Genomic DNA, 144,179 nt, shown 5'->3' on the forward strand with positions numbered 1-144,179 from the left:
TTTCGGGACAAGCAAATGTACGTTCGAGTGCTGCCATTATATCTTCGGAAGCTGCCGCGGTATTGAGTAAAGAGGCGACGGCCTCCCGGGCGGACCCGCGGAGTCCGTTATGTAGACACGCCGTATTTTCTGCGGGGGAATAAGAAGTTTTAGTACTATCAAATAAGTATTTAAATTGAAGCCATTGTGACGAGTTGCCATAGAAAGTTGAAAGCTCAATTTTAGCTTTTCTTGGCACGTCTCGTGCGACGAGCGCTTTAGCTGCGGCAGCCGTATCGGCAATAGCTTGTAAAAGCGTGGCAGAGCCGGTTATAGGCTCGGTTTGATCTTGACGGCGGCACTCTTGGTTTACATGCAGATCATTATTAAAATCAATTGCTGTATTATCGTGGCCGTTTTGACGTTTGATGTTTTCACGCACTAAAGGTGAATTAATACTGTTATTTACTACAGTACACTCTACAGTAGGTTCTGGACGTAAATTTATAGTGGGATCGGCAGTCATGGTGGTAACTACCGCTATATGGGGCGGAATAGTTACACCCACTTCGGCCCGTGTGTCTACGGGTTGCCGTTCCTGATTTACGTCACGAATCCAAGATGCTGTACGAGAATATGCATTACTAACCGTGTGATTGGATCGCTCCTCGGCTTCTAAGGCGGCTATTTTCGCTTGAAGTTCAAGCTGTTCTACCTGTTTAACCTGCTCAAGGAGTTTCCGTTGGTTGTCGAGCTCGCGTTGAAAGAGCTCCTGTTCCCTTTCTATGCTTTTGCGGGCCAAGTGGGCCTCCGCGGTCAATCGTCGTGCCCTGATCGTGGCCGATGATCGCGTAGAGCCCGAAGCGCGAGACCTGCAACTGAGGGGAACATTAACTTGTTCGGCGCTGCCCTAATAGCATTTTCTTGTAGGGATTTTGTTGGGCCTTTGTTTACGTATTAGTTGGGCAACCGTTATATTTGGCCGTACGATTTGCTGGAGGGCCCTCGACAAAGGCCCTCCCGAAGATTCCCAACAGAGGGCCATAAGAGTAATTTTTTCGTTGGGCCTATTGAAATAAATCATACAATTATTCAACGGTGGTGGTTTTGGTTGGGCCGTGGTTGGGCCTATACACATTTGTTTGATGGTTGGTTAATTGTTACATTTGGCCGTACGATTTGCTGGAGGGCCCTCGACAAAGGCCCTCCCGAAGATTCCCAACAGAGGGCCATTAGAGTAATTTTTTCGTTGGGCCTATTTAAATAAATCATACAATTATTCAACGGTGGTGGTTTTGGTTGGGCCGTAGTTGGGCCTATACACATTTGTTTGATGGTTGGTTAATTGTTACATTTGGCCGTATGGCTTGCTGTAGGGCCAACTGCAAAAAAATAAAAAAGGGCAATTTTTTCGTTGTGCTTCTGTTTGCAAATTCAACAATTACCCAACGGCAAGTCAGGTAGGTCGGTAGGTAGTCGTGCACCAGGTTGAAGGCCCAACACAGCTTGTCCCACAAAGGCCCAACATTGTAACTTTAACGTTGGGCCTTGTATAGGATTCTTACAATACTACCGTAGGTAAATAGTTGTGTAATTTATAGTGTGCCTACAGTCTAATTATGTAATGGGCTTTTGTTTACGAGTCCTACAGTTACCCTACGTTAAGTAAGTGGTTGTGTAATACGACGTTGGGCCTTTGCTGATAAATACATATTACAATTACACTACGGTAGGCAGTGGTTGTATCCACATGAAGGCCCTAGGCAGCAGTTGTTGTTAATCTTCTCTGTATCGTTCCAATTTTAGTATATGTACTGCCGAAGCAAGTACACTTACTATACACTCTAATTTGTATATATACTAACCGCACTTCGAAACTTCGTAAGCGAGATTTATGTTTTTTGAGATTTAAATTGAGAAAATGTTGGTAAAATACAATTTTTTAAATTTATGTATAAATTTTATAGTTATAGCTATTAGATTTATAAGTTACTTTAAAAAAATATTATGATTATATCCGGAATAATCGAGAAAATAACTATAACTTCGATGTTTGGAGACAGTAACGCCATCTAGTGACGCCACAAGCAAACTCAACTGGTATTGTTGGGCATCAGTACCACAGCCAATGTTGGTAAATGCGATATTTGTGCTCACTGGGCCAACGAATGTTATCGTTGTTTAGCCACCGGTACCAAAATACACAAAGGCCCATTGTTAGGCGTCAGTGCCACAGCCAATGTTGGTAAATACGATATTTGTCATCATTGGGCCATCGGATGATATCTTTGACTAGCCAACGTTACCAAAATACACAAAGGCCCATTGTTGGGCATCCGTGCCACAGCCAATGTTGGTAAATGCGGTATTCGTCACCATTGGGCCAACGAATGTTATCGTTGTTTAGCGAACGGTAGCAAAATACACAAAGGCCCATTGTTGGGCCTCAATGCTACAGCCAATGTTGGTAAATGCGATATTTGTCGTCATTGGGCCATCGTATGATATCGTTGATTAGCCAACGTTACCAAAATAAACAAAGGCCCATTGTTGGGCATCAGTGCCACAGTCAATGTTGGTAAATGCGATATTTGTCATCATTGGGCCATCGGATGATATCGATGATTAGCCAACGTTACCAAAATACACAAAGGCCTATTGTTGGGCATCAATGCTACAGTCAATGTTGGTAAATGCGATATTTGTCGTCATTGGGCTATCGGATGATATCGTTGATTAGCCAACGTTACCAAAAAAAAACAAAGGCCCGTTGTTGGGCATCAATGCTACAGCCAATGTTGGTAAATGTGATATTTGTCGTCATTGGGCCATCGGATGATATCGTTGATTAGCCAACGTTACCAAAATAAACAAAAGCCCATTGTTGGGCATCAGTGCCACAGCCAATGTTGGTAAATGCGATTTTTGTCATCATTGGGCCATCGGATGATATCGTTGATTAGCCAACGTTACCAAAATACACAAAGACCCATTGTTGGGCATCAATGCTACAGCCAATGTTGGTAAATGCGATATTTGTCGTCATTGGGCCATCGGATGATATCGTCGATTAGCCAACGTTACCAAAATAAACAAAGGCCCATTGTTGGGTATCAGTGCCACAGCCAATGTTGGTATATGCGATATTTGTCATCATTGGGCCATCGGATGATATCGTTGATTAGCCAACGTTACCAAAATACACAAAGGCCCATTGTTGGGCATCAATGCTACAGCCAATGTTGGTAAATGCGATATTTGTCGTCATTGGGCCATCGGATGATATCGTCGATTAGCCAACGTTACCAAATAAACAATGGCCCATTGTTGGGTATCAGTGCCACAGCCAATGTTGCTAAATGCGATATTTGTCATCATTGGGCCATCGGATGATATCCTTGACTAGCCAACGTTACCAAAATACACAAAGGCCCATTGTTGGGCATCCGTGCCACAGCCAATGTTGGTAAATGCGGTATTCGTCACCATTGGGCCAACGAATGTTATCGTTGTTTAGCGAACGGTAGCAAAATACACAAAGGCCCATTGTTGGGCATCACTGCCACTGCCAATGTTGGTAAATGCGATATATGTCATCATTGGGCCAACGAATATTATCGTTGTTTAGCCAACGGTACCAAAATACACAAAGGCCCATTGTTGGGCATCTGTGCCACAGCGAATGTTGGTAAATGCGATGGTGGGCCAATACAAAATTAATGTTGGCTACGGAACGAACCTCATCCCAACGTTTTCCCTACCGTTGGCACCGTGGGCCCCAACGAAAATGCTACTAGGGTGGTGCCGGTTGTGAAGCACTCGCGAGACGTCCCGGGGATTTGCGGGTCGGAAGCCGCGGATGGTACGGTGGCGTCGGCCGCACCGTGGTCCAACTTTTTGGACTGGCCGAGCCTACCCGTGGCAGGGGTACCCGTTTCCGAGCGCGTCATTTTAGCGCTTTTAGCCGACTGCTTGGTTTTAGTAGATCGCAAGATCATGAGTGAGGAAGAAGGACCAAATGAAGAGGAGGGAATTTGGATAGCTAGAGGAAAATTAACAAAGCAGTCGACTTGATGCTATGGATTTATTTTGCGAACTGACATACAATAGTAGATTGTTAACCAAGGGTTGAAAGGCACCCATTTCTGTCGAGGTAGTTTGGCGCTCGAACGCAGTGAGAGCGCCAATAGTCCGAGATGGAAATGGTGCCTTTCACCCGAGTTAAACACTCTACTTTTCATATCGAATGCGAGGAAACCAAACAAGACAAGGCAATTTCGCAAAATCAGTAATTGAAGTATCCAATATTATAGACCTACGGCCATGATTTTTTTCCTTAGGACTTACTTGCAATCGGAGACTTTACATGTGTGAAGATAAAACCCCTAGCGAAAATCATTTAGATTGCAATATTTATGAAAACACATTTTTTAATAAAATGGAGTAAGTAATTTTAAAATGATTTGTTCATTATAGTATGAAAATCAGCGGGATTTCCTTTTACTTTTTAATTTTATACTTTTTCGTACTAAAAGCCGCATCAGACTACCGGACCGCACCGCGACCTTGGTGCGCCGCACCACGTAATAACATAATAAAAGTATTTTAAATCTTAAATAACAATTTAATTAATAATATAAGAATTTTTTATCTTGTATTTTATTTTATTTTTATGAATATAGTTCTAAATAACTTTAAAAACAAATTTAATATCATACAAACGTTTAACTGTGGCTGTATAAGATTCTGCCTTTGCTCATTTACGCAAGTGTAAGGTTTAAAAAAATATCTTTGGTGTATTCCTTTTGGTTCCCGCCTTGTGAAATTGAGTAAATAGAATTCAACGAAAGAAATCAAGAATAATTTGTTTTTAACAATTTACTTACATCATTTTTTATAAAAAAAGGATCAACGTGGGATAAGTAAAATTAAACAATTACCAATTGTTCCAGGCGAGGAAATAAAGACACTATTTTTCCATTTTGTTTCCACCCAGTTGTTCGTGGGACGGGGACGCAGAGGAGTACACCACTTTTCTGCGCTAGAGCATAAACGTATCACTTTCTGCGCACCTTTTAGAACAACAACGACCCACTTTCAGAGCATGAGATATGAAAAAATATAAACAGTCAAACATACATCAGAATTTAAATATGGAATTAAAAAAGAACTTGAGACTAAACATAGATAATAGTGTAAAAGTATCAAAAACTATTTACATATACACCCTTAACAATAACTATGTATATTGATGTATATATTCTGCTGTGTGACGTGTAAAATTATTTATATTTTTATCAATGAATATCTCAATCTCAATCGCTTTCATTTTACATTCCATGAACTCTCAATAGTCCACACCTGGCGGGTGTTGCCTCTGCGCGCGTTCTATGACACGGGCAAGGACAGCATCCGCACGGTGTAATCCACATTTCATAAGTGTCAAAAGGGCATCTACGTGTTGGCTTGGGCTCCGCGCACGCCTCCCAAAGGTCCGAGTCATCATTGTCCCGTGAAAGATATACAAATAATTTATGTTAAAAAAAAATACTTTTTTTGCCAAGTGCGAGATATGGAAGAGATTCTGTAAAATCCCATATCACAATGAATTTCAAATAGTCCAGAGTCACCCAATTAGAAACAGTGACATGGTTTCTCAATTACAGAAATAATCACATAATAAAAAATAACCTTTCTGAATAAAAAATCCTACGAGGCGCCAACATATTATTGTTCCATACCAGGTGCCCACGAGGAACCCGAGAGATTTTAACCACGCATTTCCGAGGCCAAAATAAGGAAAAAATACTAAAAGAGTTTACGTCAATTTCGCCAAAAAAAATTGTTTTTCGTTTTTGTGTACGTATTTGTACATAAAATGTAAATGCTATAATTTGTAAAACTGTCACCCAAAAATAATTTTAACTTTTTTTGTCAAATTAGGTACAGAAATAATCACATAATTTAAGAAAAAAACCTTTACAATGATCCTGATTTAAAAAAAAAACCTACGAGCGCCAACATATTATTGTTATAGACGGTCAAGCAAATCTTGTCAGTAGAAAAAGGCGCGAAATTCAAATTTTCTATGAGACGAGATCCCTTCGCGCCTAAGTTTTTCAAATTTGCCGCCTTTTTCTACTGACAAGATCTGCTTGACCAAGTATACCTACCAGGTGCCCATGAGGAACCCGGGAGATTTTAACCACGCATTTCCGAGGCAAAAAGAAGGAAAAAATATTAAAAGAGTTTACGTCAATTTCGCGAAAAAAAAACTTTTTTCGATATTTGTACGTATTTGTAAATAAAATATAAATGCTATTTATTTGTAAAACTATTACTCAAAAGAATTTAAACTTTTTTTGTAAAACCTAGTTTTTGCAAAGTGTACTTGTCACTTTTTTACATTCTATCAATAAGGATATTTGGACTAGGTCCCATAGTAACAACATCGCCATCAAAAAAACATTTTGCACTAAGTAACAATTAAAAAGATGTTTTTTTTTAGCTAGCTAGTGGTACATGTACTCTGAAACTAGGCGAATTCCAAAACAGTTTATAGGACATTTTAGTCTTTAAATATTGATCAGGAACATACTGTCAAAATCTCTCGGGTTCCTCGTGGGCATGTTGTATATTATTTCCTTAATGGCGATTGTGTAATCTGCCACAGTTGTACGATTTTTTATAGATGATTTTTTACTGATGTTCACGGGGCGGGCCGCCCTCGCCCCTCCTAGCTACGCCACTGAGTATAGGGTACAGTAACGATATCTCTAAAAAAAAGGTCCAAGAACATAGAAGGTAGGATCCTATAGAAGTGCTATACGCGTAAAACGCGTGCCTCCGTGAGGGACAAAACATACGCAATGCGAAGTCCTTCCATTAAGATATTTGGAATAAAAAAACAAATTTGTTTAAATTATGTAAGAAAGCATTATAATTATTATAGCGTAAAACGGATCTTCTCAAAAGTCAATGTCAAAATGACGTTTCTTTTGATAACCTTATTCTTGTGTTGTAATCATTGCTAAATTAGCTTCTTTTCATATTAGCAGTAAGGTTCTTTTTGCAGTCATTATTTTTGCTTATTGAGAAACAACATTTTAAACTTAAGTTAATTTATCAATGTCGTCATGTTTTAATGTGACTCAAGTTGATTAAAATAATAGCTTGTTTTGTAGTTCTAACTACAAATTTCCAAATCGATTTAAAACTGATGTAACAGTAGATCGCCTAGATTGAATTTCTTCTTTCCTCCAGCCATGGATATGCCAAGAACAAAAAACGCTTCAGAAGGAATTGCGGTAAGTAATTATTTTAATTCCAAACCAATTTGGAAACTTTCTGTGTTTCAAAAGTTAGGAGTGGTTTCAATTTGTAATGTATGTCACGATATGGGTATAGGTTGGTATAGGTAAACAAATTTACGAAACATTAAAAGATGTAAGTACAAATGCTAACATATCCCAAAAAGAGGATCCCTTCCAGATAACCTTCATTAATGGGTATGGCAAACGCAAGTGACGTGATAACACATAAAAAATAATGGTGTCCCAGACACTTTCCCTGCACATTCTAAGATATTTAAAGATTTCCCTTCTGTGCCCCAGTTAAAACAAACACTTTGGTTTTTACAGCCGATGGGTATATCGTCTCTGAATGACACAGTAGCAGAACCTGAGTCTAGGTATGAGTGTCCTGTATGCCTAAACTGGCTTCGCGACCCGGTGATCACCACTTGTGGTCACAAATTTTGCAAGAGCTGCATTACTTCATGGTTACAGTAAGTACTTTTTAAATTTATTAAAGCCATTGATTTAATTAATTACTTGTGTACTGATGAGATGATGGTTGATTTTCTTTTGTTAGTTTTTAATTTATTTCTTACTAGTTTGAAATTGAAGGAAAATCATGAAACAAATGAAAATGTGTAGCCTCACTTGAAAGAAAATGTAAAACTGAAATGTTATAAATGAAATGTTAGAAAATTAAATTAAATTATGAAATCTGAGGCTATGTTTTTAACCATTTAAAAGAAGAGGTTTTTTCCGAATAAAAAATTGGTCTCCTTTTTAAGCATTTAGCTTGTATAGGAGTAGTAATAGTAATAGTAATAGTAATAGCCTTTATTTCATGCGTTTTTGTTATTTTTACACTTTCATTGTTGTTACATTTATTAATTAAATTTTAGTTGTTTTTCAATTTATTTTGTTCATTTGCATGCCGCGTGTGCGGAAAAGGCCTCCCCCAGTTTCTCCCATTCCTTCCTATTCTGTGCTGTTCTCCACCAATATCTGTCGAAATTTCTTAGCTCATCTCTCCATCTTGTATTCGGTTTTTTCTGTTTTCTCGGTGTGTCTATTAGTAACCATTCTGTGACATGTTTGGTCCACCGGTTATCTGTAGTACGACATATATGGCCAGCCCAGGCCCATTTCGAGGGGTGCGTGGTCAAACCCGATAAGTCGAGTAAAAGGGTTTTTGAAATTAGAACTATATGTGACATGCGTAGAATTCTTATTTGAATGATAAAATATTTGGATTTATCGGGTTTGACCACGCACCCCTCGATTTACGCTTTTTTATTGTATGTATTACATCTTTTACCCCAGTTTTCTCTCTTATAGTGTCATTTCTTATAGTGTCATAGCTAAAATCAATTCTAAAGAGTGACATGTCGATGGCCATTAAGAAAAAAGTATTTGATACTGCTGTCCTACCTACCTTAACCTACGGTGCCCAAACCTGGAGCCCCATCAAGAAACACACACATAAACTGAAAATTTGTCAAAGGGCAATGGAACGGTCCATGTTAAAAATTAAAATTAAAGACAGAATCAGAAATGACACTATAAGTATAGGAGTAGAATAGGTAATACAGTTGTCATCAGATATATTATATCAGACTGGCAGATGTGCTCAAAAATATCTGAACTCGTGCCTTGGCAATATAGGCATATTCAGATATTTGTGGGCACTTTCACCGCTCTGATATATCTGATGGCGACTGTACTTATTTCATGAAATTTTGAGCGCTAAATAAATTGAATAATTCACTTATTAACTTTTTTACAGAAATAGTGGACACTGTCCCATAGATAACATCAACCTGAGCATGAAAGTCGACATATTTCCTGACAACTATACTAAGCGTGAAATACAGGAACAGAGGATGTCCTGTCCTTTTGCTTCTAAGGGTGAACTAGCATTTTATCATTTACAAATAGCCAAGCTTCACTTAATTTATTTGTTGATAGGTCTGTTCGGAAAGAAAAGAATCGTGTAGTGGAATGTATTGGGACCCATACAAGTACATTTCACGACTCATCTCTTTCTGCACAGACTCTATTTTATCAGCTTATCTTATATTCACAGACAACTACTAGATAGAGCACATGAGACAATCAAGGTCACACATAAGCGCTCTTGTACAAATTTTGTATGGGATTGCAACTGCTTATTTCAGTTGCTCCCACACTTACGACCAGTACTCATGTAAATACATACGTGACATGCGGGATTAAAGGAGAATTTCTTATTATTGATTCCCCAGTAGTATGACTAGTAGAAACATATCTATGTTTAAAAGAATGATTTTTAGGCTGCCTATAAAGTTGAACTTGAAGGGAATTTATTTTTGGTTTATCACTAATAATTCTACATATAACATAAGTATTTCAGTATGTAGTAAGTACTTACCCTTTCACTAGCCTTATTTATGTTACTGTGGGACGAGTCAATTTGTGTAAGATTGTCATTTTTTCCAGGTTGCTCAGTAAAAGTGACCCCATTAGACTTGGACGCGCACATAGCCTCCTGCGAGCACAATCAGCCTGAGACCTCCAGCCAACGTGTGCCATGCTCTTTTGAGAGTGTGGGATGTAAGGAGCAGTTCAGCACCCGGGAGGAGGCCCAAGAGCATGTTGAGAGAGACCCCTTGACGCATATGAGCGTGAGTACATCCTCTCTCTTCTCTCTCTCTTCTCAGCATATTTGCGTCCACTGCTGAACATATGCCTCTTTCATGGATTTCCATGTTGTTCTGTATGCGGCGGTTCTATGCCAGGTCGGCCCTGCCGTCTTTCTAATGTCGTCCGACCATCTGGGTCGTGGTTTTCCGTCCCTCCGGCTTCCCAGTCGAGGTCTCCAGAACAGTACTCGCTGGCCCCATCGGTCGTCATCCCTGCGGCAGATATGGCCGGCCCATTCCCACTTCAGTTGCGCAATTCTTTTGGCGATGTCGGTAACTCCACGAGAGTTGGCGAATGTCCTCATTCCGAATTCTGTCTCGCAGGGAGATCCCGAGCATCGCGCGCTCCATGGCTCTCTGTGCCACTTTTAGCTGGCGCACCCTTCCGACGGTCAACGTCCATGTCTCGCATGCGTAAGTCATCACTGGGAGGACGCATTGGTTGTAGACCCTGGTTTTCAGTGACTGTGGGATTTTGGACTTGAAAACATCGCCTAGCTTTCCAAATGCGCCCCAACCCAATTGAATGCGCCTACTAATTTCGGCATCCAAGGGGTTACCGTCAAGCTTTATTTTATGGCCCAAATCCTGGAGTACATCCTGGCCCCAATTTCACCACGGTGACAGGTGCGACAATTGTAAAATCACTGTTGCTGACGTCACAGGCATCCATGGGCTACGGTTACCACTTACCATCGGGCGGGCCGTATTCCTGTTTGCCACCATCATTGTATTATTTAAAAAAACTTTATTATATTAAAACAGATATTTCTTTTGCGAAGTTTCTGACAATTGTCAAGATTTAGAAGAATTGTAGGTAATTCTTGACAGGTAATGAGTTATATGTCGGAATTTCGTGACAATTGTAGTGTTTCTTGCTTCGAGCAACACCGGCTTCCGATACATCGGAAGGGAGGGGCCCAAGCGATATCTCACCGTACAAAGCTTTCTGCCATTTTTCGCGGGGGGAAAGGTGCACACAGTCGCACTTCTCACACACTTACATACAAAATCCAATCTGTAATGACGACACAAATACATAGAAAATGACACACGTCAGAGACAAATCTTGCAAACCTCGATCTCTTTTTGTGTACGGACGAGTGACAAGTGTCACAACACGCACACTAACACATTTTCGTTGAAGTATGTTATTGTATTCTGAGAGATGAGAAGTCGGATTTGTCGCTCGACCGATCCACAATTTGTACTGAGCGAGCAAAATCGATAAATCCAACAATTACATGAGACTAAAATATAATAATTGTGTTTGAATGTAATTAAACGTATGATATGTAAAAAAAAATATTACATGTGAAATATAACACTTTCATGTTGTAAATTTGATGTCCCCCGACCTCTTTTTATAACAATAAACCGAGCAAACAGGCATTTTTGTGCAGCAGTGTTCACGCGCGCGTCTGGACTCGGTCTAGTGAAAAATCCAAGTGCAACTAGTTTTATTACCCGCGCTAGATTAGATTGACGCGCGAATCTTGTACCTCGGCAGAGGGGAAATAGTGCGAATGCCGCCTCCCTTCCGTGTTGCTCGAAGGTTTCTTGTGACAATTGTCATAAACTTAGCAAGAGAAATATCTGTTTTTTTCCGATATAATAAAGTTTTTTTAAATAAAACAATGATGGTGGCAAACAGGAATACGGCCCACCCGATGGTAAGCGGTAACCGTAGCCCATGGATGCCTGTGACGTCAGCAACAGTGATGTTTTATAATTGTCGCACCTGTCACCGTGGTGAAATTGGAGCCAGGTAGCTCGTAACCTCTAGTTCGTGATTCACTCATCGTTTTGGGCCTATTTATTCAAAGTTGTACTCACTTTTTAGGGTTCCGTACCCAAAGGGTAAAAATGGGACCCTATTACTAAGACTCCGCTGTCCGTCTGTCTGTCTGTCTGTCCGTCACCAGGCTGTATCTCGTGAACCGTGATAGCTAGGCAGTTGAAATTTTCACAGATGATGTATTTTTGTTGCCACTATTACAACAAATACTAAAAACAGAATATAATTAAATATTTAAGTGGGGCTCCCTCCCATACAACAAATGTGATTTTATTGCCGTTTTTGCGTAATGGTACGGAACCCTTCGTGCGCGAGTCTGACTCGCACTTGTCCGATTTTTAAAAGAAAATTATTACTCCCACTCTTTCCATCCCATTACCATTTTTCATAGACTTTGTAAAACGGTAGCAGAATGGAGGGAACGAAAAATGTATGAACATTTTGGGGCAGTTTTTCTCCTAACAGGAGCTCGTGATTCTGAGATTATATAACATAGATTTAAAAAAATGTGTATATCGCCAGGCGTGGCTCACTCCGCGATCTCGTCGCTTTGCTACAGGTAGCTAAAAGTAGGTACATCCTTTCCGCACCAATTTTGGTGGCTAGCCATAAGCCGCGCGTGGCGCTGTCGCCACCTAGCGGCCATATCTGTCCTGATCGTAACAGACGCGTTTTGTTAGAGAGTGAGTCTTCTGTACCTATAGTACTATTATTTATTCTGTGATATCGCTTGGAAAGTATGGCGCCATCGCTCGAAAAGATGACCTTTGGCCTATGCTCGTGTAGATGGCGACACCTTTTGATATTTAACAAATTTAACACATATCAGTGAAAGAACAAAGATCAAAGTCAAATGGCGTTCTAAAAAATTTAATCCTGTGGCCAAGATTTACTGTGACTACAACATTTACTTTCACAGCACGCCTCTATTCTAAATTCTCTTTGATCTGACTAGCGTGTTGAAGAGTGTCAGCAAAAAGAATTTAGACTAGAGGAATATTATTGTCAAAGTAAATGATGTAATTAGTACATTTACTGCCACGACGGACTGATGATAGGCTAAAGGTATGGCGCCATTGCTTGAAAAAAATGGCACCATACCTTTGGCCTGCTCTCGACTAGATGGCGATACTTTTAGACATTTAACAAATTTACCACATATCAGTGAAAACATAAGGATCAAAGTAAAATGGCGTTTTAAAAGTCTAAATCTTTATCGACAAGGTGATAGAAGGAAATAACTAATCAGTTACTTTCAATTCCAGTACCTCGTGAACGCTTATTCAGAGATGAAGATAACCAGCGACATGTCGAATGCTAACATCGACCCGAAAGAGCAGGAAGCCATGGTTCTGTGGGCGCCAGACAAGGACGGCGAGAGCAAGCCCCCGGCGCTCACTAACACAAGCGCACTCATTCGGTAATATATATATGACTACATTTATTTTCCTCGTTAGCCTCAACATTATAATGCATAATCTCTTTCTATCGCACCTTTTCTTAATTCTAGTTAATTTCTATAAAGTATAGGGTTATTGACATATGTTAAATTTTATAACTAAATCTAGTTAAATACATAGAAAATGAACAATTTATTTATTAAACACTAGTTAGGTAGTTTCCTTAGCGGTAGCAAATTTTAATATAACGCTTTATAATGTATTTATTAAACATAAACAACAATTCACTGATTTAAATTGTGCAACTCGCGCGGTTAGATGACGTTGATGTCAACTTTACCCAGTCTTCTCCGAGACCACGGGGACAACGCCGTCCTCGAAACGTCGGAGCTAAATCTTAAAATTAAATACGCGATAAAGTCCCGTTGTACAATTTAATAATAAACAACAATTTCTTCGATTTCAGTGCGCTATACGAACGAGTAGTGGTATTGGAGCAAAGAAATCGCGAGCAAGACATCGTGATAGGCAATATCTCGAAGCAGCTTTCCGCTTTGACCGTCGCCAAACGGAAACAGAACAACGAAATGCTCCTACGATACTGCATGGGCAACTATATATGGAGGATCGACAATTTCAAAGCTAGGTTGGATGCTATGCTAAAGGATCATTCGAAAATGCTGTACAGTCCTGGGTTTTACACCTCGCCTAATGGTTACAGGTAATTTGATCATATTGCGTAAGATCTAATTGTTGCTATTAACGCTTCGAATTCTAGTTTATATTATTTCCTAGTCCAGTTAGTAACGATATATTGTTTTATTTGACTCCAACGTTTGTTTTGATATATGCGCCTTTTCTTCAGAGAAGGGTCCTTATGCACATGGAGCATAAGGATCCTTCTCTGATGGAAAGCTACATGTCTTTAGGTACCTATACTAGATCTTTCATATCATACTTACTAGAAACCCACTGAAATAAATGTAGAAAAAAATCATGAATAAATTTTTCTATAGTTTGCCAAAGGACTGTCTCATTTCAAACGTAGACAGAGAGAATCATACTATCTTTCATAGATCGGAAACCGGTATTTTTTGTATGGGAACGAAAACGGTATTTTTCCGTTCTTTGTTAATTGTTTCATTTCTAATTGGGCAATCTAATAATAGGTACGAAGTCGTTACCTAAATTCACAACTGAGTCCTACATTTCGAGTATAAAATAATTCAAAAAATATGGTTATTTCGAAGTTTTTGCAAAAAACCGGCTCCGATCCCTGCTATCTTTGTCTTATACTAGTACCCAAAAGAAAAGAATGAGTATAGTTTTTTTGTTCTTATTTACTGACGAATTTGGTTTGACCAACTATATGTAGATAGATAATTCATGATTTTTTGTTGTCGTTTTTTAGGTTCTGCGTCCGCCTCAACATATCCCCACAGAACCCGCTCTGCTTCGCCCTGCACGTGCACCTAATGAAAACAGAGTACGACGAGTGCCTCGAATGGCCGTTCAACGGGCGCATCTCCTTCTCCATGGTCAACCAGTACGAGCCGGAGCTGACGCAGCGCGACACGATGATGTCCAACTCGAGCCTGATCGCGTTCCGGCGGCCCGCGGCCGAGATCCAACTGCGCGGGTTCGGCTACACGGAGTACGCCGTCGTCAGCGACGTGGTCAGGAACGGCTTCGTCAAGGACGACTCTCTCGTCTTCAGAGTGCATATCAAGTGTGTATGACATCAGGATTGACTTTTTGGTTCATTTTAGGGTTCCGTACCTAAAGGGTAATAACGGGACCCTATTATTAAGACTCCGCTGTCCGTCTGTCTGTAACCAGGCTGTAAACTCGAGAACCGTGATAGCTAGACAGTTGAAATTTTCACAGATGATGTATTTCTGTTGCCGCTATAACAACAAATAATAAAAACAAAATAAAATAAATATTTAAGTGGGCTCCCATACAACAAACGTGATTAATTTGTCTTTTTTTGGGTAATGGTACGGAACACTTCGTGCACGAGTCCGACTCGCACTTGGCCGGTTTTTGTTAAGGATATTCTTGGATTGCATGAAAAGTATTAGGTTAGCAAGGTTCTAAATACGTCTAGGTGCGTGTCTTTTATGAATAGACTCTGTTAAATAATATTTGTAGCATGTTATCAAATTTACTTGTCATGTTTATTATTCGGACTGAGAAAGAACTATTTTAGTGGACGACGTTTCTCCTCTTATAATAAAATTATTATAAGAGTTTTAAAAAGTTGTGTGTAATTTATTTTTGGCTCCTAACTCTTATAATAATCAAAAAATAAATCTACCGAAGGGGCGCATTAATATAAAAATATATTTTCCATAATGTTAATATACAGGATGGAAAATTGGGATTACGTTTGAAGAACCGGTCGTCCCCTTTCCTCTTAATTTATAACATTCCTTTTCAGATTGTTAAGTGTTATATACATACTTACGTGAACTTGTTAGTATTAAGATTGCTTCTTATTTTAATCGTATAAGTAATCCAGTGATATAATGGTACCGTCCTTGTAACACGTCCGTCCGAATATTTAATTTAGTGTTTTATACTTAAACAACTGTACTTATTTTGAAGCCATATGTTATAATCTCTGAGTATTATCATACATTCATTTATATTATTAAAACATTCCGTTTCAGACTATTGTTAAGTGTAATATACATACTTTACCTAGTATGTATTATATTTACGTGAATGTGTTAGTATTAAGATCTACTTATTGAATCGTATAATCCAGTGATATAATGGTACCGTCCTTGTAACATGTCCGTCCGAATATTTTAATTTAGTATTTTATACTTAAACAAATGTACTTTGTAGCCATATGATAGAATATCCGAGTCTTATCATACATTCGTTTTTATTTTATAATTTCTTATAACATTCCGTTTAGGCCTATTGTTCAGTGTCATATACATACTTATCTAGTATAATATTTACGTGAATCTGTTAGTATTATAGAAATGGTTTATTTGGTGTTGAATACAAGCTTAACCTATAATACAAATCTTATTCTAATACAAGACACCAAAATGGATGCCACTCAGCATCAAAGAGCATATAATCACTACGTTCTACTCAGCATATGCCGATGACTAATGTCCTTATAGTTCGTTTTTTTAGCATTAGAAATAACTCAGAAATAAGGTAAACAATCTTGATGAGTCTTTTAATTGAAAAACACATTTCAAAAATAAGTTACGGCAAATATGTAACAATTATGAATCTAATACGATCTTTTATATTCTTTTGCTTTCATAAGTAATAGTTATTGATTTTTAAAAAGCGTTTTTCAATTAAAAGACATGTCAAGATCGCTTACCTTCTTACAAGTTCTTTCTAATGCTAAAAAAAACGACCTATAGCCATGGCGCTGGTTTTCAGGGCAACCAATTTTATTTAAATTAAACACGCATAAAAAAATATAAAAATTAAGATCTACTCATTGAATCGTATAATCCAGTGATATAATGGTACCGTCCTTGTAACATGTCCGTCCGAATATTTTAATTTAGTATTTTATACTTAAACAAATGTACTTTGTAGCCATATGATAGAATATCCGAGTCTTATCATACATTAGTGTTTATCTTATAATTTCTTATAACATTCCGTTTCAGACTATTGTTAAGTGTAATATACATACTTTACGTAGTATGTATTATATTTACGTGAATCTGTTAGTATTAAGATCTACTTATTGAATTGTATATAATCCAGTGATATAATGGTACCGTCCTTGTAACACGTCCGTCCGAATATTTAATTTAGTATTTTATACTTAAACAAATGTACTTACTTATTTTGTAGCCATATGTTAGAATCTCTAAGTATTTATCATACATTCGTTTTTATTTTATATTTTTTTATTTAATTCATATTTTATCGTGTTATTAGATGCGTAAATGTACTGATGGTGTTTTTGCGAATCATGATTATTTAATAAAATAAAACAATTATCAATATGTTTATACTTTTATTGGTATGATGGTATGAATGTCTTACAAAATAACAAAGTTTGCCTTAGATACTCTTCATAGTAAAATACAGCTTAGCATGTATAAAAATACATTTACACATTGTTATTTATATCTAGTCTTACATAAATTATGTTTTGGTTACACGCAAACCTGCCAAAATATAATTTACTACACCAAAGTTAAGCCACATCAATTTTCAAAATGTACTGTTTTGTACAAATGGTGACATCCCGGTCGCACATCAGAGCGACGTGCGAATCGCATCCAGTGTGATAACCGCCTAACAATCAGAAAACCGTTGTGCGACTTTTCCGATGGGTCCAACCAACATTTGAAAAATGATGTACAATATGAATAAACATAACACGTAAAGCTAATTAAATTGTATATAATGTATTGTTTTCACCTTATCACATCCAACCATCACATAATTGCAATCCGTAACAATGACTACCTCTTTATGGCTTGGCATATCCCAAAATTGACGTAGATATCTAAGGTTTAGCCTTACGGGCAATAAGAATGAGGCATGAATGGGGCCAGTACAGCGGTGTGACACCGCTACAACGCGATTGGTTGATGAGTTTGCATCACGCGCGCGATTGGTTGATGAGCTCGCATCACGCGCGCGATTGGTTGATAAGCTAGCATCACGCGCGCGATTGGTTGCGTTAGACTGTACGATTGACCCGAATTCGTGAGTGACACCGCTGAACTAGTACCATTTTTAGTGCCCGTAAGGCCAGTCCTTAGATATATGTCAATGCCCAAAATGCAATAAAATAGCTATTAACAATAAATAATGTACACATTGGCATAATAACAATAATCCGCGAGGTTACAATTGAACAAAGTAAAATATGTAAGTAGAAATATTTTACTTTCAGTTGATTTGCGAATTAATTAGCTTTCGGGATTTAAAATATACAAATTATGGTCTACTCTTGTAAAACGCACGTTTTATTCATAGACCGGGAGATAGTGACACATTTTACTGGGTCATTTGTACCAGTATGGCGGTTCGTCAGGGGTCTAAGTACGTAATGAAGGAAATAGAAATGATGGTCATAGCGCTGGTACCGGCGGCCCAATCGCGTGGGCGTTAGTCGAACGTGTCGGATAAAATACGAGTGTCGAACGATTTGTTCCACAAAAATCCTCGTATTTTCCGATAGTCCATAAAAAAGAAGTAGGCGGTAGCGTAATGCCATACTTCTCCGGTGTGACTTAGGTACAGCCCGCCATACTGAGGCGAACACATTAATTTAAAAAAAACAATTCAACCATTTGTGCCAAGCTAATTTTTGCACAGGTGATCATCGTCGAGCAGCCATTCATGGACATCACCATGCCATACTCTTCGGACGGTTCCAAATGGCCGCCATACCGCCGCAAGGGAGTTAATTTTTTTTTTGCTAAACGATTTGTACCAGTATTGCATTTAAATTTTTGGAAAGTATTTGATAAAATGTGACCGTTATTATAATTGCCATACTTATAGTAGGGGGTAAAAGTGCTGCCATACTTGAAAAACTTATTTAATAGACACGTTTCAAAAATACGACTATACAATACGTAAAATATTTTTTACAGCATGGCATCATCATATTTTGTTTGTTTGGATACAATTAATTATACCTAAAAAAAAATATTCCAGATTATAACTACGGGGCGGGGACGACTGTGAGACTTAAGCCAAGACTTAAAAAAAAATTTTTTTTTGACGATTTGTACCAGTATGGCATTTGGATTTTTGGAAATTATATGATGCAATGTGACCATTATTATATTTGCCATACTTCTAATAGCGGGAAAAAGGGGCACCATACTTGAAATAAAAAAAAATATTGTACACATTTGCCACCTCCTACAGGTATGGCATTATGAGATTTCCATTTATGATCACACAGAAAGTGTTGAAAAAAATTTCAAGATGGTACAAATCGTTTAGCAAAAAAAAATTAACTCCCTTGCGGCGGCGGTATGGCGGCCATTTGGGACCATCCGAAAAGTATGGCATGGTAATGTCCATGAATGGCTGCTCGACGATGATCACCTGTGCAAAAATTAGCTTGGCACAAATGATTGAATTGTTTTTTAAAACTAATGTGTTCGCCTCAGTATGGCGGGCTGTAAGTCACACCGGAGTAGTATGGCATTACGCTACCGCCATACTGGTACAAATGACCCAGTAAAATGTGTCACTGTCTCCCGGTCTATCAGTCATTAGTTTATTAACGTACCTTGGAGATAGGGACACCATTTTTATACAGGGTCCCCTCCACTCCACAGTAATCCGCCACCCACGCCAACATCTGAAGTAGGTAATCTTTATAAACGCAACACAAACAAAAGTCTGTACTGTTGCCATGTTTGTGTGCATTACTTTTATAAGATTGGCAGAAGCAGACAAATATATAATTTACAGAAACTTTGGCCTCAAATAAATTACGCTCCATCGCTGGTTTTGATATTGACAAAAACATGCATAAATGTTGTAGTCAAACTATAAAATTGAGCACTTCATGACACCGGGACAGACCAAATACAGATGTGCATAATTATTTTCCTTCCATATTTTCACGGAAACGTACGATGCTCTCTTGCTATTTCAGTCACTCACGGTCCAAAAAGTACTGAGGTTGACTGAAGTAGCATGACAAATAGGTACGAACGTTTCCGAGAAAATACGAAGGAAAACAATTATGCACTACATCTGTATCCAATTATAATGCTCTGTGTTCAGCGATCGCTTGGGCACTTCGTGAAATTGCTGTTTTGAAATAGTTACATTATCCAGTGAAGATGCGGTGATATCGATTTATTTATGACATTTATATAAAGGATATGGTCAGTTTAGGGCCAGCTGCACCATTCACACTTAGCAGACTGATCAACGTCGCTCTGCAGTTAACTATGAAACTTCCCATACAATAAAATTTAGCGATCGCTTTAGTGGTGACAGACAGTTTGGTGCAACCGACCCCTTAATATAGCAGATGTAGTGCATAATTGTTTTCCATCGTATTTTCTCGGAAACGTTCGTATTTGTCATGATACTTCAGTCATCCTCAGTAGGTACTTTTTGTCCCGAGACTGACTGAAGTAGTTCCGGGAAAATACGATAGAAAATAATTATTGTACATCTGTATTATAAACTGCCCCCGTTTCATGGAATGGTCCGATTCGATTCATGATCGGACCGATCATGGATTGACCGTTTCTCAATTTATAGATATTCTGGCTACGATTAAATACAATCGTAAATTGATTGGATATTTGGGAACTTCATTCGTACATAGTACCTAATTCAATTTTTGATTATTTATATTTAATGAGATAATTTCGAATCTAAGCTATGCTAATAATATTCAAATAAATCTAATCCTTTACAAAAGTTACATAACATGTTACAATTTTAGTAAAAACGTCTATATTTAATTTCACGATCAAATACATTTTTGTCTGCACTAACAAAAATCACTAATATTCATACATAACGTTTGAGAAAGTCAGAAATCAGAGAAAAGTAATACTTATACAGTGTTATCCTCTTTATAAAGCTACTTTGCCTTATCATAGTCATCATTGTTGTAGATGGCGCTACTTATTAAGTTTTAATGGAAAGGTCATTTTACTGCTGTTTATAAATTCGAGGATCTTGGCGATGCCTGTGACACAGGGATAAAACCACAATGAGAGCATAAACTTATATTAAAGTACAGAGCCATCTTTTAACTATCTCAAGGATACAGATACCACTAGATGCTGGATAGAGCAGGTGACTAATACTAATGACATATGTATTGTTAAATTTCATTGCACATTGACGAGTACAAATAACCTTTTTTCTTGAACACCATTTAAAACATTTGCACCAATTGAACTAATTACCTGTATATATCTACTAGAATCCAACTTTTAAAATGCTTATTTCCGAAAGCTTATATCTCAAATTTTAGCAAGGTAAGTACAAAAATATCGTTTTGAGCGGAAAATTCAGTTTTGAGGGTAGCATGCTATCATGCTACCCTCAAAACTGAATTTTCCGCTCCTATGAGCGTAATAGAATAATAACAAAGAGTTAGTGAGTGACTCTAGATAGAAGGGTTATCCAGCGTTCACAGCTGTAGATGGCGCTGTACGTCGCCACATGTTTTGTGGGAACGAGATTGCCAAACGTCAACTTTTGACAACCAGAGTAACCGCACAATATACGGAACCATCTATTTCAGCCATAACATTCGAGGTAAGTATACGAATTTTCCTTAGGCTTTATAAATTTTCGACAGTTAATAGCTCGTGAGTAATAATGTCATTAGAGCTCAGGGTGTATGAAATATAAGCCTTACAAATAAGCAGCCAATTAAAAAATTGCGAGAAATAAATTACTTAACTTTATCGTTTGTCGATCCAAATGGAAAATTTTAATTGCGAAAGGAAACATTAATAAGGAAGACTTTTGGCGGAAGATATGAATTACACTACGACAAGTAAAAATGACTTGCAAGCTACATCGTATTTTACCTAGGTACTGTCACGGAGTTCAATTATTGAGCCATTTAGGGTTCATTTTATACTGGGCATTTCATACCGTTAGTATTGACAACCAAATTATCTTGAACCCTAAATGGACCTACAATTAAAGTCTGTGACCGTACATGAATACATAGTACATAATTAGCTGAATATGCAGTAGTATAAAATGTTATATACCATGGTTTTTATAATTCATGCGAAACTATGAGTTAATTTGTGGTTTTCCATCACAGAAGAAGGCTCGTTTCGCTATGCTTCAAGTGCATTAAGTACCTACCTTTTTATCACAATTTCTAATAAAAAGGTCCTTATTGCACATGAAGCATAAGGACCCTTCTCTATGGCATGCCACATTTGTACGTATTTGTACTTCCTGACAACCATACGCCTTTATTGCTTGTGAAGGAACTTAAATCTCATTACCACACTTAAGACACCTGATTATAGTTTAAACTACAATACGTAAGTACCTATACATATAATACCTAATGTCCTCTTAACTATTAGTAGAACTTATGTCTTTGCTAAAGCAGGGACGCTAAGCAGGGAGAATTTCGTTCATTCAACCACCTGTTCCTATCTCTATCGCATGTTGCTGTTCCGCCCATAATGGCGGCGGTCAATAAGGGTTCCCCCAAATATGTCGACGCGGAATCGGTAAAACCCGATAGGAAAAAGCTTTATGTCTACGCAATAAGAGCGAAAAAGTCGTTGTTCGGCTTGGCTCGCATCGGCCGGCACCTGCCGACGTGTCGACGGCTTTTTCGCGCTTATTGCGCGGACATAAAGCTGTTTCCTATCGGATTTTGCCGAATGCGCGTCGATATATCTGGGGAGACCCTAGCACTGTGGGAGCGTGGCGGCAATATAATTATGCGCGTGCGATAGAGATAGGAACAGGCGGGTCAATGTACGAAAATCTTCGTGCTTAGAGTCCTTACTTTATAAGATTTACGAAATGTCAGTTAACTATACCCTCCTAAAGCCCAAGGTCCTACCTCTTCTTCAGTTCGATGAAATTTAAAACATATTCAATTGGAACAGTTCCATTTCTTTTGTTTCGTTAAATTTCCCAACAAATAAAAATCGACCCTATTCCCTCCACTATAGGTTCAACTTTCATTGACAAATTTTGGGTTTTGCATTTGTATGGCTGGGCCTTAGGAGGATACAAGATAGATAGACGATGCACGATAGTTCTACAATACAAATACGTTTCGTTTCAGCTTCTGTAGTTCTATGCAAGGAACAATGGTACACGTTGTTGGGTGACAGTGTATAAATAAAGGATCCAAAAAGGAAACTCTTGATTATACAGTAGGGCCTTGATAATCCGTACATAGGCTAATCCGAACGTCGCTGTAATTCGAACTACCATGGCTTTCACGCGATAATGCGAAAACGTGTCGCGTCCCTGCTGAGACGTATCGCCGGTAGCCCGAACAGTCTCCTGGAAACAGTGGCAGGACGGGAAGATAGTCCCTTCCAATACTACTGGAACCAGATGCACATGTTGTCCACTTAATTTTTAAGTGTATTTAGTTGTAAATGTATATAGAGTTTAAGTTTTAGTTAAGTGTACAAATATGGAATAATTTATTAATTCTGAAATAAATTATATATATATAAAAATGGTTCCTACACCAGAGCGTAAACACAAAACTTTGACCATTGTGCATTGCTGAGAAGGGTGCCATATTAGACAGCTTAAAATGATTTGTTCGCGATTATTTTGTGTTAAGGTACTTTGTTGATTAATCTCTTTGTTTTTGTTACTTTGGAGTCTCAATAAATATGTTTTTTTTAGAATATACCATTATTTTCTTTATAACATACTATAATCCGAACGCTTCGCCAGTCCGTACATCAGGAAGTATTTTTTTGAAGTTCGGATTATCGAGGCCCTACTGTACATCAGAAAACAGTCACGGTAAAAAAGTGAACGTATATGAACGATAACAGTATGACGTAATAATCCAAAAGACTATCAAGGTCGGTTTATACTTATCTATAGACATTGAGTGTGCCAGACAAAATAATATCCTTCTGTACAGTCTATTAACGTATTCATATAATTATTATAGTTACACGGCCGCGCAGGTGCCAATAGACAATTTATTAGTAAAAAAACCGGCCATGTGCGAGTCGGACTCGCGCGCGAAGGGTTCCGTCGTATCATTAAGCAAAAAACGGCAAAAAAATCACGTTTGTTGTATGGGAATCCCACTTAAATATTTGTTTTATTTTGTTTTTAGTATAATTTGTTGTTATAGCGGCAACAGAAAAACATCATGTGTAAAAATTTCAACTGTCTAGCTATCACGGTTCATGAGATACAGTCTGGTGACAGACAGACCGACGGACAGAGGAGTCTTAGTAATAGGGTCCCTTTTTACCCTTTGGGTACGGAACCCTAAAAATGCACGGCACGTGTCTGGACGCTCAATGTCTGTAGAGTGTATATATAAAACGAGCTTTACCAAGACGTGATTATATAAATATAAGTATATCCCGTTAATAAAATTGATAAGCTTGGAATGTATAAAATATAAAAATGATGAGATATAATTTGGTATGCCTGCATTTATTTAGCCTTTAGTCCTAACCTACGCAAGCTCTACTTTTACTACATATCACAGTTGCGGTAAAACAAATGCATACAATTCGTTAACTCTTTCAGACCCGATTTGCTATCTCAACATGACGTCTATAGTTCGTTTTTTAGCATTAGAAAGAAGGTAAACAATCTTGACGTGTATTTTTATTGAAAAACGCTTATGAAAAATAAGTCATAGCAAATATGTTACAATTATTAATCATAATATGTACGTACGTATACGTATATTATACGATTATTTACATTCTTTTGCTTTCATAAGTAATAGTTACTGATTTATAAAAAGCGTGTTTCAATTAAAAGACATGTCAAGATCGCGTAGTCTTTTTCTAATGCTAAAAAAACGTACTGTAGTGATATTGACATATCTTATAAATTTTATAATGGACACACTATGCATGATAAAGAAGAGACACTTGGCAGGAGGAATTTCGTACAGTGACACTGACAGCCGGCATCATGGGCCGGACAGCAATTGAATTAGGTACGCGCGTGCGAAAGAGATAGGAACAGGCGGATCAATGAACGAAATTCCTTGTGCTAAACGTCTCTTTTTAAGGATGACTCACGCTAGAACGGCCCCGACCCGGGCCAATCCGACACTCGGTGATCACGTGATGCTTTCTGTAGAAAACTAAGTGTCGGATGCCTCGGTCCGGGCCGTGTTAACGTGAGCCAACCTTTAAACTTTATTGATTATTCAACGAACATTATAAAAAAACCGGACAAGTGCGAGTCGGACTCGCCCACCGAGGGTTCCGTACTTATTAGGGTTCCGTACCCAAAGGGTAAAACGGGACCCTATTACTAAGACTCCGCTGTCCGTCCGTTCGTCCGTCCGTCCGTCCGTCTGTCACCAGGTTGTATCTCACGAACCGTGATAGCTAGATCTTGTTATAGCGGCAACAGAAATACATCATCTGTGAAAATTTCAACTGTCTAGCTATCACGGTTCGTGAGATACAGCCTGGTGACGGACGGACGGACAGCGGAGTCTTAGTAATAGGGTCCCGTTTTATCCTTTGGGTACAGAACCCTAAAAACGCATTTAACTGATTTGCAAGACCGTGATTCCATAAGCGCTCAGTGAACAAATTTTTGTAAAGAACACTTATTAAAACTAAAGGAATATTAAAATGAAATGAAATCACTGAATTGTATTGGACGTTGGACGAGTCTGGAAGGGTTAAAGATGTGATGAAAACGTATATAAATATGTTTCTAAAAGTATTTTCATATATTTGTAATTCATTTAGATAATTAATTACAAATATGTCAGTTTAATTACATTGTCATAAGTTGGTTTTCGTCGCATAACCCATGACCCTTCTAGGCTTTCTATTCTGTATAGCAAAACATGGCAAAACACAGTAAAATATTTGTTAGTTTTCGATTTAAATGTTATACATACTATATGTGGCAATCAAGCACAAAATGGGACTTATGCTTCAAGTGCAATAAGGACGTATCCATCTGAAATTTCAACAGAAATTCTGATATAAACGCCCTTACTGCAGATGAAGCATAATGACCCTTCTCTGATGGAAAGCCACATGTGTATAAGCTTAATTGTCACTAACTCGACTTCAGTAACTACTCGTGAGGCTAAAAATACATACTTTTAGAGACATAGATATTTTTAACCAACTAGGAAGCATTTACCAAAAATACATGTTACTTATATGTCTATCAGTTTTATATGCTCCCTCGAAACACACTTTCTGTTAGTGTAAGACAAATTTAATTTGTTATCTGTGTAAAGGCAAAATGTTGTTTTGGGTAACCCATTAATAATTTGCATACCTATTACTTATTAAATAATTGTAGCTTTAATGAAACACATTAATTAACAATTTACCTAGATTATTATAAGACTATGTGTAACATATTGAAGATCTTCTTTATATAAAAACTACTACCTAAATCTAAGACTACAATTTATGTAGTTTAACCCTTTACCAGGCTGAGGAATATATATTTCTCACATACGGTACTTCAAACATGTGTTCTATTTTCGACTGATTTTCGATGAGTAAGACTGACATTCGATTGTCATTTTTGAACTATCAGCCTGGTAAAGGGTAAAAGAGATGCAATAGTCTATTTTTTATGAAATCTAACGATTTAGGTATGTTTTTTTCTGAAGGTTGCTTCTGTTAGGTATGTAGGTACCTTAAGTCCTAGGCATAACGTAGGTTGTCCTAACATATGTGCCGTACTGTAACGTATGTACTGTACGCCGCAGATACCTAGTACTTTCATTTTGAACGTTACATATATGAATAACATACGTACGAACAGTGTAATTAATAATACGCCTTAAGTTCCATCTTTGACTGCTCACGTCTGCGAATTCCTGTAAAGAGACATTTAACTGATCAGGCAATCAATCTTTTGAAAATTATCGCGCATTTAATACGAGTTTATAAATATAGAAGAACAAGAAAGATTCCAATATTGAATTCGAAAAGTGAAATCTTGAGCGTTGCGAGAGTTTCAAGGCACGGGGGTTAATCAAATTTTGCCACCGAGTGATTCCTAAAAATGTTCACCACACCAAAGCAAAGCGAGGAAAATACTAAGTTTGAAACATCAAACAAAATCCAACTACTTAAATCAAATGAACGTTATTAAATACCTATTTATCATTAAAAATGATTTAAAGTCAATCCTACCAGCCAAAATAAGGAAACAACTCAAAATTTGCATTATATTTACTTTTCCTCTCTTGTGGATAAAATGCAATGTTCTTACCAGTTTTTGAACAATCAAGAGAGCCTTTACGAGCTGGTGTGATGAAAATTAAATTTTTAGGTCTTCTACTAGTCTACTACATGTAAGGAGTATCGATAGGTAAATACCTATTTAAAATTTGAAATCAAACCGAATAGGGGTTTGTAACAACCGTTTTTCGATATGATAAGTTTTTGGAAGTCGATTAACCATTTAAACGCCACGCATGAAGTGCGCGGCGCGTTATCGTGAACCTTGTCGGGATGCACGAAGGTTGAAATTGAGGTGTAGCCGCGCGTGTCAGTCAACTGGCGGTCGAAGAGTTAAAAATATCAGAGTTCAAACCGTCAAAGCATTTTTTTCAAAATGACATTAAAATACCTCAACAAGCTACACAGAGCTACTGGAGTCTCCAGGAAAGTGAAGCAGGTTGTCGCCGCTGCACGACGGCGTGGGCGACGAAGGCGGGTCGAGCGAGGCGCGCGACGTCGAGCTAAAACTGCTGGAGCTCAGCTCCTCCGGTTCGGCTTCGAAACGCGTTGCGGCTATAGCTGAAATACGATATCGGCAAATTCAAATTACAGAGAACATCAATGTGGTTAGACTCTGTTCGGAAAGAGACGAGTCGTGGAATGTATTGGGCCCCATACATTCCACGACTTTCCGCACAGACTCTAAACGCGTAAAAATCATCAAAAATCAGTTTGCGCTGTGGTTCCAAGTCACAGGTGAGATTACTAAGTTAAAATTCTAGGTTACAAATTAAAAACAAGGGACATATTTCTTATTTGCTGATTAGGACTCGAAGCTCACTGCTAAGTAATAGGAACTTATTATTATATTTAAATTTTTCATGTGAAATTCTGCTGTTTTAACTAATAATATACCTTCATAGGTACCTGTCCAGGTACCTACAATAGTCTAAAAAGACGAAAATATTTTTAACATATGACGGGCAAGATCAAACAATACTACAGTGGGCTAGCCATAAAATCGAAATTTCGTTATTTGCCTCTCTATCGCTCTTGCATATCCGAGCGATTGAGAAAAATAGATGAACTAACGATGTTGTTCGCGCCCTCACACAACAACCTAATTAGCTGTCACTTGCCCATTGTGCGTTCTGTAGATACTCCACAAAATAAGAAAAGGCAAGTACCTAAGTTCAAGGTAATATAAAGTTTTGTGATTTCTGTTTTTCGACGTGAACACAAAAATCCTAACAACAAAGATAGAGCACGCTCAATTTTAATATTGATTTTTGTGTTTGTGTTTTTAGATGGAAAGGAAAGTAGTCAATCTGACAACTGTTTATGAGCCCTTCAACGTGCACACTAGCGTGCCACTGCTAAATAATCGTGATTATTTAAATTTAACAAAAGATATTTAAAAAAGGGGGCCGCTACGGACTGTATTTTGTATTTAAGTACCTTTTGAATACATCGAACTAGTTTTTATGTTGCTGGATTCGTCGATCTATGAACTCAAAACAAAAACGGCCGTTTTAACTTTGGACGCATCACGATATCACGATTATTTAGCAGTGGCGCTAGTGTGCACGTTAATGGGCTCTTAAATCACTTTATCTAAGTGGTAAGTACAGTCAGCAGCAGAAGTTGCTAAGCGGGCGAGATGTTCAAAATGATCTTGACGCGGCTTTATTGTTAAGAGAATAAGAGCGTGTCAATGTGATTTTGAACGCCTCGCCCGCTTAGCAACTTCTGCTGCTGACTGTACTAATAGTCCTTATTACAAGGCTTAGTAAAGTTGAAAATCGTACAGGTAGGTACCTAATTGAAATATAGGTAAGTATAAATTCTGTTATAAAAGACATTGGATATTTTTGTTACTTATAGGTATTTCTACTACGTAAGGGATACCAAAATCACAACACAGTTTTGTGGTTTTTGAATTCTCATTTTTATTTTATTTATTACTATTTGATTTTTTAAAACACTCCATAACATTATCAACAAAATCATACTGATACAAGGCAGCTGAATTTACAAATATCAATTTGATAACACGCGAAAGCACTGACTACAGCAAATTCGAGTTTTATTATTAGACAAGTTTTTCTATACCTATACAATAAAAGAAGAGAAAATATTTTTAGAAGTGTTGCTATATTATATCAGTTTGTTTCAAGTTTCTATCCTGCCCAGGCACCCCAATGAGGCGTATGGATGAGCATAATTATTAATATATGATAGCTTGTGCACTTTTAAATTCTGATATAATATAACTATTTATCTAAAATAATGTAGTTAATACAATGTCAGATTTATCAATACTACATAAACTAAGCTTTACATTTTAGTAAGTTGCAACTTCTGACAACTTTATGGCAGCCAAGCACTATTTTGTTAAGGCCCCTGTACATATTGGGCCAACGCTGGCCAGTCCAAGGGACGCAGCCATGCGGTAGAATGAGATAGCAATATCACTTGCTCCCTCTAACGCATAAATGCGTCCCTTAGACTGGCCCACGCTGGCTGGCCCAATATGTACAGGGGCCTTTAGGTTAATCAGAGGGCCTACCGCGAACATTGACGTACGCAATATCGTTATCTGTCTCTCTATCGTTCGAATACATTGCACAAGATATTCGCGTTAGACCCTCAGTTAAAATAATATTTGTATGAATTTGCTACTGAATACTGAATTACATAATAATCTCTTGTAATATTTTTTTACGTGTATAAACAATGAAAACAAGGAGTTATTGACTTTTGATCCCGCTGAAGTCTATTTGGAGATTCAAAATTTATATCAAACGAGCTGTCACAAGTTAACGACGCACGAGATTAAAGGGTTCACTCTACTTAAGCACAGTGGTCTTATCTATCATATTTAAAACGTATCTATTAGTAATCAACGGTTACAATTGCAACTTACTTAACAATACATTGGTCAAGCTATGGTAAGTATATCTGTGTCATTCATTATCTACATAAAGATATCTTGTACTTGCAAATAAGCGAAAACGTTATAAATATATTCTTTTTTTGTAACTCATGGTTTATGTTCCTTGACATTTCTTGCATGTACTTTAAAATTTAAAATTAGCATATTAAAATAATACTAACATATTGTTTATTAATTCATACGGCCCTAATGACACCATAAAAAGTTCTTCGTAGATGGGCCGAATTAGTAAAAACTCATTAAAATATCAATAGCATTGCTGTAGCAATGAAATTTAAAATTAATTTAAGAAAATATACATATACTTATCAAAAATAGTCCAAAAAGTGCTGCCTTAAAATTATGCCTAATTCGAATTCGTTAGTGGTTAAATACCTCTTGGCAATGGAAATAGTTATTTCGGATGGTAATTTATCATTCACATCGGGACATAAATGTGACGGGATATGATATGACACGTAATTGTCATAATACTCATAATGAGGTTATATGTTGGTTCATTCAGATTACCAGAAAACGTCTAACTAATCCGATTGTGTTGTTTATAACTAAAACATAATTTTATTATGACGATTAAAATAGAGGAATTATGAATCAAAATAAATTTCAAAACGTTTTTCTAATTAGTAGGCGAACTCCGCACGCTTGTTTGCTACCGTGTTGGTGTAAAAAAAAAAAATCTTCCATAGGGGCTCGTAAAGAAGCGAGTTATCACCACACCCATTGAAACAGATCAAATATAGATTTCAAAATTCGAAAACTAGGTACTTATCGTAAAAACTCCTAGGTAATTAAGTGTAAATTGAGTAGGTTTGACTATATTAGACAAATCTTGATAACAAATTTAAAAAGTTTTAACAATAAATATACATTCAAGGATCATGTTTTTGGATGAAAAAGTGATACATTTTTATTATGTTAATAGGGATTTAGACGTTTTGTGATACTTAGATCATTTACTCAATTAATAAATTTACCTTAATTTTATATTAACTTAATTTTTTATAATACGATTATTCGAAGCTAGGTGGCCGGTTGGCAAGGGACTGTGTATAAAACGGTATTACATCAAATCACAAACCTACTTGAAATGGTGCCGTTTTATACAGTTCTTTCTGTTCAGCAAAATAACTATACCTTACCAGCCAATAGAAACGGCTTTATTTTTTTTTAATTACAGTAAATGGTTTTGTATGATATATCGGTGGTTGCATTTTTATCGTCTATCGTGTCGCGTTATAGTCTTGCACTTAGATATTTCTTTTAAAGGCCACGGTTACAAAACATGCGGCCTAACCAAGGTGACAATCGCTTGCGCATTGCCATCGAATCGCTTTGTGTCTCTCTATCGCTCTTACATATTAGTGTGACAGTGACAGTTGCGTTTCGTTCGCTACGGAGCGTTAGCGATTGGCATGTTGTCTACGGGGCCAGACGATAAAAACGCGATCATCATGCTTCTGCTGTCTTCGATATTCTGTTATTTTTCAAACAAAACGGTAATTGTATATTAGGGACTGATACAGTTCATCTAATGAAAACATAGCACATAGATTGTGCAAGACAATAATTCATGTTAGTCCAATACTACTTCTTTACACACTTGGTTGGTAAATCTGGTTGAGTTCGTATTCGTAGGACATAAGATACCATATTGTCAAGATAACACATTATGCTAAGCACACATCCTTCCACAACTGGTATATTTCCTATTAAATTATGTCACTTAGATTTACTAACGTGTAAACATGTCATCACAACTTAATACATTGCTCGTCACTGAAGGCCGCCATAGATTCACAAATCGCAAACCTTGTTGTTATGTAATCATTGTAATTTTGGAAAACTTATTTCATAAAAGGATGCGATACCATCCAAATGATGACGCTTTTAAGTTTTGTTATATTTACGCGGCTGCGCAACAGCAGAAACACTTATGATTTATCAACAGAAATTAAGTCCTTTAATAAAACTGAAATTACGTCCAAAGCAAAAATGATCAATCGAGAGATTGATGGCCACGTCGCTGTTCTCGTTTCTTGTCTAAATTCAGTAAAATTAGATGCCACACTGTATGTATTTATTTCTTTTTATTATTATATGCCTTTTATTTCATCACTTAACCTATTTCCAAAGAAATGAGCAAAAAGCAAATAATTTCATTTAAGAAAGTGATCATGATTATAAATATTATGCACTAATCATTATTAATTCAATACTAAATTATTAACTAAATATCATAAGTTAATTAAACATCTACACGAAATAAAAGCTAAGATAGAAAAAATAAATATTTGTCATGATTCAACATAAAACTTAATATAAAAACAAAACCTCTAGATTAATACTTGCTGGATAGTTAAAGTATTTGTACATAAAGACAGCCGTGTATAAGAGAAGGTATTTTATACCAAGTGACTTGGTCACAGGCAAGTCGCGACTGTGAGAGTGGTCACCGTGCACAGATTTGCGGGCTTCCGTCTCACTTAGCGGGCCAGTGCGAAATGTTAGTCAACGTATGTTGAGGTATATGGTAATAAATACAATAATGTATATCGAAATAGCTGAAAAAAGCACACATTCGAGATTCTATTAGATACCGCAACAAATATGATTAAGGTTTTTAAAATGGTAAATAATGAGGTACTTTCTCGTCGTACTGGCCGAACAGATACTCAACTATGGCAGAGCCAAGAAGGTTACATTACATTTTCATGCGTTGGTAATGAAAGCAAAATAGTATCTAACGTAGTGTCCGCCATTGAAGTTTACTACAAACACTACAACGTATAAAGTAATTAAATAATCTAAAAAAATAAGTACTGTAGCAGCACTGTTGTAATGCTTAACTATATTTTTTTATGAAGATAGTTTTTGATAAAATTGTTCAGACGATACCGTTAAACATTTTTATCGAAAAACATGAACAAAACGCAACTACATATTATAACTATCTCCATAAAGAAAACGTTAACAATATTTTTGTCATTTTCAATGAATTTTATGTATTTTTATTTTATCTTTTTTAATTATTGTGGCATAAGTAGAGATATTTTTTGAAAATTTTATGTTAAAAGTAAGTTTGAAAATCATAGTGGTTAAAAATATTTATGACGTTTTTTTACCGTTCATACCTATTAATTGTATTTATGTAATTAGCATCAATTATTGATATTTACGAAGTGACATTGCAACACTATAATATAAATGAAGCTATAATGATTTTGAACACATACTTTAGAGTTATTTCTTCTTTCGACGCGACTTCTTACATTTGGATGATTGCTTTGCGGAAGGGAGGAGCACACTTGCAGCACCGGCGGTCCGCTTGTCTTCTTTGTCGCTGTCGGTCGATACCAGGGGCGACACGTTGTCGTCGTCCGACGACTTTTCCATCGTTGAACTCTCCCCTTCTTTACTTTCATCATCTATTTTCACCTCTTGAGTCCTAATCTTATGACTCTCGATAACACTAAAACCTTTTTCCTTCCTGGCTGGCACCTTCTCCAAATCGACTAAATTGAAGGTACTCGATTCTATGACTTTGCTCGTGGTTTCTTTAATAGACGAAAGAATATCGTCAATGTTTATTTTGCATATCGGGCTACTGATTTTTGTATCGTTTACTTCCAAAAGACTGTCTCTCATGACTTCAAGTTTGTAGTCGTCTAAACCGAAATCTAAGGGTTCTAACGGTGGCAGATCGTGTAGATCTGTGTGGTGTTCTTCAACAAAGTTAAGCTCATTTGGAGCGTCACATTCTGCAACCATAATGTCAGTTCTCTTGCAGAGTTCAATAAGTTTATCCTGCAAGGACACACGATCGTCTTTGACAGACTTCGGATACTCTAAACTAGTACCCACATGAGTTTCTTCCCAGTCACGTCTTTCATATTTTTTCAAAGCCAGAGTAGGTTCATCTCTTTTGTCGTTTCTCGTAGCAGCTATGGAACTCCAGGATTTTATTGGTTTCTCTTGAAGAATCTCTTTTTCCACGCTTTTTCTTTCCATTGGCTGTGGTGACTTCCGGGTTTTGCTGCCTCTTGTTATTTGAATTTCAGGAAATTCGTCATTCGTAGAATCGATAACGTAGACATCTTTTTTCTCGGCTTCGAATGATTTGTCACCATGTTTTCTACTGGCATCGGAATATGGAGACAATGATTTGCTCTTCTTCGTTTTTGGGACATCTTTAGGGGAAGTGGATGAGATTTCACTAGTACTTAAAACATCATGTTTTACTTTCAGGTGACTTGATGGTTTTTCTATTGGCAATGGGGTCGATTTTTTGACAGGGCTCGGTTCAGGCCAACCCTCCATGAAAGATGATACGGAAGAATTCTTCCTGCTCTTCAGTTTAAGTGAAGTAAGTTCGTAGTCATCGTCAGGGAAGCATTCAACAGCCTTAACCTCTGATTCATCATCTTTTTCAGAAGTGATACTCCTGGATGAACGAGGTTTCTTTAATTTTGCCAAATAAGTAGTCGAATCGATGTCTTCGAATGGCGTGGAAATGGATACCAGCTCGCCACAAGAAGGTGTTTTAGCTTCATCAATCGCGTGAATCTCTATAAAACTATCTTCATCTTCTTTAGCTTGCAGATCTTCTTGCCCTTTTTTACCTTTACGAGTTTTCTTGGATTTCGGTTTATCATCGAATTTGTCAGTTACAATAGTTTGTTGGGTCACGTTCAAAATTGCAGGCCTTTCTGATTCGTTGAAAAGCAAATCCCAAGCTTGTTCTTCTGCTTTTGCAACATCCGTATGTTCAACTTTTATCAACTTTTCAGAAGCTTCTTCTGTAACTTGTTTTACATTTTCAATGTTTTTGATCTTATCACGGCCTTCATCCATAGCTGGCTTTATAGGGTCAATTTGATTATTCTTTTTAGTCTTGTCGTAGGTTTCTTCTGTTGCGCCTTTTACAATAATATCTTCTTTGTCAACTTTTTTAGATTTATCATGAGTGTCTTTAGTCAAAGTCTCATTCTTGTCGCCTTTTTTGGATTTATCGCGATTGTCTTCAGTTACCTTTGATTTTTCAGTTTTATCCAGATGCTTGGATTTTGGACGAGTGTCCTCCATGTTAACCGGAATGGTATTCGTGACTGGCGCTTCCTCTTTAACAACCGACACGGTACGCTTATCTACTTTTCCATCATCAGCAACAACAACATGGGGCTTGACCTCCATCTTCCTCGGAACTCTCGACTCCTTGAGCTCGCACTCATCCCTACTAGCACCTTCGGTATTCTTCTCCCGTTCCTTAATATCTCTAGGTTTTTCCTTAATTTTAACTTCACTATCTCTATCACTAACTGACTTTGGGGTGGGAGATTTCTTAACTCTAGCTCGGGCGATCGGTTGAATATCATCCGAGGCCCGATTCGATTTTGGCAGTGATTCCTTATTGCTCTCGCGCTCGGCCGGGGCCGAGCTCACACGCGGGTCCTCACGCTTCCATACATCACTCTCTCGCTCGAGATCTTTACGATCTTTATCTACGTCGGGTCTAACATCGACCACGTCTACGGGGGGAACGGTCCGTCGCTCGGCGCGCTCGCGGGCGCGCTCGACGGGCACGAACCCGGAGTCCTGCCCGGGCACGGGCACGGTGCGGGCACGGGCCGGCGCGGCAGTGAGCGCGGCGGGGATGACCACGTCGGTGTTGAGCGGCACGGGCTCGTCGGGGACGGTGAGGTGGTCGGCGGGCGCGACGGTCTGCACGGGGATGGTGGTGTCGCGCGGCAGCGGGCGCGCGACGACGTGCTGGGGCAGGCCCAGGGCGGCGGGCGCGCGCACGACGGGGCGGAAGCGGCCCTCGTCGGCGTTGGCCTGCGTGTACAGGTCGGGGTCGGCGGGCTCGGGGCCGGGCTCGGGCTCGGCGCGCGGCACCACGGTGCCGAGCGGGTCCACGGCGCGCCGCACGCCCCCTCCCGCGCCCGAGCCCCACCGCCGCGCCGTCCGCGCCTCCTCCCGCGGCCACCCTATACGAACCAAAGGCAACCACGTTATTCCACGCTTGGAGGAGATTTAGAAAAAAGCATTAGGGCCGGAAAACTATCGTCGACTTATCTGTTCGGGGTCAGAAACCTGCAAGAGGCGGCGAAGCGAATTAAAAAGTCAGTGGTAGTTTAGTCAGGTGTACGTTTTGGTTTTATCACGCTTGCCCAATTTTGTGGAATTAGTAGATGGATAGTAACGTATGAAAGAAATAACAAGGGAACAGGGTTGGCAGCACACATGTAAAGGTAAGAAAGTTTCATCAGTCACCGTCAAAGAAAATGTTCCGATCCAATCAAACTTGAACAGATGATAGTAATTGCTTAAGGCGGATTTTTTTTAGTTGACTCCCATGGCGCACTGGAAATTAATAAACCAACATTTTTGACGTATATGACGTAAGTTCCATAACTTATCATAACTGCAGTAATGAAAATAAGTTCGATATTTTTCTTTGATGGTGACCATACAAGAAAAGAGAGATTTTATTCGTTGAACAGATAAATCGTGGCCGATGGGATATCTTTCACAACCGTGAAGCCAACAAGGGATAAGATGGATGCCTTTGGCTGTATAGTTCATGCGTTCACGCAATGCTTTCTTCTCTCCTCCACTGTTGGCACTTATCACTTAGACGGTAGTTCCGTTGCAAGCAGATTGTGATTTTAGTTCATATAGCAACAAGTTTAGCGCAAGTCAAAAATATAGTAAATATTATATTAAATAAGCACATACTTAAAACATGTTTCAGACAGACTTTTTAAATAAATTAACTTGATAAATTCAATGACGATAAAAATATTCAACCATTGCGAATTCAAAGTCATTAAAAGTGCTTACATGCAAATCAAAAAATCAATCAGTTTCAATTATATGCCGAGTATTATCGTACCGCTGGTACCAACAATTGTTCGTAAGTGGAACACCGCGAATGCACTCGACTGTAGGTACCTAATATTACTCTAGTGCAGCGGTCGGCAACAAGCGGCCCGCGAGCCCCCCTGGCTATTTTGTATGTAATATTGTCATCAAACAATGTCTGATAAAGTCACCCATATTAACAAAAGTGCGGCCCGAGTCAACTTCCTTAACTACTATGTGGCCCTTGGCTGCTAAAAGGTTGCCGACCGCTGCTCTAGTGGCATGCTATGATAATAATGAAGTTGGTGAAGAGTCGAGTTTTATGAGTCTGAATTTGAAGAACTTAACTCAGTCAACCTTTATGAGTTATGAAAAAAAAACACTCAACTCTTACAATACTGAAAATATATAATACTGAAATAACTTTGTTGGCTGGGTTTAGACTGTTGTTCACCGCGTCATTTGTACAATAAAGGGTTTTACTACACTAGTTAAATGTAAAAACAACGCATCAAAAATGAAAATACTAATTTAGAATATTTAAAGAGCTGCAGAGTTAGTTGACCCGATGCAAACAAATTTCAATGCAGGGGGGGGTCACTTTGTCTCTGCAGCTAAGGTAGTGCAGCTTACCTAGAAACGACTCATGTTTCTTTCAAGCTCAAACTCGAGCTTGACCAACTAAAGACATATAGTTGGTCAAGCAGATCTTGTCAGTAGAAAAAGGCGGCAAATTTGAAAAATGTAGGCGCGAAGGGATATCGTCTCATAGAAAATTTGAATTTCGCGCCCTTTTCTACTGACAAGATTTGCTTGACCATTTATATTTAACGTTTTCTTGGGTTAGTAAAGGGTACTTACGGTCATCCTCTTTCTTAGTTTCGGTACGGTTCAGCAGCGACTGGCACCGGACACTGTCCGACGTACATCAAGGTAATGTCAGGGACATCATGGTCGTACCCTCGTACGTACCGTGGTCCTCCTTCATGGGTTCAGTATGGTTCTTTCGCAGTCGGCCAGCAGCGACTTGCGCCGGACACTGTCCGACGTACAACAAGGTAGTGTCAGGAAGGGTACATACCGTGGTCCTCCTTCAGGGCCTAGGCGAGGTTCTCTCACAGTCGCCCAGCAGCGCCTTGCGCCGGACACTGTCCGACGTACAACAAGGTAGTGTCAGGGAGGGTACGTACCGTGGTCCTCCTTCAGGGCCTATGCGAGGTCCTCTCACAGTCAGCCAGCAGCGACTAGCGCCGTACACTGTCCGACGTACAACAAGGTAGTGTCAGGGAGGGTACGTACCATGGTCCTCCTTCAGGGCCTATGCGAGGTCCTCTCACAGTCAGCCAGCAGCGACTGGCGCCGTACACTGTCCGACGTACAACAAGGTAGTGTCAGGGAGGGTACGTACCGTGGTCCTCCTTCAGGGCCTATGCGAGGTCCTCTCACAGTCAGCCAGCAGCGACTAGCGCCGTACACTGTCCGGCGTACAACAAGGTAGTGTCAGGGAGGGTACGTACCATGGTCCTCCTTCAGGGCCTATGCGAGGTCCTCTCACAGTCAGCCAGCAGCGACTGGCGCCGTACACTGTCCGACGTGCAACAAGGTGGTGTCAGGGAGGGTACGTACCGTGGTCCTCCTTCATGGCCTCGGCGAGGTCCTCTCGCAGCTGCACGTCGCACACGGACGCGCGGCCGCTGTCGGCCAGTAACGATTTGCGCCGGAAACTGTCCGATGGGGAGTGCTCGAGGGAACCTGCGACAATTGTTATCATTAAGTTTCTGCGGCGACCAGTTATGAACAGACCACCTGCAAAGAGAGGACAAATATGTTTTCAAGTATTCAAAATTTTCCAAAAATAAAAAGATTACTTTTGTAGGTATAGTTGCTACTTAAAAATGCTACGACAGATTGAATTTTCGCAAAAAAAGAATCACTAAATTTACTGCTTTGATACTCTACAGATGTAGTGCATAATCCTTTACCATCATATTTTCACAGAAACGTACGAACGTGTCATGTTATTTCAGTCCGTTTCAGTACAAAAAGTACTGAGGTTGACCGAAGTAGCATGACAAATACGAAAGTTTCCGAGAAAACGTGCTAGAATAGGCCTTATCTCTGCTAGTAAGGTGTACAACTCACTGGCGGAGCCGGAGTCGACCATGACAGGCACCACGGGCCGCACGCCCGGCATGTTGACCGGGTTGGAGCGCGCCACGCTTCCCGCTGCGCTCGTGTCCACCTCCACCGCCTCCGCTTCGGAGAGAGATGAGTTCGACCTGGAAATATAGACACTTTTAGCAATTTGATAAAAAAACCGTGGCTCCAGAAACTAGAATTTGCTTTATCTGCGGAACAACTTACCCAGTGGTGTTATAAGTTTTGAAGATGAACTGAGGCCCCATCCACAATCTCCTGTGGGGCCCGGCATGGGTCACTATCTCCACTTGCGACAGCCAGCGCTCCTCTTCGCTCATGCATATGTCCGCACAGCTTAACTATAAAAAAAAATCATACTATCAGATTTTGGAAAGGGTTTTGTACAATGACGTTACTTGTAATTAACAATAATAAGTAGGTATGATATACTTAGATTCAGTAACAAAAAATGGTTTCTCTCTTATTTATGATTTTTTTATAATATTGAGGTTCAGAAGTGACAACCTTTCCTTGCTTTAAATAATATTACGTCGCAACGGACCAACAGAATTTTTTTTTACAAAACTATTCAGCATTAATGTTTAAGGACAGTTGTCCTGTGTAGTTCACATAAGACCCAAGGTACCACGTGCTCCACCTCCACTTCGACCGGAGACTCGCATACTGACCTTGTTGCCTATCGGCTGCAGCAGCGGGCTGGTGGGCGGCAGCGGCGCCAGCAGGTCCGGTGCAGGCGGCGGCGGCCGAGCCAGCGCCCACTGCGCCACGTGCTCCACCTCCACCTCGATCGGAGACTCGTCACACACTTTTTCTTTCGGGATACCTACATACAAGTTTATTTAGAGAACGCATGAAAGCTACTGTTAGGTTAGCAAAACCTTGATTTGCCTAGGGCGAGAGAAGCAATAGGTACAGCAATATCTTTATAGTGTTAAAATTTCTTTGAAATTCTACTAATACTTGTTGGAAATAATCAAAAATATCCTTACTCCTCGCGGGGCGGGCGTGCAGCACTAGGTGCAGCAGGCCGCCGGTGTGCGTGACGAGATACAGCGCGGGCATGGCGGGCGCGCGCGGCGTTGCCGCGCTGCACACCGACAGCCCGAAGCGCGCGCGAGCTGGCAGCGGCGCGCTGTTGCAGTCCTCCGACAGGGACGACAAGCGTTGCCGGCCTGGAAGAGGAACAGTATAAAAATATGGTAACTCGTTTGATGTCCACTATGATTATCTGACCAAAATTAGAATTTTGGTTTAAAGAGTGCCACGCGCCCGTAACCAATGGCAACCGGTGACAAGAAATAGTACATTATTGTCGAGGCTCGGAAGTAGCTACTTGCAGGCTGAGGATTCGTTTTAAACGGACGACCTTGGGAGTCCGTTTAATTGAATCCGAAGCCAGCAAGTAGCCTTCCAGCCGAGTCATATATAGTGCTTTTCTCAAAAATGGTGCAAGAAATATAAATATCATAGAAATATTTTACAAAAGCAACTTTCTTACGTATATATTTTCACAAAAAAAAGTAGAAACAATTGAAAAAATTAGCTTTGCCGCTTTTTTATTTTTTTAATAATACAATAGAAGTGTATTTTTCTGCCGAAAATACGCCAACCTATTTGAGACAGCTAAATAGTCGCGGTACTAATCATCTGTTTGGCTGTTTAATGGGCCTGTGCCTTCATTTGATATGGCCATTTCAACTTTTAAAAAGTTTGGAACTCGACAAATAATGGAATTTGTATGCAACATTGCAGTCCCAAAATCGAGACTGCAATGTTTTTAACTTTTTAATTTTTGACTGACCATAAACTACGCGCTTCGCAACCTATTTTTTAAACGGCAAAGTCGACTTTGCCGTCCATTTTTGAGAAAAGTTGATTGACCCATATATCATTATCAACTGACCTGAGCTGGTGCGGGTGATGGTGCGCGTGGGCAGGTTGGCCTCGGGCCGCAGCTGCGCGAGCGGCGCGCACGGACACGGCAGCGGGTACGGCGGCAAGCGCGGGTTGGGGAACCATGCGCCCTGCCCGAGACATTCGCTGACCTGCGAGTGAACAAATTCATACCTAATCAATGACAGTTCGGAGTGGAAATAAAACATTACACTACAAAGGCCAGTTGCACCAACCACAATTGACGAGCTGATCAAGGGCAATCAGCAGGGAACTATCAAATTTACCATACAAAAATGTATAACCCCAGAGAGACGGTTTGATGCGACAGACCCTTAGTAATCTAACAACGCTACCATATTCGGAGATTTTTTTCCTGGGCACATCTTAGGGACTTGCGTTTACCAACCGCGGCGGTAGGGCACGGCGACGCCAACGTATCTCGGTTGTCAACTGCCGATAGCGCCGTCATTTGACCTGGTAGCGCTGCACTGAGCCGGACCCAACCGCCACGGCACGCCGCTTCCCCTCCAACCGCCACTCGCGGTTGTAAGCATACGACCTTGCGCTATTGACTAAAATAAACCGCAAATTACAACCGCAAGCACAACCATTGGGAGGGGTTTCCAAGTATAAATTACAATGGTATCTACTTACAGGGCTGCCGGAGCGCTGCGGCTGCGCGTGTATGGGCAGGCCGGCGGAGCGCTGGAAGCGCGACAGGCGGTTGACGACGCGTGGCTGTGTGTGCGTGCGGACTCCGCACGCGCCGCCGTACGGGCTGATCGCGAACACGTGCGTGGTACCACGGAGCGTCGTGATCGCCGTCCAGCGCGAATCTGGAGATATCGCGATGTCCTGAAAAATAATGAGTATAAGTGCCTATGGCCTGCACAATAAAGGCTCCAGTGGTCATATTTAGCAGCCATATGACTAATAAGCATGTCTGCAGGAGCAGATTGAACCGGCCCAAAGACAGAACCAGCCCTACTATAGTAAAATAAAACATGTAATAAGATAAGAAAAACATTCGTAATTCCAACATCAAAGGGAAGTCATTAGACATCAATTCTATGCATTAACGACTCGGCCACAAAACGAACGGTCGGGGTTGACAACGACCGCCATACATTGGTTATAAAATACATGTATGACGGTGGGTGTCAGGGTCGAGCGTGCAGGTTCCGTGGCCCTCGGGTTTGAAATCACCTGCACTTTGGCTGTAGTGTCCCCCCTGTGCAGTATATACAGATGGTGCACGGAGGCGAGACTCGGGCCGCAAGGGTGCGGGTTGATGCGGAACACGTGGAAGTCGTGCCCGCGGCGGTCCGCGGTCACCAGCAGCATCCCGCTGGCGTCGAACTTCAACGCGATGATGGCCTCGGAGTGCGCCAGGAAGTGGGCCACGATGGGGTCGTACGGGTCCTCGTTGTCTTGACCGTCGTCATATTCATTGCTCTGGAGGAAAATTATTGTTTAGAGCAGGGGTTCCCAAACTGTGCGCCGTAGACAGTGAAAAGGGGCGCCGTGAGGCGATCCTCCTCTCTACCTGTGTATAGCCTAGCTAGAGGTTATAGGGTACCGAGATTAAATTTGAAACTTGCAAGAGCGCGGCGGACTAAAAAAGATTGGGAACCCCTGGTTTAGCTAAAAATCCACACTATATCTATACTTTGTCAAAGGACTGTCTGTCTTACACTAGTACTAGCACCCAAAAGAAAAGGATGAGTAGAGTATAGTTGTCCTGCTTCTTACTGACTGACAAATTGGTTTGACCAACTATTCTTCTCCCCCCCTGCCAAACTTATTCTTAGTCACACTCACCTCTATATCTAGGATGGTGACGACGCCCGCCTGCTGGGCGTCGCTATTGGGCGGCGACGGCGACTGCGAAGTGCTTCGCCCACCTGCTAGACTGTGGGCCACACTTTCTCCAAGCCCTCGTAGGCCCTTGCTGAGAGACTTCGCTGCGTGCAGGACGGTGGCTGTATAGCTCGTTACACCTTCACCTAGTAAGAAAATCCAAAATAAATAAATTTTGTCTCACCGCAAGCGACAGATGAAAAAAAAAATTTAGTTTTTTGTACCCAAGAGGTTGCACACGGAGCCAGAGGAGACCTCGAACAAGATGGGAGGATGAACTCAAACTCACAGCGGGCCCGAACTAGAGAAGAGTGGCCCACGACAGACCCCAATGGAAAGAGCTAGAGGCCTTTGCCAAGCGGCACACCGAGCTAAGAGGCTTTTTTTATTTGTACCAAACAAATAAGGCATAAATAAAAGCGTGATTAGAGTGGTCAGAAACAAGAAAAAGTAAAGAATTGTTCCCAAAAAAGTATTTTCTGTCTCTCTTATTCTCACATATTCTGTGCATTTACGTCAATGATAGTTGGTAATTTTTTATCTCATTGTCCGTATTTTCGACCTTGTTAAACGATCAATTGCACACAAAATAGGCAAACGGCATAGATAATCGTACATTTGAATGCATGAGCGCGCGTAACTGTGCAATTGTTCGGTCACGCTTAATGTATGTGTGGAACTATAATTAGCGGTAGTGCAGAAACAATATATGTTAATGATACTATCATTGGCGGTTATGTCCTTCGCTAGCTGAGTGTTATACATATGGTAATGTATAATAAGGTTCTAAGGTCATTGTATGCTAAATCGTTTTAGTACATAAAGGTGTAACTAAAACTTTCGTTGTTTTCTTTTAGAGTAAGTGTACTACAAAAAAAACGTATGTAAAACCTATGGGCCATCATGGGCCACCACCGTACGGGCCAATAGTAATAGAAGCTTACTATTCGACGAAAATAGACCTGCATGTTAATTTGTAAGTTGATAGAAAAGTTTCAGACGGACGCGGCCATGGACTTTCTTTGTGGATTTTGCTGTGCAGTGCCAAAATAAATACAGGTACGTACACTTGTAGGTACAGGTATCCCTACTTCACAAGTACATGCAAAATGTACAAATCGTAAGTCCTTTTTTGTATGATTACTTGATAAAAGACGGACTCGTAAATCTCCTCGGACAGTATTAGGGTTCCGTACCCAAACTACTAAGACTCCGCTGTCCGTCTGTCCGTCCGTCTGTCTGTCACCAGGCTGTAACTCGAGAACCGTGATAGCTAGACAGTTGAAATTTTCACAGATGATGTACTTCTGTTGGCGCTATAACAACAAATAATAAAAACAAAATAATATAAATATTTAAGTGGGGCTCCCATACAACAAACGTGATTTTTTCGTCGTTTTTTGCGTAATAGTACGGAACCCTTCGTGCGCGAGTCCGACTCGCACTTGGCCGGTTTTTTACCTTCACACCCGCCACTGCTTCTCTTCGAAGGGTGAAGTTTCTTATCAGCGTACGCCAGCCAGCGGTCTCCCAGCGCCAAGGGGTTGATGGGCTGGCTACCCCCCAAGGGGCACGGGCACGGATAGCAAGTCGTTATAGCCATCCTGTCCTCTAACGTGCCCGCGTCGAACACGGCGAATCTCTCAGAAAAGGCCACGACCACGGACCGCTTGTTGGCCAGTACGTCGAGGATTGGATTCTTGAATTTTATACTCTTCACCTGTGGAATAGAGTCTGTTTTAGCGTGTGGTCACACTCGCGTGTTAAAATAACTATTTAGAACTGCTCTAGACCGATAGATAGGATAATTAAGCAAGACATTGAGCAACTTGTGTCAACGATATTACACAAAACAATTCATGCTTTTCTAGTTACTAGTTAAGTTTGTTTGTGTAACTAAGTCCTTACCTGCTCTCCTCCTCTTATGGATATAAAGCTGAGAGAGCAGAACGTGGGTCCGGGGCTCGCGGAGTCACATAGGGCTATGAGGGGCCTTTTCGACGTGAAACAGTCGCCGTGCTGCGGGGTTGGCAGTATACGGAGCACCCTCACTGCGGGATGACGGAAAAGTTGACATGTTGATAGTATAATCGATAGAATAAAGATAATGAAAATAAATTAAGTTATTAATATTCACAAAAGCTTATAAGGACGTATTTGTTTTCCCAAACCGAAAATAATGTCTTAATAAAAACCAAAAAATTGAACGAAAATATGTACAGAAAAGTTTAACAGTCTGTTATAATCAGAGATCGGACAAATTTGCGTCATTGCTCGCAAGAATGTGGACATGACTCCAAAATTGATTAAATAATTAATCATTCAATTAATTTCTTACCTGAGGTTTAATTTTGATTCCTAATCAATAAATAACACAAAGATTTCTTATAATGTAAATTTATTAAAGAAAATATTCAGTATGTTTTCCAAATTTTCTGTAGGTACTCATTTTTTATATCAAAAATATATTTAAAATTAAAAATAATTAAATGATTAATTATTTAATCAAATTTGGAGTCATGTCCACATTATTGCGAGCAATGACGCCAATCTGTCCGATCTCTAGTTATAATACTTATAATTATACTATATACGTTTGTTAGCGTTTGCAACACCTGACTCTCCAATACTCCAATCATGCACGGGAAGACGGGAACTGCAGCGTCTGCAGCCAACCAGAGGTCGCGACGCCAGCGCCGAAGTTTTACACATACGCCACCTCGTCTCGGAGCCGCACCAGAGGCCCGCTATTGCATTCTAACCACGAATCCTCGCGCGTATCCTAGACTTAAGAACCTAACTAAATATAGGTACATTTGTAACCCACCATTAAAATAATGGTACTAGTCTTTAATTCAAGAGCGCTAACAACGTTCCTTACTTTCAGAACGCCTCGTCACATCGTAGTAAGTAGAGTATTGTCCCACCAACGAGACATAATATCGATCGTCTGTCATCTCTGATTTTTTATAAGAAAGAACTCGATAGCGATTAATTTCATAATTATTTATTTCATGTGATTTAGGTACACACACAGCAATACACAACAATAAACAATAAACTTACAAGAATTACACATAAACACAACATATACACATTAAAATTGACACAAGATATACAGTGCTAGCCAAACTCTCAATTTTTGCTACCACTGTATCACACTTGTAGGGGAATGTAGTCCCTCACAGTGGAGCATTATGGGACAGTCTGGTTTTTCCGCTATCATTCTCAAGATGGTGTTGGGACTGTCCCGCACCCGGCGCACCAGGGATGCGGCGCGCACACGCAAGGTCGCCTGAAAACAATCGACGCCCGCCTCAGCAAACATCCCTGATGCGCTACAGAAGCGAGGCAGTCCCATCATCACCCGGAACGCGTTATTATATTGGACTCGAAGGGCCCTATAAGCCCGTTGCGAATACTGAACCCAAAGGCTGCAGGTATACAGGGAAGTACAGAACGCTCTAAAGAGAGTGATCTTTACCCCCCTGGAGCAACCCGCAAACCTTCGTGCTATCATATTTGCCCGCACCGACAAGGCCCTTCGTTCCCTTTCAATATCTATATCGTCCTTGAGGTCGGCCGGATTAGATACCGCCCCGGTCGGACACCTGCTTGCAAGTACGAAAGAATCGACAGTGTCGATACATCCGAGAAAAATGGCGTGCTGTAGAGGCCGACGCACAGATCATATATTATAATAATTTAAGGTCTGTGATCGGTACAAAGAAAGAACTAAAAGTACTTTTCTACCATTGATAGGAACTGGTGGGAGACGGGTCAAAACCGGGGTACGTGGAAAGGGAGAGGCCTTTGCCTAGCAGTGGGAAACTCTAGGCTCATATAATTAAATAATAAATAAATATATACCATACCTGTGCCTTGACGCCATGACAGAACCTCCTGCGCTTCCCCGCTCGGGGGGATCAACCAGACCTGGACTCCGGAGCCGTAGCCCAGGATCAATAGCAGGGGGGAGATATCGGCGTCGCAGTCGCCTTCCGGCGTCGGCTCGTTTATGTCTGCTGTCTCGAACCTAGAGAGGACAAGTTAAATCGGCATTTTAACCTTTTGACCGCCAAAGAAACTGACGCTCGCGGTTGTAGCCCGATATCAACCTTCGTGCATTCTGACAAGGTTCATGATCCGTCTCACACGATAGGCGTGGCATTCAAAGGGGCGTTGGAAAATAATGCATTTCTGTAATAGATTGTGGGTTTTAACGGATAAAGTAATAGAATTTAGGATGTATACAGAGTGCCTAAAAAATAAGTGCATTCCCGTTGCCAGGGAGGTTTTGAGTTTATAATGAGCAACTTTTAATATGGGACCAACCTCGAAATCGCGAAAAAACAATTTGGCTGTTTCTTCATACATTTTAGCTGGTCCATTTTCTAAAGGAGGGTAATTTTTTTTCGCGATTCCGGGGTTAGTCCCATAGTTAAAGTTGCTCAGTATAATCCCAAAACCTCCCTGGCAACGGGAATGTACTTATTTTTAGCCACCATGTATATTATATATCGATACCCTACCCTAGTTCATAGTCGTACTAATCCATGGAAAATTAGGTTGAATTTAAGACTTTTATCTATGCACTATGGTACTAATTACAATAAAATATATATATTATTTTTCTATACTCTAGTGTTTGTCAGAATCCGAAACACGATTGGTAAAAAATATATTGTGCCAAAATCCTACTGAAAAGGTTATTTTCTAATATAAAAAGTACTTAACAAACTAAACCATGGACTAATTAAATTATTTTTATTAACTATTATGATTAGTGTTATTTGAAGTACCACATATAAATTAAATTCCATAAACAAATTTAGCTCTATTACTTACATTTCTAAAACGACCTTGATGTATACGCATTATCTGAATCTTAGTTATTGATAAGACCTACCTGTGCATAGTTATGTTTATATTATATTACCGTTAAAACGACATCATAGGATAAAATATAATATAAGTAAGCAAATAACTTCAACTCAGGATACCTAAGCATGCCATTAGGGAACCAAAAATTCATAAAGGCCAACATTACTTTTCAATCTAGGTTCATTTCATAAATACTGAGATTCAACGTTTTTTTGTTTATGTAGAACAAATAAACAGCGTATTTTATTTGTTTAAACAAATGCGTAATTATTGCGAAAAGCTTAACAATTAAATATAAATCGTAGTATAGTATAGCGATAGCAGATGTCTAATGACTCATAATGTAAACATCTGATATGCGAAATACCATGACGAAGAGATAATCATAAATCATAACATTGATATGTTTTGGTCGTAATTTTCCTTTAGTCCTAGACATTAGTATAAATTAATGTATATACATAATTAGCTATTTGTGATTATTATAATTCTCCCGCTGTAACTGGCTGTTACATAACGTTATATATAGGGTGGGGAGCTGGTCTAAATTCCCCAACGCTTAATGTTTCCAATTCCATACAAACACCTGCCTTTCTGTATGTGTTCGAAATACCCATGTTTGAAAAAGGAAGATATTCAAATTATTGTATTAAATATTTTCTGATTTGTATTTTTAATTAGTCACACTTTGGTCACACTACTATAAAATTATAAACTGAAATAGAATTTGGAACGGGTACCGCCGTGTCCTGGTGGTCTAGTCGTCAAGACGATAGCAGCGTAAGGTGAAAACGCCGGCTGAAGGCCGAAGGGCTTGGTCGCTTTTTCTTTTTTTCTTTAGTAGGTATATGACATCTTGACATCTATTTGAGTTTTTATTGTGTTGTCCCTGTCATACAGTGTTATTGTTATTATATAACGTTATATAACTCAATTTGAACCACACCATTTAATATAGCAATAAAAATCATAAATCATAATACATAGGCAACTGGCAATAACTGGCAGTGTAGGACCATCATTAGAAAGCCCTATCGAAAATAAAATTTTACTGCCATTATTACGTAACCCAACTTGCTATAGGTATAGCAAGGTATAGTCGTTAGTGCCGTGCCAACAGCGGCGAAGGTGAACGAGAAAATAGAAGCCCTTTTCCCCAACTTTAATTTCTCAACGGATTCAAATAAAAATAGCCCAAAGCTATTGAAAAGTTTTTGAATGGAAATCACATTTAACGTAAATTTTATAATACTAATGATACTATAGAAAAACGAGTATTTGCCATTCATAGTTGTTTTGGCGAGTTCCCGATATTTCGGCACAGTTGCACATTCCATGCCATTTTCACGGAGTAACATGCTGCAATTTTGTGGTCTAGTGAAGAGACGCGTTCCATATAGATTTTCGTACATCGACCTGTTGACATATCTATGTGCCATGATGCCGGTTGTCAATGTCACTGTGCGAGCTTGACAGCAATATTATAATACTGCGAGTGCAATAGAGATGTCAACAGGCAGGTCAATGTACCAAAACCTATATGGAATGCATCTCTTCTTTACCTACATCCCACATACCATAGCAATCTACCTTATTTCTGATTCGCTTGTTTCGCACGGTGGCTACTATTCTGCTGTTAGTTACTTCGTTAAAGCTGGACAGAGACAAGCGACCGAGACAGAAGACCGCGACCGGAGACCGCGACCATCACTTGACCATAGGCAACATATAAGCGACGGTTCGCAGCGAGACAGAGACAGGCGACAGAGACGCGAGAGGTCTCTGTCTCCTCGCGAACTGTCGCTTATGTGTTGCCTATGGTCAAGTGATGGTCGCGGTCTCCGGTCGCGGTCTTCTGTCTCTGTCGCGGCGCGAACCTCCACCTTACGCCGCGAACTGTCGCTTATATATTGCCTATGGTCAAGTCATGGTCGCGGTCTCCGGTCGCGGTCTTCTGTCTCGGTCGCTTGTCTCTGTCGCGGCGCGAACCTCTAGCTTTAGATGCCATGTGCAACTATGCCGCAAGTGGCTGAAATATTGGGAACTCGCCAAAACATAATGTTTATAACGACAATAGTATTTATAAAGTAAATGACCATGTCAACTTACCGAGCCCATTGTATGACGTCTTTAGGGTCCGCGGTGGAGGAGGAGGAAAGCGTGACGTCGTTGATGAAGCCCGACACCGCGTCGATGAGGCCGCGGTCGCTGGGCGGCTGAGCGGGCACCGTGAGCGGCCCACCCGCCCGCGCGTGCCGCGGGGACTCCGCCGACATTGCGTGGCCTGACCTACGAACATGGACCAGATGTTAAATTCAAATTCATTAGGGAACAAAATATAGATTGACTCTTGACAATATAGAGTAGTTTTGGTTGTTTAGTGGAAAATTTCAATTTTTTAAGTCATTTGTTTTTGAGAAACTTAAGGTCAATACAGATAAGATAAGTGTGTTTGTGGACCACTAAACGCAAGTTGCAAATGTATGAATAAACACTAATCAAAGTGTAAACAGGCCCCAATGTGAAGGTAGGCCACACTTACCTGTGTATCAACCTTACAGAGTCATGGTAACGAGGCAGAGGGATGATCAAACCTTTTACTACATGCTAGATGATTAAAGATTTAGTAAGATTTGTCCAAATTGTTCACCATTATATGTAAGTATTGTATGTTACATAGAAATCTTCTTATTTTCTTTTTTAACCAAGTTCTATTACCTCGGCCACATACTTGATGAGTGGCATGGGAAGTAGCGAGGGAAGTAGGCAGAGACTTAGTGTGGCCGCGCTACTCGTCATTGGCTGCCATACTGCCTTGCATACTTCCCTCACCACTCGTCGAGTGTGTGGCCGCCACATATAGGAATCTAAGCACATTAAGTCTACATTTATTATACCACTTATACAAATATTTACTGCACCACCACACATAACAGCCAATGAGTACAGTACACATATTTAGGATAATAATTGTAGAGTCTGTTCGGAAAGAGAAGAGTCATGGAATGAAACTCTTCTCTTTCCGCACAGACCCTATTAGTTGTGGTGTTACAAGATTTTGTTTATTGACTATTTTTACAAAGTCACACTCCCTAAAAAGCAGGAGGTCCTGGGTTTGAATCCTGTAAGAGCATTTATTTGTGTGTTTATCATGAACATTTATTCTCGAGATATGGATTTTAGAGTCTGTGCGGAAAGAGAAGAGTCATGGAATGTATGGGACCCACTACATTACACTACTCTTCTCTTTCTGAACAGACTCTATTTAAAAAAGTATGAATATTGTTGCCTAGTACCCATATTAAAAGTTTTGCAGAGTTTGTAGCTACTTGATCTGTGTATGATTATCCCCAAATATTTATTTTATTTATCCCTGGAAGGTGAAGGTTTAAGAAACATTTTGCTTGAAGGGTACTTATTGTTGGTAATTTTTACTTCCAGTTTAGATAATTTCACACTCACATTTGATAAACCACAAAATGAAAAGAAATGTTGCAAATACAAACATTAGCTTATTCAATAATATTGTTTATTAATTATGATTATTTATTTTGGACTATATTAAAAAATAAAAAAAAGTTGAAAGATCTTGTTGACTATATTATACCTACCTACTAGATAAGAGAGATTATTGTGTTGTGGTTTCCTTCTGAGTTTGAAGGGCACAAAGCTGATAGACAAGACTCAGCTATAAATAAGATAAGCAAATAAAAAATAGGATAATAATAAAGTTACCTCAATGCCATTTGCAGTCATCAAAAAAACTGCAGTATAAAATATGTTATGACCGTTAAATCTGATGCAGTTTTTACCGAACAAAAAATGCGCAAAAGTAACTACAACAAAAAACAATTGAACACGAAAACAATGTTCACCTTGCGTGAATCGTTCTTTGTAGATTACATAATTAATCAAAAACAAAACAATGTCAACTCAAACAGCTTATGAATATTTAATTTAAAGCAGGGGATAAACTCTGTTGCTTCGATCAGCTGCCAGTTACAAATATAACTACTACAGTTCTATAGCACTGATACCGTCCGAGGACAAAGGAAATCAATGCAATTGCACCACCCTTCTATGACCCTACACAACAAATACACCCTACCCGACAACACTTTACGCAAATCTTTCTACGTCTTATCCAAAACTCACCTTGTTTACGAAAACAATCCTCATTTTAAGTCCATTTTCGAAATTTTAAGTTATTGCGTCGTTTATACTGGCAGTTGAAAACAATGACGTCACAAGTAAAAAAAATAAATAAGGACCCAAACAAACATTACTTGATAACACAATCACTCAAACAACCGTTTTAAATTAATTCTAACACTCATCAATAAATAAATTGAGAATAAATTACGTTTATACACAAACTATAACAACAATTTATGAAAACAGATGTGAATGACAATACCCGAGCTTGATTCGTTTCGTAGTGTGCGTGATTGACTAGCTGACTGAGAATAGAATTGGAAGTGGGAATGTGTGAGTTTCTTCGTTTCGATTCGCTAGAGGTAGTGCATGTCTTCTCTTTTTGTCATTTTAATAATGTTGCCAAATGCGAAAAATTAACCTAAAGGCTCCATAGACCTTGCATCAAGTCGTATGCATTCTAGATTTTTTTTAATGAAAGTTCAATTAAAAAATAAACTTATCATTTATTATAGATATAATATAAACATATTGCCTCATTTCATCGTGTATTTGTAAATATTTTAGTGAATCATTTATTAAAACTACTACAGTAAGATAATTTACGCTGTTTCCTTTTAACATAGTGTATTAAAGTATTTCAAGTTCAAGCCGTATTTTCTAGTAAATACGGTCTATATCTGTAGAGATATAAATGAACGTTTCAAATGTAAACTAACAATATTTATTTATAGCTGAATTTTGTATTGTTATTTAGGTTATTCGAATTTGTTTACTACGAAATCGACCATGACCTCAATAACAATTTTTTTAAACGTGCTATTATTTAGTGTTATTCAGGCTCGAAACAATTTAAACACAAACAAATTAAGAGAAAATGTATTGCTTATTATAATTGACGATTTGCGACATCTAACGGGCAAAAATGTCAAACTGCCTACCATTGAAAAAATGGCGGCAAATGGTATAACGTTTGAAAATGCTTTTGCTCAGGTAAGTTGCTGCCACTTGACTATTAACATTCAAGTGTTTTAAAGTAGTTATATGTAAAGTCTGCAATCTGTAGTTGAATATGTATACTTACTCCAGAATGTCTGCAGCTGGCTGTACTTGACCGCGCCAAGCATAATTTTACTAACAAACTTGATTGATAGTGATTTGTTAGCTATCTCTGCAGGTAACTGAACTTGGTTTTTTCTTCAATTTACAGCAAGCTCTTTGCGCTCCGAGTAGAAATTCGATGTTAACGGGGCGCCGACCCGATTCGTTACAGCTGTACGATTTCTATTCATATTGGCGAGACAGCGTCGGCAACTTTACCACGCTACCTCAATTATTTAAGCAAAATGGCTACGACACGTACTCTGTTGGCAAAATATTCCACCCAGGTGCCAGTTCTAATTTTTCTGATGACTTCCCTTATAGCTGGACAGAGGAACCATACCATCCCACAACTGATAAATATAAAGACGCTGCCGTGTGCAAAGATAAAATAACTAATAAACTACAAAAAAATCTTATATGTCCAGTTGATGTTATTAGCCAACCTGATCATACGCTGCCTGACTTACAAACCTTGGATTACGCGGTAAATATACTAAATGAAAGAAGAAATAAAAGTCGTCCATTCTTGCTAGCTGTGGGGTTTCATAAACCGCATATACCTTTAAAATTTCCGCAGGAATATTTAGGTACGTATGTACGTAGGTCTTCTTCATAATACTTTTATTAGGTTTTAGCAAAGATAATTTGAAATAGAGGCGGATTGTCAAAGCACGAGTAAATTATGTAGCCACGGTAAATTTACTGCCATCTATAGACAGAATATTAAAACTGTTAGAACGCCATTTGACTTTGCTCCTTGTTCTTTCACTGATATGTGTTAATTTGTTAAATATTTAAATTAACGCCATCTACTCGACACTAGGCCAAAGGTATGGTGCAATCTTTTCGAGCGATGGCGCCATAACCTTTGGCTTATTGTCGAGTAGATGGTGTTAATTTAAATATTAACAATTTAACACATATCAGTGAAAGAATAAGGATCCAAGTCAAATGGCGTTCTAACAGATTTAATCTTATGTCGAAAGATGGCAGCAAATGTACGGTGCCTACATAAATTATCTCTATTCTATTCTCTTTAGTTTTAGGTCTCTGATTATTAGGAGAGTTCCTGCTTACTGCTTTCGGGCATTTCGACCATTCTGACTGTTTCTTCTGCGTATGCGTTAAGTAATTTAGTAACACTAATCTAACTATATTTCTAGAAGTCGTTCAGTACATATTTCTTATAGGTTAAAAGTCTTCAGTTTACTTATAGCTTTTGTCTTTTTTTTTCAGATAGGGTACCGATAGACAATATAAGTCCACCCAAACATCTAAACCTACCAAAGACCATACCAACAGTAGCGTGGCATCCATGGACGGACGTCCGGCATAGAGACGACATAGCCCGACTCAACATATCTTTCCCATTCGGCACCATGCCGCATGAGTGGACGCTGAAAATAATACAGAGTTACTACGCCGCAGCGATTTATGTGGACGACTTGGTTGGATCTCTCATGCAACACGTCGATTTGAAGAACACGGTCGTTGTTTTAACTAGTGATCATGGTTGGTAATGTTTTATCGAGTTCACACAGGATTCGTGAAAGTCGTAGTTGCATTCATTTGATATTTTATCAAAACAGTGAAATACCTAGCTGTTGATTTATATATACAGTACAGTACAGTCAACCAATTTGATTCCTAGGCCGCTGTAGAACCTTATCGCTTTAACTATTAGTCACATACATGACATTCGTCACACAATGAGTACTCGTAGAAGTCGTAGAAGATAAACAATTTTTTTCATTATGGTTATGACATGGTTCTATATCTAGTGGCCTAGGAATCAAATTGATTGACTGTACTGTACCAAAAAAAAATTAACGTTGTTGTCTTTTCCAGGCTGGTCTTTAGGAGAAAACGGTCTCTGGGCCAAATACAGCAATTTCGACGTCGCATTGAAGGTTCCCTTGATTTTCCTAATACCCGGAACGGAGCCCAACACTATAAGTTTTCCGGTAGAGCTCATCGATATTTTCCCAACACTAGCTGAGATTACTGGTTTGGGTGAAGACATCCCTAAGTGCACTAAAAAGCATGAAATTTTATGTTTCGAAGGCAAAAGCTTGCTGGACTTAACAACACAAACGGAAAATGACACCGACGAAGAATATTTTGCAATAAGCCAATATCCAAGACCAAGCGTATATCCAACGAGAAACACCGATAAACCGAAACTAAAAAATATAAAAATAATGGGTTATAGCATAAGAACAAATAACTATCGATACACAGAATGGGTTTCGTTTAATCATACGCTTTTTACAAAAGACTGGAATAAACTGTATGGTTTGGAACTTTATGATCACATCACAGATCCATATGAAGCACACAATGTCGTTTCTAAACTTAAATACCGCCGCATTAGGAAATTTTTATCTAAATTACTAAGGGAATCTGTAGGTCTAAAAGAGAATAAAAACATGTGATTACCTTACCTAAATGGTAGAACCAAACATAATTTGAAATAGAGGGATATTGTCAAAGTAAACTATGTGAAAGTACATAATTTATTACATGATTAACACTTTTAGAACTCCATTTGACTTTGATCCTTATTTTTAGTAGTAGTAGTAGTAGTAGTAGTAATCACTTTATTGTACACAACACAGGTTTACATAATATTTACAGAAATAAAGGTACAAAGGAGAACTTATCCCTGTAAGGGATCTCTTCCAGCTAACCTTCGAGTAGATGAGGGGAGAATTAGATAGACAAACTTACGGAATGCACAGTAACATTTTAAAAGTAAACTAACCAAAACGTCCAAAAGTAAATAAAAATTTTCACTGATATGTGTTAAATTTGTTAAATGTCAAAAAGTATCGCCATTTTAAGGTATGGCCTCCTTTTATGGGGTAATTGTAGTGATATACTTAAACAGGGCATTTATAGCACAAAAAAATGTTTAAGGGCAATGTGTGGGATAGGTCCACGAGATTCATGTAAACCTTTATTCGAAAAACATGAAATTTTGAACATGCATGTATATTTTCGAGGCAGCAGTTTTTGTAAAAAAATACCCAGATCTATTTAAAAAGGCCATAGATGTTTCCCAAGTAGCACAGATAGCTCTATAACTACTCACTTTTAGTTCTATCTAACGCTCTGTGCGTATTAAGACACTTATAAGAGCACACTCGTGATCCTACAGCTGTATAATAGATCTCAGTGATATTTATATAGCTTAGGGCTGATTAAAAGCTGCATTACGGCTCTGAAAACTACCATTAATACGCAAAGAGTGATATAAAGGTATATTTGCTACGACCCTATACAGCTTTAAGGGTTATCAAATGCTTTAACCGTTATAAGGTCTGTTTAGTGGATAAAATTACGCCATGTGCTGTATAAGGAGGTAATTGTGGACTTTTATTACATTGACTTATTAAGGGAGCACAAGTGAACTATTATGAAGCTAATAGACGTATAATGGAACACATGTGGCACATAATACAGCTTGTCGCTTAACATGTTTACCACTAAGCAGCTTTTATTACACTGACTTTTAAGGGAGCACGAGTGAACTAATATGAAGCCAATAGACGTATAATGGAACACATGTGGCGCATAATACAGCTTATCGCTGAACGTGTTTACCGCTAAGCAGCTTTTATTACGCTGACTTTTTAAGGAAGCACGAATGAACTGTTATGAAGCTAATAGACGTATAATGGAACACACGTGGCGCATAATACAGCTTATCGCTGAACATGTTTACCGCTAAGCAGCTTTTATTACGCTGACTTTTAAGGGAGCACGAGTGAACTAATATGAAGCCAATAGATGTATAAATGGAACACATGGGGCGCATAACACAGCTTATAGCTGAACATGTTTACCGCTAAGCAGCTTTTATTATTCTGACTTTTTGAGGAAGCACGAATGAACTATTATGAAGCCAATAGACGTATAATGGAACACATGGGGCGCATAATACAGCTTATCGCTGAACATGTTTACCGCTAAAGCAGCTTTTATTTCGCTGACTTATTATAAGGGAGAACGAGTGAACTATTATGAAACCAATAGACGTATAATCGAACACATGTGGCGCATAATACGGCTTAGCGCTGAACATGTTTACCGCTAAGCAGCCTATTATACCACCATTGGGACTGTCTGCATAGTGGCTGTTAAAACGTTCATAAGATGCCTTATAACTGTTTAGAGGTTCACTAGTGTATCGAAATAACGACTTGGACTTTATAGTGGTTCACTTAAGTATCTTTATCAGATATATAACAGTCGTATGCTGCATATAAGAATTTTAACGGTTCACGTTGCTTTTTAACATTGACCGCCATTTTATTGTATATAACCTACAAAATTGAAATTGCTTTTCCAACTTTTAAGGGTAACAATATGGTTTTGTGCCTGAGTACTTAACCTAAATCATTAGTTTAGTACTTCCTATAACGTATTATTAACTTTTTATCTCATAATTCTGTCCAAACCACTGAAATAGTTTTTACACGTAGCTTATTTATATCATTAATTTAAATAAATACTGATTATTTTCGTGGCGCACTGAAATTTTCTTAGATAATGTATATATATAATGTCAATAAACTTGCATTCCCAAACATCTTTCTCGCATTAATATATAAAAGATCATGTACAAACATTCAACTAAACACTTTAACAAAATGACTTATGGTGTCGTTGCACTTAACGTTTTTGCTTCAATATAAATATATTCACCTCTGCGTTCGTCGTCACTATACTAAATGATTTTTAAGGCAGAGGTGTAAAAGTATGTTATTAATTATCTTTTATTCAGCCCAACGTCAATCTTTCCCGGTATTAGGGCGCACATGTGACATATTAGCTGAATAAAGGGTAACTGGTGGTCTCTTACCCAGCCAATATACACCTCTTATAACTCCTGTTACCCCTTATAATTCCGTTAAATTGCTGCTACAACGCTCTTAAGTAGCTATGTGAACTTAAGGCTGCCTAATTTGTGCCCATTTAAGAGTTATAAAAGCTTAAAAGACGCTTATACAGCTCTTATGCAGCTTTTATATTCCAGCTTCAAGCGTATTCGTACTTCATTATGCGGCTGCTATACAGCTAATCTGTGCTACTTGGGTTACCACAGAAACACAAGATATCCTAACAAACTGGTATTAGACTTCATTCCGAATAGTTCACCTTTTATGAAAAATAGTTATTACTTATGTATGAATATTTTTTATTTATTTATTTAGAACACAGTCATAATAAACATATTACATATGTTTAATTTGTTTGTATTTAATGCCCTTCCTGAAAATATCAAAGCCCCTGCCTCTAAATCTATTCAAAGCGCAACTATATACATGGCTCAAAAAACAGGTATTTTATTCTTTAAACGAGTACCTCCAAATTTAAGTGCAATGCTAATCAAATCTAGTAATATTAAGTAGAAATGATAGTTGTAATGTAAGTAAACAATGTAATAAATTAAGACCACCTGCGTATAGCTTTAACTTAACATTTGCATGCTTAACCAGCAAAATATGTCACTGTACAGGATAATCTTTCTAATATCACCTTGTTGTATCATATTTTATGCACATAAAATAATTTTATTTATTTATCTACTCCATACATCATGGCGCTAGCGATGGCGCCATACCTTTGGTCTACTCTCGAGTAGATGGCGATACGTTGGGTTATTCCACCACGAAGTTCTTACCAGTGGTAACTACTGGGAATTTTTTTCCCAGTAGTTACCACTGGTAAAAGGTGGGGTTTTTTTTCCCAGTTGTTACCACCAAAATATTGTTAGAATTCAATACTAATAAAAACAGTATAAATAGTATAGTATAAATGTAGCGTGCTGTAATAAATAATTATGCGTCAGTTAGTGATTCAGTAAACTGCTTTAAAAGTGATCAAAAATATTAAAACAGTTTTACCGGTATAAGTGTAAAAAGAATAACCAGCATAGGCTCGCATTCCAATTACGCTCGAGTAGTACATCGCTCGGTCATGTTACGCTGGTTGGCTCGATTGCTTAAATACCCACGCTAGCGGGATGGTAATAACAATCTACCAGAGGGGCATCAGGTACTATTCGTACACTTCTTTTTTTGTATTTAACTTTTATTCTTTTGATAAATATGTTTATTGGAAGACCTAGTGGTGGCAAATATGTAAAAATAATATCCAAGCTATTTAATTAATGTTCCCTCTGCACCACAACTCTCATCGCATCTTGGTTAATCCTAATGTTGGCATAAGACAATGACAAAAACTACCATGATCCGTGAGCTTTCGGTCTAGCTCACAGGTGCCACCCGATTAATTATCTATAATTATAATTATCAAATTACGAGTATGTCAACCAATACCATTCTTATCGGCCATTGGGGCTGGCAGTTATGCCGAACAAATAATATTTCGCAAGGGTCAGACACGGGCGATGCGGCGGTTAAGAACAAAAGGGTGCGCGGTGTGCGCCACACTCGGTTCGGCCTTTTTGCACTCGTGGTATTTAATAAAAACAACACTAAAGATATTTAAGAACTAAACGATTGTTTTACAATTATTCATACTTATATTGTAATAAACCAATCAAAGTTGTAACCTATCAAATATGCATAAGGTATTAAGGTCCTACATTGTTTCTTACTTTACCGTGATAAATATTAAGAAAACTTAAAAACATCTATATTCTATGCCAAATTTAATTGCAAGATCATATTCACATTCCCAACTCTACCTGGGTTTATAGACGTTCGCATTCGCACGCCATCGCCATCAGAATCAGATAAAGTACCTACATAATTATTATTTTACTATTTTTCTGATTTTTGCTTTTAGCCTGACGCCCTCTTGCCCCTTCGTCATACTCAATTTAAGGTTGTTTTATGTGATTTTAATTACTTACACGTTCTTCAAATAAACATATTTTCCAAAAGAATAAAAGTTAAATACAAATAAAAAAACTTAATACGATGTGTACGAATAGTACCTGATGCCCCTCTGGTAGAGTGTTATTACCATCCCGCTAACGTGGGTGTTTAAGCAATCGAGCCAACCAGCGTAACACTGCGTAACATGACCGAGCGATGTACTACCCGAGCGTAAATGGAATGCAAGCCTATGCTGGTTAGTCCGAGCAGTCAGCCCATCCGAAGCGCGCCCTAAGCGGTTTTAATAACAACCATGCCCTGGTACTTATTTAGCCTGACTACAAATTATGAATACCTACATATTCCAGCTCTGCGTCGTGTTATAATAGAACAAAATGAAGGAGCTGTAAATAATAAAACGAAATCAGTTCTGTCGGTTTTTGACTGATTTATTTGTTCGTTTGTATAAATATGTAATTCAATTTACAGTTAATAAAATAAGTTTAATCCAGATAATAAGTTAATTTCTACTTAACTAGAATGTGACTCTTCTATTTTAGTTTTTACACTTATACCGGTAAAACTGTTTTAATATTTTTGATCACTTTTAAAGCTGTTTACTGAATCACTAACTGACGCATAATTAATTATTACAGCACGCTACATTTATACTATACTATTTATACTGTTTTTATTAGCATTGAATTCTAACAATATTTTGGTGGTTGCCAAGCCGAGTTGGTGGTAACTAGTGGGATTTTTTTTCCCAGTAGTTACCAGTGGTAAAAGGTGGGAAAAAAAATCCCAGTAGTTACCACTGGTAAGAACTTGGTGGTAACTAGTGGGAATAACCCGATACGTTTTGACATTTATCAAAAACATAAAAAAAAAAGTCAAATGGCGTTCTAAAAGTGTTAATCATTTGTGTCGAAACGAAAGATGACAGTAAATGTACATAATTTACTTTTGACTATATTCCTCTAGTCTTAATTCTCTTTGGTAAAACCGTGGCGCTAACTGCCCAATGCACTGGTTTGTACAGATGTTTGGCGAAACTACGGACGACTACACAAGAAGACTGACAATGTATATGTTAGACCTCTGGTTCTGGGTTCGGGTTCAGCAGCGTCTAAATGGAAGTGAAATTATTTTGAAGCAGGTCTCATATCCGTCCATTTCGTTCGGCGCTTAGGCCTCTTAGTGTAGTAAATGAAGCAAGTTGTTGTATGGAGACCCATGCATTAATTTCTCAGTCGATGAAGTTTAGCTTGGTTATTGTATAGTATGAGCCGAGACTAACATTATAAATATCCAAAAAAAAAACACTCCTAAATTAGACGTGCGCGCCGCCGCGGCGCGCCGCCGCCATAAGGAGTCAGCGCGCCGCCGCCGCCGCCGGTAGTTTAAAATTCGCGCCGAGACAAAACCCGCAAGAGGGTATAATTTTAAAATCAATGGACATAAAGCGCGTATAACGTGCCTAGCTTTAGCGTTCCGACTGTTCCGTTTTTTTAATTCATTGCTTGATTTATTTTAACCCTTAAATCGATAATGTCCACTATACTGGACATCCCAAGAAAAAAAATCTGCACCAAATATTAAAGCATAGCGTTACTTTCCCCTGGTAGCGTACTTACACTACCAGGAAACTACGACTACTACTGCTACTTGAATGATATGTTATTTTTAAGTATGTAAGAAAATATTGGGAACCAGTGTGAACATAATCTTTTTGTCAAAATGCTACAGAACGCAGAACTTGCAAGGAAGCATCCGACAGACTGACATTTTTCCCATATTTCATTTTTTTTTTATATGACAGTATTAAGTAGCGTTAAAACGTGTAATCAGTTACTAACTGGTCTGTTTTTTACGTGGCAATATGATTTACATAAAAATGTTTTGTGTTTATGGGTACAAACAAGTGTAAAAAGTGTAATGTCCAGTATTTTGCCCGGTGCCGATTACACGGCACTTTTGCTAAGGGGCTATTCATAAATTACGTCATTTCAAATTAGGGGTTTCAAATTTCAAATGACGGTAGCATGACGTAGGAGGAAACGGGGTCATTCGAAGCATGATTTTTGGATGATTTTAGGGGGGGGGGGTCCAAAATCGATGACGTAATTTATGGACAGCCCCTAAGTCCAATATGTTGGACGTTGCCAAGTATGCGAAGAGTAAAATTATTAAATTTTCTGGTAGTTTTTGTGGTAAATAAATTAAATAGAGGGATGTTAGGTGTTTCAAAACGTTCTAAAAAGTCATTACTTGCCGTATTACAACGTAATGAACCAAATAGATAAAAATATATATTTTTATGGATTTTTTTTCCTATGGATGTGGTGTGTGTGTCTGTATGTGTGTGTTTGTTTCCTGTTTGTGTGTCGATTTGTTTTCATCAAGAGACAGACCCGATTTCATTTGAGAAATTTATTACGAAAATTTTGATAATAGTGCATGCATTATTGTAAAAACCATTGCTCAGATGTTACTGCTTCATGATACCCCGCTAAGTTAGATTTAATGAGAAATAAATGACGTCAAAGACTGGTAAAATTTTACCACCTACGAGCTATAAAGTTATTGCAAAAATATAAAAATAATAGGTTTTACTTACTTAAACTCATTACATAAGTTGACATTATCAGTAAGTGTATTTCTAATTTAAAAAATGCAATTATTCTATATTTATTAAAAAAAACATGTATTGGACTAAAAAAACCTTATGCACATAAATTAGGTAGGTACTCTATACTCGGCGTGTCCAAAATACTGAACGTCTTTTCATTACGCGGCGTATCTTTTTATTTACACCGATCATAGCAACGTCCAACATCCAACATACTTGACATATGTTTTTTTTTTCAAAAAAACGATGTAACACAGTTTTTTTGAGAAGTTTTCCCTTGTTGATTTAAGACTTAATCTTGGTTTTTCATTATACGTATATTGAAAAGTTGAAATCCCACGCCGCCGGCGTTACGCCGCCGCCGTGGATTTTTTCGTGGCGCGCCGCCGCCCGGTATTTTTCTACCGGCGCGCACGTCTATCCTAAATTAGGTAAAAACACAAATCTGATTATATATTGAACCGAGTAATTCCTCAGTCCAAAATTATTTTACAAAATAAGTTATTTGTATCAATATGTGATACTAGAAAAAAATCTAAAAGTTTTGTCAAACATGAGAATATTTTTTTATGATACTTCCTTTTTTTGACGCTCATTTTCATCGGAAAATTGCTCTGTCATTTTTTTCTTCTTATATGATCTTAGAATATAATTTGGCGCAGTGGGTAAAAAAATCCAAAAAAAATGCGTATCGAAATGTATGTATTATACAACTATTAAAAACTGAGAGTGGAAAATTTTTAGATTTTCATTTTGTAGGTATAAAACGGCAATAAAATGGCATTCCAGTGAAAAAATTAGACTGAGCAATTTTCCGGTCCAAGACACGCCAAAAAATTTTATTTTATTAATACTGGTATTTCTGCTGGGATATTTTTTTGATATTTCATATATTGTTGCAATACGTTACATGAATATGTCTGGTGAAGAAAGTTTGAACGGAGCATTTTTCCGTAAAAAGATATTAACGATTTAAGACTTTAGGTATTTACTTTAATTCTATTATTATTATTCTTTGGAAATCTATACAATACTTTTTATTTATTGATACTTTATCATACTGTAAAGTTTTTTCTGGCTGAGGAATTACTGCGGGGTCCACTACCTTTATTTACTACACTATCTGGTTAAAATTGAAAATAACTCAACTTCCATTCAATAGATGGCGCTGAATATTGGAGAAACGCGATTTTTTTATAGACAATATCTCTCGTCTTGTTTTATTCGTCTCTCAGTATTAAGTTTCTTTATCTGAGGATGGTTGTAACGACGCATTTACACTGGTCATGTTCATGTTATATGGCCGGCAGTTGTATGCGGCAGTAAATGCGCCTTAAACGTTGCAACATTTCAGTAACATTTCATATCACTGAAACTAGCCCAAGAACATCTAATTACACTTAATTTATTAAGATATGAATCAATTATGCAATAAAATTACGACATAAACATACATCATCAGCAATGATCGTTAATTTTCCAGCAATTTTGGTGCAGCATAGTAAAAATAAAGGATTTTCTTAAAAAAAAATCTAGGGAGAGGATTGGTTAAGGTTAATATTACTGTTATTAACCCTAATTATCTATTCCACCTAAAGTAGGACATACAGATGCTTTTAACCAACAATTCTGCACCAAAATTGCTGGAAAATTAACGATCACTCATCATCAGTCTTGATTTAATTACACTAACGTCTTCCTCTCTTCGGACACTGGTTTTCTGGAATGTTCCTCCATTTCAAGTTGCTTGAATCGAGCGTATAATGCACTACTGGCTAATACTATGATGTTCGAGGACCACCATAATGTGTTCTTGGTCTCGCTGTACCATTGAGTCGCCATGATAGTTTGGGCACAGGCCTTGGCTGTGCCTGATATGTTGTGTGTAAGGGGTGATGTCACCTGTAATTCAACATATTTTGATGCAGTTATCTATGTGTCCCCTACACATAAATAACTGCAATAACTTTTCTAAAAGGAACTAATTCACAGTGTTCCGTCTAGAACAAGCTAGGTGGACAAAATTCATTATCAAATTTCCACTAATGAGTAATAAGATTAGATAAATAACATTCTTAAACCCCCGAGCCCATAAATCGATCATGCCTAACTTTCTAATTTTATGAGTTATAGGGCGCCGAAGTCAGCTAACGAGGTAAGTGAGATCGCACGATTAAATCAGTTGCAATTCTGTGATGCGTTCAACAACATCTCTTTCAAGTAAAACATTATATTGTGGAAAGTTGTAGTGATGGATCTTATAGCTGACGGTAAGCACTTTATATTTTTTATTTAAACATATTCATATCTGTCGTAATAGTGCAATATATAGAGCATTAAAAATGTACTTTAAAAATGTTGAACTTTTTCTTAATTTTCGAACTTTGATAGACTGGCAAACACTTGACAACACTTGACAACAGTCTAGATTTTACATATGATGTACTTCCATTATCCTTCTTTATGATGGTGTATATTTCATTTTTCACAAATTTTCACATTTTTTTTTTTCTTTTTTTTCGCAGAACACGTTTTCTCTATTTTAAGGAAGGGGTTTTTGAAGAATGGACAAATAAGGGGGAAAATGACGAAAATTTCCACCTGTATCAGTTTATATTGGTAAAATATGAGTTACGAGATTTCACAGAAGAGTCTGAGAGACGGTTGAAAAATATTTTAACCAGTTATTCATCAAAACGTCATCTTCGGGGGGCGTCAGCGCGTAAACAGTGTTTATCAAACGCTCCCATTTAAAAATTAATTTAACTGGTACAAAGTGAGTCGTCTTCTATTAAACTTACATCAAAATATGCGTAATTAGACAGTGATTGTATAGTGCATAAACTCAGTGAAAATATAAGTTAGAATTTAGGAGAAATTACATAAAACCTTTTATAATCAAAAAGTGCGCGCGAATTCGGCAAACGATTTTAACAAAACGCGAAAAGTTATATGAAACGCTGCGTCACTTGCGACGTTTTGGACGTTGAATACGACGCTGCCAGTTCTGAGAATTTGAGTGACCTCTGTTGAACTTTGAACAAAAAGTGTTCTTTTGTGAACATTAATGCTTTGTTACTTCGATAATATTATTGATACTTTACTTAAACCACACTTAAACTAAGTAAACAACAATTACGCCAGACATTATGCCGCGTAAGACACAGGTTACAAAGAGTGCTGGAAAAATGACGCCTACAGCGTGCGCTAGATGCAAAAATTACGAGTATATAAAAAGCCTAGTTTCGTGTGCATTATGTAACAACAAATACCATTTTGACTGTGCTGGCTACCCTGAAAAACTGTACCGCCTGAGGAGTGCGGATTCTAAAAAAACAATGGAAATGTAAGTCATGCATAGAAATAAAAACTGATCCAAATTACCCGAATATCCAATCACATATCAGAAATAAACGAAGATCATCACTTTTTAACGACACTTCGAACACAGTATGCCATATTATGACACCGGAACCACAATCTGAGTCGCAAAACGACCTGCACACAAATCTGCACAGCGCCTACCATAGTCAGGTATCCGGAAACGAATCATCAGACGAGTCATTTTTCTCGCCCAACAAATTACCAAATACCTGCTCAACCTTGACAAATAGCATGGAATTTTTAAATGATACGGTTGACCGCGCAGCTGATTACATGGAAAAGCAGGAATTGCAGGATACTATCTCTCAGCTAAAATCTCAACTGGACGATATGCGAATCAAACTTGAGGATTCAATTACAAAAAGAAACGAACTGAAACTAACAAATTGCAAACTTTTAAAAGAAAACAAAGTCCTAAAAACTTTGTGTCAATCTCCGACGGCCAGTGAAGGCAAGGTCATAAATAAAAGAAGAAGACACTCCTCATTGCATGCAGGAACCGCATCAACGCATTCTCCGTGCAAAGACCGTAAGCTTGAATTTGACTGCAATAAAAAATTACTATATTTACAACAAGAAATAGATAAACTAGAAACACAACTTGACGCAATAAGACGAGTGAATACTGAGCTGATGGACCACTTAGACTGCCTAACACAACAATCGCATATTCCAGAAACTAAAAATACAAATTCTATCCCTAACATCACAACAAAATCTTCAAGGAAGATATGCATAATTAGTGGAAAAAATGAAAAACATACCAGAGAGTTACTTCTAAATAACTTTGCTTCGGATGAAGTCTGCCACTATATTATTTCTGGCGGGAACATTAAGGAACTAGTAAAAGGGATTCACACAAAATTGGAAGGCTTCACGTTGAACGATTACTGTATATTATTTATAGGAGAATCTGACTTCGAGGTTACACAGAACTACTCACACATAATTGAAGACCTGAAAAACCAACTACTAACCGTCCAGCAAACTAATATTATTATATGCAGTCCAGTCTTCAAACTAAGTAGATTCGCAAATATATATAATAAACGAGTGGAGGCGTTCAATAACCTATTGTACCTGGACAGTCTCGTATGCGTATCTATTAGATAGTAGTAGGAATTTAGACTACTCTCAAACAATGTTCTACAGAGTATCGGGAAAAATAAATGATCTTTATCTTTATCTTTAAAACTGAATACCAAGTGGAATAGTGTGTCAAGATTAAAGAAGCAATTTGTGGAAAAGTTTAAAAGTGGTCTAGGTGACCAAAATATAGAATTACGAGTGTACATAACTAGACCAAGTGCATCAACGTCGTCTGAAAATGTTAATCCTGCAGGAAGAACCAAATTAAACTTCAAAAGCTCCTCTTTTAAAATGAAAAAAACGCTGAGTTAAAGATCTGGTACAATTACGTACCTAGTGTTTTAACTGCTGCCGTAATCCCGATTGATTCGTGATCGGCAGGAAATAGAACACGGCAAAAATGTTAAAAAATATTAGAGAAAGTCCACATAAGCCAACGTAGTCTTGTTCTTACGACAACAGTTGGTATTTCAATGAATTCTAGGCAGCTAAGTGTTAATGAGGCATTAGCATATTATATTGAGTCAAAATCGACAAATACAAACTTACGAGCAGACTAAAAAGTGATCAATGAAGGCTGATTATCATAAATATTCATCATATCATTATTTGCCCAATGCAAAAGGTACAAGCGTGTTATATCCTTCAGAAGAACTTCAAAAAACTAACGCAAAACAAGGAAAACAAATATTATTCTGATATAATACATGAGTTAGAACAGCTTATTAGGTTATTAATAATTAACAGATTAATAATTAATTTATTATTAATAATAAGTTAAGTTTTAATTAATTTTCTATATTATATTTTTAATTTTTTGCATTTTTTTAAGTACTTAAATAGTATAAAAAATATTGTATCTAATGAACTGTATAATTTTGTTTATTATTGTGATAATAAATTATTTGTAAAAAAATATATAATTAATTTAAATATATATTTTATTTTAATTTTTTTACATTTTTCATGGTATTTTAAAATTTTTAGTAAATTATATTTAATTGAACAATACTAACCATAATACTACCCAAAAACACAAAAAAATAATTTTGTCCACCTAGCTTGTTCTAGACGAAACACTGTGCAATTGCTCTGATGTTCTGATTTTGAAGTATTATTTTAGATTTATTTTAAATTTAATATAACTTTATAATTTAGCGGACCATCAAGTCTCCCCAGTCTCCCCAAAATTTGACTTGGTAATGCCGCGAGCGTTAGACTGTACATTAAATGGTCAAATGTCACTAGTAAATTACGTCCGACCATACCTACACCCTAATAGCCATTACGGTTTTCAAATGCGAACATACCTTTATTTGAAGAGATGTGACATATCCAATAGCAAATCCACAGATGCCACCTATGACCATCTGCACCCAAAAATATGTGCTGCCGAAGTTCGTATAGTTGCTTAATGCTTGCAGCTCACCATTCATCGCCATTAGAGGGAGAAAGAGAATTATGGAATAGGCGTTGTTATAGTAGGAAAGCAACCATACTTCTTGGTTGACATGCGGTAACACTTTCTTGGTGTAAATTGAATATAGCGAGAGCATCAGTGAGCCGACCACTCCGTATATTGTACCGATGAGAGAAAAGGAACCTGAAATTGAAATATTATATATTCAACACATTAAGTAGGTATAGGCAAAGACATATGTAACTTCGTATAAGATGAATCCGTACACGGCGGGAAGAATTTGATAACTTTCGGGAAAAAATTTAAGAAATTTGAACCTTATGCAGTTTTATTTTAAGTTCAAATTTCTTCAACAAAATATCTCGAGTTATCAACTTCTTCCCGCCGTGTACCGAAATAAAGTCTAAGGAAAAAACGTGCCTCGGAAATCAAGAAAAAGTCATTCTCGGATAGATGGCGCACACACCTTTGGCCTATGCTCGGCTAGATGGCGTGACGACACCGTTTCATATTTAACAATTTTAACACATAGATATCAGTGAATGAACATGGGTCAAAATGATATAAAAATAATAAAATCATTTATCCATATACTTATATACATTTTTTTGATAATTTTATACGTTTTCATTTTGAGTTTTAGTCGTGTGTCGATAGATTGGCAGTAAATTTACTGTGACTACAAAATTTACTATGACAGGACCCCTCTATACTATCTATTCTCTTTGGTATAGGTAAACATAGCATTTAATAATTAAAATTCTTTCCTTAGCATTAAGTATTATATTATTTGGCATATTCATTATTTATATTGCAATAAAGTAAATATAATTTTTGTTCATCGACTATAATCTGTGTATTACAACTTTATGTACAACTCTATAACCTCACTCTTTTTAACGTTGGATAGTCTATGGCACTTGTGACTCAACGAATATAATTGTATCGATACGGTTTAGTCAATTATAAAAATTTTGAAATTAGAACTTTATACATTTCGATAAAATATTGCTTGTTTAAGGAGACTCGACTTAGTACAAATTAGCCAACGATGGCGTTTCGGAACTAATACCGTCGCGGCATCTGTCGTACTTCCGTCTACTTAAACACGCTGCTGCGTCGCGTCTGCTTTATGATTGGTTGGCCAACTGAAACTTTTTTTCACAATGGACGCCCACGAGATTTTCTCTGCATTGAAATTTGAAAACTTGCAAAAGTGTTAAAGTTTTTGTTTTGTGAGTGAAGCAGCGATGAAAATATGTTGCCCACTACTCAGGAAACGTGATTAGATTGAGTGTTGCATTATCCAGTAGTAGAACTAAGTATTGCATTGGGTTAATTTTGGTAACACTATATTTATCTTACCCCAATGCACCTTAAAAAATGTACGTAGTAGTTTTTCATATTAACTGTTTTACTATTTCTGTTAACTTGAGTAAAATAAGTCAGGTAGTAGAAGTAGAAAGTATGGTATTATTCATTATTTATTTTAGTTATTTTAGTTAACTCGTAGAAAAAGTATTGTATAGGTACAATAGTGATATAATCAAGTTTTTCAATCTCGTACCTTACTTAGGCAACTCAGCAAGCTTCGTTGCCTAAACACGGTACTCGACTGCAAAACTCTCTATTATATCACGATTGTATAAAATACTAATTTTTTGCAATAAAGAATCCAAAGTCGAATAACTTAAGGGCCCAATTTATTGCCTAACTATAAACATAAGTAGGTATGCATGTTCACCAAAATGAAATGAGCCAGGTTCATGCTCGAAATGGTACATACACGACTTACAGGTCAGGCTAAATTAAACCTTATGGCTTATTATACCAAGGAGGATTTGAAATAGAGGAATATTGTCAATGTAGGCTCTTCTCAAAAGTTTGCCAACCTGTCTAGAGAAAAGTTCTACTTGAAGGGTACACGGAAAGAACATGTCTAGTCACTTTTTTCGGAAAATAAGATTTTCATCTCTAAATGTGGCGTATTTCATTAACTATTAGTACTATTACTTATCTGTTTTTTAACCATCATATAATATATTTAACACAACTTTATTTTAAGTACATACCGTAAAATGGGGTGAGTAGGGACAAAACTGACATTCAAACCTCGATAAAACTATATTTTTACATGTGGCAAACTGATTTTTATACTTACATAATAAATGTTCCGGTGGTTTGAATGTTAGTTTTTTTAAATGTTGTGTAGTTCCATTTCATAACTTTAAAGATAAATACGAAATAGTAGGAAATCCCAGCTCACCCCGTAGTAGGGGTGAGGAGGGATTTCCTACTAATGTGAGTTTTGAAAATTGTTGGATCGACACTTTGGGATTTTGACACTTTTGACATTGTTCCAAAGTTTAAAAACGCGATTACTCCAAATGTTCCTAAAGTGACTAGAAATATTCTTTCCGTGTACCCTTCAATTATACCTAACAAATTCTCCTGATCTACACCAAGGTAGAACCCGAAGATGATGAAGGCGCAGCACATAACACACCGCGACGAGGTGGTCTGCCCAAGCAGAACCCATGTCAGTAAAACATTGAATACTGTAGTTAGAGACCGCCCGATGTAGTAAAATGAGACCTCCACATACTTCAGGCAGAGGTTGTTGGTCGCTATCATCAATGTGAACATTATTGATAGGGGGATTACCTGGAAATAAAAAATAGAGCTTTATATACCCTATACATTGGCATGGTGGATGGAGGATGGGTTTTTTTTTTTGAAGTGAAACCTTCTTTAGCGGCGCTGTGCACTTTTTGTGATGGGGAAAAAAATGTTAAACTCGCGACAGGTCACGTGACCGTAAGATTCGTAAGACGGACACGTGACCTGATCGAAAAACTGTTACAATGTCATTGAGTTTTCAATTCTGCCGGCACTCCCGGAGTGCAACCCGTTGTTTTTTTTTTCTCTATGTTGTATAATTTGCGTGAGTCAATCGGTCCTCGCTAGAAATACGGGCGGCCGGTTGCTCTTTGTCGGATAGAAGCTATATGTGATGTGTCTAGTCTAGTAGGTGCATATTACAGATTTGTTGGGGCAGGTCCCCACAGCGAATACGGATGGCCTTGTCCTAAGTTTCCAGGTCTTCGACGGGATTGGCGGTTTCATGGTGTAAAGTCAGGTAAGCAAATTTATTAGGTCTTATTAAAGGTTTTTAAGGTGTCAATTATATATTTTGTGTATTTGATAAAGGAATCGAGTGTGTCTTCTTTTCCGATAATGTGTTTTATAGTTCTATGTCCTGTCTAAGTTGCTGTCTGTGCCGACCACAACTGCGCCTAATGTGGATCTGAAGTGGATAGCCTCGGCCACCACGGGCTCGCCTGCTCTTCGGGTGCCGGCCGCCTGTCTCGCCATTCCGCCCTCAATGACATCCTGAGAAGGGCGCTCGTCAGTGCCGGCGTTCCCGCCGCTCTGGAGCCCCAAATAGTGCGGAACGACGGTAAGCGCCCTGACGGAATGTCACTGATTCCCTGGAAGATGGGTCGTGCGTTGGTATGGGACGCCACTTGCGCTGACACGCTAGCGGCGTCCTACGTCCCATCGACCAGCAGGCGTGCTGGCGCGGCGGCGGACACTCGGGAGCGTCAAAAGGTAGCCAAATACAGCTGTCTCGGCGCCCAATACGAATTCGTCGCATTTGGCGTCGAGACACTTGGTTCGTGGGGCAGAGGCGCACAGATGCTCCACAAGGCGCTCGGGAAAAGGCTGAGGGAGGCAACGGGCGACCCCCGCGCGGGCAGCTTTCTCGCGCAGAGAATTGCCATCGCAATCCAGCGCGGGAACGCTGCCTGCGTGTTGGGCACCCTCCCGAAGGCACCAAATTTTGATAGGTATTTTTAATTTTTAGTTATTTTAATTGTAGGTAGTTTTAGTTTTATATTCCTGTTTATGTCTTGTAGTAATTTATATTAATAAATACAATAACAGTTCTATGTCGGTATTTTCCACAGATAGTTTCGTGGTCACATCTGGCATGTGCATATCTAGGACAATATTTAATTAGATGTTCAATGGTTTGTACTGTGTCGTTATCGCATGGGCAGGTGGCGTTATTAATTAGCGCTTTAAATAATATTTCGTGTAACCATGGCCTGTAAGTATCTGTGTTAACTGAAATGTGATATTGGTGTGCTTACGGAGAAGTTTGACGTCATCTAAAGTAGGTAGCCATTGTTTTACATGTTTCCCTGTTGTTGGAGGATGGGGTAGTGGACATCCACCAACTTGCTGGGTGGACACTGTAAAGAAAGCCTGCCAGGAATTTATACAGGCGCCTAGCTATTATTAGGAAGGCGAAAAATCGTGCAGAATGGAGAGCCTAGGTGCACAAAATAACGACCTCATACGGTCGCGACCCTCAGTCATGAGGAATCGAGGCACAGACGTAGATTTGACGGATTTAGGCGGCCAAAAGTCGATTTTGCAAAAATCAACATATTGATACAAAAATATCACGTGGGGGTAGCCTATACACCCAGGTATATTGTGGTACACTCCCCACTCCTTATAGTCAAACCTGAGCCGCACAACACAACAGGCAGTCGAACTTTGACTATCGCTCAGAGCGCATGTTTCTGTTCTCGACGCTCCTAAAAGTTACATGTTTTCCAAAGTGTATATATTCTTTTTCTGGTATTTTCATAAAGTTTTATTGATGGAATCCAGTTATTCAGGGAAGAATTTATATATTTAAATCATTTGATTATTTTATTTTTACGTTTATCATATATTTTGAGCCAGTTAACACCTTTCACAAAATGTTGTTATTTCATAGATTTGGTTTTACAAACGTCTTTTTGTTGTACTTCAGGGTGCGTCCCTGTAGTGTATTGTATATATTTGAATAGAATGCTTATTCCTCTTTACGTTGTTTACAAAATTAGCCGCTACTAGCCGCAACCTCCGGACTTAGACGCTTTCAAAGAAAATTCCTTTTCGTTTAAATTGATTAAAAAAAATATTATTTTTACAGGTAGGTAAACCTAGTGCTTCGGTGAGAAAAGTTCTCACTCGAAAATATATTTTAGAGTAAATACAAGAGCAAAATTTACCTGTTTTTAATTTTTTTTATTAAGTTTTTTATTTTATTTTTTATTGATAAAATATAATTGTCTTTAATGTAAAATCACGTTTTATAATGTTTTATCCCATTTTGAACTAATATAAACCCTAAAATAATATTGGCCGCCTAAATCGGTCAAATCTACGTCTGTGCGAGGAAGAAGAAGATACCCTTTACATCTTAATTGATTGGTTGTATTGTAAGGATAAAATAATTTACAAGGAAGGAAGGTTTGCCCACAGGGTAGGTGTACTAGGGTAATTGTCAATGCAGCTTATGCAGCCATCTGGTATATTGTCATCATGTCAATAAAGACAATATATAAAAATGTTATGCATACAATAAATGAAATCAGAATAAGGTTGCTGTAAAAGAAATTATAGGTCCTTGAGCTCTTATCTAAAAAATAGATTTGATAAAATTAATTGGTAATATAAATTTAATGTGGTTTTGTACTTGTATTAAATACTTAATTATTAGCTGCATTTCTTATATCTAGTCACATACATTAAAGTTACAGTTATTGTTTGTTTAGAATAGTTAAAATTACAATAGCAGGTACTTGATATAGGATATTTTGGAATTCAGAGCCATGATAGCACAGGTGGTTGTTTATGTTTTCATGTTTAATTTCCAAAATGTTCTATATCAAGTATCTACTATTGTAATTTAACTATTTTTCAAGCAGTAAAGATGTAAAGAGAGAGCTACACTGACAAGAGTCTAAGTCTTTATGACGACGAAAGATGTTATCTGTTTAGAATCTTTTGTTATTATTGCATTTCATTTTGCACAGGTAATTAGCGGTTTGGTTTAACAATAGAGAACAATGCCCATTCATCATTAGTAGATCTCAAACTTTTAAAACAATATGACTATAACTGAGTTATATTGTTTTAAGTGTTAATACTAAATACTTTATTTACTACTACTTTTTTTAGCATTACAAAAAAGGTAAACAATCTTGATGTGTCTTTTAATTGAAAAACACGTTTTTAAAATAAGTCACGGCAAATATGTAACAATTATGAATCTAATACAATCATTTATATTCTTCAGCTTTCGTAAGTAATAGTTACTGATTTTTTAAAAGCGTTTTTCAATTAAAAGACATGTCAAGATTGCATACCTTCTTTCTAATGCGTTTAGCATATAGATTTAGACTATGCTATCTTCTTCTATAAAAGCCAAATTAAATATTAAGCCTATTATTAGCATACAAATTAATAGACAGGTTTTACCTTTTTCACTACATCCCAATTCCAAGGTGAGCCCTTAGGAAATGCAAATACTCCTGGGATGCCTCCAGTTTTGCTCAAACTTGAGCAGATTATGAATGAAATGATGCATTGGAACCACGTGATGAACAGTGGCGCTTCCAGAGGCACAGCCTGGCCGCTCAGGAGGGCTTTGTTTACAAAAACTGTGACAATTGATACTATCCTGGAAAAATACAGTTTAAGTATTGACAGTAAATATTTTTTTACTTAATACTTTTTGTATTCAATACTTTTAAAGTTAGACCAAGAAAAGTCTGCAGCGATTTTGATAGCCCACCCAGTGCAAGTGTTATTTTAAACGTCAAACTTCTATGAAATTATGACTTATAAATAAATAACACTTGCACTGTGTGGGCTATCAAAATCGCTGCAGACTTTTCTTCTGGGTTGATGATTTCATGGGTTCTATTACTTACCAATAGCAAGAAACTACAATGAATATTTTTATATATTGGGAGCATAACTCCGAGCGCTGCTCCTTCATTCTTAACTTTGTTTTTTTCATAGGCGTAGAAAAGTAATAAGCTATACTAGCAGCACACTGCACTGCCTTGTCTCAGTATAATACGAATGACCGGAGATCACACCGTAAATCGTGAAATTACTGAAATAAGACCAATCAAATGAAGCCAACACAGGCAACCGGCAATGCATTCGCTATGGCTAAATGTTTATCCATTCCTCGACCTACCATACGATTATTTTTGTTTCACTCTAATACACGAACAGTGTTAAGCGAGAAAGAAAATTAATTTCATTTAGTTATTGATAAGGAATATAGTTGTTTACAATTATCCAATCCGTTTCACCCTCTGTAGGGCTACCGCCAATACCGAAAATCGTCAATTGCGGGCATTTTTCTCTGTCACTCTAATTACGCCTTCATTGGAGTAAAAGAGTAAGATCCCCGCAATTTGCGAATTTCGGTTTTAGTGTAGTGTAGCTGATCTGTCAAGCTGACATTTACATTACCATAGAGTTTATGGCCTTTAGGAATATTATATCTATGGTTATGCGTAACCATAGATGGTAGGATCCTATAGACGCGCCATACGCTTGCCTCAAGCGAAAGCGCTATTATTGTTTGTCCTTGTCACAGTCTCACATTTTTTATTTGTTCCCCACCGTAAATTTAGTATGGATTATGGTGGGCAATAAATAAATTCTACCAATCATAGTGTCGCATTGCGTATGTTTTGTCCCTCACTGAGGTACGAGTATACCACTTCTATAGGACCCTACCTTCTATAGATCTAAACCAAAGAGTAGTATAATATTAAGCCCCCTCCTCACTCGTGCGCGAATCGCGGCGCGAAGCCGCGAACGTGAGTGTGGCGTCGATTTTCGCAGACAGCGAAATCGACTCCACACTCGCGTTCGCGGCTTCGCCCGCGATTCACGCGCATAGTCTGGAGGGGGCTTTATATACATATTAAGCCTCGTCCACACTCGTGCGCGAATCGCGGCGCGAAGCCGCGAATGTGAGTGTGGAGTAGATTTTCGCAGACAGCGAAATCATTATCGTACCATTGTACGGAACCCTTCGTGCGCGTGTCCGACTCGCACTTGTTTTTTTTGCTCCTTGCAACATTTATCACTGAAGTAATCAAGTACGCACGCTGACGTCAGTGTCTTGTCTGTCTTGGTGATTTTCTGAATTTACTGATTACCGTTTGGCGGCTGATTTTATAAAATTTACAAAAATATAATAATAACCCGGTATTTCAAAAGTTACTTTCAAGTTTTTCACGCCATAAAAATGTCGTCAGGACCAGAACCCAAGGCCGTGGAAGCGGAAAATCAAGAAGCGGGATCGAGTATATTTACCGATATAATTTATAGCCCCGTTAATTTGCTATTGACTGTGAATTGTGTTTTTATTGTTGTAATGATATATAAATTATTAAGGAGTAGGTTTTCTAAACGGTCGGTCGAGGCTGCGATGCCAGAATTGCCTAAAATTCGTAAAGATATGACGGTGGCGGAGTTGCGACAGTATGATGGGACTCAGCCGGACGGGCGCGTGCTGGTGGCTGTAAATGGGTGGATATTCGACGTTACGCGGGGACGCCGCTTCTACGGGCCCGGTGAGTGCATTGTTTTATTAATAGCACCGCATCATCGCGATTGACCCGGTAGATTTGCATTCAACGTACGCGCGACTCGCGTTTATCATTCACGCCTCTATCCAGCCATACAAATGAAAATCCAGAATTTGTCACTGAAATTTGAACCTATAGTGCAGGGAATAGAGTTGATTTTGGTTTTGTTTGAAAATTGAACGAAACAACAAATGCGACCCTATTCCAATTGAATATGATTTAAATTTCATCGAACTGAATTAGTACTATAGGTAGGACCTTGGGCCTTAGGAGGCTATCAGAAGACCTTGTTTTGGCGACCTTCTATGTGGTTTGTTTAATAACAAAGGCGGTCTTAAATACTCCTGTATCAAATGTAAAACTTTTGTGTAAAAAGTATTTAAAGAAATAAAATAATCAGATTGAAAATATAATGCAACAGAATTAAAACCTTGTCTGTCTAGCTAGTCCTTGGTCACTAATAGTGTTTTTTAAACTATTCCTTTTTTGAGGTATGGAAGTAAAGCATATTCTAGTTTAATCTAGTCTAAAGTACTAGATTGTAAATTTGCTGGAAGGTTACTCCTTGAGTGAAACTTAAAAAGACTATTAGGTATACGAAATTTGTTTTATATTTGTTATTAATGAAGTGTGGACTCTTGACTCATGCACAATCAGAACATTTTATCAACAAAGAGCCAAGATAGATTTCCAGAAGGCCTTAGATATAAAGGTCGGTCTGTCAAATGAAACTTATATAGAAACATTGGAAACTGTATAACAATAGGCATCCCACAGACATTCCATGCAATGCCTTTGTGTCTCATATAAATGCACATTTATAATATAATAATATAATAAAGCCATTTATTCCAAACGATATAAATTACACTTGTTTTCTTATTTATTTATAATATATCCCTCAATTCGGTGTGCCGTAAGGCATAGGCCTCCTCCAGCTGTCTCCATTGGGCTCTGTCTGCAGCAACCCTCATCCAGTATGGCCCTAGAGTCAGACGAATGTCATCTTTCCATCTTGTGATTGGATGTGCTTGCTTTCTAGTACAGCCTCTAGGGTACCATAGAGTAACCTGTTTGCTCCATTTTTCTATTGGGCAGCGTAGCATGTGGCCTGTCCATCCCCACTTTAGATGGTCAATGCGAGCAAGTATGTCGGTAATCTTTGTTTTCTTTCTTATTTCTGAGTTTCTGATCTTATCTGACAGTTAAATGCACATTTAGTGATATTCTTTGATTAGTACAATCTCGTTAATCCAGCACTAATGCTGATACAAGAGACCGGGATTACAGGAAAATAAAAAACACTAAAACTAAAATATTGAATTCAAAGAAATATTGACTGCTATCTGTTTTTTGTTTTTTAGCAGTTTTTAGCCATTTACAAAATTTAGACATAGAATGATCATTAGAGCCCCTATTTTAGTAGGATTACTGGGTGTATCAGACCACTGAAGTGCTGAATTATCGAGATTTCACTGTATAGTAGAGTTTTCTTTTTCTGTAACAAAGGACTCAAAACATGCTTGATAAATAAAGGAACAACCCACACCACTTAGTTGAATTACTTAATAATATGTTTTTAGAGGGACATTTCATACTTATAAACTAGGTATTTTATTTCTGCAAACCTCATCATTAAGTGTTGTTATATTGATGTTGGATATATTCATAACTTGTCCATTGAGTCTATTATTCTCAACTTCAACAACAACAAACAGATCAGAATAATTCCACCTCAACATGTCTGACCAATTCGCAATATTCTTCTCATGTTTTGAACTATTTTGTATAAAAGCTTGGGTTATTTTATTATACATACTAGCAACCCACCCTGGCTTCGCACGGGTTACCCAAAACCTTAACACCTAAACGTTCCTCAAAATCACTCTATTGCTAGGTGAAAACCGCATGAAAAGCCATCCAGTAGTTTTCGAGTTTATTGCAAACATACATACACACAAACAGACAGTCAACCGTATCGTTTGTACGTTCCCGCCAATCCGGATTAAATGCGTCCAAGTCGTCCCGCCATCTCCTTTTTGGTCTGCCTGCACCCCGGCCAGCGCCATCTATGGTGTTCCGTGGGTACCACTCGGTAACAATTTTGGCCAATTATAAATTTTCTAAAATAAAGCTATATTTTGCAGGTGGTCCATATGCTACATTTGGCGGTAAGGACGCCTCCCGAGGGCTGGCGACATTCTCCGTGACGTCATCAGACAAGGAGTATGACGACCTAAGTGATCTCAACTCTATGGAGATGGAATCAGTTAAAGAGTGGGAGGCTCAGTTCCGAGGTATTTATACATTTTAAAGTAAAACTAAGTTACACTGTCAGAAACTAGAATCTACTAAGGTTGCAGTGGTTGGAAACCTCGTTGCGAACTGTATAGTAAGGTTTAAGTTCTCTATAAATACACTTGTACAAATAACTATGCAAAAACATGTTAATTTTTCTTTACCTACACAGTGCAGTCACGTACTATGAGGCGTTGGCACTAATTGCTAGCATTAAAATCAATTGCAACAAAGTTCGTAGTGTTCGTAATAATAAAGCAGTGGAATCTTCTTCTTCCTCGCGTTATCCCGGCATTTTGCCACGGCTCATGGGGTCCGCTTGACAACTAATCCCAAGAATTGACGTAGAACTAGTTTTTACGAAAGCGACTGCCTTTTGGGGGCCAATTTTTGAATTCCGATTGCTCGATGTCGGCACTCGAAAATCGGTGGAAAACGGAGAAATGCAAATTTTTGAAAAACGGGCGATAGAAATTGGGAATCCAGTGGTATTGACCACTCGTACTTCTATTAGTAGAATTTAAATGCCTAGTAGTGGAGATATTATTGAACGAAATACACGAAATCGAGCGGTCGACATTCAAAAACCGGGCCCCTGACCTTCTAACCCAGAGGGGAAACTAGGCCTTATTGGGATTAGTCCGGTTTCCTCACAACAAACAACAATAAAAAAAACAATAATAAAACAGTGGAATATTGGCCTTAAATCAGACATCCTCCCAAATAATGGTCTGATGAATTATTGTAAAGGTAGACGTCCACAGAGCCGCATCGGACGCATCATCGCACGTAATGAATTTTAGTATCCTTTGTATTGAAAGTTACACAAGTGCGTCCACTGATACGCACGCATTGGACGCATCGCACGCAACGGATTTTAGTATTCTTTATATCAAGTGCGTCCACTGATCCGTTGCGTGCGATGCGTCCGATGCGTGCGATGCGGCCCTGAATAAAAGTACGAAACTGCCATTAATTAAATCCTTATAGTGCTGAAAAAAATTTAAAGTTTGTTCTCAGAATCTTCGAAGTGAACATAAGAATTTTTTCACATTTTATTTCGTTTTTCGTGTACTTGATATCAAACGAGTTAGCTTTCTAAGCTGATAATTTTAAATGAATTATAATACTCGTGGTACCATCGCCCACACTGTTAACTGTACATCGGTGGACCTTATGCCTTTTGTAATAAGGTCCACCGATGTACAGTTAGGAGTGTTGCTGTCTGTACTCTTCTTAGACAGGATGCTTGGCATTATTGTTCCAGCCTTTTTTTATGTATACCATGTTTATCATGACTGTTACAAACTGCAAACATGATAAATGCGCTATCTGACGTAATTCATTATTATCAATATCAGGTGATGTCTAATCTAAACGGAACCTGCATCTAACAATCAATTGTAACATTATCAAATGTATTATTGCACAGGCACAGGCAGTTCTGAACGTTTACCAATCCTGAATGAGCACAAACACCAAACAAACAAACAAAACAAACACAAAGACAAAGGCTCGTACCAATGAGTTTTTCGGAACTTATGTAGGTACGAAATATCATTTGATATTTACCAGTCGCTTTTCGGTGAAGGAAAACATCGTGAGGAAACCGGACTAATCCCAATAAGGCCTAGTTTCCCCTCTGGGTTGGAAGGTCAGATGGCAGTCGCTTTCGGAAAAACTAGTGCCTACGTCAATTCTTGGGATTAGTTGTCAAGCGAACCCCAGGCTCCCATGAGCCGTGGCAAAATGCCGGGATAACGCGAGGAAGAAGAAGAAGAGAAATAATACACAAAGATTTCAAAGCTAATACTACAACCATACAATTACTCTTTTTAGAACGTGACAGGCATGGTGACACTGACAGGCGATAAAAATGCGACCGTGCTACCGCCGCTGAGGGCCTACCGCGAATAACGTTGAACGTTCGACGTGTTGCCTCTCTGTCGCACTTGTAAATTCGTATGTAAGTGTCACAGGGATGCAACACGCCGAACGTGGTTGTAAAGCTGGAAACAAATTATCGGACGCGGCTGACGGACGCGGTTGACTGGCGCGACATAAAAGTGTGCAGTGTTCGGGACGTGGGTTGCGGACGCATTTTTGTAATCCTTTAATTTGAGATTGTACAGTAATTCCTTGTTGCGAACACTGGATAATTCTTTCCTCCATTTTTACCGTACGCACGTCCAAGCTCTCGCGTAGTCCGCGTCCTTCTGGCGCAGTGACGCGTCCCGCACCCCGTGCATACTACTGAATACCGTCCGCGGACGTTTTCGGCTGACAGGAACATCCAGCGCGCCAGATTTCTTTCGGATGTCCGAAGGCTCAAGGTCAGCACAAGGTTACGTCCACGGCTTACCTCCTATAGTTTGCACAGTTCAGTGTATATTCATTATCTATATACCTATAAGTCGCGGCTGTGAGCCGCGTCCGTCAGCCGCGTCCGATAATTTGTTTCCAGCTTAAGGCCTGGCCTGAGTGGACGCTCGAGTTGAGCGTGCAGCGGGGCGGCGCGTGCGGCGTGCATGTTAAACAAATGCAAACGTATAGGAGCGCCTTAGTGCACGCTGCTCAAATCACTTGTGAGCCCGACGCCACGCTGCACGCCACGCCGAACGCTCCGCTTCCAGCGTCCACTCAGGCCTTACAACCACGTTCGACGTGTTGCATCCCTGTGACACTTACGTACGAATTTACAAGTGCGACAGAGAGGCAACACGAAGCGTGAATGTTCAAAACAACCGTGGTACTGATAAGATATGCTAATGATATTGTATTTGAGTTTAGATATGCCCTTCATTAAACATATAAATGACTACTTGCAAAGGTTAAACGATGTCACGCTAGATTTATATTATCAGTGACAAGTAAATAATAAGATCGTATCGTCGGTCTCGATACAATGCACCGTTGTGTTGCAGTCCTCGTAAGTTGTTTGTTGTGGCGCAAGTACCTATACCTAAAAACTCCACAGATGTAAGCGGGAGGTTTAAAATTAAGCGCATTAGGTATACAGGGTGTAATCGTTAAGTGTGGCCAGGCGATAATTCCGTAAATATAACAGATATCAGAAAACTTCAAATTGATATCGAAAGTGCGTTACCCAATGAGTAAAATTACATTATTAACTTTTTTAAATAAAAGCAGAAATATCCCAAACATTAACTTCAAACCCAATACATTTAGTACGACGACTCACCCCTCAAAGAACGCCGTCGGTGTCGTAAGAGATAAAACTGCTTGAGATTCATTATTTGCGATAGTAAACTGTAATAAAATAATAAAACTACCGTTTTAATACAGTAACTTTATACATTTCGCGTTTGCGTTAAATCCGGTAGTTCTGATTTTTTGCAGACATGTTTATGATGTTGGCCCAATGAATAATACAAGTTGGTGACTTCGAGCGCTGAACGCAACTTTGTCAAATATCGAAAAATCCGCGAAAATTTCGGTTTTCTTTTAGATTTGGGCGATTATAACCCTAAAGGACTAGTTTTTGATAGTACCTTCCTTAGAAGTTTTTAAAGAAGACTAAATTTGCTACAATACGAGATTTGCAGCTTTGTTTGACCTTAGGAACAATCGTGCCAAGCGGCATTGCCCGAGTCAAAAGTGCATACTCACTGCACTCTAGGGCTTCCAATACCGGGATCCCGAAATACCGGGATCCCGTCTGTTTAAACAGATTTTTCAATACCGGTATTTTTTAATGAAATACCGGGATCCCAGTATTTTCAAAAACCAGGAAAATGTGCCTATTATAACGTTTAAAATCTATTAAAATGGTCAAATTCGGCTGTATCAAAAGATAACTTGCCAATTTAATTAAAGAAGATCATTTAATTGAAACAAGATCTGTGCATATGCGTTAGATAAATATTTGGTGATGAATTCTGATGTTCTGCGGGCTCAGCACGGTTCCATTTTTATCAACTATCACTATGCGCGTCCCTTTCGCACTTACATACTTGTTAGAACGTGACAGGCATGGTGACAAGGGATAAAAACGCGACCGTGCTAAGCCGCCTGGATATATTAAGGGGCCACCCCACGCGAATGACCTTCGATCTGAATCCCTTAGTTTTCTGATGTTTTTTGTAGTTTATTATATTAACAACAACAGCTTGAAGCAATATATACTAAGACCAAAAAAAGTAAGAAAATGTTGCCACTTTTTACTAGGGCGTCTTGTATTAATGCAAAAATAAGTATATAAAAGTACTTTTTTAACTCGCAGGAGTAAAATTACTAATAAATAAATTATCTTAGCGTGATTATTTATCAAAAGGAAGTTACTATTTTACAAACAAATTATTACAGTGGCAACATTGTCTTACTTTTTTTGGTCTTGAAGTACGTTTTGCAGTTTAGTATCCTATATTTACTTCAAAGTTCATTGCCTTCCAGATATTTGGCATCAAAATTGAACAATTTTAGGCTTTAAACTGGTTTTCTGGCCATAACTTTTGTGTTAATTTGTTTAAAATGAAAACCCTGGACACGTTTCTCGAGACGTCAAAGACGAACCCAAATATTTAGATTTCGTACATGTAATTGTAAGATTCTTCACTGCAAACTAGATACGAAAAAAGTGTTTTTTTTTTCTATAATTTTATAATAATTAAATATAATTAGTTCTTAAATTTTTATCAAAAAGTAGAAAGACATTAATTGTAATGGCATACGAATTTTTGGTGCCAAAGAATATTTATTGGCTGATTATTAAGCCCCCTTCAGACTATGCGCGTGAATCGCGGGCGAAGCCGCGAACGCGAGTGTGGAGTCGATTTCGCAGGTCTGCGTTCAGGACTCCACACTCACGTTCGCGGCATTGCGCCGCGATTCGCGCACGAGTGTGGAGGAGGCTTTAGGTTGAACTAAAAATGTGACTTGTGAAGTCAGCAAGGCGGATAAAATGATTGCCAACCTGGAGGGTTGACATAATTATTGCAGATGGCGATTATTGTTTAATATCCTAAGCTAAGGACATACATATCTGGTGTAACAGTGAGCCTTTAAAAAAAAACTCAAATTTTTTAACCTATTTATAGTCAATACCGGCATCCCGGGATCCCGGTATTGATGAAGACAGTTTCGGTATTAATACCGGTATTGAATGAAGTCCGGTATTTGGAAGCCCTACTGCACTCACCTAGCTTACGAGCTCAATTTCAAAAAAATCTAAATTTTGAAAGCCTTTATCTCGGAAACTATTCAATCTACAGGGACCATTTTAATCTCGTATTGTAGCAAATTTAGCCTTCTTTAAAAACGTCGAAGAAAGGTTCTATCAAAAACAAGTCCTTTAGGGTTAAAATCGCCCATAACTAAACAAAAACCGAAATTTTCACAGGTTTTTCGATTTTTGACAAAGTTGCGTTCGGCGCTCAAGGTCACAAACTTGGATTAAATTGGGCCAACATCATAAATAAGTCTGCAAAAAATCAGAACTACCGGATTTGACGCAGAAGAGCCACGTTACAAATTTCTACAATTTCACTGGATTATTTATGAAATAATAAATCTAACATTTAACTTATTTTTTAAGGAAGTACATTTTTTGTTTACAGTAGTTGCTCGAAGTGACGCCTTTCTTGTGCGATACATTGACGGACTTTCTTAAATGTTTCTAAATGAACTTTTCTTAAAATATGCGTTGTGATTAAAAAATAAATGTTAGATTTATTATTTCATAAACGGTAGTTTTATTATTTTATTACAGTATATTATCGCAAATAATGAATCTCTAGCAGTTTTATCTCTTACGACACCGACGGCGTTCTTTGAGGGGTGAGTCGTCGTACTAAATGTATTGGGTTTGAAGTTAATGTTTGGGATATTTCTGCTTTTATTTAAAAAAGTTAATAATGTAATTTTACTCATTGGGTAACGCACTTTCGATATCAATTTGAAGTTTTCTGATATCTGTTATATTTACGGAATTATCGCCTGGCCACACTTAACGATTACACCCTGTATAATTATACGCGGATAACAAATACACTCCGTGGCCGTGACGTGACAGAGCAATTCACAAGAATTTAGTTTTGAGGAATTTCTCAACCAATGCTCGTGATGTTTTATGAGCGTGCTCGATAATTAGGTATGTAGATTTTTTTTTCGATTCAGTTTTTGGAAATATTTAAAAATGGCGAAGGCTACTGAAAGTCGGCTCACAGAGAAACAAGTCTTAAGATTCTAAACGATACTGTCTGTTATTTCTTATTATTATCATAGACCAGCGGTCGGCAACAAGCGGCCCGCGAGCTTCTCTGGCTATTTTGTATGTAATATTGACAAACGACAATGTCTGATAAAGTCATAAATATTAACAAAGTGCGGCCCGCGTCAACTTCGGTAACTACTATTTGGCCCTAGGCCGCTAAAAGGTTGCCGACCGCTATAAGGGCCAGTTGCACCAACCACAGTTAACCGACTGATCAACGTCACGCAGCAGAGATTTATGAAACTTCCCATACAATAAAATTTAGCGAACGCTTTAACGGCGACAGACGGTTTGGTGCAAGGTGCAACCGACCCTTAGTGTCAAGTAGCGGATTTGATAAATCCGCTACTTGACGCTAGATGTCGACTATAAGCAGCGTTTTGGTTACGCGCGTGTCAAGGGCATTAGTGGTTTAGTATTGTTGGTCTGTTATTATTAATGAATGATTTATCTATTTACAGAGAAATACGACCTAGTGGGGCGCCTCCTGAAGCCGGGAGAAGAGCCCACTAACTACTCGGACGAGGAGGGGGATGAGACCGACCCATCCACCGCCAATTCCGTCGACAAAAAGGAGAACTAATTACAATAACTTGTTTATTTTTATACATCTATTCGAATTAAGGTTCCGGTACACTTGGGCGTTTACTTGTAACATCAAGAGTTCTCTGTTTTTATAACTAGGATACTACTATCGGCTATTACATTTGTGATAATATATTTATATCATATATGAAACAGTTACCTATATGCTCTTTAGAACACACAATGAAATAATAAAACCGTTTTGTTTGATCTATTCTTGTTTATTAAAAGATCATGTTGTTACAAGTGAATGTTTATATGTATATGCACCTTAATAACATTGGCTTAGGATACCATTAGGAAGTAAAGTACTTACATGATCTTACATTCCTGGATGGTGTTTTTAATTGCGCAAAATTGCGACTTACGACGAAAATTGTATTTCTAATAATAAATTCGCTGCATTTGTGATCCGAACACATAACGGCATTATAGCGTATGAAGCACATATTCGCGACGTCAACACTCAATATGGCACTCGCTAATTTAAACTTATATATCAAAAGGTGGTTGATATAAAAATCTTTTTATATAAAGCAAACATAACCTAAATGATGGGGGTAGCATTATTTTCTGCTAGCATTAATTTACTCAAAATCTAATTTAAATTCTAATGTTCAGTCTGCAGCAGAAGTTGCTAAGCGGGCGAGGTGTTCAAAATTACCTTGAGTCGCTCTTATTCTCTTAATAATAAAGTCGCGTCAAGATCATTTAGAACACCTCGCCCGCTTAGCAACTTCTGCTGCTGACTGTTCAAGGTCAATTAGCTTTAATTCGATGTGCTGATAACTTTCAAAAGAAGTCTAAATTATTTTAAACTGTAAGGAGGTAGGGTTGTTTTTTTATACGATTATTTGGTTGAGTTAGGATAGTTACTAATACCTAGGTACCCATGACGTCATCGGCTTGTTATCAATCGTGGGTATTCGTGATCTCAAACATTTAGATATTTTAGATCAGTAACACTGTTGATTTTTATCAAATTTAATACCAACACTGTTTTAAATTAATACACATATTTACTAATACGCACTAAAGCCTAAAAATGTACCTACCTAGGTATTTGGCGCAATCTACACTCATTCATTAATATGAACTTTACGAGAATGTAGAGTTAAAAACTGTTGTTGCGTTTGTACGATATTTATTTGCATTGTCAATACGATCGGATTTTTTAAAGAGAAAGTCTTTGAAATTATAATATATGTATTTATGCGTCAAGATTTATAAATTATATCCACCATCACTATCTTCTTCCGCGCAATAACATATTATCTACTACTAAATTTAACGTTAACCAGTCCGTGAAACATGGTTAATGTAACCTGCCCTAAATTTTCGATTAAAGTTCTTCTCTGCGTGAATGTATTAACAAAACAAAGGTAGGATGCAGAGTACACAATATTGGGATGACGTACTATAAAGGTCAATCTGGGACGCAGCAATACGGAGGAATAAGATAGCAATATCGTTTGCTCCCTCTAATACGAAACTGCGTCTCTTAGATTGGCCTACGTTGGGCCCAATAAGTATACTCAGCATGATTCATAAAGCCCCGTCTCCAGCCAACTTGATCAGATCGAGTTAGCTCGCGCGGCAGCCCGGTACCTATCCATTGCGCGCGGCTGCCTCGCGAGCCAATGTTCGATAGTTTGCCGCGCGATATGGAGACGGGGCTTAACGGTTGCGTTCGGAATCTAATCCTATATGAAAACTTAATAAGAGCCATATTATCTTAAATTAAGAGTTTTAATCTTTATGGTTATGTTACATAATATATAGTCTATGATATCTGTTTTTTTGTTGATAAAAATCAGAGATCATGGATAGTTTTTATAACCCCCTTCAAATAATTATTCAGTAACCATAGATAGATATTCATATTCTTAATTTAAGATCGTGCGGTATACATGTCCCTTATGCAATTTTATACAGAGCTGACATAAAATTCAATAATGGAACACCAACTTCGGCGTAAGAGACTATTAGACGCACACATAAGACTAATAAGGGGCTCTTCTTAAGTTTGATTTTATAGGTGTAAAATTGATAATAATTAAAATGTACACCTATCTACATAAAGCGTTGTATTGTAAGCACTCAACTGAGTGTTTTGTTGCTAATATTTAACATTCTATATTATATGGATATATTATATCGTCTTGAAACTGTTGCTTTTACTGAATAATTCAAGTTATATTGTCCAATTATTGAAAGACTGAGTGTTTGTATAGTATGTTGGTTGAATTGAAGGTAAAATTTATTTATAGTGCGTAGTATTTTTGTATCAAATTCTTAACAGTAACATTGATGCTATAGGAAGTTTATGGCTATAGGTATCTGCAATTCTGCACTAGCCTCCTAAGGCCCAAGGTCCTACCTAAAGTACTTATTCAGTTCGATGAAATTTAAATCATATTTAATTGGAACATAGTCGCATTTGTTTTGTATCGTTCAATTTTCAAACAAAACCAAAATCGACTCTATTCCCTGCACTAAAGGTTCAAATTTCTGTGGTTTATCATTTGTATGGCTCAAATTATTGGTTTTTCATTTGTATGGCTGGGCCTTAAGGGGCCCACTGATTAACAGTCCGCCGGACGGTATCGGCCTGACAGTTGTTCGGAACTGTCAAAATTTTGTTCTAACTGACAGGCCGATACCGTCCGGCGGACTGTTAATCAGTGGGCCCCTTTAGGAGGCTAGAGTAGAGCCACGCACACAACATGTCAACGCAAACATGTCGTGTAATTACAGCGGGATTTTTAAATTATTGTTGTTCTTTCGTACCGATGAGTTCAGCACCCAACTGCAAGTTTGACAAAAAAGCTTCATCAAGGCATTTACATATGTATTTCTATACGAGCAGTGGTGAGCAGAAATATGCATATTTATATTGTATGGCCTTCTAAACTTTCTATGTTTATTTATTCACAATATGTAGCGGTACTTAAAAGGTGTATGTCTTGGTGTTTTAAAAACAGGAATGTATATTTAACAAACTATTTTAATGTTGTGCATAATAACACATATGTTCATATTATTTAACTAATTGAAATAAGGATATGAAGGATGTTTTAAGTTTGTTTTCAATTTTTTTTTGCAAAAAACCGAGTAGAAGGCCCTTATAAATTCGACATCGACACATCACTAGTGAAAAATATATGTGTAAAGCGGTATTTTAATGTATTGTTCTTTTGTTGAAATCATGTTTTGTTTATTGTTATAAGTGTTATTTTTAAGAAACATTGGTGTATGTATGTTTTGGGATAACAATAATTGTTATTCAAATCCCTTTTGAACTAGTATTGTAAGTTATGTTACTGCATTTTTTTAATTTTAGTTACTTGTGCTACTTACATTCGAGCATGCTTAAATAATAATCCAGTCTTTACACATCTTTACACAATATTTTTAAGTTGAGCTAAGAAATTTACTTGTGAATTATGATTAATTAGTGTAATCTAAAGGACGTGTTTTGGAATATATAAGTAACTATTTATTTAGTATTGTTGAACAAAATTTAAAGCCGCCTTAAAAGTCCTTAATTAGATTGTGTTTACACAGAGGGCCTATGGTGAACTAGGTTCAACGTGTTGCCTCTCTGTCGCACTTGTAAATTCGTACGTAAGTGTGACAGGGAGGCAACATTTCGAACGTGGTTCACCGTAGGCCCTCAGGTCCATCTGCTTATCAAAAGACGCGTTGACAGCAACATTGCTTGAGGTTGTTAATTATCTAACGCGGCAGCCTGCTGAATACCTAAGTGCGCCCTTAAAATTAAAACTGTGAGTGTTCCAAGAATAGTTTATGCGGTCGCACTTCAGTGCGGCTAGCGATGAAACGCTATGAACACTTATACTATCCTACTTTAAAGGCCCTTCCATATTTAGTGCATGAATCACAGCGCGAAGCCTTCGCGAGATTAAGAATCCGAGCCGCCGATTTTTGCGCATTTTTCCAAATTTTTTGTCAGTTTGTTCCGCAACAAAAAGATTGGAATCTATGTACTATCATCGCCTCCTCATTGGTTCGTGGTTAGTGGTGGTGTTCTGCGTTTTTCTCGCGTGACTCATGCACTTAATGTGAAGGTCCCTTTATAAGACCTCTAAGGATCCAGGCAAACGAGTCAAATGTACAGAACATGTCGAAGATGTGTCGCTGGCGCTAAACAAAGACAAACTAAATATTTATTGTAACTTGTCACATGGATTTAATTAAAGCGTTTTATATAATTTTAATTGTAGTTAATTTTGAACTCCTTATCGACGCTTATATTTCCTCCAAATGGCCTACCTCGAACACAGAAGTTCGCAAATTGCGGGTATCTTTCTCTGTCACTCTAATTACGTCTTAATTGGAGTGAAAGAGAAAAATGCCCGTAATTCGCTAACTTCGGTTTCGAGGTCGGCCCTCAGGGCATCGTGGATATGATCGGGTTATTCCCACTAGTTACCACCAAGTTCTTACCAGTGGTAACTACTGATACTACTGGGAAACTACTGATAACTACTGGGAACTAGTGATAACTACTGGGAATAAAAATTCCCAGTAGTTACCACCAAACCGAGTTGGTGGTAACTAGTGGGATTTTTTTTTTCCCAGTAGTTACCACTGGTAAAAGGTGGGAATTTTATTTCCCAGTAGTTACCACCAAAATATTGTTAGAATTCAATACTAATAAAAACAGTATAAATAGTATATTATAAATGTAGCGTGCTGTAATAAATAATTGACCGTAGTTATGCAGAAAACGACCAACTCAATTTTTTGTCAATGCAGAAAGCGACCAAAGCTACTGAGTTAGGGTGTAAGTCACTTTGACAAAAATAAAAAGTTGGTCGCTTTTTACAGAACTACGGTCAATTATGTGTCAGTTAGTGATTCAGTAAACTGCTTTAAAAGTGATCAAAAATATTAAAACAGTTTTACCGGTATAAGTGTAAAAACTAAAATAGAAGAGTCTCATTCTAGTTAAGTAGAAATTAACTTACTATCCGGATTAAATTTATATTATTAACTGTAAATTGAATTACATATTTATACAAACGAACAACAAATCAGTCAAGAACTGATTTCGTTTTATTATTTACAGCTACTTCATTTCGTTCTATTATAACACGACGCAGAGCTGGAATATGTAGGTATTCATAATTTGTAGTTAGGCTAAATAAATAAAGGGCATGGTTGTTATTAAAACCGCTTAGGGCGCGCTTCGGATGGGCTGACTGCTCGGACTAACCAGTATAGGCTCGCATTCCAATTACGCTCGGGTAATAGTACATCGCTCGGTCATGTTACGCTGGTTGGCTCGATTGCTTAAACACCCACACTAGCGGGATGGTAATAACACTCTACCAGAGGGGCATCAGGTATTATTCGTACGCTTCATTTTTGTGTTTAACTTGTATTCTTTTGGAAAATATGTCTATCTAATTAATGTTCCCTCTGCACCACAACTCTCATCGCATCTTGGTTAATCCTAATGTTGGCATAAGACAATGTCAAAAACTACCACGATCCGTGAGCTTTCGGTCTAGCTCACATGCCACCCGATAGGTAATAAAATATAATTATCAAATTATGTCAACCAATACCATTGTTATCGGCCATAGGGGCTGGCAGTTATGCCGAACAAAGAATATTTCTCAAGGGTAAGACACGGGCGACACGGCGGTTAAGAACAAAAGGGTGCGCGGTATGCGCCACACTCGGTTCGGCCTCTTTGCACTCGTGGTATTTAATAAAAACAACACAAAATATATTTTGGAACTAAACGGTTGTTTTGTTCCAAAGGTTGTTACAAGGCATAGGTACCGATATTATTCATAGGTACTTATATTGCAATAAACCAATCAAAGTTGTATAAACCTATCAAATATGCATAAGGTATTAAGGTAGGACCTTAATTGTTTCTTACTTTACCGTGATAAATATTAAGAAAACTTAAAAACATCTATACCAAATTTAATTGCAAGATCACATTCACATTCCCAACTCTACCAGGTTTTATAGACGTTCGCATTCGCACACCATCGCCATCAGAATCAGATAAAGTACATAATGATTAGTTTACTCTTTTTCTGATTTTTGCCTGACGCCCTCTTGCCCCTTCGTCTCAATTTAAGTACGTACTCAATTTAAGGTCGTTTTATGTGATTTTAATTACTTACACGTTCTTCCAATAAACATATTTTCCAAAATAATACAAGTTAAATACAAAAAAGAAGCGTCCGAATAGTACCTGATGCCCCTCTGGTAGAGTGTTATTACCATCCCGCTAGTGTGGGTGTTTAAGCAATCGAGCCAACCAGCGTAACATGACCGAGCGATGTACTACCCGAGCGTAATTGGAATGCGAGCTTATACTGGTTAGTCCGAGCAGTCAGCCCATCCGAAGCGCGCCCTAAGCTGTTTTAATAACAACCATGCCCTTTATTAATTTAGCCTAACTACAAAATTAAATTATGAATACCTACATATTCCAGCTCTGCGTGTTATAATAGAACGAAATTAAATAGCTGTAAATAATAAAACGAAACTGGCTCTGTCGCTTTTGACTGATTTGTTTGTTCGTTTGTATAAATATGTAATTCAATTTACACTTAATAAGATGAATTTAATTCGGGTACTAAGTTAATTTCTACTTAACTAGAATGAGACTATTCTATTTTTAACCGACTTCAATTTCATAGAAGGAGGAGGTTCTGTATTCGGTTGTGGCTATCTTTTTTTTTTTTTTTTTTTTCTATGTACGTTCACCGATTACTCCGACATCCGTAGTCCGATTTGAGTAATTCTTTTTTTGTTTGAAAGGAGCTACCTCCGAGTTGGTCCCATTTTAATTTGGTTCTGTTCTGATGATGGGATCCATGAGGAATTGAGGGAATTCCTCAATTTTAAAAGGCACATGCATGGTGTTTTGGGCGTTTTCTTAAGCAACTCGAGCATTTTCTCCCGAAAACCACCAATTTGATGAAGTAGACCTGATGATGATGTTTATTTTGATGATAATGATGATGATTTCTTTAAATGTAAGTATGTTCAGCGATTACTCCGGCACCTGTGATCCGATTTGAGTAATTCTTTTTTTGTTTGGAAGAAGTTACCTCCAAGGTGTTTCCGTATTATTTTTGGTTCTGGTCTGATGATGGAATCCATGAGGAATTGAGGGAACTCCTCAATTATTAGGGCGAGCGAAGCGAGCCCTATCACTAATCGACGAACTATGCATTCTTGTGGTACACTTTACGGAAAAACTACTGCACTGTTAGGTTTGAAATTTAACATAGTAATTTAAATTCATGTCTAGATGTGTTATCAAACATAAAAATATCATTTTATAAACCTAAAAAAATAAAATAAAGTAATAACACTTTGTATTACTACTAGCGCCATCTGTTGGCAAAATGATGAATTAACATTCGTGGTAATGTTAATTATTTATCTCTCTAACAGATGGCGTTAGTAATAAATAAATAAATAAATATTGGACATTCTTATACAAATTGACTACTTAAGAAGGCTTGTGTTGTGGGTATTCAGACAATACGATACCTATGTGGTGTTTTCAAGTTCAATAATGTCGATGGCGCTTACGCCATTAACAACGATGAATACCAAAGTGGGTACAATTTTGGATTCAACCCACCTCGCTTCACTTGGTTTGATTCCCATTTTAGCAATTAAGTTTTTGTGAATACCTACCTACTAGAACAATCAATCTTGCTGTATATTTACTGCGGAGGTCAATTTACTCGTATGTTTTGTGACGCTGACGATGTGATGATAAGTCATGTTGTGTTAGCAAACTTAAATCGGGTATTTTCAGTTCGAGATACAGTTTTGGCGCCATTAATTTATTACGTAAGACGAATTTGGGGTGGAGGGGGGTCGAACATATCGCTCCTTGAGAAACATAACGTCATTATCCGAAAAATGGGGTTTTTGAGTTAGTAACGCCATCTAGTTCATATAATCGTAACGCACGCAATACGAAGACACCTATCGCCCTAGCTCTATTAGAACCGCCAGAGGACGGTAATGTCGTTATGGCGAATAGAGGGAATAGGCGCCTGCCTCATATGAACAATGTCATTAAGGGGCCGGTATATGACGTTTTCGATTTAGACCTCACTTTGTAACCATAATTTGTTCAATAAATGTTTGATAATTGCATTAAATTACACGTAAATTTATTCACGAAGAAACCGTGTACCGACTCTTTATGCCATTATATTTTTAATTTGCTGTTATTCTCTACAAATCGACACTAAAAGTATCAAAAAATCAAAATATGGAGTTCCGTTTGAGACAGAAGCAAAACAATTTTGTCTTTGACAGTAATTGAATTATTGTATGATTTTGGAAGCTAGATAATTCAGCTACCAATTTATTATCGATTTATATTTTTACTCACAAAGACAACACAGAAATTCAATCTCAAATGTAAACTTTCGAACAATTTCCATACATTGACGACATCACTCAAAATTCTTCTTCAAGTCAGATGCCCGTTGGGGCTACACCGGAGCACACGTGTACTTCTTCAAATGAAAATGACAGCTTGATTTTCTTGCTTTTGTCAATTATATTGACATTAAATCATATACGCACACGAGAAAGCATACCAGTAGATAAAATGTATTTCAAAAAATAGGGTACATAAATAACAGCTCGCGTCTCATTTAAATTTCATTTGCTGTTATTTACGGGTCATTATTGTTGAAAACCGCAGTAAACTATCTTAAAATAATACGATTACAGTCGAATTTAAGTATTATCTTCCTTCAAAACTCGCTTAAAATGAAAAAAGTTTAAAGACTCATCTTTACTGATTGGGATCAATTTTTATTATGCTGGTATCATTTTGCGTCATTTTAAAAACGTATTTGACTTCTGTATGTCAATGAATTTTGATGACAACTGTAATCTTGTATTATATTATAGAACTTTTATATTAAAATATTGCCTATTGACAGGAAGAGTTATGTAATTCGTATAAGTAATACCTGAAAGTCTTGTAACTAGATCTGTAATACCATGGATTGCGACGAATAAATTATTATGATTATGCCGTTCGTTCCGTCTATATGTATAATGCGTGTACGTGCTGTTCTCTGAAAATCTTCAAGAAAAAATAAAGGCTAGACCAGCACTAAGTACTAGCAAGTTTTTGCGGCTTTGGAGACCGAGATGAAGCTCACAGGCCCATAGCGTTGTGGCCTGGTTATTGTTATGTATACCTATGTATCGAATGTTTTATAAATTTACTATAAAAATGCAATGTTTTATTTCGATTAGGTCTACATTTTGTGCATATTGCATATCTGAAGTATTTTCGTACTAAACTTGAAACTTTCGTTGAAACTAAATGAAATAATTATTCCAAATGTACAGTCACCTGCAATTTATGTTACACAACGAAGGCCGCAAAAATATCTGACACGATCTTATTTGTAGAACCATAAGAGCATGTCACATATTTTTGCGACCTTCGAAGAGTAGGTACCGTCATTACTCATTATCATCAACTTTGCCCGCTTTTTTTTTAAACACGAATTTCTCAAAAAAAATCACATCATATGACTTTTTTTTGCTCAGCACGTCCATTGTGATCAAACGCATCAGTTTATGTGAAGAAAACATTTTTTTATCGTGTTTTTACCCATTTTTTTGCGTTTTAGAGGGCGGGCAAATAAAAAAATATCCGGGGTTTTCGCCAACATTGCCCACGTCAATTTGGTATTCAAATACAGCTCGTATATATGATGATGATGTCTAAGGATCACTTAAAGGTTTTGGGCAATCCTACCATTCCCTGTTAATAACTTAGCGATAAGTGTAAAAACTTTTAAATAAATTTGCTGGGCAATGTTGCCTACCCGTTTTTGCCCATTTCCAAATAAGGCTCGCCTAAGCATTTTACAAAGGCTAGGGTTGTCACTTTTGAGAAAATCTGTTACAATAGTTTAATGACCAAAAATATGATTTTTGTTGTGTTTTCATTCGTTAACGGGATAAAACATCTAAATAAAGGATAATAAGACAAATTAAATACAGTATATATTTATAAACTTAGTTTAGTGTACAAATATAACCTTCTTTTACTTGCGAAGTTGGGTAAATTAGATGAAAGTGACAACCCTAATCCGTTTTTGGTGGTGGGCAATGTTGGTATGGATGCCAAATTACCGGATTACTTTGCCCACCGCTAAAACTTTTGTGTATTTAGGCCTTATTAGTTTAAATCTCAATAGACATAATCTATGCTTCATGTGTTATAACTGAAACCCGGAAATATTTGTCAAAGGGTTCTCAATTTTTTCTACTTGCATTCATTATTTATCAATTTTTTGCCCGCCGAAATATACCCTATATTAGACAACTCGCTCAAACTCAAAATTCCCAAGTCAAGTTATGCACAAGTTTGGCATATACTTTGTCAGAAATATAACCAATTTTCTACTAAAAAACAGCAGGGTGGCCATAACTATTATCAATTTTTCTACATTAACGAATTTGTTTAAAATTGTCGTTTTGGGCAAAGTTTCCCTGGAGGCAAAGTTGGCGCTAATGACGTAACATATTATTGCAGGTGACTGTACATAAATGTTTCGGTGATTTTGAGATTATTTTCCAGGTTAGTTTACTAACAATCAAGTTATGCAGATACCGATTTCGTGAACGTATAAGTAGTAAGGTACCGCTATTGTTTAGCGATACCGATTATTTTTGAAGGTAAAACTATACCGGTTGAAATATAAAGATATTAAAATTACAGCAGGGACAATCATTTTTTATAGGTGTACCTAAACCATCATTGGCCGAGCGTTAGCAAAGGTCTCCGTTTCAGCTTGGGCAAAAATGCTTTTGTATGTTCTCCTTTGCAGATCACATTTCTCAACTGATTCTCGTGAAAATTTGTAAGCAGGTTCGATAGAACTATTCTGTTTCGCTTTATCCGCCAAAATGGAATTGCCACCCTGCTGAAACTTTATTTATTTAAATTCCTATTGAATGGATTTTGCACCTTATGAAAAACCGTATAGAGTAGTAAATAACATTTTACATCTGACTTAATGACATCTTGTTTTATTCGCTTTAATTGTACAAAACGCTTATCTCGACAAAGCAATATTAGGTAGTAAAACAGTCAACAATCAAATGAATTAAATAGGTACGTCACGTGTGACATGAACAGACAAGGAAAGCAAGATTAAATGCATTGTTTCTCTTTCATCTTTAAATGGAATGCTTTTACCCTCAAAGGAGGCTAGTGGTCAATACTAAACTAAAAGTCCAATCTTAAAAAAACATGATGGGTCACTGACCTGTCCCAGTAAAGTGAGGTAGTGTGCGTGAAGTGCGCTTGTGTGTGAAATGGGGTAAATTGACAGAATCTGATATTTTACCCACCGCTACCGTCGCCTTAAAAGGAAGAAATTTGTGGAAATTTGTAATTTTTTGCTTAGTGACGGTTTGCTATGAGATTCAATGGTAAGTACGTCAATTTTCATAAGAAATAGTGTATCTATACGTACTATGTCACTTTGAACTTATAATATGGTATCAAAATCAAAACTCAATTTTAAGCAATATTGTACTTTTCCCTTTAAGGACACTTGTACTTTTGCATTTTTTAACGTTTTGAAATAAGTAAAGTGACATTATACCTATAATGACAGTATTGCTTAAAACTCAAAGCCATAATGCTAACTAAAAATAAAAACGTACTGTTCTTTTTCTTTAAGTGACATTGTGATTTTAAGAAACTGACGGGAGTTTTAGCAGGTCGTTCGTCATTATCTGTGTAGTGTCAATTTGCTAACTTAGTTTACCATAGCGACACTTGGTGTGCTTAAGTGAAAAATGTCGTTTTAAGCTTAAAGCCACTACAACTGGTACAAAACGCTTATAACGGTGTGGTTAATGAATGTCACTCGTTGTTTAATGTCACTGTGTTGTATTTGTTCAATAAGGTTCATAATGGGGTTGTATTATGGGTACCTACTAGACGATTATTTATAATTAGATAGATATAGCCACATTACGAGCCCTATTGAACTAACTGTGTATGTGTAAGATTCCCATATTTATTTATCCCATACAATATTATTTATGTGTTGTGTGATACTTTTTCATTAATCAAAAATAGCAAGTTATTTTTGAGATGTCTATTATGTTCCAATTTTATTTCTGACAAGGTGTCACAAAACACACATTAATTATTATTATCACTACCTATTAATTACCCATAAAACTATTGTTCTGTTACAGTAGAAAATGTCTCAACGCAATTCAAGACAACAAGGTTTAAAGCTATTTTAATAAAGTTAAAACTACTCTTTTAGTTGATACTGTTAATAAAGTTAATTATACTGACGATTACGAAGAATTCGTACCCCCTTCAGAAGAGCTAGTTCTAATAATGTAATGTGTCGCTTGTGAGTTTTTTTGTTGTTGTTTTTCCGGGTTGGTTTCATTTTTCTACTGGCTGTTTCTAAAATATTTATAATATTGTTATTGTCGTAAATAGCTATTAGGGTTCATGTATGTGTTTAATTAGTCTCTACGTTTAGGTTACTATTTTTACTTTTGTATATCATGTTTTACTTTGTGCTCGTATATTATGTCAAATGAATTGCGTGGAATGTTTTATATCTAGTTATAAGTCTAGGATTCATGCTCCTTTCATACGTGCTTAATATTGTACCTATTTATAAGTCTAGGATTCGTGCTCCTTTCATACGTGCTTATAATTAACGAGATTGGCAAAAATATACATTACTGACTCTGCATGATACACCCACTAGTTGAAGAAGGTACCAAACGGCCTTGTGTTTTACTATATAAGCCAGAGCCGTTTCGTGGCTTATTCAGAGATATCAGAGACATCAAGAGAGCTTCACTCATACCAGCCTGAACACTCTCCAAGTGAATAAATCAAATATATGTGTTTTCATTTCACACAACACATATACCGGTAAATGGAGGTATAGCGGACTTCGAGACAGCACAGCGGCCAGCGCGTTCCAGCGGCGGATTTCTACGCTTCTCCCAACGAACCCCCACATCACGAAAAGCTACAGTCTACACTCCACAGTTTGGTCCTTTTGAAGCCGGATGAAGATAGAAAAACGTACGCGCTGAGTTTCAAGCGACATAGCTTAACTCAGACATCAAGATAGAAAAACGTACGCGCTGAGTTTCAAGCGACATTGCTTAACTCAGACAGCAAGAAAGAAACAAGTACGCGCTGAGTTTTAAGCGAACGTTGCTTGACTCAGACGGCAAGAAAGAATAAAGGACGCGCTGAGCCTAGAAGTTCGCTTCGGTTTAGACCCAAACCCTATACCTTTCCGTAACCCATTTACCGGCTTGCCGGACGGACCGTGCAGCGTCGTAGGACCACCTCCGCTCACGTGTCCTGGCAACTTTCGTTGCATGTGTCACGTGGTTGATGCCCACACACTGCTTTCGAACGTTCTAGGCATTGCACTTTGCCATTGCGGGAGATTCAGTGCCACGAGGGATCCACGCTTAGGGCACTGACGTTGCGCACGGCAACGGTCAGTCATAGGCATAGGCAGGTCAAGTTAGGGACCCCCCGCGTGTGTTAAGTGAAGTGGTTCCAGCCAGAAAGATGTCCGAAAAGGAAGCAAGGAGCCTACGACCACGCACCAAGGGCCCACCTGCGCCCGCACCGAACATGGATACCCCTACCCCCTCGTCTGGTAAGACTACGTCCAACGAGACTAATACGTGGAGCAATGGCACCAGTGGCAACCCGAATGCTACCGGTGGAACCGAGTCGGTACACTCGGAGATGTTAGACGCCACCGTAGTAAATCGTAGTAGGTCGAATACGCTAGTGAATAAAGACACCGATGCGCCGCCGCCGCCGTCGCGGGCGCCGTCTAATCGCGAATTAAAGAATCGCAAATCGGTTAGGGAACGCGACAATAAATTGTCCGTGCTAATGGCCGAGCTCGAGGTTCATAAAGCCCGTCTAGTCGTTGCTAAGACCGAGTCCGACACTGCCAATTTACGGCTGCAGATTGCGCAATTGAAGGCGCAGTCTCGCGGCGGCAGTGGCGCGACCGTCGAAGCTTCTAAGACAGGGTCCGTCACTGCAAATTTGCGGCCGCAGGTTGCGCCACTGAAGGCGCAGTCTGTCGGCAGCAGTGACGCGACCGTCGAAGAACGTACTAGAAGTTGGGTAGAACGACAAGCTAGGTTACAGCACGAGGTCGCACAAGAAAACGTTAAATTCCCGCCGCCGAAAAAGACCGCGCAGCCGCCGCCGCGTGCCGCCGCCGACCGGGCTAGCAGACCGCCCCCGCGCGTTGTAGAGGTACCGCACGGTACCTACGCGCCAATGTACCATAAACCGCAGGAATTACCTGCATTCGGCGGAGATATCACCGAGTGGATATCATTTAGGGCAGAGTTCGAAGATACGTCGCCCATGTTTAGTGCCGTCAATAACGTCAGTCGGATTAGGCGCGCACTTAAGGGCGAAGCTCGGACGGCCGTAAAATCAATAATGTACACAGTTCAGGATCCGTACGAGATAATGGAAGCGCTGGAACGGCAGTTCGGCGACCCTGAGGAGATTGTTCTTACGGAAATTCATAATGTTAAACGCATGCCGCGTTTATCCGAAGACAATTCGAATATAGCCTCATTCGCCGCGCATGTAGCGAATGCCGTCGCCACCATTAGATCCTTGCGTCAAGAGAAATACTTGCACGCGCCTGAGCTCGTGAATAAAATCGTGGATAAATTAAATCTGATAGTGCGCTATGAATGGGCCAAATACTGGCAGTCTAACGTAGAAACACCCGGGTTAGTAGCAATTTCCGAGTTTCTTAACGAAATTAGTACTGCGGCCAAGCGCATAAACCGATATAAGCCGTCCAACAAATCACGGAATGCAGTGAACGCGGTTTCCTCTGCGCGCGAACCCAGAAGATCGAGCCAAGCTCTCTCTAGGTCTCGCGACCCCGCGTTCTACCGTGATGCGTATGATAGATCGCGAAATGAACGAAACGCGGTTTCCTCTGTGCGCGAGCCCAGCAGGTCGAGCCGCGCTCTCGCTGGGCCCCGCGCCCCCGCGTCCATTCGCGACTATAGTTCGGATTCGGAGTCAGATTACCACGAAACGTACACGCGTGATACGTCTAATAGATCGCGAAACGCGGTAAACGCTGTGCGCGAACCCAGTCGATTGAGCAACGCTCTCGCTGGGTCCGGCGCCCCCGCGTACTCTCGCGACGTTAGTTCTGATTCGGAGGCAGATTGCCACGAAACGTACACGCGTGATACGTCTAACGGGTCACGGAATGCAGTGAGCGCGGTTTCCTCTGCGCGCGAACCCAGAAGATTGAGCCAAGCTCTCTCTAGGTCTCGCGACCCCGCGTTCTACCGTGATACGTATGATAGATCGCGAAATGAACGAAACGCGGTTTCCTCTGTGCGCGAGCCCAGTCGATCGAGCCACGCTCTCGCTGGGTCCCGCGCCCCCGCGTCCCTTCGCGACTATAGTTCGGATTCGGAGTCAGATTCCCGCGAATCATACACACGTGATACGGGAAATAGATCGCGTACTAGTAAATCAACTATAGCTCAAGTAAAGCGCCGCGATGGTAATTTAAAAAAGCCAGCGTCAACCGGAGCTAAGCCCCAGCGGGAGATATCGTCTGTCTCTGTCTCGCGCGATGCGTGCGCCATATGTAAGAACGGCAAAGAACACAAAGTTAGCGAGTGTTCGAAATTTCTAGCCGCGACTATATCTGAGCGATGGGACTTGGTGAAGGGTACTAGATTGTGCTATAGATGTTTAGGCGCGAGTCACCGTGCGCATTTTAAATGTAAATATGTCGCGTGTGGCATGAGTCAGTGCGAAGCCGGACATAATAAACTATTACACGGATTAAGCGCGGCCGCATCCGCGAACGGTAATAGTGTCCCGGCGGCACCTGCAGTACTCAATGTTAGGCTGCCGCAGACGTGTCTCAAAGTCATTCCTGAAGAGGTGTCGGAACCGTTAGGTACCGTCCAAACCCTCGCGCTATTTGACGAAGGTGCGGCAATGGCTTTGACGATACACGAAACTGCGGACAGCATCGCACCTGCGGTACAATTTGTTGGGCACGCAAAGCCTAATACCGCGGAAGACGAGGCCTTACAACTTGCGAAACGACATTCTGAGACAGAATCATTAGGCGTTTCGCAGAAGGTACCTCGGGCCGACCCCGGCCAACGTGCGCTAGATTTGTTAGAAGCCACCTGCGAGAAGATACCGGGGGAGCAAAGGTATCACTCGGGCTTACTGTGGCGGTCAGATGACGAGAAACTCCCCGATAACCGAGCGCAAGCATTGAAACGGCTGTACAGTCTAGAACGAAAGCTAGACCGCGATGCGAAACTTAAAGCCGAATATGCAAAGCATATGAACAACTTGCTCGACAAAGGTTACGCGGAGAAAATGGACTCGCCGCCGCCCCCCGAGGCACCCCGGACGTGGCCTCTGGCGCACTTCCCAACTTTTCAGCCGCAAAGCGGGAAAACGCGATTAGTTTGGGACACGGCAGCCACAGCTTACAGACGTTCGTTTAACAGCGCGCTGTTGGCTGGCCCCGACCTGTTAGAGTCTTTACAGATCGATATAATTGAGCAAGATCGCGATACGTTACGTTTCGTTTGGTGGACAGGGATCGATTGGGACTCGCCTATACCCGTCTCACTCGCACCCGCGTGGCGATCGTTCATTATTAATAACGTACGATTAGTTCGCGCCACCGCTAGTATTCTGGTTGCCGCCGAGGTTTTCAAAGCCGCATTGTTCGCTAAGAAAACAGACATAGAGATAAATAAGGGGCATTTAGATTTAGCAGAGATATTACTAATCCGACGGAGTCAACATGCTGCATTTCCGGAGGAAATCAAGCTTCTGGAAACTGGGCGGCCACTCCTGAAGAAATCTCCGCTATACAAAATCGCTGTACAACTTGACAAAAACGGAATCATCGTGCTAAATGCTAGAATCGATAAAAACACGCACATGCCTGTTTTACATGCGAAAGAAGATTTCGTCAAGTTATTAGTACAGCATTTTCATGCACTCTACAATCACGGCAACCACGCGATCGTCATCAACGAGTTGAAACAAAGGTACTACATTATCGGGCTGCGCGGTAGCATTCGCTATATAACGAATAAATGCCAATGGTGCAGAACCTATAGGGGAACGCCAATCAAAGGTCCCATAGGTGACTTGCCGCCAGAAAGGCTAAAAGCGAATCAGCCGCCGTTTACCGCTGCAGCCGTAGACCTGTTTGGCCCCATGCACATAACTATAGGCCGCCGCCGCGAGAAAAGGTGGGGTGTACTATACACATGCCTCACGACTCGCGCGGTACATCTGGAGCTTGCCGCCTCACTTTCGGCATCCTCCATGATACTGTCGCTACGCCGAATGATAGAGCGACGCGGCACGCCTACAGTTCTCTATTCCGACAACGCCACCAACTTCCACGGCGCGGAAAGAGAACTGGCAGAGGCCAAAAACACGCTGCCCGACAGTCTCAAGCCCTTCTTGACCGAGCGAGCCATAAAATGGAAGAAAATTCCACCCGGCAACCCCTCCGCTGGCGGTGCCTGGGAACGGCTCGTGGGCAGCGTTAAAACCGCATTAAAAGTAGTACTGAAAGAAAGAGCACCCCACGAAGAAGTTCTACATACTTTACTGCTAGAATCAGAGCACATAGTCAATTCCAGACCGTTGACACCAGTGAATCCAGATTTAGACATCGAAGCCCTGACGCCGAATCACTTTCTTATCGGTCGATCAAGTGCCATGTCGCCACTGGGTGTCTTCACAGACGCAATTATGTCGCTCTCTTCGTGGAAAACAGCGCAAACGCTAGCCGACCAATTTTGGAGGCGCTGGCAGCGGGAATACCGACCCAGCCTCCTCCCCAGGCCCGGTGCTCACCAAAACGTGAGAAAACTGCATGAAGGTGACGTAGTCATCATTGCGGATAGCTCCATGCCACGAGGAACGTGGCCCAGAGGCGTAATCGCCCAGCTATTTCCTGGCCCAGATGGTCATGTGAGAGTGGCCATTGTTCGCACACGCGCAGGTGACGTCCGCCGCCCAGTTTCTAGACTTATCCCCATTTACTCCGCGCATGAAGACGGTGTTGACACACGTGGGGGAGACTGTCGTAAATAGCTATTAGGGTTCATGTATGTGTTTAATTAGTCTCTACGTTTAGGTTACTATTTTTACTTTTGTATATCATGTTTTACTTTGTGCTCGTATATTATGTCAAATGAATTGCGTGGAATGTTTTATATCTAGTTATAAGTCTAGGATTCATGCTCCTTTCATACGTGCTTAATATTGTACCTATTTATAAGTCTAGGATTCGTGCTCCTTTCATACGTGCTTATAATTAACGAGATTGGCAAAAATATACATTACTGACTCTGCATGATACACCCACTAGTTGAAGAAGGTACCAAACGGCCTTGTGTTTTACTATATAAGCCAGAGCCGTTTCGTGGCTTATTCAGAGATATCAGAGACATCAAGAGAGCTTCACTCATACCAGCCTGAACACTCTCCAAGTGAATAAATCAAATATATGTGTTTTCATTTCACACAACACATATACCGGTAAATGGAGGTATAGCGGACTTCGAGACAGCACAGCGGCCAGCGCGTTCCAGCGGCGGATTTCTACGCTTCTCCCAACGAACCCCCACATCACGAAAAGCTACAGTCTACACTCCACAGTTATTTTGAATTTGAACTTCTGAACAGGGCCGTCTTAAACTGTGTTGGGGCAAGAATTTGGGGCCTCTTTGGAAACTAAAGAAAGCGAATTAAACTAACATTTCTCTACCATGCTCTCCTATTTTTTATAGGTAATCAAATAAATATGTTAATGTCTTTCCTTCGAGGCCCCCTGAGGATGGCCCTGGGTACGGGCCCCGTGTGCCCTTATGGTAAAGACGGTACCGCTTCTGAATGTGTATTTGTGGTATATTCTTAGAAGGTGTCAAAATTACTTCTTAATTCTAAGTTAAACTGATCGTGGTTACAAATAAGAGTGTGTCTCTGTTTAGGTGTTTTACTTTTAAGTCTTAAACTTTATTTTTGCTCTCACGGGTCTGTGATCGGAACTGTGGTGTTCATCAATAAATAAGCAGATGGCTGGCAACACTGGTGCGCATGATGGCGGCCGCTGTGTTACGGGCGCTCTGTATGGACCGAATAATAAATTGTTTTATTTACCTATAATAAATATAATTCCTCTAAAAGTAAACTAGATTAATGATGTTAAGTGAACATCACAAGTGGCGACGAGGTAAAACCGTGAGTACCTATGAAATTCGCAAATTGCAAATTGATGAAATATTGGCGCCATATTGGTTAATTTGTAAACAGGGCCGACGATTTGCAAAACGAACGCATGTATATCAGAACAAAATAAAGTACAAAACAATGAAATCGTGAGAAATACAAGATATGAGTGACTTTCAGATGCCTGTAATGGGTGTAACTCGGAGGCGTCTGAGGATTAGGAAATGGTGTATGGTTCTTTTGGACATTCAACCAAATAAAGTACATTGGTAGATGACAAATGTTGAATTTTATAATACAGTCTGTTGAAATAATAGAGCAATTCGTCAAAATTAATTTGATAATATAGAAATACCTAAGTATATGGAAATACAATACAAGATTAAGTTATAACTAAAAGTTATTTTTCTTTTTAAAAGGGAAGAATGGATAATTGTATCAAATATTAGATTCCTTATCTATTTCATATGGTAAAATACAAGATGTTCTAATAATAATAACTTGTATTTTGTAGCAGTTTCTGTTTCAAATACTTCTTTACATTTTATGCAAGAATACATGTACCTATGTAGTTGCCTTGCAAACTATAAACGATGTACATATTCACCAGCAAAATATAAATTTACTTGTTTCCATATTTCCAAAAGGTCTAAGTACCTGCTGTAGGTACTGCATAGTAAAGTCTGTTTTGTGCTTGGAGTATGATGGTCAAACTAAGAACATTTGTGTTGACCTTTAACGGATCTCATGTAAACATTAATGATTCTCAAAATATACTGGCACAAATGATATAATTAATTACAATGTTTGTCATCTAGGCTATTCAATTCAAGATCTATGAGCGATTGCAGTGATTGTGTGTACATATATATGTACATAAAAATGCCAACAAGTTATTGGCTTAGGCTGATGCCGAAAGTATGATGTTAACAACTTGTACGCCAAGTTGTAATACAACATCATAAACCCCATAAAATGATGGGAAAAAATCGTTTGAAACGAAAAATGTCAAAATGACTACTGGCTGTTGCCGAAATGATGATGTTAACGATTTGTACGCCAAGTCGTAAAGGATAACATCATCAACCCCATAAAATGATGGGAACTAATGGTTGATCATGAATCAACAAGATGGTTAATGGGAAATTTCCATACCTACATATATTATGATGTTAAGGAACTCATACGGTTGAGTTTGCAAAGTAATAGCAACATTTAATGATGTAATAAATAATATACTTAATACCATGAGTAAATGGAACGTAAAGAAGTGAATGTGAGTTGTATTGTACTTTATTAGTTCTTAACAAATCCTGTAATGTGAAGCTGGCAAACACAAATTTGTTAGTAACATGGAATAGAAAAACTACTCAACCTTTCTTTGGGTGCTAGTTCTAGCGTAAGACAAAGACAGTATGATTTTGTCTCTCTATGGTTGAAATGAGACAGTCCCTGGCTAAACTATCTATAGTACTATAGAGTCCATTGCTACTGTCAGATGTCACAGATGTGTCACTTTTGACATTTGACAGATAGAGATTGTTTCAGAACCACAGATTAATAATATGTAGCTAGCTACAGATGGGACAGTGCCCTTGTGTTAGTTCCCTTTACTGCAGTTGTGGCGCTGTTAACTTTTCTAATCTGTGGCACTTATTTGACAGTCTAGACTAGAGATTTCAAGAATGGAACTTATCGATATCGATATTCTTTAGTGTTGTGACTACGATAAAAAATACGATGAATGACAGGAGGGTCTTTAAAAAATACTTTCAAAAAGGAGAATAAAAATAAAACTAGAGAAGGAATGTGTTTATACAATATTTATTTTCAATCTTTTGTTGCTTTTTGTCGCAAACGATGCGCTTTGTACTTTTTATAAGCAGTAACATGCAAAGTATGCATTTTTAAAATATATTTTTCTTCAATTTTGCCGTTTAAAATTCTGTTGATGATATTACACCAGTTGTGTACCTGCAATCGTATTATTAAAGTCATAAAATATTTTTTTATTAATATTTTATGACTTTTGCACCCCAGCCAAGACAAGTCGCAGCGTGATTTTATTAAAGCAATAATATTCTTTTTAATATTATTTGAATGGCATGCCGCGTTTAAATAATTGTGTATTATTTGGGCACATTCCCTATACAAACATACTATTCTCGAATTTGGGTAATTCAAATTGGCATTTTTCAATCTCTTGTACTCCCTATGTTTAATGTATTCATGGATCCCTTGCTTTTCTTCTGTTGTATAACTTTTTGCACATTCATTACAGTTTGCTTTTTTTGTTATTTTTCGGCATATGTATCCCGCCGTATACGCGGACGTTTGGACGTTCATTCTTTCAGTTACAATTTCTCTATAATTAATTTTGTCCTGATGGGACAAGGGGACTGAAGACGATGACGGCGTATTTAAATTTCTGGGCCAGTTTTCTTTCTCATCCTGGGGTGATGTTGTCAAGAACAGATTACCTAAATTAATTAGGGTTTCGCCGTCATCGTCTTCACAGTTCATTGATGTGGACTGTGGAGCCAAGATATTTGAGAGGACTATAGATTTAAAAGAATATATAAATGTGTTTGCGTCGGGATTTACATTTCTGTAATTAATTGCTCTTATACGACCAAAGAAGTTTTCGATCGGATCCTGATTGACAAAACGAGGGTAAAAGTATTTTACTTTGTATGTAGAAAATAATATTTTTGACAATCCAAGGAAACTTTTTAATGTGGTTATCCACCCTTCCAAGCACGGAACGCGTACATGCCTTGGCTGGCCATTACGTATCGCCAGTTTGCTGTGACGGTCTAAAAATGACATACTTTGCAATGTTCTTATAGCATTTAGCCAAAAATCCTTATGGCTTGAAGTTTCTTTGACGGCACATCTGAGTTTGCCTTTGCCTTGGCCTGGCGATCCATTGACGCTGTCAAAAAGCTCGTCAAAAAACAAGACGACCGCAGCTGTCGTCTCCATCGTCTCTTGTGGACTATTCACTCGTTTGTCTGAAAGAATAAATTGGTATCTACAATGATGCTAATAAAACATATTATGTAAAATACAACTATGTTATAAGTAATGGGCGGACGACGGATGCAATATACATCAAAATCATGTTGTCTTATTTAAACCAATTTTAATTACGTATATCGTTTGACATGATTTTGACGTATATTGCATCCGTCGTCCGCCCATTAGTTATAAGGTAAATGTACTGGTGCTCGACGCGGTCCCAGTACATGTCATCTTGAAACTTAAGTTATTGTCAATAGAGGTGACAGCAGGGTGTCATCTATTGGGCATTAGCATGTCGAGCACTAGTATGTTTACCTTACTTAGATTTTATAAACATGCTATGCAAATAATGCATGGCATGGCATTATTATTAATATCTGCAATGTCCTGCCGCCAGCAGCACTAGCACAAACTGTAAACCATAGAGTATTTTATATTATAGTCGTACAGTCAGCAGCAATAGTTGCTAAGCGGGTGAGGTGTAAAGTGTAATTCTATGGAACTTGCTAACTATGTAAACAAAAGTCACTAGTAAATTGATATACAGAGACAATTTCAGTATGGCGGTTTGTTTACATAGTTAGCAAGTTGCATTGAATGACACTTTACAAAATGATCTTGACGCGACTTTATTGTTAAGAGAATAAGAGCGCGTCAAGGTAATTTTGAACACCTCGCCCGCTTAGCAACTTCTGCTGCTGACTGTACTATACCGTAAACACTTATTTGACAAGTTTTCACAGATTATTTGTTACGAATAAATATGGCATGATGCATCAAGGAGGTTTGTTTACTGTTTGTGCTAATGACGCCCCCTACGAAGATTTTTGCGTTATATGCCCTGGGTTCTCTTATTTATCGCCGAAAATGGTATGGCCGATTATCACTTCCCAACTCACGTTTGGCGGAATTTTATTTCGCCGAATTTTCATTTCCAAACTTATCAAATGTTTTTTTTTTATTTGCCAACCGCACAGTTACCAACTAAACGTTTGGTCTGTGTTTTATAATGTCAATTTTCAAAATGCCAACTTTCATGTCGTAGAATGTTTTAGTTGGCATAATATACACTTAGTTGTTTCTTGTCTACCAATTGTTTCATTTGGTCAGACTGTGCCAAAGGGGGGCCGTTTTGTAGGAATAACTTTTCTCTAAAATCAAAAATGGCCGAGATATTTGACACGAAAGTTGGGATATTCGACCCGAAAGTTGCTGTGTAATTACGTTTTTTAGGTTGTTGAAAAAAAAATAACCTCGAAGACTAAGGCGGGAGCTTTGCTCTCGCCTTAGTCTTCTAACCTAACCATATCCAAGTCGGCTCTGCCCAGGAAGGTCTTGCTCGCTCGCTTCGCTAGCTCGCTGCCACTGGCTTCAAATATTAAAATATACATTATAAAAAGTCGAACAACTCGGCCATTTTTGATTTTTTGGGATGTATCTTTTTCTTATTTGTAACTTGCCTAATGTATGAAAAGCGAACTGTAGCTTCAACGAAACGTTATTCGTCCAAGAGTTGTTCGACCAAGTGAAAGATTTGACAAATGATAAGTCTCCCAAAAGTTTAGAGGCGTTATAATAATCTGCTTTACAATAATTCTACCAATTGAAACGTTGTCATACAAAAATTTGCTAATCGTTAGTTGTCAAAGTGAAACGTCGGCGAAATGTTGGTTGGCAAATGAAATTCCGCCAAAAATAGTTCTGCGAAAAGGCAGAACACCTATGCCCTGCCCTGTTACTAAGTAACCAAATTAACATAAAGACGGCTTCTTAACTATACTATAAATATGTGAAATAAATAATGAATCTAGTTGTGTATGTAAGTGGAAACATGTCACACAGTCACAAGTATGCATAGGACATAGCATTACTATAGTACTAGCGAGCAGCCCCGGCTTCGGACGGGTTATACAAAACCTAAACATTTTTAACCATCGTCAAAAGTCATTCTTCAATCAAATCGTCAATCAGTGGTTCTTAGATAAGATTATCAACAGAGTATTGATAGGTGAAAACCGCATGAAAACCGAACATACATACTGACAGACGCGGCGGGTGACTTTGTTTTGTTACTGATTTTTCAAATAGGATACCTACAGATGTCAACTTAATACAATTTTACAAGATGACAGCTATCACCATACTCAAACATTCAAAAGTTAGGATTAGGACTAAAACCCACACCATGAGTCACTGACAGTGTCTAAACAGACATATATGCTAATGTCAATGTAATTTACTTTCTATACATCTCGCTCGCACTAACACGCGAGTACGAGCGAGATGCATAGAAAGTAAGTTAACGTTTATGTCAGTACCAAACTGGTGGTAGGCACATAGTTCCGTCTGTGCATGATGTTTTCAAATGCGTCGTTTTCTAGCAAAATATGTCACATAGTCGACTTTAAGAGAAGATAACTTTTAATAGGCACAATTTATCCCTAATTCTTATAAAAACTTTTTGTCGATATAATAAAAAAAAGTTGTTCAAATACTTAAATATAACTTGGTAGTTGGTAGACTTACGAACACTGTCGGTAAATTTCAGCATTGCAGCAGTTCGGGCGCTTAAAACTTGTGCCGCCATTTTCACTTTCATCTTTTTTATCTTCTTTGGGTCTACGTGATCTGCCGTCAGTCTCGGTAGCGCTCTAGTGTGGCCGCCTTGCATATCCGTGTCGTACACATATAAAATGTCCTTCCACGACGCCGTTTTCCCATTGAAGATAATATCCTTGTCCAGGAAATTGTTCCGGATTGATTTTAATAAATGTGGTGGGTCATGAAATATAAATAAATCATGTCCAGCTACATGTACTGTATCTGAAAAGAGTGAAAATAAGGTTAGAGTGAGAACCATAATCTGTGGGTTTTTAATCTCACTGTGAATTTAGAATCCATTTTACGAAGTTATTATAACGGTAAAACTAACTTGCTCTTAAGACGAAAGTGGAAGACCCTTTCGAAATTGCATTTTCATACAAACGTAGAACTCATCTTCCTCTCTGAATATTAACATTATTTAAAATATTCTGATATAATTTGTTGTACATATTAAGTATCAACCACACCCATGCCCCTATGTTTGATTTTTTTATTATTGGTATAAGAGTTAGGACTGTTAGATAGGTATTTAAAAAAAATTATGAAATCTGTTTTTCGCTCCTACTTTTTATAACAATCAAATCATCGAAATAGTCAAACGTAGGAGGCCATAGCTTTCCTTAATATATACCAAATTATGTAAAAATATTTTCCACAATGTCAATATCTAGAGAGGAAAATGGGTACTATGTTTGTATGAAGAAACAACCGTCCCCTTTCCTCTTAATGCAATAGGTTTTTGACGATATTCATTGCCAAAGAAAACAAACAGCCTATTGTAAGACTAAAATTTAGATAAAACCCACCACATGGTCTTTCTTCGGGTGTTTGTAGTCGAGCGGTTGTAGCTTGAAGATTTTTAAAACATGACCGGAATGTTGAACCCTGATCACACACTAGGGCAAGAGGTATCAGGCCAGCCTCAGAAAGCCTTGGAATGATTTCTTTTAATATCCTTTCCAAATCTGGTGCAGAGACAGTTCCGGCACAAAAATAATAGACTATGCTTTGTCTCCACGATGAGCAAATGCCTCTAACCATAAAGACAAGAGCGTGGTCGGCAAATTTTTGCTTGCGTTCTCCCGCTATTTCTTCGAAGCCGTTTATAACATCTTTATTCTCATTGTATATCAGATGTGGCGTCAATGCTACTTCATCAAACACCAATGAACACAATATCTTTGACGTCTCCCAGTTTTTCGTGCTCTGTTTAATGTGATCAAAGACTTTTTCATTTATTCCACATTCGAATACAATTTTTTGCGACAGACGTGCTAATGTTCTTTTCGTCGGTAAAGCAAAAATATTTTCTAATAATTTATATCCCTTGGGACTTTGCTTCATCAACGCGAGCGCGAATAATTTGTCTTGAAAAGTAAATCTTCTTGCCATCTTGTTTTTTCTTGCAAGTCTCAGTTGCATTAACAAAAAAGCCTTAGCCTTTTTGTTAAGTTTTTCAAAATCCTGAAGAATATCTAGGCTTGCATATTCATGTGCACTTTGGAGCCTTTCCGCTGCTGGTTGACCGAGACTCTCTGCAGCGATTTGTTTCGTCTTTTTTATGTAGCGTCGAGTTTTTGAGTTAAACTCTCGTACTGACGAAGTATCTGAAATAAATTTAATTAATTAATTATTTCCATATCTATAGAAAGGTGTTACTTAGGTATATTCAAAAATATTATTGATAGCTCGAATGATGAACAATAATTTTAACTAGAAATTTGATATGTCCAACTTTTTATTATTGATACTAGCTTTAAATTTCGACTATTCTTGCAATAGTTATCTGACATACGTCAATTACGTCATACTACCTATACTATCGACACCATTTAAAAAACTCAATAAAGTTGCGTTGTTTTATTACAGAGATCATATTATTATGTCCACCTTCAGTCACCATCATCGGGCCAGCTTAATGGTTCAGTTGACGTCAAATATATGTTTCCATTTTTCGGTTCCGGGTTCAAATCCTGGTAAGGACATTTGATTTGTGAGTTCATCACAAATATTCGCTGCTGAGTTACGGATGTTTTCTATGTATTTAAGTATTTATCTATATCTAACTATTATTATACATATAATTGTCGTCTAGTATCCACAACACATTACAATCCTTATTGAGCATACTCTTGATAGATTTGTGTAAGATTGATGTTCATATTTTTTTTATTGCCCTTACCGGGATACCGGGATTCGAACCCATGACCATCGGCTTCACAGGCAGGGTCACTACCCACTAGGCCACACCGGTCGTCCAATTATTATCAATTGTCATATTGTTATTAAATACTTATATGGAAATGGATTGAAACACACACCTTTCGTGGTAAGTTGCTTTGACGTGTGGGCCAACGGGGCATTCGTGGACTCTTTGCTGGTGACAGTGTCTGACAATTTGTCAGCGACATGTTGTTCTGAAAAAGGCAGAATATTTAATGATTTTTTTGTTCGGTACCTATTAAAATTTAGATATCCTTGTTGCTAACGCTAACTAGCGCACGGTAGTGTTTGGTAAATTGTATAGGCAAATGCACATTTGTGTAAAGTATTTGATATCATAGTATTGCCAACGTCTTAGGCTGCGCTTCCAACAGAGATGTACTTGTCATGTACCAATAGGAACACTTCATTTACCTATCCTCGCTCAGCACAGCACTAATGGATACAGCCCAGCGTGCAGCGGAGAGAGATTTTTGTACATACAACAAAACAAGAGAGGCCTCCCCGCACCCTGCTTGGTTATTTGAAAAGATCTCGCTACACACCCGCGCTACGAATTCACGCACCGCTCAGCTTCCCTAATTTGACTTCAAATATAGTTTGAAAACACACCTGCGGAAATATGTTCCTCGGAGAATTGAGTTGTACCAGTGACATTGTACTGATGGGTGATGTCCATCAATGGCTTTCTGGAGCAAGAGAGTCCTGAAAAAGATGAAAGATGTATTAAGTACCAGTACCTACAAAGTTCTCGACAAGAAACATACAATAACAATACTCTTTATTGCACACCTCACCAAACTCGTAGTTTACAATAAATGTACAGTAATATAAACAAAGACAATAGAGGCAACAACAGGCGGTCTTATCGCTTAAGAGCGATCTCTTCCAGACAACCTTTGGGTATCGGAGACAATAGAATTAGAATATACGGTAGGTGGCGCAAAGAAAAAAATATGAAAAGTCGAATTGAATAAATATCGTAAAATATATAATTTGTTGCTAATCCATCATTAAGAAAAAAGTAAACAATAAAAGAGGCCTCAACAGAGTATTGTTTAACTAAGTGTCAAATTAAAATACCTTAGGGGATATGAAAAGTATAATACTTCTCTGTTAATTTATTTAAATTTTCGTTCACACATTACCTAAAATTTATGTCAATACTAACCTTCAATGCTATATTTAGCAGTGAGTGTTGTTGACTGTACTGTAGACGGAGAAACTGGGTGGTGTTCTTGTAAAGAGACGTCAGCTGCAAAAGTAGTTTCACGTTTATATAAAATGTTCATCATTGAATCATAGTGTAAAGCATTTGTTATTATAGTGGCAACCGCAATACATCCTCTGTGAAAATTTCAACTGGCTAGCTATCACGGTTCATGAGATACAGCCTGGTGACAGACAGACGGACAGAGGGATCTTAGTAACAGGGTACGGAAGCCTAAAATCTGGCTCCAGCTCGGTGTCTTGTGGCAAGGTGCCAAGAAGGCTGGCAGCACTGCCGCGCTGGACGGCAATGCCAATGCTTTGCGCGAGGTAAAAGCCAGCTCTTCTGTCACCCGTCGCCTCCACGCGGCGCATCGCCAGCTATTTGAAAATGCTGTGGGCGCCAGGTCCCCACGGTTAGGTAAATAGAATAATGAGGTAAATTCTCAGTATTTTTTTTCAAACCCAAAACTGAAAATACTGACCTTCAACGCTATGTACAGTAGTGACTGTTGTTGACTGCACTGTCGAAGGAGAAACTGGGTGTTGATGTTCTTGTAAAGAAACATCAGCTGAAAAATAAGGTAAATACTTATATCCAAATTTTCAATGAATGAGAGTGTAAGAAATTATTATATTACTATCACAGTTACACTATCACTGCCATACGGGTTACAGAAATAAAAAAATATACTTGTATTTCCGAAAAATAAGCGCGGAACCGCTGGTGGCCTAGCGTAGCGGTAAGAGCGTGCGACTTGCAATCCGGAGGCCACGGGTCCAAACCACGGCTCGTACCAATGAGTTTGTCGAAACTTTTACCTAATGTAAGTTAGCATGTAAAAACTTTTCAAACACAATACTGTATTGTTCATGAAATAAAGAATTGAATTGAATTGAATTGACTTTTGTACGAAATATCATTTGATATTTACCAGTCGCTTTTCGGTGAAGGAAAGCATCGTAAGGAAACCAGACTAATTCCAATAAGGCCTAGTTTACAATTATCAATCTTTTTACAAGCTTTAATTAACCTGCAATATATGAGACTATGCTTGTACAGGTCAAATCTTGCAAGTTAAATTTGACCCACTTCCCGGTTTTTCAATACCATAGTACCGTAGTAAATTGGATAACAATTTGACAATGCAACATTATGGTATCATCGAGCTGATCTGATGATGGACACAGGAGGTGGCCATAGGAACACTGTAATAAAACATCGCAACCTAATCATGTTTGAATTTGTTAGAATTGTCTCGATATATATGTACTAATTACTTGTTGGAAAAAACCTGTCAAGTGCGAGTCGGACTCGCGTTCCAAGGATTCCGTACATTACCCAATTTTTAATAATGTATTTTTTTATGTGGAACGTGAATGAAATGTCTTTAAAAACCCTTAGGGGTCGGATCAAAAACTAAGTAATTAAATCCGACTCACCCTTGACTGCACATTTCTAATAGGTTTTCCTGTCATCTATAGAAAGGTAAAGAACTATTTTGTGTATTTTTTTAATGTTATAACTTGTAGTTTCGGAAATAAAAGGGGGAATGATCGGACAGACAGACAGACGCACAAGTGATCCTATAAGGGTTCCGTTTTTTCCTTTTGAGGTACGGAACCCTAAAAAAGTACAGCTGTAAAAGCACAAATGAAATGTATCAAAAATGAAATTTTTGACAGAATACTTATTTCAACCCAAAACTTAAACGGCTGATAATAATATACTGACCTTCAATTTCAAGCCTAGCAGGTACTGTTGTTGACTGTATTATTACTGGAGAAACTGAGTGTTGAACCTCTTGTAAAGAGACATCAGCTGCAAGAGAAATTTAACATAATATTAATAATATTTATGATAATGTCCATAATATAACTAAATAATGTACAAATTCACGATATTGTACTGTACTATGTACAATCTAATAAATAAATAAGACCGACAACCTTAATACAAAGCCGCGAGAATCGTAATTTTTTGTAGATGACATATATTATTATTAAATTTTTTGTTATTTGTGTATGAAATCTGTCGCATACTGCTTATAATTCAACACATAAAATTGCATGGAGTATCTTACATGTACTTAACTGGAATCACAACATCATATTATATGATTGATGAATTAGGTGTAGATAAGTGTATTGTACCAGTTTTGTCACCAGTGCCAGCTACATTGCATAATACACATCACATATATAAACAGAAAACAAAACTAAAAAAAGTCCTGGCTCCGGACCACATAAAAAAAATTGCAATAAATCTTAAAGTTGTCATTATCAAAACCAATGTGGTGGACTATTAATATGAAACATATTATATAAACTGAAAGACCACACTGATCATAGCCATATGAGTTTCAGTAATTGTTATGACTAAACTCTCTTTTTGTAGACAAAAGTTTATGTGCAAAAGAAAATGTATTCTCACCTTCATTAGGTTTAGGTGCGGCAGCCTCTTGACTCGTAGAAGGAAGTGCATAAAGATGTTCATGTAAATGAACATCACCTGCAAAATATATGATGATAATATAGGCCATCTAGTAATTTTTGTGTGATTGATGTAATTGGTGTGTTCGCGTGATGGGTCAAGCTGGGTGGGCTGCATGCAAACATCAGTCTACCAATAAGACGGATGTATGCGCGCCCACCAAGCTTGGTATAAGCTGATTATCCATACGTCCATACTAATATTATAAATGCAAAAGTGTGTCTCTGTTACCTCTTCTAGCTTAAACCGCTGAACTGATTTGGGCAAAATTTTATATAAAGAGACAGGACGTAGAATAGTTTTTTCAATCAGCATCATCATAGACAAAGTTACGGGCAGAAGCTAGTGTCAGACACGGGCGTAGCCAGGTTTTAGTATCGGGGGGGGGGGGGGGGTTCAAGAAAATAAAACGACTAAAAGTACATAAAATATTCTATGAATGTTAATATTCTGAACTTTTCGGGGGGGGGTTTGAACCCCCAAAACCACCCCCTGGCTATGCCCGTGGTGTCAGATATGTACAAGAGTCAATATCAGTGTGTGTTCATCCCACTCGCAATGCATGTGTATGAATGTCATTGAATGTATGTTTGGGTCAAACCTTGCAAGCTAAATTAGACCCACTCCCTATTATACAATTGAGTTGAAACTTCATATCTATACGTAATTTGGGTGACAATGCAATATGATGGTACCATCGAGCAACATTTTCATATGATGTTTTTCTGTTGGGTTGGAGTGTTCCCGGTACTGGTTTTCTATACAAATACAATACCGGAACCGGTAAGTCCCGGTTCTCGCCGTACAAGTATGGGAGCCCAATATCATTGAAAACTAAATATGTCCAACTGCTGAGCACAGTCTCCTCCCAGTGTGTAACAGGACATTAAATTATAGTTCTCAAGCTAGCCAAAATACAGATAAATTAGCAAGCTAAATAATTGTCCACATAAGTACCTGGCATGCCCATGAGTGTTGCTGGTACTTGATGCACTGCAGTATCATCTCCTTCTTGATTTGTGCAGTAGTTATGTTCATTGAGAACATTGTATTCTGAAATATACACAAAAATAAGTTAATGAAATATTTCTTATTTGTTGTGCGTCAAAAATACCACGAGTGTAATATGCAGAGGTTATTTATTATTTTAAGCGTAAATTAAAATACCACGCTGATAAAATCATATTGCTAGATAATAACATAATAATATATTTAGCAAAAATACCATGACATAAATAAAAATAGTGTTACATACAATAATTTTAATACAAACTTACCTTCAGAAGAGAGTGGGACGCCGTGAATAAATTCCTTTTCTGTGAAAAGGCAGGGGTAAGAATAACGAATTCTTGACCCTTGGCTAAACTGAGTTTCGTCGAAATGTTTCTGACAAACACGTTTAGTCATTAGCTGACCCTTTGACAGTCCAAGTAAATGTGGATTAACTGGAACCAGAAACGACATCCACAAATTTCGCAAATTGTCGTTCATGGGCATGCAAAATAGTCTGTGTGTGGCACTTGTTGATTCACAACCGAGAACACAACACTTTAACGGTGCCATATTCGACAGCCGCAAGGAACTCAACTCAACCAAGACGGGAGGAGGACAATTGTATTGCAAACCAGAGGAGGGTGGCTTCTCAGGGTACTCAACTCAACCAAGACGGGAGGAGGACACAAGATTAGCAGTGCTCGACTCAAAGTTTACAAAACAACTGAAAGTGAGAATTGTCAAATTCAATTTTTTTCAATTGACACTGTTGACAGCTAAAGACCACAGATTACGTAAAACAGGGTGCGATACTAGCGCTAATACTACAGTGATGGAACTAAAGTTGTCAGACCCCTGTTCAGAACAATGTTGTGTGTTTAGTTAAATGTTAATAAATAAAAGTAATGTTCCAGATTAGATTCAAGACAATATTGAATCTACTAGATTCTTATATGTACTCCAGGAATGTGTAACTGTGCTCGTTACAGTTTTGTGGCAAACATGGACTAACAGGTTGTGTAAGTTTTCAGGTTTCTTGACCATCACCAGATTTTCCAAACTTACGGAGCAAAATGTAGATATTGGATGTTGTTGCAAGTGTTAAAATCATGGATATGTCACAATATGTCCTAAATATAATATAAAAAAGTATAGTTTAACACATTCAGACTAGCAACTAAAATAAGTACAATGTTGTTAACTATATAATTATATTTGCAAGACGTCTATATAGGTGTTGTACGACATTTTCGAAGAAATATCAGTGACCAGAAATGGAGACTGGCTTAGCAGCGTGAAGTATAAGGATCTCATCACATATGGTATGTTACGAGCCATGTTTGGAAAGTATATTGTACAACCCTAAATGTCTGGAAATAGGGTAAGTGTAAGTAAAAGAAAATCTCAATGAAGTTTTGATTTAACCTAACTAGTGACTATGACAGAACTGTCAAATCATGAATGTCAGTGATTCAAGTCACATTGTCGAAATCAAAAACAAATTGGACATATCGGTATTCATATTTTGGACTTGTATCGTTTGCATTTGTAAAAGTACTGCTTTACTGCCTGCCTGTATATGAAATAATAAATACATTAAGTCCGGTGGTATAAAATCATCTTTTGTAAGGGATTATATGTTGTACCCTTATTAAACTCAATAATTCATGAAAATGTGTACATTACAAAGTAGCAATGAATATATGTGGTAAAATTACATGATACTAGCATTACTTAATCCGAATTATTTAAATGGATGTCAAAACAAACATCATTAGAATCCCCAATAAAATACATTTTTTATGGTCATACATTTATGCTTGTTATGCTATTTTAGCAAAACACACCCTTACAAGACAAACCATCCTACCAAAGCTGTTATCAAGCAAAACTGATTTAAAAAAAAAAAAAAAAAACCTTTTTTTTTTCTTTAAGAAGTTATCTACTTAGTCTAAGTAGTTAGACTAAGTAAATACTCTTTTGGATGAGATCATCAGAATAAAATAATTACCTACCACTGTATAGTTGTATACTGCTTATACTACCAGTCAACAAGTCTACTGTATTAGTCAAGAATGACAAGATCAAATTATTAGTCCATCAACTTGATTAGTGATTAATGGTTCACAACAGACAACTGTTTGAATTTCTCATACCTACCCAAATAGGTATAAACACACCCATAGCGTAACAGATGAATTTTCTGTATTTCTCTTACAGGTGACAATGCCAAAGATATGTTGGAATATGCGGCTGACAACTGGCTACGTGCTAAACAGTCCATTTGGGATGTAATGCAAAACCATGTGCGTTACAGTATATCGCTTGTTCAGATTTCTGGCGAAAGGTCTGTGGAGTCCTGTTTGGTGTTTCCAAAGTTTGGTATTGGATTCTTTATTAAGTAAATAACGATACGACACGACATTGTATATATTTATATGACCAGACAACTGATTAAAATTTACAAGTTCAGATCATATTCATACACGAGTACCTATTAGGCAACAAAGGCAAGTAGTAAATAAACAAGTTTTGTTAATAGATATACCAACACAGGATTTGGACCAGATATTCAGCATATTAATTCCTTACTACATAAGCTTTTCAGTGTTACACATCTGTAAAGTGCAGTCATTGTTAATATGATAACAGCAAAGTCATAGTAAGATATATTTAACTATGTATATTTAAATTTTCAGTAAGTAACTATACTGTTATACATAATTATTTATGAACAATGATGTAAAATTTATGCACAGATTATAGTGGTTCTCACTAGATAAGTGACAGAAGTCTGTAGCCTAAAGATATGTTTAACGATTATAGCGCATTTGCGTTAAGTTTGCATATTTATCTTTATATTTACTTGTAGAACTGTGTATGATACAGGAATTTAAAACTATGTGAAACTTGTTGAGATGTTTTTCACTATTTATTATTTATTTTGAAATATGCTATTTTTATGGTGCAAAGGAAAATTCTAAAGCTCCGGCTTGTCCAAGAAAGCTATACTACGTTACAATTTCACTATTTGTTGATGCTTTTGACAATCTGGTCGCATTAAACACTTTTAGGTACAAGTTGTTAATAATACTTAATGGGGTAATAAAAGTGGCATTTAAACTAATATTTTTACCTAAACTAAATAATATAAAATGTTATTTTATAGAATGTAGCAAGCTAAGAGTTTTAGTTACTAAAAGTTGTTATTTGCAGTGCCCATACAGGGTTCATAACTGTTTCTTATTCAAATGTACCACCTTATGTATGTACCTATGAAAGCAACTAATGACTGATTACTGATTAAAATTATGGAATAGAATGTTAGGAATTTGATAAGGTAACTGGCTCCTATATAAATATTTTAAACTACTAAATTATTGCATGGAATTTTTATGAAAATAATATATTCTACATGTATTTAACTGTAGAGGGTTAATATACAACTGATTTTATATGTATGTGATAATTGCTAGTATACCTACTCTCTCTTCCTCGCGTTATCCCGGCATTTTGCCACGGCTCATGGGAGCCTGGGGTCCGCTTGACAGCTAATCCCAAGAATTTACGTAGGCACTAGTTTTTACGGAAGCGACTGCCATCTGACCTTCCAAACCAGAGGGGAAACTAGGCTTATTGGGATAATTGCTAGTATACATTGTAATACAATTTAATTTTAAAGAAAGAGAGAGGAAATAGATAATAATAATAAATGTCATGTATGTAAATACTAATAAGTAAGAAACAGTTATTGTTACAGATGTTACATGTTATTGATGTGTCAGTGAGCAGTCTACCTTAACCATGTTAAGGACTATATTAGACTCTAGTAAAAATATATATTGTACTGTGGTCTAACATCACTCATTGTTCTTAACATATGATGGCTGGCTAGATAATATATAGTTGTAATCAGACTGTAAACATATTAAAAGGCTATCTGTATTGTAGTTGTTACTTTAAAAATTTATATGTTACTTGATGACTTATAACAGCAATTAGAAAATTAATTAACTATTAGTAGTTTAGTCATATGTATGGACTTGTGATATTGTAAACTTCCTATTTTACTACACCCTTTTCAGGGTCCATGTATATGTATGTAAAATACCTGGTATGCAAATAAATATCTCTATTTATCTATCTTTGTATACTAAAGGGTATATTTACAAGGAATAAGGTTTCTAAGACTATGTGGAAAGCTGTAAGTTTACTTATTTGTAATTGGAGTATCGACTTCTTCATATTTATCATTATATAAACACTGAGTTATAAAAGTGTGTTGTGATTTAAGAGTTTAATAGTTATGTCAGTGTCTGTAAATGCATTGTTCAAATTGTTATCACTCAATTGGTTAAAGCTAAATGCTGATTAGAAATGTGTTGTGTTGCAAGTTAATTTTGGTTGTACAGTACTGTACAATGATTCATTTTATGTATTCTCCTACAATTTCAAATTTGTTAAAAAGGAAGAGATGTGGTGTTCATCAATAAATAAGCAGATGGCTGGCAACACTGGTGCGCATGATGGCGGCCGCTGTGTTACGGGCGCTCTGTATGGACCGAATAATAAATTGTTTTATTTACCTATAATAAATATAATTCCTCTAAAAGTAAACTAGATTAATGATGTTAAGTGAACATCACAGGAACTAAATTTAAACCTATTGATTGTACGTACATAAATAAATCTCTATTTAAACTTTTGTTAATAAACTTGTGTAATTAAATTTTATAAGTAGTCAATTTCGTGTGTGATATTCCGCCAGGTGAAGTCCAGGTCCAGCGACTTTGAGGTTTTTTGAGAAAGAAGGAATTACTTACGTTCATGTTTTGACCGAAAGCAAATGGAATAGGCCGAGAACTACGGTCGTTTCTGCTGCCAAGGCCATATGTGGTCCAACTATGTCGGCATTATCCAATCTGTGCTTGATCTGACTTTAGCGTTGAAATCACCAAGGACAATGGTCCATGTTTCCAGCTTTTCGTCGCTAGATTTAATTAGGGGGTCATAATATCGTAATGCTCTTCAATCTTATCATGGCAATGTGTAGATGTTGATGCGTAGGTTTTGATTGGGGTTAATGTAGACTTTGGGATTTGGGATATACTTAACGTCACACTGCAGCCACCTTGTCGGAGTAATTTGATAATCCGACAATGTTGTCCATCCACTTCTTTTTGATGTTTTCGGGGGCCCTTGCGGATACACTTCGACCCATAGGGATCTTTTTGATGACAAACCCTACTCCATATTGTCCGCTGGCTGTTCCAAAATGGTAAACGGTTCACGCCCTCTCGTCGAACTTCTGACAACCCCACAACGTCCCATTAATTTCTTTTATGCCGTGTTTCAGTTCAGGGAGACGCTCTTCGTTTATCAAAGTGCGGCCTTTATAGGTGTTGGAGTTCTTTTTTCTTGCATGGGTTATTAATAGTACATTGTGTATTAAGGGCGGGAAATAAGAAATTACGAACGAGTGTCAATTTTAAGCCCGACGCGAAGCGAGGGCTTAAAATGTTCACGAGTTCGGAATTTCTTTACCGCCCGTGGCACACACAATGTTTTTCATCACACTTGTAAGGAAAAAAAGGAGAATTAATAAAAACAAACTTCTGTATAAAACACTTTTCCGCCCTAGGGCGAAAATTTCAATTTCCCGCCCGCAAGCCCTACGTGTAAATAAGTGTTTTTCATCACACTTGCTCGGAAAAGATTTTTTCCGCCCTAGGGCGAAAATTTCAATTTCCCGCCCGCAAGCCCTACGTGTAAATACATCTTTTCCGAGCAAGTGTGATGAAAAATCTTTTTGTGGGTAGGATCTTCCGTCCGGGGATTCTTAGCACCACTTTTACAGGGCACTTAGCGCCGTAACGAGGAGTCGTACATGTCAAATGAGATTGGACCATAAGCCCATCATGCTGGTCCAGTGCGGGTTGGTGGATCGCCAAAGGCTCGTTTGTTATTCAACAGGGTGACCACGAGCAGGAGAGGCTGGCTTGGGATCCGTAACATGACATTACGGCCCCTTACATCCCATCCCCCGATTATTATCCTCCCCTTTGTTTATTTACTTTGGTAATTTTTGATCGTAAAAATATGGCCAAACAAAACAAGCTAAGAATACTATAGTTTTAAAGAAAAAATAGTCTGGTTTTCTTATTTTTTTGGGACTGAAAGTCGCTTACTGTAATAAATATTAATTGGCATCTATGTAAAATGGTTCTACTTAAAGGTTAAGTTACTTCAAATAACTGGATATAGTGTCACTTTTCCAGAAATTTAATTAATATTGCGAAGCGGTCATGTGACATTAAGCAAAAATAAACGGAAAAGTGACATTACAATTTTCTTTTAATTGAATTATCTCAGAAATTAAACAAAAACACCACAGTTTACTCTAATGGCTAACAAGCTTAGTTAAAAATCTAACAAAACATAACAAAATAATCTTACTTTTATCACTAATACGGCAGTTTTAGACATTTGAAGATTTCGAAAATTTTAAAGCTCTGTACCCAAAAAACACGTTTTTCGCTTAATGACACTGTGTTTCTCAAGGAGCGATATCTTATTTTTTCTTACAAGGGGGTGGGAGGGGGTTTTCATAGTTCTTAAGTAAGATCACAAAGATGCGATATTTTTTTTAATTTCTATGAAATTATGACGTTTAAAATAATACTTCCACACTCTATGCTATCAAACACGGCAGAGTTAGCTTAAACGAGCTCAAGTACCTTTGTACAGGTACAAATAAACATTCATAAAAATATTTTTTTGAAAATAAATTATATTGGTGGGAGGGGGACGGGGTCAGCCTATTCTTATTATTTCTTACATAGGGAAGGGAGGGGGTCAAAAGCTGGCAAAAATTGTCTTACGTAATTAATGAATGGCGCCTTAGTGTTACTATTGCTTGGAACTGCTAAAATTATAAATAAAGATAAGCATAATTAATACAAACTTCAGTAACTTAGGGCCGATACAGACGGACTACAACCCGACTGCAACTTGTATGGGAACTGCACGCCAAGCCAATCGAAACGTCGGCGTGCAGTTCAGCAAAATGACCCAGTACCCTGGCAGTACCTAGTGGAACTCAGGTTTGGTGTAACAAAGGCGCATTATGGTTTGGTCATCCGACTCATCTTGATGAGCACTTAGGAGAGTAGTACCCAAGATAGAGCCGATGCCGAACCCTGGCAGTACCTAGTGGAGCTCGGGTTTGATGCAACATACATAGACACACGCTGTTTTGGATATCCGACTCGTCATGATGATCACTGGGTAGATCAGTACTTTCAGTACCCAAGATAGCTGATGCTGAACCCTGAGAGTGCCTAATGGAGCTCGGGTTTTATACAACATAGGCACACGCTGTTTTGGTCATGCAACTCGTCTTGATGAGAACTTAGGAAAGTAGTACCCAAGATAGAGCTGATGCTGAACCCTGGCTGTACCTAGTGGAACTCGATCAGGTTTGATGCAACATAGACACACGCTATTTTGGACATCCGACTCGTCATGATGAGCACTTGGGAGAACAGTACCCAAGATAGAACTCATGCTGAACCCTGGCAGTACCTAGTGGAACTCAGGTTTGTTGCAACATAGGCACACGCTGTTTTGGCCGTCCGACTCGTCTTGATGAGCACTTAGGAGATTAGTACCCAAGATAGAACTGATGCTAAACCCTGGCTGTACCTAGTGGAACTCAGGTTTGGTGCAACATAGGCACACGCTGTTTTGGTCATCTGACACGTCTTAATGGGAACTTGGAAGAGCAGTACCCAAGATAGAGCTGATGCTGGACCCTGGCTGTACCTAGTGGAACTGTGTGTGTTAGTTTATGTGTGGAGCAGCGTGATTACCGCCAGTAGGTATCCAGATGGGATAGTTTTTCGATCAATTGTGTGGAGTGGACGCAAAAATAAATTCAAGAACATTGGCTCGCTGACCCAACATTATGTAGGAAAGCCAGTCGGGTTCCTTACAAAAAGTACTGGGCGGCCGTGTAGGATGTAATAAGCACTTATGAAATTGTATATTACGTGTGGATGATATTGGCAATTTGATTTTGTCGTCTGGACACGTTTTTAAAGGACAAAGTAAAAGCTGTAACAGACAGGCGTACCGGACAGCAACCGGTTCGGTACGTTAAGGTAGAAAACCTCCGCGAGCCCTTACAAAGCTCTGCTTTTTGCTAGTTAAAGGCACGTGTTAAGTAATTTCGGGGTTTTCTAAAGTAACTCGAGCATTTGCTTCCGAAAACCACCAATTTGATGTACTGCAACTGTAGCCTTACCACGAGTTTGACATTGACATATTCGCTAACGTCTTATGCATCTAAATGAAACTTTTTATGCATCTCGCTCACATTAAGGTTAGTACAAGCGAGATGCATAGGAAGTAAGTTACACACATGCTAGCGAATATATCAATGTCAAATCGTGGTAAGCTGGTAAGGCTACTGATCGGGGGTTAGGAGTTAAGAGGTCAGGGATTAAGGGGTCGGGGAATGGCGGTTGAAGGGTTGCTGGTTCAGGATCGAGGGATTCCTGGATCAGGGGTTGATGTGCTGTGAGGTTGAGTGATCGGGGGGCTGAGGGATTGGGTCAGTGGCGGGGCGGGCGGATGGATTTAGTTGACAGGAATTATAATTTCCCAGACGGACTCGAGAAAATTCCTGATTTCTATTTACTAAAGTAATAGGTACTTACACGAATTTAGTGTTAAACATGATCTTGTTTTTCATTCATGCGTCGCGCTCTTAACAATGCGTTAAAACTAAAAATGGAAAAATAAAAACTTTTTACAAAAAAAAGCAAACCGACTTCAAAAAGGATGAAATAAAATATTATCCTTTTTGAAGTCTATGCGTTACCAACTGATATGTTTGAAGTCGGTGCCAAGCCAAGTAGTAACAATACCAGACAAAAATAATCACCTTTATGGCTATAAATCCCATTAGAACTGTACTAATAACTATTATAATGTGTAAAGAATTCTGTCTGCCTCTTTGTCGCCTTTTCATGGCTAAATAACTGAACCGCTTTAGGTGAAATTTGGCAAGAAGGTAAATTCCTTGAATTGTTTTATATTTTCAAATGTAGTCCTCTGGATAAGGGACGGGAAATAACTCAGTCCCTATCCCACACTTGCGTGCTATAGACTGTTCGAGCATTAGTAAGAAATGCTCTTTAAAAAATACGACGGCAAAAAAATGCATTTATATTTACACTAATGTGCCGACAAACATGGTACAGACTGCGCCAAGAAGGTTTGATCGTGTGTTCTGAGGTGTGTTCTTAGGTCCAGTCGACGTCAATGATATGTTTACACTTTTGCACCTTACTCCTTTGTAATAAGGCGAAAAATGTAAACATATTTTTAACGTCGACTGTACAACCTACAGAAAGTACGTTCATTGTCGTCGTGTAAGGCAATCCAACGTAGGTAAATCCTTATCGAATTGCACCAAAGTCATGGTATGCTTAAAAATTGGCTTGGCACCGACTTCAAACATATCAGTTGGTAACGCATAGACTTCGAAAAGGATAATATTTTATTTCATCCTTTTTGAAGTCGGTTTGCTTTTTTTTGTAAAAAGTTTTTATAGTTTTTACACTCATACCGGTAAAACTGTTTTTGATCACTTTTAAAGCAGTTTACTGAATCACTAACTGGCACATAATTATTTATTACTGCACGCTACATTTATAATATATGTACTATTTATACTGTTTTTATTAGTATTGAATTCTAACAATATTTTGGTGGTAACTACTGGGAAATAAAATTCCCACCTTTTACCAGTGGTAACTACTGGGAATAAAAATTCCCAGTAGTACCAAGCCGAGTTGGTGGTAATTAGTGGGATTTTTTTTTCCCAGTAGTTACCAGTGGTAAAAGGTGGGAAAAAAAATCCCAGTAGTTACCACTGGTAAGAACTTGGTGGTAACTAGTGGGAATAACCCATATGATCGCATCTCGGTCATCGCATGTCGCCATGTGACGCCTTTCAGTGCAAGATTATCGAAGAGGAGGGAAGAATGAGCTGCAGTACACGCCCAGGAGTCTCTAGATTACAGTGAAAAAATATAGCAGCGCTCTCTGGAGAGTTAAAGACAACACCCATAAACAGTGGCGTAGCTAGAGTATATGGCGCCCGGGGCAGGCACCAAATTTGCGCCCCCCCGCCCCCTCCTACAAACGAAATGAACTACAAAAGGGTTACTTTTTTACTTATAAAAGTTTACTTTTACTTTAGACAAATACAGTGTATATGTGTTTTTTTAGTACATCGGTGGGTAACAAGTTTACGACCCACCTGATGGTAAGCGGTCACCGCATCATATGGAAGTCTACACTCCAAAAGTGTTACATGCGCGTTGCCGACCATTTTTTTTAGGGTTCCGTAGCCAAATGGCAAAAAACAGAACCCTTATGGATTCGTCATGTCTGTCTGTCTGTCTGTCTGTCTGTCTGTCCGTCCGTATGTCACAGCCACTTTTTTCGGATATACTGTTGAAACTTGGTAAGTAGATGTATTCTGTGAACCCCGAGAGACACTTCCAAAGTGGTAAAATGTGTGTGTGTGTGTGTGTGTGTGTGTGTGTGTGTGTGTGTGTGTGTGTGTGTGTGTGTGTGTCCCAGTAACTTCTAAAATAAGAGAATGATAAAACTAAAAAAATATATATGATATACATTACCATGCAAACTTCCACCGAAAATTGGTTTGAACGAGATCTAGTAAGTAGTTTTTTTTAATACGTCATAAATCTTAAACCACAATTTTATTATGTTACTCGCTGCTACGGAACCTTTCATGGGCGAGTCCGACTCGCACTTAGCCGCTTTTGGAGATCTCCATACTGTAGCCTCTCGAGAAAAGGGAACTTATTCAACTTATTGTGGAATGAGCTCCCTTTTTTCGACGAATTTCCTCCCGCCCGCTGTGAAAGGAATTCCTCTTAAACCGCACAGTGCGCGACCATTTAGGTTCTAGGGTGTGTGGATAAACACTCTGCCTACGGCGAGCGGTGCAGTGATGGCAAGCTGTCACCGTTGGCAACAAGGCAGCATGTCAAACAATTCTTCAGACAACAGCTCATTGTACTTACCTACGAACGGTAGAGAACATCCTGTATACAGGATGGCTAAAAAATAACTGCATTCCCGTTGCCAGGGAGGTTTTGGGATTATAATGAGCAAATTTTACTATGGGACCAACCCCTAAGTCGCGAAAAAAAAATTTGGCTGGTTCATACATTTTGGTTGGTCCATTTTCTATGGGAAGTAAACTTTTTTTTTGCGATTTCGGGGTTGGTCCCGTAGTAAAAGTTGCTCAGTATAATCCCAAAACCTCCCTGGCAACGGGAATGTAGTTATTTTTTACCAGCCTGTATAGGAATCCCCAGTACCTATACTGTCGTCCGATAGACAACATGTCATAGATATGCAGCAGCAGCTATTGGAGTAGGTTCCGTCTACTACGGCTCATATGCGCCTGCCGGACAAAGGGCTAGCGATCCATTTGCCATTTGCATAGGTAGTCTCTTGGACAGTCCATAAGATGGTAACTTCCCGACAGGAGACCCCTGACGGAAAAGACGCGCTAACACGGGACACAACTCTGAAGCACTCAGCCCGCTCGCCTTATAAAACGAAAGCATAGCAACGAATATCCCTCTGCTTGATAGAAGTTTCTGGCATAGAGTATTCGCACTGCGGGATGGTGGGCGGTAGGGCGCTACCGTCGTCTTTCAAGGTCGAGTTCGAGCAAAGAATATAATACTCACTAGGAGAAGAACGGTAACTCCATACAAAAAAATGTCCCCAACCGTTTATACGTTTATACTAGTGGCGCCGTCTTTGTGTACCAATGGAACTAAAGTTGACAACCGGTTTAGCCTGGCGGGTATTGGTAGGTAGTAATTCTGTTGATAAACATATTTGTTATCTTCATATCACGAAATATATGCAAGATGCAAATATTACCCCTTGTTTGTGGTATTATCAATTGATTTAAATAAAAGGCATGTTTATGTTTATAACATTATATATATTATTTATTAAAAAATGTTTTACATATAAAAATATACACTGAAAACTGGCAACTGGCAACTTAATAAAAAAATAGACATTAATAAAGCGCATTCACAAAGTTTTCAGTACCTTTTATACAAATAACATTAGGCATGCCTACCTATTACACTTTACACACAGATACACTACACTTTACATACGGCATTTTACACAGATTTCCAACTTGTATTCATACATTTCTTCACGGTCAATTAATACGCTTTCCAGATGCGTTATGACTCGGTTCCTTCTGAACCCACTAAAGTTGTAAATTTCACTCTGGCTGCTTCAACAGCCGTTGCTCCGCATTTAGCACATTTTCTATGTGCATTGCTGTAATCCATGTAGGTACAGACTTACAGTCTTAAGTGGTACGTAGCGGTACACGTTGTATGTATTATTTAAAGAGTTAATAAATAAAATTTTCGCTATGAACTTTAACCACAGCAGTTGGACAGAGTCATTGACAAATATATTTTTTATTATGGTGGGTAGACGTACCTACCCTCCATATATTTTATGAACATTGATAAAGACAGTTGGAAGCAAATATTCATTATAAAACTTAATCGCATGTAATTAAGTTTTAAGCGTTTTAAGTCCCGTTTTATGATTAATATTGTATAAAATTCGTGATAATTTAAATCAGAGTTGGGAGCAATGTTGCTGTAGAAAAATGTTTTTATTTTTATTACTCGCAACTTTTTCCCGGAGGCCAACGCACACATAGAAGATTAAGGCGCACACATGCGCAATTATTTGGGGACATAACTTTCTTAGGAAGTGAACAGGCCTTGAGTTCGAGGCAAAAAGAGTACCTATAATATCGGCTTTCTCTTTTGAGCTGTGGGCCAGATTACCATCCGCATTTCACGTAAATACGACTGACAAAAGTTTTCCTGCTGTGCCTTTGGCAAGGCGGAGAGGTAAGTCTTGCCCATTTTGGCGCCCCCCCTTGGACGGCGCCCGGGGCACGTGCCCCCTCCAACCCCCCCCCCCCCCTAGTTACGCCACTGCCCATAAAGTTATGTTGGAACCAAAGAGTAGTATATGTATTACATATAGCCGGTCAATACGACTTTGGCAGTAGAAAAAGGCGCAAAATTCAAGTTTTCTATGGGACGTAACCCTACGCGCCTACATTTTTTAAATTTGCAGCTTTGTTTCTTCTGACGGAAATGGCTTGACAGACTATTTACTTATAGGACATTCGAACCATTTTTAAACAGGGTTTTTAACCTAACGTTGAATGAAGAGCCAAAAAGCAGAATTTTTTTGTGTATAATTGCGTGTTTATCACAAGATTTTTTTATACACAAGGAACGAGTACCGCCAAAAAGTCATTGAATAAAACGCACTCGGTTAATATTGTTTTAAAGTTTAATTTTGCTTGATAAGGAGTGAGGAGTGAAACGTGTCGAGAGAGACCTCTATCCCTTTCTAAATGATGACATTCAGGAAAAACAAAGCTTTGGTAGAGTTAGACCAAGACAAGTCTGCAACGATTTTGATAGCACACGCAGGGCAAGTGTTATATTTGTACGTCAAACTTTTATGGAATTATGACGTATAAATAGCACTAGCACTTATCAATATCATTGCAGACTTTCCTTGGTTTACAAATTGTTAAATTTTCACACCTTTTTAAAAAAAAAATTTTATTTGCAGACTAGAAATGCAGTATGCTTGAGGGTTATAGCCTATGGCCTGAAAAAGAAAATGACATGTGTCATATTATTATGTCAAACTTGTGTCACTGTCAGAGTCAGAAGTGACAGTCGGTCGAAGCGAAAAGCGATCTCACGAAACGATAAAAGTAAATTGCAAAGAAATAACTAACAATTATAAGTGTACGCAGTAAAATATCGGATCTAGAATGGTTTTCAATTTTTTATTTACCAAGAACAAAGTATCTACGGTTCTACTTGGTAAGTACAATAATATTACAATTTGTTTAGGTTAAGTAAGAATTATTGTAAACAATTAGGAAGTCCTTACGAACAATTGATTTATAATAAAACTAGAAACTACATCTTCTATACATTACAGAATGCGTGCGTAAGATGTATGATCGGGTAAAAAAATAACATATGTACGACACAATTTCTCATACTGAATCAACTATGTAATTTAATTTATAACAAACTGATTTTGTACAGAATCTGTGCGGAACGCCAGTAAGAAGACTGGCGGCAGCACTAAAAATACGAATTGCAAAGTAAAACCGAAGCACAGAGGATGGAAGAAGCAGGATGGTCATACTGTGCAGGCAGGCAACATACTTGCGACACAAAGGACTCCTAGGTTTCATCCTGGACTTAATGTGAGTGTATATGCATTAGAGATAGAAACTCTACCTACATTTTAATGAAGTAGATGTAGATGTAGATGTAGTGTAGGGACGCCTGGCCGAAAGCAGGCGGTCTGTCAATCAAGTGTCGTGTTCATTCAGCCCGGTTCCCTGGAGTCGGAGCTGCAGGTTACTGTCCCGGCGGCATTCCCTCACCATTCTCCTCAAATCTTCTTGTTTTCCTGCAGAACCGAAGGACATCTTTAAGTTCTGAAGTTAGTTAATGAAGTATCTGTTAGTGTCTTCGGTAAATGATAATTAAGCCCTATTTAGATGATTCTAGAAATTGTATGTAACTTTCGTCACATTGCAATTGCAGTATTTGGTTCATCAACTGAAATCACTGTAATCTGTAGTTAGCAATATATTGAATATTGCATGCAAGCTCTTGAACCGTCTAAACGGGGCTTTACAGAGTGGACCATAAGTCACTGGAAATGTCATTTTCAATTGCAACACATTTGCACACAAAATAATAATTATTATTATTATATACTTATAGGCGAGCAGCTATTTAGCTGATGAGCCTATGTCACACAGTGTCCAGTACTATATAGTTCAAAGTTTGTAAAGTCATATCACATCACTAAGTAACATCGTCTATCTTATTGTTTAAAAGCCACTTGTCCAATCTGTTTTTAAACACATTGACCGAAGGAGCAGTCACAACACTATCCGGTAAACGGTTCCAAGCCACCACGACACGGTTGGACAAGGAATGATATGCAGCTTTAGTAGTAGTGGGAGTGCGAACAATTCTTAATAATGTTTATTTTTATTTGTATTGAAAATTGACAAAATGTTTTTTTTTATAAGCAATATAATCTAAAATGTAGAAGAAGAAGAAGAAAATAAATTTATTCAGGACGCTTACAGTATTGCTTAAAACTAATACAACACTTTTATGAGTATAAATCATAAACGTCACTGAATAGGTCTCCCCTCAGCTTGATGACAAGCTACCTTTCAGGTATCTTGACGCTGGTCTTCCGTGGAGACCTGTCCAAGCGATCGCGTCAGCACGTGAACTTAACTAATATTGGTTAAACTAAATTGAGATCAGAACAAAATCACAAATAAATATTACTACAATTTGACCTATTAAGTATAATATAATGTACTGCTTATTAAATAACATATTTGTAAGACTTAGAATTTATCTAGTATTGCATTAAACCATTCACTGAAAATAATAAACTTGGCACTTACGCGTGATCTACTCTTTGAGCAGATTTATTATTATTATTATTTATATGTCTCTTACAAATTCTCGGGACCATGGGGTCCCGGGCATTTGGAAGGCGTGCGTGGGGCCGAAGCCAACACGTAGAGCCCCCTTGTAATAAGACAATTTACTCTAAATGTAATGTGACACCAACCGACGATTATCCCTGTTTGAACTATAGTAGTGCACCCAAGGACAAGCCCCGGTTAGTGTAGGACTATTGTAAGAAAAAGGTACAAAAAGAAACCGGGCTATTGGGTTGAGTTGCTAGTGGACTAGTAACCGGGACTATGGAGGAGACTATGGCACCTGCCCTGCTCATATGTTAAAAACGAACATGAAAAAATGGGCCAGGTGGTGACTCGCCAACTCACAATATGGGTCCCCGAAAACGGCCGCTCGCACGGAGCGACAAGGGGACAACATCACGTGAGCGGCTCAGGGCGTGGAGAGGTGTGCACCGCTTTCTACCCAGTGGCTGTAAGCAGCCACTGTGCCAACTCGCGTCTTAGGCATATTTCACTTCCGCCCTGCGAGCATATAGCTCTGACACCCCACTCTGGACGGCCGGTTAAGGCAAGCCAGAGGTGAGAGTCCTGCGGCCCCTGCTCTGTGTTCACTCCAGCCGGCCAATTAAGGCAAGCCGGAGAGAGGGGCCTGACCGACTCTCTGGGGTATGGGACCCAAGGGACGTCACTTCCCATTCAGCTCGCCACAAGCTGCCCTGGGGGTTTATTATTATTATTTGTTTGTCCTTTCCATATCTCGGGACCATGGGGTCCCGGACCTTTGGGAGGCATGCGTGGGGCCGAAGCCAACAGCGCAACTGCAACCTGGAGCATAGGTCCCGCTCTTGCGACTCCACTCTGGCCGGCCAATCAAGGCAAGCACAGAGGCGAGGGCCAGATGACAGGGCCCTCTGGAATAGGGGTCCGCGGTGTCGCCACTCACCGTCAGCTCGCCACAAGCTGCCCAGCGAGAAAATTTTTCGATATAAAAAACGCAATTTGATAGACAGTTGTAAATTTTTACTTTTAGTATGGAAATCAGACACATCATTTTATCACGGAAATGGACAATGCTGCAGCAGTAACGTTGCAACAGAGTAATGCTGCTGCAGTCGCCACCTGAATGTCACCTTCATCATATCTTAGAAAGTGATAGAAAACGCGAGCGAAGCGAGCGCGAAAATTTTTCGATATAAAAGACGCAATTTGATAGACAGTTGTACATTTTTACTTTTAGTAGGTATGGAAATCAGTGACATCATTTTATTACGAAAATTGACAGTGCTGCAGCAGTAACGTTGCAACAGAGTAATGCTGCTGTAGTCGCCACCCAAATGTCACCTTTATCATATCTTAGAAAGTTATTAAAACGCGAGCGAAGCGAGCGCGACAATTTTTCGATATAAAAACACAATTTGATAGACAGTTGTACATTTTTACTTTTAGTCCCAACCAGGCACGAATCCAGGATTTCTTACAGAGAAGGGATGGGACAATTTTTTATCAGCCTAGCTTCGCTTAGGGCTCGATATTTAAGGGTCTCAGCGAGGTTGTTTGATGCAAGAAAGCAGAGCTTGGAATTGACCAAGTGAATTGAATTAGCGAAGTGTGAGCAAGGCAGAAGGCCCAGCTGCGAAAGAGGAAAGCTTGGATTTGGATCCACGCCCAAGTGTAATTAAGGCAGAAGATCAACTTTGCCGTAAGGCAGAAGGCCTCGCATAAGACCTCACGCCGAACTGCAAAAGAGTGGCTTGAAAACGAATCTATGCATGTAATCACGTCTCTTTCTACTGCTCGCTCATTGTCTTCACTCGAAAGCGCTACTTGATAGGATGCTTTTAGTTTTCGGCTTTCACGGGGGCCCCTTATAACACTTTGACAGTAGGTCTCAGGATCGCGGCTAAGGAGCAACTCGGCTTGGCCGACAAATCTGGCGTGCAAGAGAGCAAAATTCGCTATAAAATCGGCAACCTATGTCAAAAAAATCGGCTGGCCGCAAGCCCGAAAGCAAGATTTTTTTCCATGACTTTAAGGGCCTCCGCGTAAGGTCAAATCGAAAGCCTACGTTGGAGATGTTCTTACGTACCCTCACTATGCCCTCACTCTCTTACTTGATCCCTACGACCCTTCGTTATTTGATGGGTACTTGTAGGTACACGTATAAAAGTTTCATGTAGGTACCTACTCCACGACGACTGCAATGCTGATGCAGCCTGCCCGTTTTTTTGCCTAATACGGTTTTGATGCCCCCTAAACGTGGTGCCCTAAGCAAGTGGTTATTTTTTTGCTTAAAATCCGCCACTGCAAATGACAGAGGTCAATGTTTTTTTTTCAAAGTACCCACCTTCGTGGCCATTATTAAGTGCTGTATACGTATGAATATGGATTTGATATGGATGCGATATAATTACGATTAGGTATAATTCATGACGGAGAAAATTAATAATTTTAAATAATTATGCAATTATACGCGTGTTGATATGTGTGTTTATTTTACCTCTACGTAACTCATTTTTAGTTTTCTTGATTACTTCATGTTTACTCAGTTCCCCAAAAGATGGCACTGTGCAATGAGGGGCAATTTAATTTACTGTCGTTTAATTTTGTTGTATTATTATTTTTCTCCTTATTTATTTCTCCTCTTAAGTTAGGTTATTTATAATATGAATATAAAAGTAAAATATAAAAACATTTACAAAACAATATAAAATACATATAAACACATTATAAAAAACCTAACCTAGGGTGCCGCCAGCAGCGGGGCAAGGCCCAAGCTACCGGTGGTCAGGGCTGCAGAGAGAGGAACCGACGTACTATCCGCGCCGTGTCCAAGATCACCGCCTTCTGCATCTGCCCCTTGATCCAACCACCTAGCGAGAGTCTCTCAAGATGTTGGTCGAGACTCTTCGCTATTAGACCGTTCACTGAAACGACTATCGGGACAATGATCGTCGAATCAACATCCCACATGGCGGTTATCTCGTGAGCCAAGTCTAGGGACTTACTGGACTTGTCCTTCTCAGCCTTCACGAGATTCTCATCATGGGGGATGGTGATGTCAACGAGCACGGCCCGGCGTTGCGATCGATCTATTATCACAATATCAGGCTTATTGGCTACAATAGTCCTGTCAGTGATGATAGATCGATCCCAATAGAGCGTGGCACGACCATCGATCCTCGAGAACAGGCGCAGGTAAGTACTTGTAGTACGGTACTTCGCAGTCCACAAGGCCATACAGAAGAGCAAGTTGCTGGTGAATAATCCTGGCTACGAGATTATGTCAGTGCAAGTACTCGCCGTTAGCAAGATGAGAACAACCGGAAATGATATGGCTGAGTGACTCTCCGGGACGGCGGCATGCCCGACAAATGTCGACCGTACCGTCCTTCAGGATATATTTCCGATAGTTGTTCGTCATCATCACTTCGTCCGCAATTGCACATGCAAAACCCTCGGTTTCTCCGAAGAGGTCCCCGAATCGTAACCAGTTCACCGACGCGAGCAGGTCCACATCGGGTCCCGTGAGGGCCTTGTAGAACCGCCCGTGTAGCACCTTACTCTCCCATGCCGCCTTGCGATCCGCAGTACTTAGTACCACAGGTTTGCGCCAGTTCTCATTTGCCAAGGAGAGCGGCGTGAGGTTCCTGTCTACTGCCACCACATCACGATGCATCCCACACTCGTTGTTAAGGAAATAATTCCTGAGATTGTACACCTCGCGGTTGTGGAGATCCTTGGCGTTTAGGAAGCCTCGGCCTCCACACTTCCGTGGGATGTACAATCTCATAACTGACGAGCGTGGGTGTAGCATGCGATGTGTGGTGAGCAGTGACCGGACCCTCCGATCCAGGGCGTCCAGCTCGGTCTGAGTCCACCTTAGTGTGCCAAAGGAGTAAGTGAGTAGGGGCATTACCCAGGCGTTGAAGGCGCGAACTTTGTTGCCTCCTGACAAAAGACTGTTAAGGACTTTTGTGAGCCGACTGAAAAAGCGCTCCTTCACCAAACGTCTAATACCCTCGTCCTCAATAGGAGGTATTCCTCCAAGGTATTTATAGGTTTCTGATTCAGAGATAGATCTGAAAGACATTGTTTCAGAAAGTTGTAAATTTGTTGAATTTACAACCCTCCCCCGCTGTACATGCATAACCGCACATTTATCGACACCAAACTCCATGTGGATGGCACTACTGAAGACTTCGGTGGTTTTCAGTAGCTCCAACAAGTCTTGGCTATTTGGTGCAAATAATTTGAGGTCATCCATGTACAGAAGGTGAGAAATGACTTCACCCTCTCTCCGAAGCCGGCAACCTAGTCCCAAATCCTTCAGCAGGGTGCTGAGGGGATTCAGAGCTAGGCAGAACCATAGGGGACTCAGACTGTCGCCCTGAAAGATTCCTCGCTCAATCCTTATAAAATCCTGCGGGCCAGGTCGGTCATCCCCGCCTCCTGGTTGACGAAGGACTGTGGTCCACTGCCCCATACACGCGCTTAGGAAGGCTCTCAAAGCTGCATCAACTTTATACAGCTCTAAGACCCTCCCCAGCCATGAATGCGGCACCGAATCATAGGCCTTCTTGTAGTCAATCCAAGCGGCTGAGAGGGCCCCCTTGTTCCGCCGGATTTGTTGGCAGATGGTCATGTCAATGAGGAGGAGCTCTTTAGTACCACGGGACCCAACCCTACATCCATTTTGAGCAGATGCCAAAATATTGTTTGCGACAATGTGCGCGTTGATTTTTGCTCTCAAAATGGATGTAAGGAGCTTGTAGAGTGTAGGCAAGCATGTGATGGGTCTGTAGTTCTTTGCTTCCGTGGTACTACCGGACTTATAGAGCAGGAAGGTGACACCAGTTGTTAAGGAAGGTGGGAGAGAACCAAGCTCGAGAGCTTGTTGAAATTGTGCTGCCAAGCAGGAGTGCGAGCATCGGAACCATTTTAGCCAGAAGTTGTGCAATCCATCCGGCCCAGGACTTTTCCAGTTCTGGGCCGTTCGGATGGCACAACTTACGTCATCGGGGCTGATGGTGACTGCCCCCATAGGTTCGATGGACTCGCACTCACGCTCGACAACACTCATCCAACTCCCCTCAGTGTGTCCGACAGGCACCGACCAGATGCTACGCCAGAAGTTATTCATGATAGTAGCATCCGGTGGCCGTGAGTCGGACGCACGAAGGTTGGTTTCCTCCCACTTTCGGTACATCTTCCTTTGGTCACTCTGGAAAAGACGATTCTGCTGGAATCGGTCCACACGCTCTCTGTAGCGGCGAATACGGTTTGCCCATGCATAGACTTTCTGCTTCAGAAAGTCGATGCGCTCCGTAACGTTGGCCATGTAGTCGCGGGGCCTGATATCCGTCCCCGCGAATGCCTGGTTTACAAAGCGCATTACTCGGGGGCGATTGTTGCCCCCCCTGAAGCAGATTAGCTTTGCGATAAGAGTCTTAAAAGAGCTGATACGTCGCTCGATCCGTATTTGCCATGCGGGGGCACCTCCGGCGGTCCTAGGTGCATGTTCAGCGTCCGGAAACTTGACTCGTGCAACACGGCACGCCGCGATGGCTCCGCAATACATGATCGCGTGCGTATCATCTAAATCTTTACTAGTCCGCAAGTATGGCTCTAGTACAGCGTTTAGGGCTCCCATTAGCGCTAGATTGCGTCTATTCATAGGCAGACGTGGTAATCGTGGCCTAGTATTGGGTGTGGAGCGATACTGCGTAATCGCCTCATCCAGAGTCCTCCTCAGTTGCTCATTGGCTGTACTACTCACACTCTGCGCGAACTCCTCCCCGTCGGCACAGAGATCTACCCGCGGCGCCCCCGGTGCCTGGTCGGGTGCCGGCACCGGATCCGGCGATGTGGCGGACGGGTCCCTCACCGAGGTGGAGGCTGCGCGAGCAGAGAGAGCCTCCAGGCGAAGCCGATCAAGTGTCGAGTCATCCAACCGCTTTAGCCGCTGGATGACTCGCACCTGATCCGATAGCCGTTGCGCAGTCACGTCGATGGTTGGTTCGAGGGCCTGAAACAGTGGAAGCATTCGGACACGGTACGCGCATAAGTCGGTTCCCCCCTCTGTAGCCCCATAGTAGGCGCGCATGACGTTCTCATTCATGGTTTGAGACCATCGCATGCGACGCACTACACCACCGGCAGCGGGAGCCGTGGGCGGAGCAAGATGTCCCGCAGGCCCCAAGCGTGCCGACAGCGGTGGCCGCCCGCGTCGCGCTGGTGGTCGTGGCGGCGGCGGCGGCGGCCCGCACTCGTCGCTCGACTAGCTGGTATCGGGCGCAGTGGCGAATTCCTCGCCCGATGACGGTTGTGAGGAGACGGACGAGACGGGCGAGGGTGGTGGTCGTGCGTTGGTTGTGATAGACGCTTGTGAACGCGCTTTACTCCGTGTAATCATTTTCCTTTCTGTCATTCGACCATTGTTTGTCGGCTAGTTTCGTACATAGTTACAATTTTTGCGGTCACGTATCCTTTGCGAAGTGTCGCATTAATGTGAAGGTAACTTTTCCACAAAAAAAATTCTACGGAAATGTAATAAAAGCCAGTAAAAACATATTTGATCACATATAAAAGGAAAATTTAGTAAAAAACGCGTCTGACGTTGACGGCGTCAAGTTTTTTATTATTATATCTCCGTTTTAAAACTCTCGGGTCTTTCGAGCCTGGTCATTTATAAGGCGTGCGTGGGGATATGGATCCAACACGTAGAGGCCGTTTGGAGAGATTTGATGTCATGTAGAACGCCTGCTGGAACCCATTCACGGGTACATCAATAGATACCCGTGAACCGGTTTCAGCAGGCATTGGAAGCTATTGTAAAGAATATGGACAGAGTACTGGTCTATGGTTTAAGTTTGGGTGGAAAAAAGACTGGGCTATTGCAAAGAAGTCCGGACACCTGCCATAACATTGCTTACACAAGTTATCGAGGCAGGCGATGACTCGCCACTCGTTAGATGGGCACCTGATGCGCCATCGTAAAGACGGCCAGGCGCAACACCGGCGTGAGCGGCTCAGGGGTGTCGAGAGGTGGTGCTGCGCTTTCTCCGAAGTTACTCGCGGCGTTATGCCCTTTAACACTTCCACCCCTGGAGCATATAGCTCTAGCGACTCCTCTCTGGACGGCCAATGAAGGCAAGCCAGAGCTGAGAGTCCTGCGGGTCCCCTTGGGGTCCACTCCGACCGACGAAGACACGCCGGAGACGGAGACCCTGACCGACTCTCGGGAGCACTCGGGTCCGTGGGGTCGTTACTCCCCAACAGCTCGCCACAAGCTGCCCTTATTATTATTATTATTATTATTTGTATCTCCTTGGATATCACGGGCCTATAATCCCGGCTTTTTGATAGGCTTGCGTGGGGACACAGATCCAACACGTAGAGGCCCCTTGGAGAGTTTTTATGTCATGTAGAACGCCTGCTGGAACCCGTTCACAGGTGCTACAATAGACACCCATGAACCGGTCTCAGCAGGCATTGGGACTATTGTAGAAAAAGAGAACAGTATACCGGTCTATGGATTGAAGTTTGGGTGGACTATGAGGCTGGGTTATTACAAAGACGTACGGACACCTGCCATAACAATGTTCATTAAAACCAAAATATTACTTTGCTAATCCGCGAAAAGATAACGTGCTAGTCAATCAGTGCTAACCCGTTATACTTACTTGCGTATTTTTACATGCAATTAATATTCCCACCCTCCCACCGCAAAAATAAATACGCAAATAAATATAACAAACCACCACCAAAAGAATAAACCTCGACACGTGTTTCGCCTCTCTACGAGGCATCCTCAGGAGTTGTTGACGGTCTGACGCCCGGCAACGGAATGACCTGTCTAGAATGGTCGGCCATATTTATACCTTGACCACTCCCCCTACCGTGCAAGTGTGAGTGAGATGGAAAAATTCGTAATAACGGCGATGACGCAACATTCAATTGTTCATTAAGAATCATGCCCCTATTGTTGTACCTAATTATTTCCAGTTGTTCCAGAACACCGAAACGCAATCCCTTTTCGCAAACATGTAAAATATCAAAAGAATGATTCTCAGATAAAGTGTGACCTGTATCTAATAAGTGCTTTGCAAAATTGGACTTCTCTGGATGGTTATGTCTATATGACGCAACATGCTCTTTATACCTAGTAGTGAAACTACGGCCCGTTTGCCCCACATACACTTTATTGCAATCGTCACAGGTAAGCTTATAAACTCCAGACTTTTTCCCATTCTCGATCTTATCCTTGCCATTGCAAAGCTTTGAGTGCAAAGTATTATTTGTCTTAAAGGCCACAGGAATGTCGTTAGACTTCAAAATTTTGTAAATTGCATCAGACAACTTGCCAACATAAGTTATGCTCGCTTTATATTTTTTAATCGGTTCAGAGGATCGTGCCGCATACAACATAGTGTTGACCATACTATTCCGCTTTTTCCTGATGATACCATCCACAACAGACTTATCGTAACCATTCGAAACTGCTAAGTGATAAATATTATTTAATTCAATCTGATAGTGTTCATCAGAAAGAGGCACAGTCAACATTCTATGCACATAACAATGAAAAGCAGCCAACTTATGCTGCCACGGATGCGTGGAAGAAGCCGGGATAACTGTATCGGTATGTGTAGGCTTACGGTAAATTTTGAACTGATGCCTGTTGTTTACTTAAGTGATTGTTAAATCTAGAAAATTCAATGAGTTGTCTTGCTCTAGTTCCTTTTTAAACTTAATTTTTGGATGCTTACCGTTAATTTCAGCAATAAATGCATCCAGCAGGCCCATACTACCCGTCCAACAAATAATCAAATCATCCACGTATCTAAAATAGTATAATATATTATTGTTGCCCACAATATGCTGGTTCTCAAAATGGTCCATAAAAATATCAGCCATTAAAGGACTTAGTGGTGAACCCATAGCCAAACCATCACTTTGCAAATAATACTGTCCCCCAAATCTGAAATAATTTTGTTTCATACAAATCGCTGTTAGATCTATCAATTCATCTACTTCCCCTGGATGTAAACGTTGCCTTTCAAAAAGACCCTTAATAATCTCCAAAGTCTCTCCATATGGCACATTTGTAAACAAACTGTCTACATCCAATGAAAGAAGAACAGCATTATCTGGTACGTTAATGTCCTGGATCTTTTCTATTAACTGCAAGCTAATTTTCAAGCAATATTTCGGCTGGAACTGGGACTTGTCTCTTATAATGGAATTCAACCTTTTTGCCAGATTATAAGTTGGCGCACTCAAATATGAGACCACTGGACGAACTGGGATATTATCCTTATGAATTTTGGGAAGTAACAACTCACCATGTTTTCCATCCTCGAGTCAAGAATTTAACTAATGTGGAGTTCTCAGAAAATGAAATTGGGCTTTTAGATAAAGGTTTGAAGTATAATTTCCAGACAAAAATTACTCATAGAACATTAGAAAATTTGGCAGTGGATTCTGAGGTTGCAATAGTGCGGGGCCGTGGTGATGTAGATACAAAGACCATGGTGGCTAATGTTATCAAGAGTACTAGTCCAGCACAGAGTGCGTGTGTTGATTCTGATGTTTTGCTGCTAAGATCTATACAACAGAAAGTGCAAGACAGTGATTTGGTGGTTTCAAAGGCAGATAAAGGCAACTGCATTGTGATTATGGAGAAGGGACAGTATAATCAGAAAGTACTAGACCTTATTCAAGGTGACGGATTTTCGAGATTGCAAAGAGACCCAACTCCAGGGTTCCAGAAAGATCTTAGACAAGCAGTTAAGAATTCTTCGTTTGTTTTTGAAACCGAACATCAGAAGAGTATGGTTGTGCCTATGAATCCACGAGCTCCTATTCTTTATGGACTTCCCAAAATTCATAAGGATAATATCCCAGTTCGTCCAGTGGTCTCATATTTGAGTGCGCCAACTTATAATCTGGCAAAAAGGTTGAATTCCATTATAAGAGACAAGTCCCAGTTCCAGCCGAAATATTGCTTGAAAATTAGCTTGCAGTTAATAGAAAAGATCCAGGACATTAACGTACCAGATAATGCTGTTCTTCTTTCATTGGATGTAGACAGTTTGTTTACAAATGTGCCATATGGAGAGACTTTGGAGATTATTAAGGGTCTTTTTGAAAGGCAACGTTTACATCCAGGGGAAGTAGATGAATTGATAGATCTAACAGCGATTTGTATGAAACAAAATTATTTCAGATTTGGGGGACAGTATTATTTGCAAAGTGATGGTTTGGCTATGGGTTCACCACTAAGTCCTTTAATGGCTGATATTTTTATGGACCATTTTGAGAACCAGCATATTGTGGGCAACAATAATATATTATACTATTTTAGATACGTGGATGATTTGATTATTTGTTGGACGGGTAGTATGGGCCTGCTGGATGCATTTATTGCTGAAATTAACGGTAAGCATCCAAAAATTAAGTTTAAAAAGGAACTAGAGCAAGACAACTCATTGAATTTTCTAGATTTAACAATCACTAAAGTAAACAACAGGCATCAGTTCAAAATTTACCGTAAGCCTACACATACCGATACAGTTATCCCGGCTTCTTCCACGCATCCGAGGCAGCATAAGTTGGCTGCTTTTCATTGTTATGTGCATAGAATGTTGACTGTGCCTCTTTCTGATGAACACTATCAGATTGAATTAAATAATATTTATCACTTAGCAGTTTCGAATGGTT

The 144,179-nt window shown here is 38.9% G+C and overlaps 6 protein-coding genes and 1 long non-coding RNA gene across 8 annotated transcripts in view; 5 read left to right on the forward strand and 2 right to left on the reverse strand.

Annotated features, from left to right (window-relative positions):
- Positions 1-7,133: 7,133 nt before the first annotated feature.
- LOC134806844 (TNF receptor-associated factor 6-like) lies at positions 7,134-14,906 on the forward strand. Its single transcript, XM_063780243.1, has 7 exons — positions 7,134-7,286; positions 7,620-7,765; positions 9,058-9,179; positions 9,750-9,934; positions 13,016-13,170; positions 13,617-13,871; positions 14,562-14,906. Exons 1-7 carry the CDS (start codon positions 7,245-7,247, stop codon positions 14,887-14,889), a joined length of 1,233 nt encoding a protein of 410 aa, XP_063636313.1. The 5' UTR covers positions 7,134-7,244; the 3' UTR covers positions 14,890-14,906.
- A 14,045-nt stretch (positions 14,907-28,951) lies between these two features.
- On the reverse strand, positions 28,952-52,109 carry LOC134806762 (uncharacterized). Its single transcript, XM_063780087.1, has 16 exons — positions 51,803-52,109; positions 49,757-49,936; positions 46,639-46,799; positions 44,672-44,814; positions 44,225-44,483; positions 42,725-42,909; positions 42,110-42,358; positions 41,558-41,758; positions 40,911-41,052; positions 39,997-40,179; positions 39,676-39,830; positions 39,212-39,345; positions 38,990-39,126; positions 38,474-38,599; positions 29,567-35,970; positions 28,952-29,413 (listed from the first exon to the last, which is right to left on the reverse strand). The coding sequence occupies exons 2-15, from the start codon at positions 49,921-49,923 to the stop codon at positions 33,227-33,229; spliced, it is 4,986 nt and encodes a 1,661-aa protein (XP_063636157.1). The 5' UTR covers positions 49,924-49,936; positions 51,803-52,109; the 3' UTR covers positions 28,952-29,413; positions 29,567-33,226.
- Positions 52,110-52,624: 515 nt separating this feature from the next.
- On the forward strand, positions 52,625-58,491 carry LOC134806832 (iduronate 2-sulfatase). Its single transcript, XM_063780226.1, has 4 exons — positions 52,625-52,795; positions 53,013-53,493; positions 54,143-54,418; positions 54,755-58,491. The coding sequence occupies exons 1-4, from the start codon at positions 52,754-52,756 to the stop codon at positions 55,339-55,341; spliced, it is 1,386 nt and encodes a 461-aa protein (XP_063636296.1). The 5' UTR covers positions 52,625-52,753; the 3' UTR covers positions 55,342-58,491.
- A 5,561-nt stretch (positions 58,492-64,052) lies between these two features.
- On the reverse strand, positions 64,053-75,454 carry LOC134806860 (GDP-fucose transporter 1). Of its 2 annotated transcripts, XM_063780266.1 has the most exons (6): positions 75,337-75,454; positions 75,062-75,249; positions 74,607-74,808; positions 70,721-70,946; positions 68,173-68,465; positions 64,053-64,291 (listed from the first exon to the last, which is right to left on the reverse strand). In XM_063780266.1, the coding sequence occupies exons 2-6, from the start codon at positions 75,148-75,150 to the stop codon at positions 64,073-64,075; spliced, it is 1,029 nt and encodes a 342-aa protein (XP_063636336.1). In that variant the 5' UTR covers positions 75,151-75,249; positions 75,337-75,454; the 3' UTR covers positions 64,053-64,072. The 2 variants fall into 2 exon arrangements, with proteins under 2 accessions (XP_063636336.1, XP_063636335.1); XM_063780265.1 differs by having other exon boundaries at positions 75,062-75,454.
- An 802-nt stretch (positions 75,455-76,256) lies between these two features.
- Positions 76,257-86,499, forward strand: LOC134806546 (membrane-associated progesterone receptor component 1-like). Its single transcript, XM_063779847.1, has 3 exons — positions 76,257-76,732; positions 78,895-79,044; positions 85,739-86,499. The coding sequence occupies exons 1-3, from the start codon at positions 76,405-76,407 to the stop codon at positions 85,858-85,860; spliced, it is 600 nt and encodes a 199-aa protein (XP_063635917.1). The 5' UTR covers positions 76,257-76,404; the 3' UTR covers positions 85,861-86,499.
- A 2,051-nt stretch (positions 86,500-88,550) lies between these two features.
- Positions 88,551-90,099, forward strand: LOC134806280 (uncharacterized). The gene is made up of 2 exons (XR_010146498.1): positions 88,551-89,419; positions 89,535-90,099. It is a non-coding gene; the product is annotated as an uncharacterized LOC134806280 (long non-coding RNA).
- A 41,542-nt stretch (positions 90,100-131,641) lies between these two features.
- The window catches only part of LOC134806900 (large ribosomal subunit protein bL27m), a 17,449-nt gene continuing 4,911 nt past the window's right edge, over positions 131,642-144,179 (forward strand). The window contains exons 1-2 of the mRNA XM_063780323.1: positions 131,642-131,802; positions 132,034-132,197. Of these exons, the coding sequence (XP_063636393.1) occupies positions 131,751-131,802; positions 132,034-132,197 (216 nt within the window). The 5' untranslated portion in view covers positions 131,642-131,750. The remainder of the gene's footprint in view (positions 131,803-132,033; positions 132,198-144,179) is intronic.

This window comes from Cydia splendana, chromosome 3, assembly GCF_910591565.1.
Source record: "Cydia splendana chromosome 3, ilCydSple1.2, whole genome shotgun sequence".
Lineage (NCBI taxonomy): Eukaryota > Metazoa > Arthropoda > Insecta > Lepidoptera > Tortricidae > Cydia > Cydia splendana.

What these genes read in the sequence shown, in the direction of transcription:
- LOC134806546 (XM_063779847.1), top strand. Translation starts at nt 76,405, where the DNA reads ATGTCGTCAGGACCAGAACCCAAGGCCGTGGAAGCGGAAAATCAAGAA. An exon ending in ACGCCGCTTCTACGGGCCCG is followed by an intron (nt 76,733 to 78,894) that starts GTGAGTGCATTG and finishes TATATTTTGCAG; the next exon opens with GTGGTCCATATGCTACATTT. An exon ending in GTGGGAGGCTCAGTTCCGAG is followed by an intron (nt 79,045 to 85,738) that starts GTATTTATACAT and finishes ATCTATTTACAG; the next exon opens with AGAAATACGACCTAGTGGGG.
- LOC134806762 (XM_063780087.1), bottom strand. Translation starts at nt 49,923, where the DNA reads ATGTCGGCGGAGTCCCCGCGGCACGCGCGGGCGGGTGGGCCGCTCACG. An exon ending in GACGTCATACAATGGGCTCG is followed by an intron (nt 46,800 to 49,756) that starts GTAAGTTGACAT and finishes TGTCCTCTCTAG; the next exon opens with GTTCGAGACAGCAGACATAA. An exon ending in TGCAGCCGATAGGCAACAAG is followed by an intron (nt 39,346 to 39,675) that starts GTCAGTATGCGA and finishes TTTTTTTTATAG; the next exon opens with TTAAGCTGTGCGGACATATG.
- LOC134806832 (XM_063780226.1), top strand. Translation starts at nt 52,754, where the DNA reads ATGGCGGCAAATGGTATAACGTTTGAAAATGCTTTTGCTCAG. An exon ending in TTGAAAATGCTTTTGCTCAG is followed by an intron (nt 52,796 to 53,012) that starts GTAAGTTGCTGC and finishes TTCAATTTACAG; the next exon opens with CAAGCTCTTTGCGCTCCGAG. An exon ending in TGTTTTAACTAGTGATCATG is followed by an intron (nt 54,419 to 54,754) that starts GTTGGTAATGTT and finishes TGTCTTTTCCAG; the next exon opens with GCTGGTCTTTAGGAGAAAAC.
- LOC134806844 (XM_063780243.1), top strand. Translation starts at nt 7,245, where the DNA reads ATGGATATGCCAAGAACAAAAAACGCTTCAGAAGGAATTGCG. An exon ending in TGCATTACTTCATGGTTACA is followed by an intron (nt 7,766 to 9,057) that starts GTAAGTACTTTT and finishes ACTTTTTTACAG; the next exon opens with AAATAGTGGACACTGTCCCA. An exon ending in AACACAAGCGCACTCATTCG is followed by an intron (nt 13,171 to 13,616) that starts GTAATATATATA and finishes CTTCGATTTCAG; the next exon opens with TGCGCTATACGAACGAGTAG.
- LOC134806860 (XM_063780266.1), bottom strand. Translation starts at nt 75,150, where the DNA reads ATGAAAAAAACAAAGTTAAGAATGAAGGAGCAGCGCTCGGAGTTATGC. An exon ending in ATTGGGATGTAGTGAAAAAG is followed by an intron (nt 70,947 to 74,606) that starts GTAAAACCTGTC and finishes TTTTATTTCCAG; the next exon opens with GTAATCCCCCTATCAATAAT. An exon ending in TCACATCTCTTCAAATAAAG is followed by an intron (nt 64,292 to 68,172) that starts GTATGTTCGCAT and finishes GTTGAATTACAG; the next exon opens with GTGACATCACCCCTTACACA.